Source organism: Xenopus tropicalis, chromosome 1 (genome assembly GCF_000004195.4).
Source record: "Xenopus tropicalis strain Nigerian chromosome 1, UCB_Xtro_10.0, whole genome shotgun sequence".
Taxonomy (NCBI): domain Eukaryota; kingdom Metazoa; phylum Chordata; class Amphibia; order Anura; family Pipidae; genus Xenopus; species Xenopus tropicalis.
This window is the reverse complement of record NC_030677.2, coordinates 144502120-144624015: the sequence shown is the minus strand read 5'-3', so window position 1 is coordinate 144624015 and position 121896 is coordinate 144502120. Positions and strand designations below refer to the sequence as shown.

The following is a 121896-nucleotide window of genomic DNA, read 5'->3' as shown; positions in this document are numbered from 1 at the left end:
TGTGTGGAAGACACCCATTAACCCTCTCATCTTCCACATAGTGTTCTTTGTGGTTTAATAACTCTGGAACATAATTCTTTGGCTCCTCTAAAAGAAGTGTGTGGCTCCAATGTGGTGAGAGGGCTTTCTTCTAGTTACTACTGCACCTAGCATTGGCCTAGTAACACTTCCAGGGCATTCTGCATCGCAAAACATATATACAGCCCAAAGTAAGTGTCACAAAGGGGGAGCACCTCATGGGAAATTTAGTATGATGTAGAAAGTGCTCTTCTGAGAAAATCTGCAATTAGTGTTCATTTTTTATTATTGGTAGTTTTTTCATTGTTGAACTTTTCGTTCCAATCTCCAGTTTGGAATTTCAGCAGTAATCTGGTTGCTAGGGTCCAATTTACTTAGTTATGAAGGAGTGGTTTGCGAGAATGACTCATATATAGTAGAGTACCCGAATATAAATCTAAATATTAAAAAGTAGAAATACCAATAAAATTGTAGCCACACAGAACAATAGTTTTTGGTCTTGGGTCAGTGACCCCCATTTGAAAGCTGGAAAGAGGCAAAAGAAAAAGGCAAAAATTTCAAAAACTAGAAAAAAAAATGAAGACTGACGTTGCTAAGAATTTTCAATTCTATAACTTGTAGCTTGTAAGCAGGGTAGGATGGGGGGTGCAGGGCCCACGTCCTCCCCGAGCACGTATAAATTGAACGCGTCAGGGGAGGAACAGTCAGTAGGGGCAGTGTCGGCAAAGGTCGGACTGGGCCGCCGGGGCCCACCGGGAGTTTTCCCGGTGTCCCGGCGGCCCAGTCCGACCCTGATTGTAAGCTCTTTTTGGCAGGGCTCTCTTCACCTCTTATATCGGTTATTGATTGCTTTATATGTTACTCTGTATGTCCAATGTATAAAGCCCACTTATTGTACAGCGCTTTATAAATAAATAATAATAATAATACTAAAACATATTAAAAGCTAAATTTTTAAAGACGAAGCACTCCTTTAAATGATTTGTTTGGGTTAAACATAATGCCACGACAAAGCTCCGCCCACGTCAGATGACTACACCGTCTGGATTGAATGACAATGCCCGTCAAGGTTTTTTTGTTTTTTTTTTACGTAACCCCGCCCACATAGCTAAGATAAGAGGTGTGTCTGCACGCTCCCGCAATCGATTTGAGGGGGTGTGTCTGTGCGCGTTCCCAGACTGCGTAGGAGTGCCCGCTCAGGTAACGTCGACACCCCCTCCGGCCTTCATCTCGTGCCCGCGCTTCCGCCATGTTGTTGTGGTTGTGAGAAGGAAGGAAGAACCCTGAGCCCGGGGAGATAGCAACTAACACCGGGGATCAGAGACACCTAGTGACACGCCTACTGCACGGTAACCAGAACCAACATGTTACTAATAGATCATGCACTGTGGCTTTTGTGCAGCAATCTATTGTGTACACTGCCATAGTCCAACATTTGGCTGCTATGTTTCGTTCCATGTCGCCTTTAGACTACGCTTAAATGGGCTTTAATGTGTGTGACGTTGGCGTTTGTATACTCTTCGGTCATTGTTGCATCCCTTGTATTGTACGCTCGATGTAATTGGTCTAAACGACTCTGTCTACGCACGTATATGCGTAGCTTTCTGGTTGAATATTATCTCTGAATTAATATTTCTCATATTCTGGGGTGCTAAGCTTGTTCCCCGGCAGCTGCTCTTCAACCACAGCTTCTACTGTCCGCTGACAACAGTGCTGCAACGTGGGGTGCAGGGAATTGTAGTTTAAATGTATCTGTTAGGCCATACATTGCACACCCCTTGGACAACTTACTGGATCTCCTATGAAATTCTTTAGGTATTTATTTTTATATTAGGGCTTCTTTTATATATTTGTTGACATTCTTTACCATGGTATTTACTCCTGTAATTGACAAATATATGTAGTTTTAGGTTTCTGTCTGTCCACTCTTGATACTGTTTGCATTTTTTATGCAACCCTTTGAGCTGTCAAATGGGCATCATTTTGTGATGTGTTGTAGGTATCACTATATGTTTGCATATTTCGTTTTAGATTCTCTTTTCTATGTTTTATACACATATGCAGCATGTATTGAAGTGCTGTCACATTGCTTGCAGTGTTGCTTCCAATTGCTGGAGCAGTTTCTACCAGTGTGATATTGTGTGAATGTCCGTAGCACAAAAATGTTACAGATTCTAATGCTTTTCATAGTAGAATAGATTCTAGTGTTAATAGTTGTAACCTTGCTTTTTCTCTTGTATATCTTTTGAGTTAATGTTGAATTTAAATGCACATTTATGTCAATAGATATCTAGTAAGCAGGAATGCAAAATATTCACATATTCTAAGAGGCTGATAAATCTTTTTAATTCCCAACTATGTTAATTCATTCACTAAGTAGTCATGTGACCGAAGTGAGACGTAAAATCCAAATTCCATCTGAGTGAGCCACGCGATCTGGCACATATCATTACTTTGCTTTGTCTGTATGAGAGAAACTAGTTAGTAGGTTCCCTTGTCGTCTCTTGGTCATTTAGTACTTCTACTGTACAAAGCATTGGGATGCGGGACAGTCCTTTCTAAATTATGCGTAATGTTCTTGCATATTGATAAGCACTGTGATTTTTATAGGAGCAAACATTAATGGATACTAACTATAGTGATGGTTATAAAACTAATAATTGCAGGTATTTGCAGAGATGCTGCATTCTTCATTGGTAGTTCTGCGTAATGGTCTAGTGATATACAGTGCACATAAAGATGCTTTTGTAAAGAGACATAAGTGTATGGGCCACAGCTGGTCAAAGGCACATATTTTAAATACTGTGTTGCTCATTGCATGAAATAAAAGGGGGGGGGGTGTCACATGTGGGGCCATATTTACAATATAATTGCCAGATGGCCTTTGTCTATGGTTTAGGGGGAAAAAATCACTCAGGCCTGCAACTGGATTCTTGTATCTAAATCTAATGGTGGATACCGAGGGGGATGGAAGTACCTGTTTTATTTTGGGCACTAACTGCATTTGATTTAGTGGTTTAAAACAGGTGCCCTAACTGAATTGCAAAAGGCAAACTAGGGGATTTATTGTATTTAAGTACCACCTAAAAAGAGAAAATCGGCAAGGTTCTCTGACTGCAGCCATTTAAAGGGGTTTTCTACCTTTTGCAGAGCGGTAGGACTTTGCAAAGCAAGCACTTTTGCCTATATAATCATGTTGCAAAAGTGTTTGGTTTGCGCTTTATAGAAGATTAAATTATGCACCTACCCTATCCACCTGGTTTAAGGAGGGAATCATCGACCCCTTTCCCACTATTCACATCTAGAGATTGGCAGCAGTTAGAGAGACATCATTGTGAACATTGTTGGGTTAATTCCTTCAGCCCATGCCTGGTCACTTCATCAGTCATTTGCATACATTTTCAGCCAATCCGATTAGTGATAGGCAAATGAATGAGGAAGTTCAGGCATGCTCAGAAACACTTAGCGCTGTTCAATCGTAACTGACTGTCTCTATCCCTGTTGACGATATCTGCAACTACACCGACCTGAGCATTGGGTAAGTGGTTCATTTTTATTTAAATTATTATATGATAGAAGTATATTTTAAATTATTTAAATAGTAAAAGTATTTCTTCTGCAAAGTCCTACCAGTTTGGTAGGACTTTGGGGGGGGGGGGAGGTGGGCATCCCCTTTAACCCTTTAAGTGCCAAGGGACGTAGATTCTACGTCCCAGGTACCAAGGGACCAAAGTGCCATGGGACGTAGAATCTACGTCCAATGGCACTGTCGGGTTTACAAGCGCTGCGCTCGCTTTTAAAGCAGCGCAGCGCTTGTAAACCCCTCAGATCCCCCTAGGCAACGAGCAGAGTAAGACATACTCACCGATCCGGTCCCCCAGCCGCACCGATCGGTCGCTCCAGCCAATGACAGCAGTGGGCACGCGTTGATGACGTGTCCACTGCTGTCCCTTTAAATAGCGCCGCCTACTGTCGGCTCCCTCACTCCTGCTGCGCACGTTGGACAAGATGGAGCTCCCCTGCTGCCTTCCTGCTGGATTGATCGCCCCTGATCGCCTCTGATCGCCTGCCTGCCTTGGGTAAGCTGAACTACAACTCTCTACCACTGTTTATTTTGCTTATTTCTATCTCAACTGTCTAAAAATTTTTTTTTTTTTTTTTTCAATTTTTTCTTCTATCTTTGTCATTATTACACTTTTGTACACATACACACTTATTTACAACTTTCCCAAGCACACACAGACACTTACACACACACTTACACTTACACTTTTTTTTTTTTTTTTTCTTTCTTTTCTTTTCTTTCTTTCTTTGCTTTCTCTGGCAGTCTTTTTTTTTTACTAAAACTTTATTTCTGATCTTGCTCTATAATTATCTGATTTATTTGGTTGCATTTTAGTGTTTTTTTGGCATTTTCATAATTGATTTCTGTTTTTGAATTATTCTATTGCACTGTAACTTTTTTATTGCTATTGGGTGCTGAATTTGCAGTGACGTTGGTGGATCCAGGGCTCTGACCACCAATTTCATTGCAATTATTGTTCTTCTGTTGGTTTAGGTGGTTTTATTGGATTTTACTGATTTTATGGTGTTTTATCTTTGCATTGTTCTTTGTGTGTTTAGTGCCCCCAAAAAGGTTGCTTTTGCAGTGACATTGGTGGATCCAGGGCTCTTACCGATTTCATTGCAACTATTGTTCTTTGATTGCTTTTAGTGGTTTTATTCCATTTTAACTTCATTTGATTTCAGTTGTTCTAGAAAGGTCCAGAGGTGCTAAGATTGTTCTGGTAGTTTCTATTGCCAAGGGTTAGGCTGATGCCACACATGGCGTAGGGCTGATTTTTTCAGCAAGTGGAAAAACGCTTGCCGAAAATTCAGCCCTACGCTTGCTACTTGTGCCTGCACCCGAATGAATGGGATACGCTCGGGTGCAGGCACATGTAGCCGATATACGCATGAAAACGCGAGACTTTGCATTCTCACGCGTTTTCATGCGTATATCGGCTACATGTGCCTGCACCCGAGCGTATCCCATTCATTCGGGTGCAGGCAAAAAAAAAGGGGTGCATAGAGTGCAGCCCCAATATTATGCATTTTCAGGTTTGGTGGCCATGTACTTATGCGCAACCAGACATAGGTATCGTTTTATTCAGGGGAACTTGCAGATTGATGGTTAGTAAGTTTTTGGTAGTTGCCATGGAGATTTTGGGGAGAAATCTAGGTTTTTTTATCTGGTTTTTCCTTGATTTCTGACCAAAATCTAGGGTTGTATCTGGTTTTTCCTTGATTTCTGACCAAAGCGCTGACTTCTGCAAGGGACTGCGGCCACAATTTTCCATGTAGAAAGAGAAGAATGGTGTCTCTGAATAGCTGAAGGTGTGCACTTTTCGTAAATATATAGATTGTGGGGGTTATCTCACAGGTAGGGGGGGTTAACACTGAAAAACTGCAGGTAGTGCACATAGAGCGCAGCCCCCAAAATTTCAACTGAAATTGCCCTTATGCATTGCCCCTGTTTTGGGGCATTTGGTGGCCACGTCTTTACGTGCACCCATACATATGGGGTATCGTTTTATTCAGGGGAACTTGCAAATTGAGGTTTAGTAAGTTTTTGGTAGTTGCCATGGAGATTTTGGGGAGAAATCTAGGTTTTTTATCTGGTTTTTCCTTGATTTCTGACCAAAGCGCTGACTTCTGCAAGGGACTGGGGCCACAATTTTTCATGTAGAAAGAGGAGAGTGGTGTCTCTGAATAGCTGAAGGTGTGCACTTTTCAGAAATATATAGTTTGCGGGGGTTATTTCACAGGTATGGGGGTGTTTAGACTAAATAACTGCAGATAGAGCACAGCCCCCCCTTATGCATTGCCCCGGTTTGGGGGCATTTGGTGGCCACGTCTTTATGTGTACCCATACATATGGGGTATCGTTTTATTCAGGGGAACTTGCAGATTGAGGTTTAGTAAGTTTTTGGTAGTTGCCATGGAGATTTTGGGGAGAAATCTAGGTTTGTATCTGGTTTTTCCTTGATTTCTGACCAAAGCGCTGACTTCTGCAAGGGACTGCGGCCACAATTTTCCATGTAGAAAGAGAAGAATGGTGTCTCTGAATAGCTGAAGGTGTGCACTTTTCGTAAATATATAGATTGTGGGGGTTATTTCACAGGTAGGGGTGGTTAACACTGAAAAACTGCAGGTAGTGCACATAGAGCGCAGCCCCCAAAATTTCAACTGAAATTGCCCTTATGCATTGCCCCTGTTTTGGGGCATTTGGTGGCCACGTCTTTACGTGCACCCATACATATGGGGTATCGTTTTATTCAGGGGAACTTGCAAATTGAGGTTTAGTAAGTTTTTGGTAGTTGCCATGGAGATTTTGGGGAGAAATCTAGGTTTTTTATCTGGTTTTTCCTTGATTTCTGACCAAAGCGCTGACTTCTGCAAGGGACTGCGGCCACAATTTTTCATGTAGAAAGAGAAGAATGGTGTCTCTGAATAGCTGAAGGTGTGCACTTTTCAGAAATATATAGTTTGCGGGGGTTATTTCACAGGTATGGGGGTGTTTAGACTAAATAACTGCAGGTAGAGCACATAGAGCACAGCCCCCCCTTATGCATTGCCCCGGTTTGGGGGCATTTGGTGGCCACGTCTTTATGTGTACCCATACATATGGGGTATCGTTTTATTCAGGGGAACTTGCAGATTGAGGTTTAGTAAGTTTTTGGTAGTTGCCATGGAGATTTTGGGGAGAAATCTAGGTTTGTATCTGGTTTTTCCTTGATTTCTGACCAAAGCGCTGACTTCTGCAAGGCACTGCGGCCACAATTTTCCATGTAGAAAGAGGAGAGTGGCGTCTCTGAATAGCTGAAGGTGTGCACTTTTCAGAAATATATAGTTTGCGGGGGTTATTTCACAGGTATGGGGGTGTTTAGACTAAATAACTGCAGGTAGAGCACAGCCCCCCCTTATGCATTGCCCCTGTTTGGGGGCATTTGGTGGCCACGTCTTTATGTGTACCCATACATATGGGGTATCGTTTTATTCAGGGGAACTTGCAGATTGAGGTTTAGTAAGTTTTTGGTAGTTGCCATGGAGATTTTGGGGAGAAATCTAGGTTTTTATCTGGTTTTTCCTTGATTTCTGACCAAAATCTAGGGTTGTATCTGGTTTTTCCTTGATTTCTGACCAAAGCGCTGACTTCTGCAAGGCACTGCGGCCACAATTTTCCATGTAGAAAGAGGAGAGTGGCGTCTCTGAATAGCTGAAGGTGTGCACTTTTCAGAAATATATAGTTTGCGGGGGTTATTTCACAGGTATGGGGGTGTTTAGACTAAATAACTGCAGATAGAGCACAGCCCCCCCTTATGCATTGCCCCTGTTTCGGGGCATTTGGTGGCCACGTCTTTATGTGTACCCATACATATGGGGTATCGTTTTATTCAGGGGAACTTGCAGATTGAGGTTTAGTAAGTTTTTGGTAGTTGCCATGGAGATTTTGGGGAGAAATCTAGGTTTTTATCTGGTTTTTCCTTGATTTCTGACCAAAGCGCTGACTTCTGCAAGGGACTGCGGCCACAATTTTCCATGTAGAAAGAGAAGAATGGTGTCTCTGAATAGCTGAAGGTGTGCACTTTTCGTAAATATATAGATTGTGGGGGTTATCTCACAGGTAGGGGCGGTTATCACTGAAAAACTGCAGGTAGTGCACATAGAGCGCAGCCTCCAAAATTTCAACTGAAATTGCCCTTATGCATTGCCCCTGTTTTGGGGCATTTGGTGGCCACGTCTTTATGTGCACCCATACATATAGGGTATCGTTTTATTCAGGGGAACTTGCAGATTGATGGTTAGTAAGTTTTTGGTAGTTGCCATGGAGATTTTGGGGAGAAATCTAGGTTTGTATCTAGTTTTTCCTTTATTTCTGACCAAAGCGCTAACTTCTGCAAGGGACTGCGGCCACAATTTTCCATGTAGAAAGAGAAGAGTGGTGTCTCTGAATAGCTGAAGGTGTGCACTTTTCAGAAATATATAGTTTGTGGGGGTTATTTCACAGGTAGGGGGGGTTAACACTGAAAAACTGCAGGAAGTGCACATAGAGCGCAGCCCCCACATTTTTAGCTGTAATTGCCCTTGTGCATTGCCCCTGCTTTGGAGTGTTTGGTGCCCATGTCTTTATGTGCACCCATACATATGGGGCATCATTTTATTCAGGAGGAGTTTGTCTTTCAAATATGCCTTTGTTAGAAAATTTTTATGAGATTTTTTTTTGTCAAATCCACATTTGATCATGCGTCCAAGTTTACGTTTTAGAAAAAAAAAAAAATGTCATAAAAAGTTCCAAATTTCACAATGCACTGACAAAAGGTATTTGGCTTTTGAGTGAAAACTACATTGCACCTAGAAACCTGAAGGTCTGTAGTTTCTAAAGATACCAAACATGAGGGGATATTTTAGATTTACATATAAGTTATGCTGCATTAACTGTTACAAGCGCTTTTCTGCTTTGTTCTGGTGTGATATTGTACTAAGTATTGCTTTAGTTTGGGGGTTACTTCTGGACAGGAACTGTGGGGTACCACCACATATTTGGTATCGTTGGAATTGGGAGTATTAGGGCTTTTACAAACAATAAAAAAAAGTGAGTAAAATTAACTTTTCTATGGAAAAAAACCTCAAAATATACAGAAATTTTTCATAAATTTTTTTTTTTTTTACATATTTCACCCAAAATACACATCATATCTCCAGAAAAGTTATAAAATTTGGTATGTATGTCGAAGCCCAATTAGTGACGAAAAAAACGATATATAATTTCCCTAGTTTCGTGGAGGTTTTCCTACCAAAAAACATTGTTAAAGTGAATGAGTACAAAATGCTTAAAAAACGTCTGGCACTGGGGGGAACCGAAATGACGAATTCGGCTGGCACTTAAAGGGTTAAAACACAAACTCTAGAATGGCAGAGGCGGTTAACTAGAAGCCCTCCGGATGTTATAAAATGTTATTTTACAAAATTAAATTCATAACCAGCAGAAAGTAGTAATAGTATAGCCTGAAATGAGAGTCTTTAAAATTAGTTAATGGTCAAATCCCAAACTATAAGGTGGTACAGGTATGGGACCTGTTATCCAGAATGCTTGGGGCCTGGGGTTTTTCCAAATAAGGGATTTTTACATTAGAACTCCATACCTTAAATCTGCTAAAAAAATAATTTAAACATTAAATAAACCCAATAGGATTGTTTTGTCTCCAATAAGGATTAATTATATCCTAGTTGGGATCAAGTACAAGGTACTGTTTTATAATTACAGAGAAAACGTAAACATTTTTCAGAAATGGAAATTTACTGTGCATGGAAGATGGCCTTTCCATAATTTGGAACCTTCTGGATAACAGGTTCCAGAAAACAGGTCCCATACCTGTACTTGGATAAAAGAGGGCTGTACCCTTTCACCTGCAGCTGGTTCAAGGATGGCTTGGAGAAACCATCACTGGGTAAAGTGGCTCATTGCGAGTTCCACCCATGGAAGCAATAATAGTGAGAGCAGCAAATGTCAACACTTAAACATATGTTCTGAAGTGTAACTGGGGATTAATGTGGTGAGAACACAATTTTGTAATCTTATTATTGGGGATAAATGTCCATTTTATGTTTATGGCACAGCAAGGAGTTAGCTGGACATGTTTCTCACAGTTGATAAATGCCAGTAGGCCTGGCTGGCATACTGCATGTTTTTATTTTGAGTTGTTTGGAGTTTAATAATTCAGCATTTCTCATACCCACTTAGATTAAAGAATAGGTATTTAGAAAGGTGAAACAAATACCTGTGGGACTGACTTTAGTGGGAATGTAAACAAAAAATGTTTGCCTTTTGAAATCAAATATAGCGGCTTTCCAGTATACATATTTTCACTATTTGGAGGATGAATTCTACTGCATCCTGCTGTGAAAAGAAAAAAAAATACTCATTCAGTTGCAATATTTTATTTGTCTAAATCATCAGACGTCTAAATCATCAGACATCTAAATATATATTATTTGTGCAGTGCTTTGAGAAAAATCCAGGCTATTCAAAATGTAAATGTGGAAAATTCACTGCCTGTGACAGTGCAGCAAAATTTGCTTGGATGCGGAAGCCGGCACACTGTTACAATACTAGTTGTGTGTTCTCAGCTGCTTGATTCCAAACTAAGTAGAATGGAACTGCTGATAGCTGCTACCTACACGTTTTGATATTGCAGTTTCTTCCAGGGCCTCAGAGATTTTTTCTGCATGGATTAGCTGATGTAGGTATCCATACAACCGCCTTCTAAAGCTGGACCAACATTAAAATACTGGCTGTATATCAAGGTCGCCTAGGGCCAAACGATTGGATCACAGTGATGGGGATACAGGCCACTGAAGGCACATCAGCGATTTGATACAGTCATCACTCCGACAAGATTTTTAAACGGGCCCGTCGGAGTGCCCCATACATGGGCAGATAAGCATTTTGAGGTTAGGACTGTGCTTTATTTGACCATGCAGTAAAATATTATACCTGTGTTTTTATATCTGCTTCACAAACACTTTAGAACAAAATAAGGAATAAGACTGCTGTGCACACTGAAAGGCAGAAAAGCCCATATGTATCTGAAAATGTCATCTGTATATGTGCTTAGGCCTGCAGTGCACATAGGGTGCTCAGCAACAGCAGGGTTTTGGCATTAACCAGCAGGTATCTCAGCTTACACTGGCTGTAGTCACTGCAGGCAAGCTAAAGGGACATTTTACTGTATTTTAAAATACATTCACTTTCATTTGCAGTAACATATATTCTGCTACAACAGAATTATGATGGGGTCTGAACAAGAGCCTAATGTACAGTGGTTTACAGCACAATATAACTTACTATATTCTGTGGTATGTAATTTTTATCCTAATTATATTACTGGTTGAATGCATAATTAGTGTTCTAGCTACCTAATCTATATAGAAACAATCTATATTGTTGTTTATCTTAAAAGGTTCAGGTGTGGACTTCAGGCTCATGTCCCACGGGGAGATCAGTCGCCCGTGATAAATCTCTGCTACTGCGACTGACTAATCACCCAGAAAAGCCTTTCTGCTGGCAATAAAGGGAATTGCCTGTGGAAAGGCCTACGCATTGCTTCTGTTTTTCAAAGTCGCCTAAAGTTTACTCCTGTACTTTGTGTGACTTCGTAAAAATAAGTGATGTGCAGGCCTTTCCACCGGCGCTTTTCTTTATTGCTGGCAGAAAGGCTTTTCAGGGAGATTAGTCGCCTGTGCCAGCAGAGATTTATTGTGGGAGACTAATCTCCCTGTGGGGCATTAACCTAATAAATAGTGTGTGTCAGTTTTAAAATAAATTGGCATTTGTTGTCAAAATTATATGCACAATCTTCAACTGCCCTTTAAATTTAGTCTGTATGCTAAACAGCACATAATTATATAACAGTAACTATGCAATGAAGCTGTTTACAAAAGCATGTTTAGGCAGGTTTTAAAGCATTCAGAATTCTACCATTTGAAGCATGCTTCCCAAATTGTACTAAATATTCACATAATGCTTGCTGTTCATAGCAGTCCTATTCTGGTTTGTTAAGCACTTCATGTGTATTGTTAAAGGGATTTTGTTGCGATTTTTATGGTATACATTTTTTTTTTTTTTTAAAGACACTGTTTACATAGCAAATAATTCACTCTACCATTTAAATTTTTTTATCTTTAGTTGTAATATTGGTGTGTAGGCGCCATTGTGCATTTTGCCGGAGTCTGAGCTTTCAGAAAGACATTGGGCCCCTTTCAGATAACCTATTGTTTCTCCTACTCCCATGTAACTGGAGGAGTCCCAAGCTGGACTTGGATTGGTTACTATTGAGTGCTATTCTGATACCTACTGTGAGCTGCTACCTTCCCATTGTTCTGCTGATCGGCTGTGGCACCCTGGGAAATGAAGATTATGGCTAGTCCCATGTGAAATTTTTAAATTAAATATAAAATAAATGCAGGATTCTGCTGGAGAATCTTTTAACTGATGTGTTGTGTTACTCTTTATTTGCACAACCTTAAATGGATTCTGTCATGATCTTTATGGTGTACTTTTTATTTAAATTACACTATTTACATAGCAAATAATTCACTCTACCATTTAAAATGTTATTCTTGAACCAATCTTTTATTTTTAGTTGTAATATTGGTGAGTAGGCAGTCATCTCGGTGCATTGTGCCAGATTCTGAGCTTTGCGAAGAAGCCAGTGCTACACATTAGAACTGCTTTCAGGTAACCTATTGTTTCTCCTACTCCCATGTAACTGGAGGAGTCCCAAGCCGGACTTGGATTTCTTACTATTGAGTGCTATTCTAATATCTACTGGGAGCTGCTATTTTGCTCCCTTCCCCTGTTATGTATTTGGCTGACTCCAGATTTGTGTGTCTGGGGTTAGTTCATGCCAGTCATTATTAAGATTAACAAATGTATTTGAAAAAAAGCCCACACCTGATATCTGGGCTTTAAGCTGGACACCGTGAATAGTGGGATATAGATCGCAATGCATAAAACTATGTAATCCTGTACATGGCCACTGTATGTTTTTCATGATTTACCAATTTCTCTGTGTGGAGTGACTTGAAAACTGACCTTGAATATTTATTGGGTAGCTTAAGTTAAAATCTAATGAAGGGCTTTGGCTTTTGAGTGGCGGAAAGAAATAGTCACTGCAAGACTGAAAGGTTTTATAGGCCATGCACACAAATATATTCACATGAAGATATTTTCTGTGCATTTCTTCATATGAAATTGGATCGATCCAAAAGATGTATTGTACCAGTTTTCAAATCCATATTGTGTTATTTCTTGTATCTGCTACTGGCTCAGCGGGTAGCACTATATCATGAGTTTGATCCAGGTCTGGGCACTCTCTGCAAAGAATTTTTGTCACCATGTCTGCGTGGCTATTACTTCGGGTACTCAAGTTTTCTCCCACATCCCAAAAAAACATACAGGCAGAATAACTGGCTTCTGATGAAATTACCCATAGTATGCGAATGGGGTAGGAACTTTTGATGTGTTGGTACTATATAATTAACTGATAATAACAGCCTTTTTATAATCCCGCATTCAGGATTTTGTGGACAGAGGGGAGAGGTATTGATAAATTGGTCAGCATTGGGAACCAGTTATTGGGTAAAGGTTTTTGCATCTGATTTCAAATGGGCGCTCATCTCTCTACATATAATATTGCTCTAGATTTGGTACAATTTATTTGCATGACGTTAAAGGGATTATGTCATGATTTTTATGGTGTTTATCAGAGCACACATGGATTTTACACAAATTTTACTTGCGGCTGGGCGGCCACCCCTAAATTTATTCCGCCCTAAGCCTGGTCTTTTTGTGGCCCCATGTGAAATGTGTGTGTGTGTCTGTGTGTAGAAAAAAAAAACATGTTTTCCCATGACATTATTCCTTTAAGCTGCTTGGCTAATATTGTAACCAATACTCATTGGGCTACCTGGAGACCCTGGCGAGCTTTCCTGGAAATGAAAATATCAAACCCAACAAATCATCAAAACCAATAATTGATGGAGTGTTTGCTCTGCGGGCCGATATAAAGGCAATAGGAGTAATAAATGTAATGGAAGCCGGTATAAGATGTGGACCTACGACTAATATTCCCCTACTTCACACCTAACGCTTCTCCTGTCTGGTACCCTTCTCCCCCCCTTCCATTTCCTGGTTACCTTAATTCAATCCAACTGCTATAAGCAATCACGACAACGGACAGTCTTTTCCTTTATGCATTTTTATGCTACATGCGTTATTTATAATACTGTAGATAGCATTGCCAACCTATCTCCTGTGATGTTCATTATGCCTCTTCTTACTATTACTGAACCAATGCTTGACTATTTCTATTGCATGATTGGATTGTGTAAAAAACCCAATAAAAAATTAAAAAAAAAAAATATTGTAACCAATATCTTTTTAATTTACTCATGTTGAGGACCAAATAAGTGGATTTCCAATTAGATTTGCTTGGAATTGTACAGATGCCAGTTTGCAGACTCTATCACACTGATTGTTTCACCTTGTCTATACGGTCACTGTCCAAATACCTTATCTGTTCCTGTTTTCATGTTTAATTGGAGCAGAAGTACTCTGCGTATCCCTGCTAGTATTAGTGAGTCCATGACCCATGGGTTTTCCCACCACCTTTCTATGGACTAATGAACAAAGGCTTTTTGAAACTCTCTACTCCATTTCAGAAACTTTTTTTGTTTTTAAAGGGACAGTAACACCAAAAAATGAAAGTGTATAAAAGTAATAACTATATAATGTAATACTGCCCTGTTCTGGTACAACTGGTGTGTTTTCCTTAGAAAGACTACTATAGTTTATATAATAAAGCTTCTGTGTAGCAACGGGGGCAGCCATTTACAGGAGAAAAGGCACAGGTTACTTAGCAGATAACAGCTAAAACCCCATTATATTCTACAAAGCTTATCTGTTATCTGCTATGTGCCTGTGCCTTTTCTCCTTTTTCCCAGCTTCAATGGCTGCCCCCGTGTTGGCACAGCAGCTCATTTATATAAATTATAGTAGCGTTTCTGTTGCAAACTTACCAGGTTTACTAGCGCAGGGCAACTGTACATTATATTTTAATTACTTTAAAACACTTTCATTTTTTGGTGTTACTGTTCCTTTAAGTTAGCAGGTAGTGATGCATAATTATTTATATGCAGTACTGCATCTGTGATGAGCAGGAGGACTTTCCATTCTGTGTGAGAAAATAAGACCACCCACATATTATAGGGAACACATTAGAAACATTTGTGTTACTGATGCTGAAACTTTTACAAAGATCTACATTCTTTCTCATGGTGGGAATTTATTCATTGGCAAGTATCCTTTTCTCGTCCTTGACATTATCTGGGTCATGTGAGACGATAAACCCAGCTATTAAGAGCTCTGATCAATATTTACAGTGTTGCAGCCTGTGGCTGTGTTATTTGTACATCACATTGAAAGATGCCTACATTGTGATATTTTCAGTTTATAAATTGCTGCTGCCTGTACTTTATTAAGAGTTTACTATATTGTGCATGTTCTTGCTCCCCTATTTATAAATATCGTGGTTTAGATTGGGGTCCTGTGGGTTTTTATATAATGTAAAACATCCATATAGGCTCCCTGGGATTTCCTTTCAAATTTATTTAAATATAAATCATCAATACGAACTTATTTTATAGTACTTACATAGCTGATCTTTTGAAGATGACAGTTAAAAGAGGACCCACACCACTGATATTTTATTAACACATATTTATAAAGTGCAAGCATATTCCTTGCTGCAGTACAATAGATATGTTGTGTAAAAAATGTTGTGCTTAAAATCAAATTAATGTTGTTAAACGAGAACCAAAATTTTTTTTATTTTAAGGGTTGTAGTCTTTTTTGCAAAGGTTCTGCACTTTAGGCTAATGGCACATGGAGTGTTAGTTTTGCTGCTCTCAGCCCACTGTTTTTTGCAGGCCTAGTAGCGAATCTGTTCTGTTATACACCTCTGTAAAACTGCATCAACAAGTACAGCTTCCCCTTCCGTTTGGCTATATGAAGCGGAGCTGAGCGTGGATTGGCCCAAAAACGAGAAAGCAGACCTTTTCCTACCAATCTAGGGGAGGGTATTATGAGTAATGTATCAGTGTTTGCAGATGACACAAAACTCTGCAGACCAGTCAATTCTATCCAGGATGTGACATCCCTGCAGCAGGATCTTGACCAACTGGCAATCTGGGCAGCTAAGTGGCAGATGAGATTTAATGTTGATAAATGTAAGGTCATGCACCTGGGAAGTAAAAATATGCAAGCCCCGTATACCCTTAATGGGACTGCACTAGGCAAATCCATAATGGAGAAGGACCTTGGAGTCCTTGTAGATAATAAACTTGGCTGTAGCAAGCAGTGCCAGGCAGCAGCTGCAAGGGCAAACAGGGTTTTGAGCTGTATTAAAAGGGGTATAGATTCACGGGAGGAGGGGGTTATTCTTCCCCTTTACAGAGCGCTGGTAAGGCCCCATCTAGAATATGCTGTTCAGTTTTGGTCTCCAGTGCTCAAACGGGACATTATTAAGTTAGAGAGGGTCCAGAGAAGGGCAACTAAGCTGGTAAAGGGTATGGAAAGTCTCAGTTATGAAGAAAGACTGGCCAAGTTGGGTCTGTTTACACTGGAGAAGAGGCGCTTAAGAGGTGACATGATAACTATGTATAAATATATAAGGGGATCATATAATAACCTTTCTAATGCTTTATTTACCAGTAGGTCCTTCCAACGGACACGAGGGCACCCACTCCGTTTAGAAGAAGGGAGGTTCCATTTAAATATTCGGAAAGGATTTTTTACAGTGAGAGCTGTGAAGTTGTGGAATTCCCTCCCCGAATCAGTCGTGCTGGCTGATACATTATATAGCTTTAAGAAGGGGCTGGATGGATTCTTAGCAAGTGAGGGAATACAGGGTTATTATGGGAGATAGCTCTTAGTACTAGTTGATCCAGGGACTGGTCCGATTGCCATCTTGGAGTCAGGAAGGAATTTTTTCCCCTCTGCGGCAAATTAGAGAGGCTTCAGATGGGGTTTTTAGCCTTCCTCTGGATCAACTAGTAGTTAGGCAGGTTATATATAGGCATTATGGTTGAACTTGATGGACGTATGTCTTTTTTCAACCCAACTTACTATGTAATCCTTTCCTTGCTCTGCTTCATGTAGCTCACGTGTCAAACACAAGGCCTGCAGGGTATATCTGGCCCGCCTGACTGTTTTATGTGGCCCGTGGTGACTGTGCCTGACCGTTCTGCTGACCAATTGCCTGACCGCACTACTCCAGTGGCACTATGACTGTGCAGCGCGACCAATTGCCTGACTGCGCCGCTTCAGGCACTCCAATCGGCCACTATTATGTTCTGCCCTGTAGGGTGCGTTGGCCTAGGTTGGCCAGGCTCTCATCCAGTCCTGTCCGATTTGCTTTGTGCTTGTTTTTATTTTCAAAACGTGATTCATGCACGAGAATGGCGTGTGATATGGTGTTTCAAGGTGAGGAAGGATCTAGCCTTAACTAAGACTAAATATCTTAATAAAAAAATTCAGCCCATGTTTTAGATTTCAGCCCCCTTATGTGATTGAGTTTGACACCCTTGATGTAGATGAATGGAAGCTGTGCTTGTTGGTGCAGTTTTACTGAGGTGCATAAGGCTTGTCCCCATGCAATGATCACGTTTAAGTGATCTCTCCACCGAATGATATGAACATAGAATAATCAGAACATCTTAGGGCTGTGACACACAGGGAGATTAGTCACACCGCAACAAATCTCCCTTGTTGGGGGCAACTAATATCCCCGAAATGCCATCCCACCTAGTATGTAAATTGCTATTGGGATGGCATATGTGTTGGCGCGATTTGCCGAGGTTGCTTTGAGAGGAAACCATGGCGACTTTCACAAATTGCGCCGCTGTGTGTCACAGCCCTTAAAGTTAAAGCCAGAAGGACAAGTTTAGCAGGGTATTTCATCTCTGTGGTAGAGGGAATGCTATTCCTATGGTAGGTTTTTGGACAGTTAAATAAGCCAGTATCAACTGAGGCCAAACCTTATCTACTGATGTGACAGCCACAGGCCATCACTTTTAGGCTAGTGTCTATACGTGAAACTGCTTGCAAATGCTGTTTAATGCCGAATTATGCCAAGTGTGGCTGCACCTGGGCTAATGCAGTGGCTCAAGGTGCAGCCACAACTGTCAGATTTTTCAAGAATAGGAGCGGATTCTTGGCTTGCACTTATCTGCAGTCCGAGAATCCGCCCAGTGTGACGCTAGCCTTAAGGTGGCCATACAGAGGGCGATTGTAGCTGCCGATATTGGTCCCAATTCGTCAGCTTATCGGCCCGTGTAGGCGAAACGATGACTGGCCTGCCCGACCGATATCTGCTTCTTGATGCAGTCCCCGAACCGAATGAGCCCTTAACAGTAGTTTTAATTCGAATCAGCCTAAATTCCCCTGATATCGCCCACCCGTAGGTGGGGATATCGGGAGAAGATCTGATAGCTTGGCGGTCTCGCAATGCGAGCGGATCTTTACGTGTATGGCCACCTTAAGGGCACTGGCACACGGGGAGATTAGTCGCCCACGACAAATCTCCCTTGTCACGGGCGACTAATCTCCCCGAACTGGGCCAATTTCTGTGATTTGCCGAAATCGCCTGCGCAGCGTGTGCCATCGCCGGTGGGATGGTAGTTCGGTGAGATTACTGAAAAGTTTATTTTTCAACTAAACTTTTGCTTTCTTTTTACAAATAAAGGATTCTCTCTTTCTATCTTCATTTATCACTTATTCAGCCACTAAGGGCTCTGGCACACGGGGAGATTAGTCGCCTGCGACAGATCACCCTTGTCACGGGTGACTAATCTCCCCGTGTGCCAGAGCCCTTAGTGGCTGAATAAGTGATAAATGAAGATAGAAAGAGAGAATCCTTTATTTGTAAAAAGAAAGCAAACGTTTAGTTGAAAAAGAAACTTCAGTATCATAAGAAGAGCCAGTATCAGGGTTTAAATACGTAATTACACCATATAGTGTATGGTATGGTTTGTATGGTTGGGCTTTGGGCAGTAGGTTATTTACAGTTGCTTGTGTATTGGACTTTCTGGCCCTTACTACTTTGTTTTCCTTATCGGTTATGGGTTTTGTTTGGTGGGATTAATTCACAAAATGTTCTCACTCATGTCCTGTGTACTCTGTGTGAATCCTTCACATCAGCAAAGGCATTCAGCCTCTAAACCACAAATAAGGTCACATGCCCCTCTAAAGAGTGCTTTCACCGTTCCTCTGATCATTGACGTTGGACCTTTCTACATGTACTTTTACTTTTTTTTTTTGTGTTTTTGTGAGGTAGTTTTCTTAATGGCATTTTTTAAACTAAGCATTTTGATATTAAAAACAGTTTTATCATTAGACCTCTGTAGCTCACATAGTAACATAGTAAGTTAGGTTGAAAAAAGACATACGTCCATCACGTTCAACCATAATGCCTATATATAACCTGCCTAACTTCTAGTTGATCCAGAGGAAAGCAAAAAAACCCATCTGAAGCCTCTCTAATTTGCCACAGAGGGGAAAAAATTCCTTCCTGACTCCAAAGGACAAAACTAAATGTTATGTGATCCTACTAAACTTCCCAAAAATAACCATACCTGGATTACATTGCTTGCCTAAAGGTGAGTTATGGTGGCCATACAAGGGCAGATTTAAACTTCTGATTTGAGTCCTTTAGACTAATTTAATTTAGCAGCTTATGTGCCTATGTATGGGGCCCCCAATGGGCCAAAAATCGTCCAGGTGTAGTTCAGGCTGGTTTGATTTTTCCCATTGGATCAGGGAACACATCGGCTTATTGATATGGTGCTCAGCCCAGCGGTGCCTATGCCCACCATTGTAATTCAATCATTTGGCCCTAGGTCCAAAAGACTGAGTTACCTGATATCCACCCACCTTAGATAGGCATGTCTGGAGAAGTGTATGGCCACCATAAGTTGGTGGCTAATATGCTCAGGTGTGACTTTTCTGAAATATGGATCTGTTGAATTACAGCCTGAAGGTGGTCATACATGGTCCTATCTTGGACAGCAAATACATTTTCAGACCTGTCCAATCAATGAACTAGATGCTTAGTTTCATATGATTTTATCTGTTTTTGTATGGCCATATTGTGTCTGATTATGGTAATAGTGGCTATAAATGCAATTTGTACTGCATTGGAACTTCAAATGATGCTATATCTTTACTTTGTTCATTGTCTCAGTTATTAGCACATAAATTACTACTATTTCTTAATATAGTTGTGTAACCAAGTATGCTAGTTGAGCCATAGACTAGTCAGCCTTGTTCTTCCTCTTTTGATTGTTTAAAGCATTCTTGGTCAGTGCATTATCATGTTTTGTGTCACTTAATCACGTTAGTCATATTTCTTTGATCAAAATGCTTTGCTTATTGCAAGTAGCCTTATTGTAGATTTGTCATTCACCTGTATGAAAATTGCATGCTTTAATACATACTTTGCATCTGTCTAAAAGTGTCACAAGAGGTTTGTGCAACATAAAATATAATAATGAGGTGGGGCCTGTAGCAGAGCCAGACAGACCTAGGGCACCATTATAATACTCACAACTTATCTTTCTAACACAAATAAGTCGTAAACCCTATATCTTAGCCCTATATCCCCCACCTGTAGGTGGGGAGATCTGGAGAATTTGGCAAACCCGTCGTCAGTGCCCATACACGGGCCGATAACCTGCAGAAGGGACTGATATCGGCAGCTAGAATTGGCCCGTGTATGGCCACCTTTGGGCAAGGGAATTAGATTTGTTGTCCCCAGTATCAGATTTTCCACTGGCAACAAATCTCCTTGTCTAGCAGTACCCTAAAGTGCTGTTTTATAAATAACACTATATACATAAGCAATAATAACGACCATAAGATGGATACTTTCTGCCTAATCATCACTGCCTTTTGCTCCCTGTAGTTTTTAACCTACTGCACATTTCTGTTTGCATGCAGTTGTAGTACCTGCTAAAAAGAAATATTGGATCTGATGGTATATGACGCAATTCAATTAATTATGCAAAAGTCTGTTTTAGGGTGGATACTCCCTTTAATAAGGGTCATAGAAAAATTATACATACACATTATTTATAGGTGATGTTCGATTTGCATATGTTTTGCATACTTGTCTGCCATCACTAGTGTTACATTCTTGAGCTCTACATACTAATGAATATCTGGAATTCTTTATTAATTATTCATACTCTCTAGGTGTAATACATTACTGTGGGTGTGCTACCTGCCCCAGAAATCCCGTTGCTCTTTTAATTTTAAATCAAGCACATCATAACCTTAATACTGTATATGCCATAGATGACAGTGTAATTATTGCAAGGCCCCTTAAGTTATATAATACATCTAGTATTCAAAACAATCTTAAGTCTAAGTTTAAGCATTACATTGCTCATGTATGAGCTTGCTTTATTTCCCTATGTTTGGATATGTTTGATAAATGTATGGATAAAGATTATTCTGCACAGTAGGTCTGAGAGCTGATATTTTTTTCACTCTGTCAATGGATTCACTCTGTCACTCTGATCAGTGTATCATAAAGAAATATTGCTGTTAAAACAAGCAAAAAGAGCATGCAAAGTAATTAAATTCAGCACATGCTCAGACAGGCTGACAACCTTTTTGTTGCAAAATATGCACTTCAACATTGATTAAAGGTGGCCATCCACTATAAGATCTGCTCGTTTGACGAGGTCCCCAAACGAATGGTTCTTAGATATGCCCATCTAAGGTGTAGCCCAATTGTTTGGGAATAGGAGCTGTCGGTTTACTGACGCAATCCTCAATCTGAGGGGAAATTAAATTTATCCAATCCACATTGAGGTGATTTTTGCCCAAATATCTGTCAGGTAGACAATCTGGGCCAACAGCTCCTATTCCCAAACAATCTAGCTACACCTTAGGTGGGCGTGTTAGGGGTGGGAAAAGATCTGGGGTTCCCATACACAGATACACAAGCTGCCAAATTGGTCAGAAGGACTCGAATTGGCAGCTTAAAGGAACAGTAACACCAAATGAAAGGGTATAAAGGTAAATAAAGTATTATGTGCTGTTGTTGTATATACTCACCATACTACTACCCTTCTCTGACCTGTCTTCTAGCATCAACAAGGCATTTTCGCCCACAGGACTGCCGCATACTGGATGTTTTTCCCTTTTCACACCATTCTTTGTAAACCCTAGAAATGGTTGTCAGTGAAAATCCCAGTAACTGAGCAGATTGTGAAATACTCATACCGGCCCGTCTGGCACCAACAACCATGCCACGCTCAAAATTGCTTAAATCACCTTTCTTTCCCATTCTGACATTCAGTTTGGAGTTCAGGAGATTGTCTTGACCAGGACCACACCCCTAAATGCATTGAAGCAACTGCCATGTGATTGGTTGATTAGATAATTGCATTAATGAGAAATTGAACAGGTGTTCCTAATAAACCTTTAGGTGAGTGTATATAAATAGACATATATATATATATATATATATTATACAGATCTTATTTATCTGCTACATAACTTGTGCCTTTTTTCCACCTTGAATGGCTGCCCCCATGGCTACACAACAACTTCTTCATATTAACTATAGCAGTCTTTCTATAGAAAACACTCAACTTTTACCAATGCAGGGCAACAGTACATTATATTTTGACTACATTAAAACACTTCCATTTGTTGGTGTTACGTTTCCTTTAAACCTGCCCATGGATGTCCACCTTAAGAGCCATGTCAAGTAATGAATTGTTCCTTGGGGGATAAAAGTCAAGGAAGCTATTATGAGGCTAAAAAACAAGAATTAAACCATTAGTTGATTTTGTTAATCCTAAAGTCTGACTGTCATCTCTGTCTGGAATATCATTAAGAAGAAAGAATGCACTAGTGATCTTTGTTTAAGGGAATGGTAGACCAAGAAAGGTCTCCACTGCTGATGACAGAAGAATTCTCACTATGGTAAAGAAAAATCCACAAATGCCTGTCCAACAGATCAGGAACACTCTTCCAGAGGCAGGTGTGTCTTTATTAGAGACTACTATCCGCAGAAGACTTCATAAACAGAAATAGCAGACAGACGCTACACTGCAATATGCAAACCACTAGTTAGCCATAAAAATGGCCAGATTACAGTTTGTGAAAAACAATCACTGGGGGTTCCCAGAATCTTAGGCACCCCAGTGATTGTAATCACTTACCTTATACCCTGGGCTGGTGCTCCTGTTAGGAGAAAACTGCACCAGCCCGGGGTAGCTGCAAGAATGAGATCCGTTTGAGCCAATTGAGCATGAACAGTAGAGTAAAAAGCTGAACTTTAAAGGAGAAGGAAAGGCAAAGTCCCTTGGGGGTGCCAAAATGTTAGGCACCCCCAAGTGACTTTAATCGCTTACCTTGTACCCCAGGCTGGTGGCCCTGTTAGAAGAAAACAGCACCAGCCTAGGGTACATGTCGAACTTGCTTCCTCCTACTCGTGCTGCTGCCGAATGTCCCAGACAATCGCATGCGCAGTAGAGTGAAAAAGCCGACTTCCCTGTTAAAGTTCGGCTTTTCATTCTACTGCGCATGCACGCGCGGTGAGACCGGAACGAGGAAGCGCTGCAGGTACCCCGGGCTGGTGCTGTTCTCTCCTAACAGGGGCACCAGCCCGGGGTAAAAGGTAGGCAATTGAAGTCACTTGGGGGTGCCTAATATTTTGGCATCCCCAAGTGACTTTGCCTTTCCTTCTCCTTTAACAAAAAATCTGGTCTTTTAACCCTGTTGCACATGCATCGGCCCCTGGATCATGAAGAAAGAAGACAGGAGGAAGAGGATTGCTCGTTCACAGCTACCCCGGGCTGATACGTTTTTCTCCTAACCGGAGCACCAACCCAGGGTATAAGGTAAGCGATTACAGTCACTGGGGGTCCATAACATTTTGACACCCCCCCCCCCCCCCAGTGATTTTACCTTTCCTTCTGCTTTAAAAGAGCAGAATTCAGGAAAAAGGCGTTATGGACAGACGAGACCAAGGTTAACCTGTATCAGTGTGATGGCAAGAGGAAAGATTGCAGACAAAATAACTGCCCAAGATCCAAAGCATACCAGCTCATCTGTTAAACATGGTGGTGGGGGTGTTATGGCTTGGGAATATATGTCTGCCATAGGAACTGGCACACTTATCACTGATGAAACTGGTGATGGCAGTTGCACAATGAATAGAAACATCTTATCTGCTTATCCGGTAAACGCCTCCAAACTCATTGGACAGCGCTTCCTGCAACAAGATAATGATCCCAAACACACTGGTAAGGCAACACGGGAGTATCTCAAAGCTAAAAAAATGGGAAATTGTTGAATGGCCAAGCCAGTCGTCATATTTAAATCCAATTGAGCATGCCTTCTATATGCCGAATAGGAAACTTAAAGGGAGAAGCCCCCAGGACAAGCAGTAGTTGAAGGTGGATGCAGTAGAGGCTTGGCAGAGCTTCACCAGAGTACTTACTATTTGTCTCAAACATTATGGTGCACTGAAATAAGGGGGACTATGTATAAGGGCAAAGACACAGGGTGATTAGTGGCCACGATTTTTATAATCCAGTCCAGCAACAAATCACCACTTCTAACTTGTGCCACGCAGTCAGGGCAACTTGTCTATTTTACACAGAGTTTATTCACCACAACTGTTTTTTTGGCGACCAATTGCCCCAGTCTGTCATCGTCCTCAAAAATGCAAATAACTTCAAATTAAAGTCTGGAATGTGCACTTTAATCACATCTGAATTGTTTGATTTTTATATTGAGGCGCAGAGGGGTAAATGAAAGAAAAATGTATCTTTGTCCCAAACATTATGGAGGGCACTGTACTTACGGTTACTTTTTATTTAAATTATTTACATCTCACTGTACACTCCTAGACAAGGACCATGCATATTTCAAATATTTGCTATTGTCTGTAGTGCTCAAAAGATCTTTAAGGAAAGTCACTGAAGGGGGGTGGCCTTTCTTTTGGTGTGAATTTGCTTCTGTGTTCTGGAATGTACAGTAACCCCTGCGTTAGGGTATGCCTCACTGGCCAACTTGATTCAATTATTCCTTTTGTACTCAGGCAGTGAGTTGTCCCAATTCCTGGGCTTGACAAGAAGAGAGATTATCCATAGGTCTTTCTCACTGAACCAAAAATATTCATACACATTTATTTTGCCAGTATAGGGGCCACTAGCTACAAAAAAGCCAGTCTGTTGTCAGATGAACTGTTGGTCATTTTGTTGAACCCCGGTTTCTTTGGTACAGCATGCTTATTAATGTATTTCCTCTAACACAGATATTATTAACCTATGGGTCGGCTCCAACAGAGAGTAGTTAAATTAATTCGAAAACAGTTCTTAGGTCCCCTAGAGAGGTTAAGAAACCTTTCTGTAACACATGCTGGTGTGAATGGATCACAGTTTCGACTAGTTTCCTGTGAAAATAATTATGGTTTGTGTCTATCTGCTCTTAGCTACATTGCTTGTCTCAAAGAGTAGATGTCTGTTAATAGCTTAAATAGGATCGATACCAAAAGGTTTTTTTCATAATGGTAGAAAGTGTAGTTCCAAGAATTGTCTATACAGAAACAGAATAGGAGAACTGACTTCTGCGACACTGTTCCTGAAGTCCAGGCCAAATGTGCAGAGAATATAAATAACCAGATACTGCTTTTAACAGCAATTCAGTAATTGCATTTACAAATCACTTCAAAACCCTTGAAAATGTTTAATGTATATTGAAAAATTGCTATGAGCTTTCTATCATTATGCAACTAGACCATTTTTGATGCAGGACCCTTTATCGGTCCTGTTAGCTAAAAAACAGCCCCTAGGTGTTGTGCATTTGTCACTCATTTGGCATACACCAAAGATCTGTGCTGTCAGAGTGAAAGTGAAACGCACGTAGGGGCTGCTAAGTGAAAGTTCACAAATAATTGCTGTGGTGTCAATAGTAGGTTCTCTGTGAGGAGCAGCTATGACATCTGTACCTTTCTTATTAATAGACTCCGTGATGTAGGATCAGCCTTCCCAGCACCATGCAGTCAAAATTCAGGATTTTTTCTATTAACATTAAAGGGGAACTGTTTTTGTTTTTGGTTTTTTTTACTAAAATCCATAAAAATGGTCAGTGTTTAATAAATCTATTTCACATAGTATTCATTATTTTTTTTTCAATTTAATGAAATTAAATTAAAATTGAGTTCCTCAGTTCAGCATACCTTTGTGGCTGCAACCAAACTTACTGCTGTGAGTCACTAAGGAAGCATGCCAATAAATTCCTTATCTTGAACTGTATGTGTGTGCCATACTCTGCCTGCCCTATATATGTGTGCTATACTAGCCCTGCCTTATGCTGCCTGTGTGTGCCGTGCCATACTCTGTCTGGCCTATGCTGCCTGTGTGTACCATGCTCTGCCTGGCCTTTGTTGTCTGTGTGCCATACTATCCCTGCCCTATGCTGCCTGTGTGTTCATACTCTGCCTGCCCTATGCTGCCTGTGTGTGCATACTCTGCCTGCCCTATGCTTCCTGTGTGTGCCATACACAAAGGCAGCATAGGACAGGCAGTACATAAAGTGACAAAATGCTGGCACTGCTTGTACAGTCTCTGAGGTGTGAACAATGTGGGCGCTTACAGTCCGAGCTTGAGTTGTGAACAATGTAGGGACTAAAAGGTGTGAACAGTACATGGGATTACATGTTTAAGCAATGGTATAAATCTTTATTGTAGTGGGAAAAAGCAGTCTTGTTATATATGCAGCTCTCACACTTTAAATTTAAACTGTTAATTCGGCTGCTGTGTGTCAATTCCACTAGCAACCAGGGAGCAAAAATAAAAAATTTTTAAGGCAGTGCTGTCCAACTGGCAGCCCCCGGGCTGCATGCGGCCCATGGCCCCCCACCTGTCTGGCTGCTTTGATGGCTTAATTTTGTGTTGGCTTTAAATGGTATCAGTACTGGGATAAACTGCCCCCCTGCATGGTTATCACCTCAGATTCAGGATGTAATCCCACTGTATTCTTTAAAAATGTAATCCCCTGTGTTGTTCACACCTTTTAATCCCTGCATTGTTCACCCCCTGCAGTGTTCACACCTCAGGCTCAGGCTGTAATCACCCACATTGTTCACCTCTTCACAGTATGTACTGCCTGGGCTATGCTGCCTTTGTATAGGCAGCATAGGGTAGGCAGAGTATGGCACATGGGCAGCATAGGGCAGGGAGGGTATGGCACCCACAGGCAGCATCGGACAGGCAGAGTATGAGACACACAGGCAGCATAGGGTAGGCAGAGTATGGCTTCTGATGAAGTGGCATAAGCCATGAAACGCGTCAAGCTGGGGGGTTGATTTTCTACATGATTTTCTACATGTTTTTAATGGACTGATCAAATAAAGGATATATTTTTAATGAATAAGCAGCCCTGCGTGCTCCATCTAACATCTACAACCTTTCTAGGCAGAGTATGGCACATGGGCAGCATAGGGCAGGGAGGGTATGGCACCCACAGGCAGCACCGGACAGGCAGACTATGGCACACACAGGCAGCATAGGACAGGCAGAGTGCTGCCTGTGTGTGCCATACTCTGCCTAACCTATGCTGCTTGTGGGAGGTGAAACTGGCAGGGGTTTGTTGTGGGAGTTTGTTAGCAGTTGGAAATAGCCATTAAATGGTCCCTAAGGTGTGTAATTATATACTGGGGGTTGCTGTGCTATCCACAGGGGAGGAGGAGGCATATGGATTTAAGGGTGTGTCTTAATATGACATAATATAATTCTTTAACATATGAATGATGGTTGATATCCCTGCAGCGACCATTGTGATAAAATGGGTGTAGTTTGAAGTGGTTGTGGTTTAAAATGGGGGAGTGGCCAAAACTGGCTTCCATTAGCGGCCCTCCACCATGTATGCAAGAGAAATTCTGGCCCTCGGCACCGCAGAAGTTGGACAGCACTGTTTTAAGGTGACTGCATAAAACACTTGGAGCTGAAACATACAAGCCAAAACACTTATGGTTGTTTGGGTAACACTTGTCAGTGTTCTAGCAGTAGTCTTTTGATTTTTTTTTTTCCTCCAATTTTCCTTCCTTCATTTCAGGGTCTTATAGTTTATTGCCTGTAATCTTTGGTTTCTTTATGATTATTTGATCAGAATTTACTTCTGTTATGTTAGATACAATGATGTGAAATGAGTTAGGAGCTCAGAAACCATGAAGCACTGGGGTACCCTGTCCTTTTTTTTTTTTTTAATTTATTTTTAGATTTTTGGATAAATGTATTTTTTTTGTGCACCAAATAAACAATTCATGTGTGACGCTCTGTATTACTTGTAATAGGATGGGACAAGGAAATATCTGTGTTTACAGTAAGCTGACCCAAAACATGAAACATTAATTAAAAAAAAACCCACACAGGATTTATCTAGTCTTGTCAGCTGTGTTGAAGAATTTATCTCTAGTGCTCTTAGTCCCAGGTACTGATAAACAACTGTGTGGGTGTAAGCATTATTAAAGGCACACTCATGCACATTGTCTACAGAATGTCTGTTAAAATCTAATAGTGCTTGTTGCAGTCAATACTTTATAAAACCGCTTATAAAATAATTTTGAATACAATTCACTCCATATGTGGGCCCCCTGCCAGGTAATTTACTGATCACTCTTTAGAGAATAGACAAAAGTTAATCTTGCAGGACTAAAAAATATAAGACAGGCAGACAACCCAGTGTGTACATTAGCTTTTTGGCTGACCTGGAGATTGTTGTGTCTCACTGAGCGATGTCCTATTTTGCTGGAGTAGAGATGTTTGGCCTTCCTAATATGTACAGTCATGTGAAAAAATTAGGACACCCCATTAAATATTCAGTTCTTTATGAAGAAATGTTGACATATTGATGTCTAATCTTGTTTTTATTTATCTCTGGATTTAATTGCAGATAAACAACAAAAATTAACCTTGAATTACTCAAAAAATCAACAAAAATGTGTATTCTAACTGAGGAAAAAGTTAGGACACCCTACCCCCTAATAGCTAGTGTCTCCCCCTTTGGTTAAAATAACTGTAGCGAGACGCTTCTTGTAGCCACCTACCAGTTTTTGACATCGGTCTGAGGAAAGTTTGCCTCGCTCCTCAATGCAGAATTCTTTCAACTGCGAGATGTTTGAGGGGTTTATTACATGTACAGTCCATTTCAAGTCACGCCACAACATCTCAGTGGGATTAAGATCTGGGCTTTGACTCAGCCACTCCATTTCTTTTTTTTCTTTTCTGCCAGTCCTTGGTGGATTTACTGGTATACTTTGGGTCATTGTTGTGTTGCAGGGTCCAGTTCCGCTTCAACTTTAATTCTATTACAGATGGTCTCACATGTTCCTCAAGCAACCTCTGGTACACAGTAGAATTCATGGTGGATTCTATGATGAGCTGGCCAGGTCCTGCTGCAGCAAAGCATTCCCAAGTCATGACACTTCCACCTCCATGCTTCACAGTTGGTATGAGGTTCTTTTCCTGGAATTCTGTACTTGGTTAACGCCAAACATGTCCTTTATTCTGGTGTCCAGATAATTCATTTTTAGACTCATCTGTCCAAGGAACATTATTTCAGAAGTCCTGGTGTTTGTCTACGTTCACTTTGGCAAACTTCAATCTGGCCTTGATGCTTCTCTAAGAGAGCAAAGGTTTCTTCCTTGCACAAATCCCGTGATTGTAGAGGCATGCACTTTGACATCAACAGTAGCAAGAGCCTTTTGTAGGTCCCATGATGACATTTTATGGTTTTTGGAGACTTCTTTTAACATCTTGCGGTCTGCTCTTGGGCTGAACTTGCTTGTGTGCCCAGACCTGGGCATGCTGGCATTTGTTTTGAAATTCTTTTGAGATCTTCTTAAATTCCTTACCAGTCTTATTAGCTGCTACAATGTTCTTTTTGAAGGCCTCTGACCGCTCTTTCGATCTCACCATGGTGTTCACTCTCGCCTCAACAGTCAGGAGCACATCAAACTAAATGTTGAGGTTTCAATAGGGCAAATCTCCTTCAAAATGCTGAGGAACGATGTTCTAATCATGTGCATCTCATGTGATACACCTGTGTGTGATTTCAGCCATTTTAAAGGGGACCTGTCACCCTAAGAAATAATTACAAATTGTTATCTATTGTGTTTGTCAAGCAAAATAACCTTCACTTACACTATATAAATAATATAAATCTGGTTTCCTTCAGTCATCAGGAATTCACAATCACAGCAAGCAGGCAGCTGCCATTTTGTGGTCATTGTTATTAAGGCAAGCTTTGTATAACCCTAAAACATTGTTTCTGTGCCAGAATGGGGGACCTGATACCTATGTCCATACACAGGATTCACAATTAGATGATGAGGAGAGAGGGGGAAAGTGAGTGCTGAATTAAACATCTAAGTAATGGTCTGCCCCGCCTCTATGCCTAAGGCATAGAGGCGGGGCAGGCAATATATGATTGACAGCTGGGATATTTAAATGCCTTTTATAATGGGTATAGATGTGTTAATAACAATTATATTATATATAACCTATAGTAGAGTTACTGTAGCAAACACACAACTTTTACCAGTGCAGGGCAACAGTACATTATAGTTCATTTACTTTAAAACTCTTTAATGTTTTGGTGTTACTGTTCCTTTAAAGGAACAGTAACATCAAAAAATTAAAGTGTTTTAAAGTAATTAAAATATAATGTGCTGTTGCTCTTCAAAAAACTGGTGTTTTTGCTACAGAAAAGCTACTATATAAATAAGCTGCTGTGTAGCCATGGGGGCAGCCATTCAAGCTGGAAAGCGAAGGCAAACACACCAGTTGTAGCAATGCAGGGCAACAGTACATTATATTGTAATTACTTTTATACACTTTCATTTTTTGGTGTTACTGTTCCTTTAAGAGTCTGAACAAGAAGCACGTAAGACTATCGAGGTACTCCAATAAAACAATTTTTAATGAAGAATTCTGCCTAAAGATTCACTCCGTGCCTGCTCTTCAAAAAACTGTGATATCTGCTTTCCTAGCTGAAAGCTTTAAAGGAAAAGTAACACACTAACACAAAGTAAAAATTTTTCAAGTAAAAAATCTATTCTACCCTACCCCAATAATTGCCCTATCCTGCACACCATTTATTATTTTGAATACTTTATTAGAAAATACTTGCTAAAACTTGGCTTCCGGTCATTTTAAATAGGGCGATACAGCGATGCAGGGCAGAATCCACTATGCTAGGATCGATCATCGCCCTATCGCCCTATTTCAAATGACAGGAAACCAAGTTTTAGCAGGAATTTTCTAATAAAGCATTCAGAATACTAAATGGTGTGCAGGATAGGGCAATTATTGGGGCAGGGTAGAATAGAGTTTTTACTTGAAAATTTTTAGCGTTACAAAACATGTTTACATGTCCCCCCACCCACAATGCTAAGGTCTAGGAATCCTTATTGTAGGGGAAGTCTTGGAATCCTTATCATAGAATGTTTATTTAGATTTGCTGACCAACCCATGTGCAGTATTATAGATCCAAATAGCCTTTCTGCACAATAGATATATATGTTGGTATTTTTAGGCTTTTGCTTGTGGTGGGGCTTTTATTGTTTCATCACAGGATGTGAAAAGCATTATTCGTTAACATTGCTGCACATAGATGGCAAATACTCCTCAAATCAGTGCAGTCTTTATTTACAAGTGCCACATATTTAGTTCATTAACTTTTTCAAAGTTGCTAATTTCTACAGCAGATTCATATGGAGTATAATAAAAACAATGACCATACATATTGTGATGCAGAGAAAAGGTGTGTCAGTTTCTACCTATTATAAATTCTATATCTGCTAGTTCGTGGCAGTAACATTTATATTCTGGATCAGTCACCTTGCCTATGCTATTTAGAGCTCCACATACCTTTTTGTGTAAGGAGTTATTGCTCATAATTAAGATTACACCAACCGGGCTGCTACATTTCCAGTAGTACCCAAAACTGCAAAAGAACAATCTTTTTTAATCTCACCTCAGCCTCAATTCTTATGGGAATTTCTCCTACAAAGCAATATGTTTATGTTGATAAATTACTGGGGCTAGTTCAGCTATCTGATCCATCTTAAAATGTATTTCTCTGTTACAAATGCACCAATGCACATATAAGTGATATGTTTGAGGGAAATTAACATGCAACCCGTGGGCATATATTTGTTAGCATTAAAGGGCGTAAAGTGACACCTGAATTGTATGTGACACGTCTAAGGAATAATACACTGTTCATAAGAGTTGAAGGTAACAACATTTCTGAGCTGTTAGACTGGTGAGCTGGATATGAGTTTGAAGAGATTCATCATCACTTCCATCAGTCCATGGCATGTGGCTAACAGTCCTTACCTAGTGATTTTCATCTTAAAAAGACTTCTCTTCTTTGTTACACATGTATGATCCCAGTGTTGTAACTATAGAGAAAGCAGACCCCACGGTTGCTGAGGGGTTCCAGACCAGGGTATGCTTCCTCCATAGTTGTAACGACTTCCCTCCCTCTCGCAAGTAGTAGATTGGCTGGGGAGGGAGGACTTTGGCAGGCGGAAGATGCCGAAGGTGAGACGCCCTGCAAAAAAATATATATATCTTTGGAGGGGCCTGGTGCATGGCGATCCATAGATCCTACCAGGTCCTTTCAAAGATTGATTGATTTTTTTTTTTTTTTTCAAGGTGGGGCACACTGGTTAAGCCACTGTATGATCCTCTTTTTTTTTTTTTTTTTTTTTTTTTTTTTTGGAAGGCTGTACCTTAGTAGGGATAGAACTGCTGAGAATATAAGGGGGTTTGGCCCTAAATCGTTAAGTTTGAGCTGCAGTTTTAGTTTAAGAGCTCCGTTTCTCAGTAGTTTTAAAAATCATCTGTATTTTGGGGTCCCTCTGTGTGCCAATAACTTTCAAAATCAATGTTTTCTGGTTTATATCCTGCAATAATTTATCTAGGGACCCAATAATAAATTTAAAACATATGTATTGTGATGTAGAAACAAACTAGGCTCAGAGGGAGGGAACAGTTGGAAGCTGAAGATGACTACTAAGGTCGTCTGGGGCCTAGAACACCGTGTACAGTTCTGGAGATCTTCAGGACTGAAATAGAAAGTGTCCAAATGTTGTGCGTCTGGATCAGTATAGCATATAGGTATATAGAATCTCATGAGAGTAAACAAGTACACATCAGATTTTTAAAGGGCTAGCCTAGGAAGGCATGCATCTCATCTGGTCAAATGAGGACATACTGTAATATAGACGAGCTGTTTTTTGTGAAGCTCAGTTCTGATTATACTAAGTGGTCTGAGTATGTATTATATCATCAGCTAGTGCAACCTTTGTGCCTGCTGGGAGTGTTCACATGGATTGAATTAAGAAGAGAATACATTTTTCTGCTTGTATAAAGGAATTTAAAAATTGAACCATTTTAGAAATATCTGTAGCAGATATTTTAGCTCATGAAAGGACTATTAACATTTATTTAATAAAAGTTATGAACCACTTCTGACCTTTAGCATCTCAATGATCAGAATCTGCCCAGATCAGGGTCTCAGTACTGGTGTTGGCTGTGCATGGCTTTTCCTAGCTGAGCCACAGAAGGCTCCACTTCATATAATGTTAACAAACCTAACGACATCCTCATGTATTAATCTGAATTAATTGTAAGATTAGCTGCAGTTAATCAGGGGCCAGTAAAATTTGATGACTTGTGCTTAGTTATTTAGCTGTGACACAGCCTGTCCCAGAATTCATCTCTTTTGGCTCTAGCCCAGTATTTGTATTGTCTTGAGTTTCCAACTCTTTGCTCTCTGTTTTACCTTGGCCTGGTTTTAGTTGGCTTTGGCTAAGTAGCCAAGACTATGTATGTTACCTTCTGTTTTGGTAACTCCTCGCATCCTCATGGCACATAGGATGTACTCTATGGTGGCGCTTTTTTAGCCTTTAGAGATGTGTCCAAACCTGGTGGAGAAGTCTGTCTTTAGTATTTCTGGAAACAATGTGTGGCTTTTGGCTAGCAAATGTGCATTTCTGTGTTGAAACCAATGATGGAATCTATGCCCGTTAATGGGTTCAGCACTGTATTTAGTAGCACAGTAGCATAGCAGTAATTCTGTCTTGTAGCACTGGTGTTCCAAGGTTGAGTCCAGCCAGGAAACTATCTGCAACAACTTTGTATGTTGTCACTGTGTTTTTGGGTTCCTGTGGGTGACTCTGGTTTCCTCCCACAATCCTAAAATATTCAGACGGTTAATTGACTTCTGATTTAATTGGCCATCATCTGTGTGAATGTAATAGGGACCTTTAAATGTAAGCTCCACTGGGGCAAGGTCTGATATATAATCACTATACAGCTCTGGGTTATATAAATAAATAATAATCACTGCTGCTTTGTAGTTTTTTTGGGAGGTGGGGGGTTGGGCTTAACAGGAGGCCAAGATGTACTGAAAACTACGAATGCACCGAATCCACTAATTTCCGATTCGGCAAACCCCAAATCCTAAAAAGATTTGGCCGAATACCGAACCGAATCTGAATCCTGAAATGTTCAACTTCTGTGTTCATGTGACAAAAAGTCACGTGATTTTAAGGATTAATTTTGGCTAAGAGCATGGATTCATCCAAAACCTGCTGAAAAAGGCAGAATCCTGTATTAGGTGCAGCCCTACTGAAAACATTTCCAAAATGCAGTTTGAGAAGATTACATCTGCTGCCAGTCCAGGGCCACATGTTATGAGTGAGCTGACACACTCTCCTGTGCTATAACACTTCCTAAGGCACATGTTAGTTGTCAGGTAGCGTGTGCGTGTCTAGCAGTGATCTCATACTGTACTGTAAACTTTTTTTTATTGCTTAAATATCTTTACATAATTGAAGAAGCACCCAGCATCAACAAGTAGAAGTATTCTTTTATGTGCCTCAGAGCTTGCCTTCTGCAGGCTGCTTTTCATAGTATCTGACAGCACTTGCTCCTGCTGTGTATGCTGGCCTTAGAGCTTACTGCTCCAGTGCTCACTGCTACTGGCCATCTTCTCTTGCACTTGTACTATGTGACTCCAGCTCCTCACTTTAATGGTTTGTCCTACCATATGCTTTCCTTGGGAGCTTTGTTTTATTCTTTTTTATTCATTCTGATGATCTAGTATATTTGTATTGTATCTTTTTTTCCTTTATGACTATCTTTTATGTTAGAGTAAACTGAAATCCTACCTGGGGGCAGATTTATTAAAACGTGAGATTAGTGCTCACCACAGAAAAAAATCACCCACTTTCTATTCATTCTTATGGGATTTATAGAATTGTTTTTATAAAATGGTGAACTCTAACTTCTAAAAATCCCGTAGGAATGAATAGAACGTGGGTGAATTTTTCTGTAGTAAACTCTAATATCACATTTTGATTAATCTGCCCCTAATCTCTGCATCTATATCACAATTATGGATTGCAACTGTAGGGCATTCAGCTACAGATCAAATAATGAGGTGTTCATTCGTGTTACAGTGCTTCTCACCACTTTGTTGCACCATTAAACATGCATAAAGGGGAAGGAATTTTAAAGTGGCGGTTTACCTTTCAGTTCAGCTTTTATTATGTCATAGAATGCCCATTTCTAAGCAACTCTTCAATTGGTCTTCATTATTTTTTAGTTTTTTTTGTTTTTTTAATGCCATCCCACCGGCTAGAATGTAAATCGCCGGTGGGATGGCATATGCAGCGCAGCGATTTGCTGACGTTGCCTTGAGAGGAATGTTTGGTGATTTTTGCGCTGCGTATGCCATCCCACTGGCGATTTACATTCTAGCGGTTGGGATGGCATTTCGGGGAGATTAGTTGCCTGCAACAAGGGAGACAACACCCCCCCCCCCTCCCCGTCGCAGCCCTTAAGGGTGAAGATATACAGAGCTACTAGTAGCGGCTACTAAAATAGACAATGCCAATAATTTACCGTTAATTTCTCTGCGTGTGTTTTAGCAGAGGCAATTCTCAGTATTGTCTATGCCAGGGTATTTTCTGGAGTTTAGTAGCTGTGAAAAAGTAGCTGCTACTAGTAACTGTCTCTTCACCCTAAATGTTGCTTGGCTGCAAAATATAGCACATATAAAATACATATTCATATCTCTCTGATCTTAGCCTATTAAGTAAAGTAAAATGTCCTGCAACAGCAGAAAATGGTAATTCAAATAGGTACATAATTCTAAAGAGGTTCTTGGGCCTTGTGGCTAAACCCCAGGATAGAAGGTTAAAGGCTGCACTATAAAGTATAAGGTTTAAAGAGTTGTGCAAGAAACACAGTAGAAGAAAATTGTGTTTTAAAAAATTGTTTCCTCTTTCTTATTCTCTCTGTAGGAAAATGTGTTAATGCTGCAGCCATCAAGGAAGGGATATTCCAAAGTGTGAGTAAAGGAAGGAATTTTTTCATTTTGTATGCGACACTCATTAAGATTATTTTTGGGACTGTCCTGAAATTTCCAGACCTGTCTAACCATTCTCTTTATCACCATAAAATGAGCACAGGCCAATGGGAATTTTATTTGTTACATAGTTACATAGGGTTGAAAAAAGACCAGGGTCAGTCAAGTTCAACCCTTCCATGTAAACCCAGCACCCACAAACCTATACTGACCTATCTGTACTGTCTAGCTCATTAATATCCTTCTTAAGGACTGGAGCCCAAAACTGCACTGCATACACAAGGTGAGGCCTTACCAGGGACCTATAAAGGGGCAAAATTATGTTTTCATCCCTTGAGTCAATGCCCTTTTTTATACAAGACAGCACTTTATTTGCTTTAGTAGCCACAGAATGACACTGCCTGAAATCAGAAAACCTGTTCTCTACAACCCCCCCCCCCAGATCTTTCTCAATTAAGGATCCCCCCCCCCAACACCCTGCCATTTAGTGTACAACTTGCGGTTATATTTATACCAAAGTGCGTAACTTTGCACTTGTCCCCATTGAACCTCATTTTCCATTTTGCTGCCCAGTTTTTCAATTTTATCAAATTGCTCATGGCAGCATCCTGCATGGAACTTGGTTTTGCACAATTTAGTGTAAAAAATAGCAAAAATAGAAACAATACTCTCTATGTCCACCTCCAGGTCATTAATAAACAAGTTAACCATTCCTTATCCATTGTGTAGTGTGAGTACAGTGGTATGTAGCTTGTGTGATTCTTGTCGATAGTCTGAAATGTTGTTAATAACGTCCTTTGACTGATGGGTTCTAGGCAGGCATTAGGGCGAAGGCACACGGATTATTAACATTTCAAACTATAATGGCATTAGGGCAAAAGCACACTGGGCGATTAGTCGGCATGACTTTTTAAAAAGTTGTGGCGACTAATCTGCGCAGAGAAAATGCATGAGCAATTAGTTGCAGCGACGGCCATTATACTCTACATGAGAAAAGTCGCCGCGACTCGCTTCATTAAAAGTCGCAGCGACTGATCGCCACGTGTGTCTTTGCCCTTATAGGGGAGTGAACAGCTGCAAGCTTTTTTTGCAATGTAAATGTTATTGATTTTTCCAGGTCCGTTGGATTCCGTGTAATTCAAAGACCCTAGTAAAGACGTTGTATAGCCATACAAATTTCATTTGCAATGGTAAGCCATGATTTCCTTGTGTATCTTCTCTGTCCGCGTGGCACTTGTACCCAGCTAATAGCATGCTGTGTTTTTTAGGATGAAGAAAGTCAGAGCAGCCTAGAGTGTATCCAAGCCAACCAGATTTTTCCACGCAAGCAGCTGATCAGGGAAGATGAAACCCTTCAGGTCAGTGGCTCCTTTTTAAAGGTTAGTTGAGTTATGAAAATGAAACAAGGTCCTGTTAGAGGCTTTAGGAGAGGCGACTGGAATCCTCATTCAGCTGACTACAGTTTCATTATAAATAAGGAACTTATTTCTAGTTTTTAGAGAGTCAATCAGTAAATCTGAGTAACACAACTATGCAAATATTTTGCAACCTATTTTGATTAATGAGGCACATGTAAAACTTTGCTATGCTGTGAGTTACAGGCCTACTTGGCAGTACATTAGTAATGACTGAGAGATTTTGCTTGCCTCTAGTGTTTATTACAAATTCTTTTATTCGTTCAGGTTCCTTTCCAGGAGCTACATGGGGAGAGCACAGAGTTTGTGGGCCGGGCAGAGGATGCAGTCATCTCTCTATCCAACTATCGTTTGAACATCAAATATAAAGAATCTTCAATCAATGTGAGTTCCACTTCTCATGCTGCTGCATGTTGCACACAGTGTTTAACGTATATTCTCACACATTCTTCTTTGACTTATTTTGGTACTATTCTGAACTAAACTCCTTAGCAAGAGGTAATGAGACATGGGCTGTGTTGTGTCAAATAGATTGTGTATCTCTGTAAATTCCTACTGCAGTGCAGAGGCTTATATTATTCCTTCATTGCTTTGCTAAAAGAAATTGTTTCAGTGTAGGACAAGAGATCATGCGTCTGTGTGTGTTTAGTATGTGCTCTGCTTCTCATTAATGATAAGGCCTTAAAAGTAGAACACAATACAGCATCAATTTGATCAATACAGCTTAACACTGTTTCCTACCTACTAGTTGTTCTTTGTCCCTTAAAGGAGAACTAAAGCTTAACATGGGATTAGTCTAGCAATAATGCACATAATGTTTTAGGCTTCTGTGTCAGCCCAAGGCGACCACTCTTTTCTCCTGGTTCTCCACAAATACTCTGTGCTGCTGATGATTGGTGTCAGCCACTAAGCTTCTCAACAGCTGCCTAAAGCACACTGAGCATGTGCGGTGTCACTAGCACTCCTAATCCAAGATGTGACAACTTTGAAGGCCCGAATGATTACTGTTAAAGAGATTATGAAACTTTAGGCTGGAGCAGTAAGTTCAGTATATAAAATACAGCATTTTTACCCATATTAGATTTAAGGATTTAGTTTTCCTTTAAACGTTAAAGTAAAATGTCACTTAAATACTGTATTTATGGAATGGTTTAATAAGGGGAGCCAACCAGTTCTTGCTGGGATATATACATTTTTTTTTTAATTTAATGTATTTGTGGTCTTGTAGGTTCCTCTGCAGCTGATTGAATCTGTGGAATGTCGTGATCCTTTCCAGCTCCATCTGACCTGCAAAGACTGCAAAGTGATCAGGTAGAATATGGAGCAGAACTCCACATGGGTAAACTACACTGTAATGAGGGGCTGTATAATAATGTTTTTAAATAAAGCCTGTCCGTATAACAGATTTGGTTTGTTGTATAATGTGTCTAGACCTCTTAAATACATACATAGTATAAGAGGTTAGGTTATATTAAATAACTAATGGACTTATTATGTATTAAAAGTTGATGGGTTTTCTTGAAATGAGAACTACACCTCATAACTATTCAGGACTCAATCTTTAGATCACCCGGAAAAATTGTTGTTTACATCTGAGCAGAACCAGAACACACTGATGCCATATTACTGGCAATAGGGAGCATGAATAGTTATTGGAGAAACGTTTTAGTTGCTGATGCAAGAAAAAGTAGGAACCCCCAATGCAGTATTCTACATTAAACAGAAAAGCCTTTTTTAAGGTCTTTGTTTTGAATTTAGGTTATAGATGCATTTGTTGGTAACATAAATACTTCTGATTTATCCTTCTGTATGGTCCTAGGAGCCAGTTCTCAAGCTTTGAGCAAGTGCAAGAATGGCAGAAGCGCATGAATGCTGCTCTGCGCCCACCCAGTCGCATAGAGGACCTCTTCTCCTTTGCGTACCATGCATGGTGCATGGAGGTGTATGCAAGTGAAAAAGAACAGCATGGAGACTTGTGTCGCCCAGGTGTGTTGCATATTCTATTCCGATACTCCCTGGCCTACCTAGAAAATTCTCTGTTTTAGTGTCTGAAATATAACCTTCTTGGTGCAGGTGACCATGTAATATCACGATTTAAGAATGAGGTGGAACGGATGGGTTTTGATATGGACAATGCTTGGAGAATTTCAAATATCAATGAAAAATTCAGGTAATTAATGCAATGGTTTGTCCTGATTTTTATCAAAGATACAAATCTTATTGAAATAAAATAAATGATGAACAGTATATTATAGCACCTAACAATTATGTGAATGTGTGTTTGCGTAGGCTGTGTCCTAGTTACCCACAGGAACTCATCATCCCAGCTTGGATAACAGACAAAGAGTTGGAAAGCGTTGCAAGCTTTCGTTCATGGAAGCGTATTCCGGCTGTGGTGTACAGGTGAGAGTGAAACGGTAGCATCCCCTGAAAGCCATGATTTTTCCCAAACACTATACCTTTCTTTTCTCTTAACTTATGTGGCAGTTTAGTACATTTCTGATGTAAACATAAGACTCGTTGTCGGCTACAGTGGCCTCGCAGCTAAAAGCCGTGGGTAAGATTTATAGACTTGAAAGAACCAAGCCTTAGTGCTTGTGCAGTTCCAGTTAGATATCTGTCCTGTGTATGCGCCTAGTGTGAGCTTGTGTGGGGGACAAATAAGGCAAGATGGTGGTGGCTGACTGCAGGAAAGTAAGAAAAGGAGCAACAGCCCAGGGGTGGAGGTAACAATAGGGGCAGATTTATCAAAATGTGAGTTTGTAGCTCCCCCAGAAAAACTCACCCACTTTCTATTCATTTCTATTTGAATACGCTCCTAAAAATTCCAAAGGAATAAATAGAGGGGTGGGTGAGTTTTATTGTGGTGAGATCTATACTCACATTTTAATAAACTGGCCCCTGTGATTTAAAGCTTACCTTTTCTTTAAAACTAAAAGCAGAAGATTCAACCCGTTTGCTTCAAAACTGCAAATGCTTTTATTGTGAAAGAGAATCACTGACACCTAGTGGTGAAACTTCATATTCACCCGTCACCTAAACCAGGGGATTGAGATAGTAATCATGTTTTTCAGAAGGTACCTCACTTTTACATTAACTTTTAGTATGATGCGTGAAATTTTGAAATAATTAGTATAATTTAAATAATTTAGCTTTGTTCAGCAGCTATCTGGTTGCTATGGTCCATTTTACCATAGCAACCAGGGATTGGTTTAAACTGAAGGCTGGAAGAAGTATAGGAAGAGGGCCTGAATAGAAAGATAAGTAATAAAAAGTAACAGTATCAATACAATTGTAGCCTCATGGAGCAGTGATATTTTTGGCTACGGTGACCCCATTTGCAGATTGGAGAGAGGTGGGAAAGGAAGGTAAATGTAAATGTTGCAAAGAACAGAACATTCTATAATATACTGAACATTAACTTTCAGGTGATCTGCCCTTTTAATAACTTAAACATGACAAAATTAGTAGTTTGAATGTTTTTTTTTATTTAAAATGACACTGATTATAAACTTTTTTTCTTGTCTGATTTTTTTTTTTTTTACAGACACCAGAGTAACGGGGCTGTGATTGCACGATGTGGGCAGCCTGAAGTCAGCTGGTGGGGTTGGAGAAATGCAGATGATGAGCATCTTGTTCAGTCTGTTGCTAAGGCCTGTGCCACAGACAGTAGCCGAGCCAGCCCGGGCAAAATGACCAATGGCAGCTGTCCCCGCAACCAAATAAATGGTGGAGTTCTGACAGATGTAGATTTTGGTAGGAAGCAAAACACTGTGAGAATATAAAAAAAACATTGATTCTTGGCTTGGTCAGTGTCCATAATTTGAAATATTTTTTTATGTTTCTTCCAATAGAATCATCCATGTCAAACATCCCACCTCCTGAAAGCCCCTCTGTTCAGCCACAAAAATTGCTGATCCTTGATGCTCGATCGTATGCTGCTGCAGTGGCCAACCGTGCCAAGGGTGGAGGCTGTGAGTGCCCTGGTAAGGATGTATTGGGTTGTGAACAAGGTTGGGTATGGAGGTTTTGAACCCTCTCAGAATCTTATGCTCTGGTACAAAAACCTTTGCTTTTGTCACAGGTACAGAATGTTCAATTTCTTTTTGAACATTTATCTTTTGCTTAAGATTGTTACTCTAATTTACATTGTCTGTCTTTTAATACTGTACATTTTGTTTTGCAGAGTATTATCCTAACTGTGAGGTTGTGTTCATGGGAATGGCCAATATTCACTCCATTCGTAAAAGCTTCCAGTCTCTACGCCTACTCTGCACACAGATGCCTGACCCAGCCAAGTGAGTATCACTGTTTATAATCTATAAATTTCCTGGTGAAAAGGACCATATTGCTTGTGGTATGCACAGATTTTGGAACACTATCAATTACACTTATAGACAAGGAAAGGCTTATTCATTGGTGGGTGCCAATATTTTAGAAAACCCCAAGGAAAAAAAAATTTAGGAAGAGATAAATGAGCTTTAGAATACCTGTTACATTGTTATCATCTAACAGGATCTTCTGAACCACCACTGGATCCCTCCTGCTGTACTAGTGACAAATAGTTTGTTTCTATATGGCCTTAACCTCTCTGTTTAGCACACAAAAATGACGAGTTTAAAAAGTACAGAGGGATACCTTACAAATTACGTATTAAACAGAAAATCACTGAATGGGTATTGGAAGATTTCATTAATATTTAGTCATGTTTGTTCTCTGTTCTTTCCTATCTCGCACATTTTTTTTCAGCTGGCTTTCTGCATTAGAGGGTACCAAATGGTTGCAGCACCTCTCTATGCTGCTGAAGTCATCCCTTTTGGTGGTGCATACACTGGACAAAGATCAAAGACCTGTTCTTGTTCACTGCTCTGATGGCTGGGATCGTACCCCACAAATTGTGGCACTCTCCAAACTGCTGCTGGACCCTTATTATAGAACTATAGAGGTACACTAGTTCTAAAGTTGCACCAAGTAGATTAAATGTTTACATTGCACTAATAAAGTAAATTACATTGTATATTCTGATTTTATGTTTGGTATTCATTTTACCCTTCTTTGAATGCAAGTCTATTTAAAGGGGTTGTTTACCTTCAAATTAAATTTTAGTATGACAGACAGTGATACATAGACAGCGTAGTAGTCTAAAACAGCAATTAGACAGCCATTTATTATTCTTATTAAGATTTCAGGCGTGAATATAGCACCCGATTCTACTAACACCATTCAGTTGTTGTTGTTCTTTCTCCTTTGAGTAAGCAATCTAAACTTTTAAAGCTATAAGGGGACGAAGACGCATGGAGCCACTAGTAGTAGAGAAATAGACAATGCTGATCATTTACTGATAATTGTCTCTACGTGTGTTTTAGCAGATGCAACTCTCAGTATTGTCTATGGCAGGGAATTTTCTGGCGTTTCATAGCTGCTACTAAGTAGCTCCATGTGTATTCCCCTTACACTCAGTTGTTTCTCTCCCTGCTTTACAGGGTTTCCAAGTCCTGGTGGAGACAGAGTGGTTGGACTTTGGGCACAAATTTGCAGACCGCTGTGGACATGGAGAGAACTCAGAAGACCTGAATGAGCGTTGTCCTGTCTTTTTGCAGTGGTTGGACTGTGTGCACCAACTGCAGAGGCAGTTTCCGTGTTCCTTTGAATTTAATGAAGGCTTTCTGGTAAGTTGAATTAGGAATTTACAACTGATGTACAGAACAGCAACATTTTTGTATTAGCAGAGAATCAATAGAGATGACTCCAACTGTAAGAAACTACTAATAGAGTATGCAGATTACCTGCTTTGCCCCATGGACTTTGATATTGACACCATCACAATTCATTTATGTATACTATTTATGCACTTGCCTAATGCTTTTCTAATAGTTCTCAGTGATAATTAAAATGCCTATTTATGGGAATGTATAAGTGACCAAGAAAGGAATTGATTTTATTTATTGGCCATGCAGGTTAAGCTGGTGCAGCACACATATTCCTGTTTGTTTGGGACTTTTCTGTGTAACAATGCCAAGGAGAGAAGTGAGAAGCATATCCAGGAGCGTACCTGTTCAGTCTGGTCCTTACTGCGTGCAGGGAACCGTGCTTTCAAAAACTTGCTATACTCTTCTCAGTCTGAAACTGTGAGTGTTTTTTCCCACTCCATAGGGTTTACTTTAATCACTCTTTGCTTATACTTTTTGCAGTGCGTTCCAAAAAAAATGTGTGGTCTCTGCTATCAATACATCCATAATGTACAGTTCTGTTATCTGCTACTTTCCACTAATTTTCACAAGTTTTCAGCCTCTAAAGAATTCTATATTCTTAGTGTATTCTTTGAATCTCAGGTGCTGTATCCTGTATGCCACGTGCGGAATTTGATGCTATGGAGTGCTGTTTATCTACCAGGATCCTCCCCATCCACTCCTAGTGAAGAATCCTGCACTCCATACCCTGCTTCTGGGTCTGCAACTGAAGAGCCAGCAGTCTGCAGGTTAGCGCATAGTAGTGGCAAAAACCAGAATCTAAGTTCAGGAAGACTGTTGCCTATTGTGCTCTTCTCTAATGTAGTGTGTTGTGGTGTAGAGAAAGCTAATTTAAGTGCAATAAATTCAGAGATTTATGACCCAAATCAAGTAAGATACAGGTATGGGATCTCTTATTTCCATTTTAAGCAAATAATTCTATTGGGTTTAAAGGACAAGGAAAGGCTCATTGGAAAGGTTTACCTTTATACTGTCTAACAGTGATTCTGTTTCTGATCACTTCTAAAACATTCATTAGATCCCAATCTGTAGTTCTCTCAAAATCGCTCAGTACAGAAAATAGTATGGTGAGCTAGTTAAAGAAAAACTCCACATCCCATGCATTTCAGATAATAAAAGGAATTCTGGGAATGAATTCCAAAGGGCTCCAAGAAAATCCCATTTACATGTGTTTATCCTATAGGCTAAAGCTCACCCACTGGGTTTTTAAAGCAGAAGCCAGGATAATAGCTGATCAGATTCCTAGCTACAGACCGGTTTCTACATACCCATATTTTTTAGTCAAGGAACATTTGGGTGGCATATAAGTAATGGGGAATAGTTTTAAAGAAGTCGTTAACCTTTAACCCTAAGCTAGTGTCTGAGGGCATGGCAGCACCATGCTGTGTTTCCCGATGTCCCTTGTGGTGGCTTGGTACTTCACCCACAAATGGTGGAGACACCAATCTCTGCCACACAGTACAAGCCATCAGCTCAACAATTTGGTACAGCAATATTCTACTTGTAACAACAACCTGTGCAGCTTGTACGGTGTGCATTTCCGTTATGAGTGTATGTGATAAATACAGAGTTTTGGTAGAAAATATCAGCCATTCCAATGCATATATCAGAATAATGTAAGCTGTATGATACTAGTATACTGTTTGTTTGTCTCTAAAGGCTGTCAAAGACCCGGTCATATGACGATCTCCCTTCTGCGTGTGACATCATGGTGCCCTGCATGAACAGGAGGAGCAGTGATCCCAGTCTTAATGATAAGTGGCAGGACCATCGGCGTTCACTAGAGCTGAGTGGCTTGGGGAACCCAGGGGAGGATGGGTATGAAGGCGATAGACAACCACTGGGGGCTCAGCTGTCTATGGCAGCTGGTGTGGGTGAGGGGCAAATGGAGAATATACTGCAAGAAGCTAGTAAGGAAGAGGGAGTTATTGATGAGTTGGGTGGGAAACCAGGAAAGGGCCAGGAAGTATGTCTGGAAATAGGAGAATTAGAACAAGCAAATAATTTAGAAGATTCTGTGAAAGGGGAGAAAGGTGTAGACTTGACCAGTAACACGCCTCGCACTCAGAGTAATGAAGGGCTGCCAGACCGAGATGGGGAGAATGCAAACCCCAAGCCGGGAGGAGACTGTGATAATTTCGCAAATGGGAAAATCAGCAGTGCTGAGGATGCAGAACTGGATGAGAGTTCACCTCAGGAATGTTGTGATAAGGGTGGTGAAAGCCAAGTGCCTGAAAAGCTTGTCTTTAAATCAGATGGGGTTACACAACAAAATGGAGTGGAATTTGAAGAAGCTGCAAGCCAAGTGCCAGAAAAGCTTGCCTTTAAATTAGAAGGGGAAACAAAACAAAATGGAGTAGAATTAGAGGAAGGTGCGAGCAAAGTGCCCGAAAATCTTAATTCTAAATCAGAAGGGGATGCAAATCACAATGGTGTAGAAATTGAGGAGGATCTCCAGAATAGTCCTGGTCCTCTTTTATCAGTCCTTCCCTCTTCACATGTAGTTTTGGAGGGCTCAACAGAAACATTAACTGAAGACCCTGTAGTCTCCTGGCCCTGCAGATTAGACCATGTGACTGCAGCAAATGAACTGTCTCAAAGACCAGAGCATTCCTCCAGTGAGGGCCTCATTATGATGGGTCTACGGGGGATGCAGCTGCAGAGTGAAAGGACGTGTATGCCTCCCATGCTTTCTCATGGTGCCTTCCACAACTCTGAATGCAAAGTACAGAATCATTGTAACAGGGACCAAATTTCTTTTCCCCCTATTGATGGGTCTTGCCTTAATGGGGACAACCGAAGGGGCAAGCCTGGACTCTCACGACAGAACTCAAACACAAATGCCCCTCAGCCTCACCTGCGGAACACCCCACACAAGTGCCCACTGCATAGTGGAGGAAGAAATAGGATTGGAAGTCCTCCTGAACAGCAAGCTCGTAACCATCTAGATGATGATGGAATGCCTCTCTATGTGGACACCATACAGCAAAGGCTGAGACAGATGGAGTGTGGCCATCAGCAGGAGGTGGAAACCTTAAAGAAACAGGTGCAAGAGCTACGCTGCCGGCTAGAAAACTACTTTCCCAACAGCCCTTTGCGTGTCAATGGTGAATTTGCTGATGAAGTGGTGAGTCTAACTATAGCTAATTGTAATTGTAGTGTTTGTATCTTGTTGTTTTTTTGTTTTGTGTAATTGTTCATTAATATGAATAAAATGGTGTCTATCTTTTGAGAAAAAGAGGGAGATAATATAAATATTTTGCTGTCTGGGCATTGTAAATCACTGATTCATTCTGGAATCAGTTTGAACTTTAAACTAGAGAACTCTTTAATTGACTCTTGACGCTTAACCTAATGGTTGTATTATGGCACAATGAGTTGTTCCTGCTTTCCACTAAAAGCTTTCTCAGGCCTTGCTGGATATTCTTCATCACTGTGGCAGCAGCCCTTTAATGTGATAAGTACCCTTTTAATATGAGATGCTGATGCCACTAGAATCTTTAGAAAGCAAAGCAGAAATTGATGTATATTTTTGTCATGTAAATAATTATTCTTTGTATAGTACAGACATACTGCCCCAGTAAAATTCACCATACATGGATTGATACACTTTGTACAATTTTGTATGTGTATTCAGCCACACCACCAAATTTATTTTTTTAAACTATTCACTGTGTATTTTAACAAGGGTCAAAATCGGTTTCATCTTATTTTTTTTTATGTATTTTTGTAATCAGGCCCTCTATTCACATTCTAGTCTGCTGTTCAAATGAATGCCCTGTTGCTAGCGTAAGTGGGATGCTGGCAACCATATAGCTGGTTGGAGACCTTACAATGAAAAAAGTTATTTGTTTGAAAAAAAGAGACACAAGTGTAGTGAGTGCTTAATAAATCTTAGATTTAGATATAAATGGTTGGCTGAGCCACACATAATATTTTTTATAGAAACTACCCAACTGGTTGTCAGTAGGGCCATGCAGATTGTTCACTCTTTTGGAATCGGCCAGTTAGAACTGAAATTTAGGTTGAAGAGCTCACAAATAAATTATTGCATAATATAAACAACTGTAATCCAGGCTAAATGTGAAGTAGTTGTAATAAAGATCTGCTGAGTGGATTCTTTTTATTAATACAATAAACTCATCTTTAATATATTCCTGGCTACAATATAGAAATAGTTACTGGCAAAGTGAACTTCCCCCTTTAATATGTCTTTATCTTTCATAGTGCCCCTCCTTTGCATCCTTCGAAAAGAGGCCTTAGGGCAAACTAATTAAAAATGATTTTAATTCTTAACTCTTTATTTGAAACCCCCTAGAACTCAATCCCTGATACTGAAAGCTACAGAGATCCCAGCTGTCTGTCAGGCTGCAGCACAGAACCCTTCTCTGAGGCTAGCTGGGAGCAAGTGGACAAACGAGACACAGAGGTAAGGCTGCGGAACTGCTCTAACTCACGCAGGCAGTAAGGTTTGTATGGTGGGGGTTATTAATCTGTCCGTGTGCCACAAATTGAACATTAAACTGTGCCAAGAAGTGGGGTAGAAATCAAAGCTAATAGCTGAAATAGAATTTAAAAAACGTCTTTGAAAACGCGTAGAAAACATTGTGAAAAAGTAGTTATTGTTTAGAGTTATACCTGTCCAAGAAATGTATATGGCCGTTATGGAAACCATGGAAATGGTCCCAAGAATTAGGTGGTAAGCTCCACAAGGCAGGGCATTTCTTTTATTTGCTAAAAGCATAAAATGTAGGACAGTAGGGCTCATTTATACAGCGCAAGCCGTGTTAGTGTGTCACAGCTCTTGCATTCAGGTGCAAATTGTAACTTTCTTGGTGAAAGTAAACTGCTAAATGCAACATGATTTTCTAGCATTATTCAGTGAATGAGTTGCATAGTATCTGGCAAAGTGGTAAGGTAAAAGTTAGCATGCAGCGGTCTAGATTCATGTCCGTTCATTTCATACGATAGATTAGATAGTAGAGCCGGAACTAGGGGTAGGCAGAAGAGGCACCTGCCTAGGGCTCAGCAATTGGGGGGCGCCAGACAGGAACATCTCCTGCCTACCCATAGCCCGCGCTCCCTTTTCATTGCCTCTGCCGCTTGTCATTATGCTGTGGGGGCAATGACCTCCCTTGATGGAAAAGTGCTTGCGCGCACACGCAAGGGAGGTTGAAATGCAGGGGCGAGGTGGCTGACCAGGTTGCCTAGGGCGCCTGGTCGGCTTGGCCCGCCCCTGATACATAGATAGAACAAATGTCCATGTAGAAGAGAATGCAATGAGCAAATAGTTTTGTTAAAGGCTCCATGTGTGGTCCTTGTGACATTACCAGTATACAACCACTTTGTTTAGTTTTTGTTGTGTTTTTTTCCCCCCCTTCATTATGCAAGGGCATTATCAGTGAAATTGTGATCTAATTAACTCTCTTTAATAATTCTTTCTTCCCTTGTAACAAAGAGCTATAATAATTCCTTACATATTCTCTACCCTGCCAATATTGTTTTGTTAACTTGCGACTCTGTTACAGGTGACGAGGTGGGTGCCAGATCATGTAGCACACAACTGTTATAACTGTGACAGCAAATTTTGGCTGGCAAGCAGGAAGCATCATTGTAGGTAAGGCCTATTCTGCACTGATGGTTCTTATTATCCTTGCTTCCTGTTTTCCTGCACCCTAGTATGCTGCAGGCTTATCGGCATTCCCCCCCCTCTTAGCCATGTTTCGCTTGTTGCAGGAATACAGAAGCTGTATCTGAAACCTGGTGAGCTTTTGTTCAGGTCGGTCGGTCGGTCAGTTTGTCCGTTTGCAATCACCAAAACTAACAGTGCCTACCCAACCACCACCACATATTACACCCCAGCAGTGCACACAAGATAATACTATATGCAGCCACAATTGTGTAAACTACTCCTTTCGGAGTACTTTCCTACACAGTGCAGGGCATATTCACCCTGCAGCACCCATTGCTGGGAAAAAGGAGGAAAGGCACAGGTTACATAGCAGATAAACTCTGTAGAATAGAGTAAGTGGATAATAGCGAGATAATAACCAGAACACTACTTCCTCCCTTCAGCTCTCTAACCTCTTAGTCTGCGACACGAGGGGGGGGGGGCCATGGGACATAACTGTTCAGTTAGTCTGCTTTTGATCCTAAACATGCAGATCACATTCAGTAGCAAACTGTTATGTCCCATATGCCCCCCTCAGTTCAATGATTGGTTGCTGACTTTTAACAGGTTAGAGAGCTGCAAAGGAGAAATTTGATTTCTGGCTATGATGTTCAACATCTGTTCACTCCAGCCTTTATAGATACATTTTTGCCTAACTGACTTTTGAAAACATTTTTTATTTTGCACAGCCCATCTATTTACCTATTTTCATTTTTACACTAAACCGTTCCTTTAAATAATAATCTGAGTTTTGAAGGTTTAATTCCAGTTAATAATTACTTGAAGTTTCATAGCTACAAAACCCAATATTCCCCAAACCCAGGCTGCCCAGCGATGGGAAAACTGTTGTTCAATACTTGTTGGGCATAGACTCTCAGAAACATTTAGAAAATGTCCTGCAGGCCAGTTGGTCTGATAAAATGAGAAAAGATGAACCAATCAAAGATCACTCTACCTTCCTTTTCTGTTGTTAAAGGAGTAGGAAAGGCTAATAAAGAGTTAATCGCAAGCTACAGACATACCTTCAGTTCTCTCAATAGTGCCCTTTAGTCTCCCCATATTTCTCCCATTCAGATGATCAGAAACCTCATAGGAAAAAAAATGTTGAGCTCTGTAAAGAAAAGTCCCATAATGCCTCACCAAGACTGCTGTACATGTGCAGTTTGTAAGACTATGAGGAGGCTTCCTGCTGATTGGTTCAGATCCACATTCCTATGGGTTGGGAGGGAGTTCATAGCATTCTTGAGGGAGGTGGAGCAGGAGAGAGGAGAGAGCTGCATGTTTCCGTCACAGGAAAACAAATCCTGTTTCTTTTGACAGAGAACTCAGTGCAGTGTTTCTGTGAGTGCTTATGGCTGTATTTACATAGATAAAGCTTACTTAGTTTTTACCTTTCCTTCTCCTTCAAAAGAAATGTCAACACTGAAATATATAGACTGTAACACCAGCTTAGTTATTTATTGGACACAGCTTAATAATGTGAGGGCTACGATTCCGATCAGGCAGGTTTACATGGCTGAGGGGAAATGATTATCTGCATGGGTGCTACACAGAATTCTTTTGTATGCATGCATTTAAAGCCTGTATTTTATAGTGTTTCTGTAACACAATTGTTGAAAACTGCCCATATCTTCCCAGAAGTTCAGTAAGGAAGAGGGCAGAAATTTTAGGCTGGTACAAGTGGCAGACCTCCCAGTTCCCCATGTCCGATATATACTAAAGACATTGAATGGAAGCAGATAAAATTGATCTCTGCCCTCATGGAATGTGCATAAATGTTGCTGTAAAGGTGACTGATTGCTGTAGGATTAGGGATGCCCATTGCATTTATAAGATGGCAGTATAATACTGCATGCTTTCTGCCAGCAGGAAGTCTTTGTGCCTCGTTACCCAACAGAAATGACATATCATGTGTAGCATTGCTGCTCCCTGAGTTTGAGAGAATGTGCAATTGCTGAATGCTACACTAAAGTCTTGTTTTAGCATTAGTGCCCCCTCAGGAATGCAGATTACTGGTGTAGAACTGTGGAAAGGCACTAACATTTTGCCACATACTGACCATTTTCACACCCTTTGGAGCATGTGCACTTGCCTCCCTTCTGCATGTACACTGCCTGCAGCAGTTACAGCCTATCATACCCCTTCCAGCATGCCTAGAATTGTAGTTATCTATTCCCTTTTAGCCTACTTACAATGAAGCCTGTGTATGCTGCAAAACAAGTACTGCATCAGTGTCACTTGGTTTCAAGAATGGAATGGTTTACCCCATAAAAACAAACATACTATCACAGTACAGCTTAATTGTGCTAAAGAACACACCAAAACTACTCGACAATTATAATGGTGATGGAGTCCCTGTTTCTTGAAAAGGAAATCCTGTTGTACAGTGTGTGCGGCCACACTGTTCTCCTGGTCCAGTAGAATTTCTTGCAGACTCTGTGTCGTTTGCATCCAACTATTGCACTTCATAATGTTTGTTTTCATGGGTTGTTCCTTAACAAGGGCTTCAGCTTCCATGTTGTGTAGCTGGTGACAAAATCATTAGTATAACTACATGAGCTAATATTCATTTTTTTTTTCTTGCTTTTTCTCTTTGTCCAAAGGAACTGTGGCAATGTCTTCTGCTCTACCTGTTGTAACCAGAAGGCGCCGGTTCCAAGCCAGCAGCTGTTCGAGCCAAGCCGAGTTTGCAAGTTATGCTTCACCAACCTGCACCCCACCCGGGAACTGGAAAACCCTATTGCAGCAACATCAAACTAGGCAATCTTCCATATAGACAGGGACCTAGCCTGGATACCCAGTGGATGATCGGGAGGAATCTGGTTTTGGAGACTTAAATCTTACTGCTTTGACTGCTATGTACCTTACTTCACTCTCCACACACTTCATTTCCAAGATCCGGGTGTTTATTTGGACTGTGTTTGGCAGGGAACCCTGTAAATTTTTGTTTCCAGGCTGGCAATTTAGCAGCAGTAATTCAGGTTTTAGAAATCCATGAAGGACTAAATAGTGGCTAAGAGGTGACCACAGTATTTTATTTTTTTTTCTCCTCCTGTCACTAGTGGGCATCAGAGTGTGCCTTGGATTTGTGGGTTGTTAGGGTTTAAGCTCTATTTTCTGCACACAGTTGTGGGTCTGCCTTTTCATAGACTTCAATATTATGCAGTATTTAAGCATAATCTGAATATGTTGTCACAGACTTCCACATTCCCTTCACATTCAAATTTGCTGGTTTCTTCAAGTAAATCAGAGTGGGAGTTAGCCCTAGGAATATTTAAAAGGATGTTTCTGTGCACAGAATATTATGTGAACTGAATACACCCCAACACCCCAAGTTTAGTTAATTGGTATGAATAAAGCAACAAGCAATAAAGTAAACAGGGATAATATAAACAGATCGTACCTGGTAGACTATTAAGGCTCGGGTGTGTAAACCCCAAACCTCTCCCAAGTGAATCTCAAATCCCGAAGCATTTAAGGGAATCAAACTTAAATAAGGTCACTCACCAAAGTCCAAGAGTGGTCTGGGTGCTCGAGGCCCCGAACCCGTAGCTGAAGGGGAAAGCCATAAACAAACGAAGGAACTCCAAGGGCACCGGACAAAGAAGTTTGCTAAAAACCAGTCTTTATTATTCCATTTAAAATCAAAGCGCCTAACGCATTTTGTGCGATGCCTATGATTAAGTGCGCACAAAACGCGTTAGGCACTTTGATTTTATATGGAATAATAAAGACCGGCTTTTTTGTTTGTTTTTTTTCACAGAATATTATGAACCTCTCTGTATGCCCATTGTATCTTTTGTAAATGTGTGATCCATTAGAAATGATTGGAGGTGTGGGATATTCGATGCCAGTAAAGTCACATGAGGATTAATAGTAGGCTACTGAGTAAGCTGAAGCTCCTGCTGAGAGGCTGAGTAGCTTTTAGAAAAGCTGATAGGATAGCGTGCATTATTTTAGTGCAGCTGTTGCTGGGTGATGCTGCATCTGCTTTAAAAGTATTTTTAAGAAGAATAATCCTCTGCCATTTTTGTGCATTATATTCTGTCAGACTTCCACCTCAGTGGCTTTGCTTCCCTTTTGTAGGAGCTGTTGCAGTTTTATGGATAGCCTCAATGTGAAAAGTGACCAGGTATCAACTTATCTGCACTATTTTCCCACTGGCATATATAGAGATAAGGGCTTATTTCACAGCTCCTGGGACATATAAGGGTGAAGACACACAGAGCTGCTAGTAGCAGCTACTTTTTCATGGCTCCAGAAAATACCCTGCCATAGACAATACTAGTAGCTCTGTGTGTGTTCACCCTAAAGCAAAAGCCTTTCAGAACAAAAAAAAGTAGCATATTCAAAATGTATCTCAGTGCTTGCAAATTAACCCCTCCCCCACACCAGCTACATAAGAATGGCCAAAGGACTGCACCAGCATGGCTATTTCCAGTAAAATCACTCTGAAAATCTCTGCTAAGGAGGTTGCATTTGAAGCAGTGAGAAGAAAGTGTTAAAAACAAGAAATGTATTACACTATAATTGTTAAACCTTTCTGCACCTTATATTTCGCTTTATCTACATCACGTCTCCCTTTAAATGGGTCCTGGATAGGGTAAGGCGATTTGTTCTTGTTTTGAATAATCCAATGTTTCGACCTGTTTCACTTGCTGTCTCATTAGTAGAGTAAAACGCTTCTGTGCTCCCCTAGGCCAGTTCATTTCTAATCACCTCTGATAGCCAGTTTAAAAGAATTAATTTTAAAACTCATTTATAATGGTTTATATGAGCATTTCTGCAGATGAAAGAATACTGGGATTGTTAACATATGGTCAAGCCAATAACTGTAAGAACCTGTTGCATCAGGTTTGCTTTTGCTGGGATATAAAGGGGTCGTCATTTGAAGAATCTTAAGAATTGGCTTGGGTATGTCCTTCAGGGTAGGAAGAATTTGAAAGTAATGATCCATCAAATCTGGGTACACTGTGGCTGCATTTCAACAAGGAAAAAAAATGTTGACAATGAAGTCATTGCCAAGGCTGAACCATAAAACAATCTAGGGTATTGCCGGGGATAATCTTTTCTTTGGTTTTTTTTTTGCACTTTATTTTCAATTATTTTTGTACAAAAATATTTATTTTCCCCCCCTGCTTTAGTGCAATTAACCCACATTTGGCTGCATCAAAAGAGACTGCTGGGTGGGAAATAGGGGTGCAGGGATAGTGAGTGGGGCAGCACAATCCCAGTATAAAGCTTCTCTAAGTGTGGGATTTGAGTCAGAAGACATGATGGAATAGATGATTTAAGCTAATGCCAGTCAGGGGTAATGACAGTTAAACTAGGCACATTTAGGAAACTTTAAAAAGCAATGCCTGTGTCAGAAATGAATGATTTAGTACCAAGTATGACTCGAAACTCCTGACATTGTAATATGTGTCTTTAACATTGCTAAAATACTCCGCAAAAAAGAAACGATACAGTGAAGTGTTTGCTTTGCATGTTTGGAATCTGGATTTCAGGCTATTGTCTGCTTATTGGTTTATTTTGAATTGAAATGGAACAAGGCTGTTAATGTATGTGCTGTATCACTAGAGAGTGCACCGTTTCTGATTTGAGAAGAGCGGGGGAACAAATGATTATTGCCCCTGCACTAAGATTGGGAAAAGCATGTACGTTTATGGATAATTTGCCAGAACACAATTCCCTGACAAAAAAGTTTGTAAATAAACTGTAGCTGACTCTGGTCAGTAATGCACTTTTATCCCTCTGCATTGATATATATATTTTTTTTTCTGTAAGGGAGCTGATTTCTTACTTCATAGATTGTGTATATATATATAAATATATATATATAATAAAATGCTTTCTCTCCCTTCTAATGAGGCAGGTAAAGAACTTCTCTATATATTTTTTTTTCTTTTGTGTCAAAGCAAGAGGTAAAGAATTTAGTATTGTTAACTATAAAAAAATAAATAAAGGTGAAATAAAATTTACTGTTGGCACGGTACTTGTTTGCAGTGACATATAGAATATTAGATCTGTAAGAGAAAGAGTAGTTTTATATGGATCTGTCTGGGCGACCCCCAGCTTTAAGCTGGCATATAAACTGTATATGTTTGAGCAGGATGATCTCTTCACCTGGCACAATGATTGGATAACAGGGGCCTAGTGAGACCTCTGTATAGAAATGCATCGAGGTGCAGATGCAGTACAGGTATAGGACCCATTATCCAGAATGCTTGGGACCAAGGGTATTCCAGATAAGGGGTCATTCCGTACTTTGCATCTCCATACATTAAGTCAACTAAAAAATCAATAAACCATTAATTAAACCCAGTAGGATTGTTTTGCACCCAATATAAGGATTATTTATATTAGTTGGGATCAATTACAAGTTACTGTTTTATTACCACAGAGAAAAAGGAAATCAGTTTTGAAATTCAGAATTATTTGATTAAAATTAAGTCTATGGGAGTAAGGCTTTCCGTAATTTGGAGCTTCCTGGATAACGGGTCCCATAGCTATACTCATCCAAAGGGATTTTTGTAATCTTATTGATCTGGCAAGATTTTCAGCCAGACAGAACGTCTGTATGACCCCATACCTTGACTAATACCCTGCTTACTCTGATGGGGCAATGTCAGCGTTTTAGCAGCCCATGTATGGTAAACCTTATGACCAGGCAGGTTCAGATCATACTGTAACTGTAAACTGGTATTTTCCCCATATATTGCAGTATAAGCTAACTTGCTTAGGGTCCTGTTTACTTTAGCAACCAGGCAGTGGTTTGAATGAGAAACTGGAATATAATTAGGAGAAGGATGGAATAGAAAGATAAAAAGTGACAATGATAAAAATGTAGCCTCACAAAGCATTAGCTGAAAAAAAGGCTGTAGGCCTTTCAGTTTATTGCTGATATTTATATTTACAAACAAATTCTGACAGAAGTAAAAACACTGGGGGAAATATTGAGACAAAATAAAAGTGGAGATTTATCAGATTTTCCACTTTATCCACAAAAAAACCAAAGGATAAACTCTTAACAATCTCTGCTTACTCCTCCATATGAGACTCACTTAAAACCATATAGGAGGATTTCATCATTTAATCTCTAGATCCTAGACCAGTGGCTCCAAAACTGTGGGGCTGGGCCCCCCCCTCAAGTGCCCAAACCAGTGGAAGTCAGTTAAGGGTAAATGCTTGCTTACTTTCTTGGAAAGCTAGTGATAATGTGCAAATAATAAGTACAAGAAATAATAAATCCTTTTTTTATCATGTTGGTTGAGCAAAATAATGCTTACTTACACTATATACATTATTTAAATCCTGTTCCCCTCAGTCATGGAATTCTAAATCACAGCAAGCAGGCAGATGGCATTTTGTTATCACTATTGTTATAAGACCAGCTTTGCGTCATCCCAAAATCTTGTGTATGGTGCAGAACGGGGAGAGCCCATGCACAGGATACACAGTTACAGGCTGTGAGGAAGGCAGAGGAATGGGAGGAGAGCAGTAACATTTATGAAGCACTGAATGGAAAGTTAAAGTAATTTTTGTATGGGTGTTTAAAAAAAAAAGATTTTGGGTTTCATGTTTTATTTGCAAAGCACTTTTATCATACATCCTTTTTATCTTAGGGTGGCAGGTCCCCTTTAATAGACCTGGCCTAATTCTGCTCCCAAGACATTGGGATCTGTAACCTCATTCTATATGGAAAGCCTCACATGACCTTTGGGCAATTGTAAATGGGAAAAAAACAGCTCCAAGTGTGTTAGTGCACATATCAAATTGCCACTTGTGCTATTACCCTATGTTTGTCACCCAGGCATTTTGTGTCTCTGTAGGTGGCAATTGCTCCTAAAATTAACGGGGCACACATTGAGTGGGTTCTGGCTCAGTTTTGTTAGGATATTGGCCTGTACTTTCATGAGATGTAATAGAGCAAAGTGCATCACCTCACTGCTTGACACAATCAATCCCAGAGTTTGTATAGCTCTGGAACAGATAGAGAACTTCCTAGCTGACAAACCTCACAAATCAAGCCTCCTGTGGTTAAAATAAAAATCAGGTGATTTTTTTTTTTTTTTTTTTTTTTATCAGCATTCCCAGAAATGCCATCTGTTGGCTAGGTATTTGACTTCTCAACTTTCAAGATACCACTCAGCCAAAGGGTGGACATTGTGGTCTGAAGATTGTCAGCAGGTTGTCCAACACTTAAAAGCCATGGGTAAGACACTATCACTACCATGATCTTGAGCACCTGCAGACTTGCAGTAAAAGGCAAAACAGAGCACCACAAATTAAAAATGTTGTAATACAAAAGCAGATTATGACCTGGCCCAGATTAAGATGCCCCCCCCTGAGGAAGTGGCACAGGGCATCTGGAGGTAGCAGAACTGCCTGATTTGTAGGCAGCTCAGTTGGGCAGGCAACCCAAAGCACCCCATACAGAGACAAATACATTGCTAACTTGGTCTGAATGATCACTTTTACTCTGTATCTGGTGAATCAAACTAATTGACTTGTATCAAAGTCTTCAGTGTGAAGCAGTCAATGATATACTACTAACAGTATCGCAATCAGTTTGTTAATGGTTAGGTATCTATTATTAGGGAATCATAATAAAGCATGGGATACATCATGCTTGAGAAACAACTAAAGGCCATTATCTTTGCTGGTAAGTCAATGGTGTCTGTAAGAACCTAGCAAACACCATGCAAACTTCCCACCATGTTCCAGCCCTGTTTCTTTGGCTTATGCAGCTAAGCATTTCTTAAGAACAATGGAGTAAAACCTTTAAGAGCTCTTTGGAAGTCAGCCATTGACAAAACCAAAATTTACCTTACTAAGATCAATACACAAAATTTGGCACACTTTCTTTATCATTATGCATACAAAATTCCTTTCAGTACTATGTGGTAATTATAAAAATGCTCAGAACTGAAAGAAATTCAATCTCGGGCTTTCGCAGCTATGTCACGACATGACAGTAACACATATGTAAAATGCACTACCTTGTATACTGAGTATCTGTCGGTTTGACACACTGGACTCTGACTCATTCAGCAAGCATGTTAAAGTCTCTTGCCACAAAGCCGCCTGTTTCTCTTGCCTAATGTCTCATAAAAATAACTGAAATGTTGGCAATAGGATTCTTTGGCCACCAATATGGATTCAAGAAGCTTTGTTAGGGAGAAAGAAAACAGCAAACCATTTTTTAAAAATTAGAATTATTTGCTTAAATGGATTCTATGGGAGGTGGCGTTCCCTTATTTCAAAGCTTGCTAACTAGGATAATAATAAGGAAATAATTTGGTTTTATTAGAATCAGCATCACAGTACAGTTCAATGCAATTCCATTACAAGAAGATCCAAAGAATATTACATGAAACATGCGGCTCAGACCATTGCAAAAATTAACATTTATGCATATTTATATTTTGTAAAACAATAACACTAAGGAAATAAACGTAATGAATAAAGTTTCCCATTATAAGCCATATCCTCTGGATTGGCTGGAACTGTGGGATTGGGCAGTTATTTACCAAGATCCATCCAGGGGACTTTTAAATGATTTCTCTGAGCAGCCTCTTGTAGTGTATACACTTTTATATGTGTTTTTGTTTTTTTTAACTTATTTTTTCTATTCAGGCCCTCTCATTTTCACATCAGTCTCTCATTCAAACCATTCCCTGGTTGCTAAGGTAATTTGGCCCTTAGCAACCATAGCTGCCAAAAGAGAGCTGCTAAACAAAAAGTGAAATAATTAAAAAAAAACTGCAAATGAAAAAAAAAAAATAAAAGAACAGTTGCAAGTTGTCTCAAAATAGCACTCAGTGCATAGTGACACAGGAACATACAAGCACCAAACACAGGTGGATGACAACTTAAAGAATAAGTAAACCTTTTTTTTTCTATGAGTAAAATTACTCTAAACAGCCTCCAGAATTACCTACCTTTGTCCCAACATTCTCTCTAATCTGGTTCCTCAGTCAGAAGGTATTCTTTATTGTTGCTTCCTTGTGCAGAGTGAAGCCCCGCCCCCACTTCCTATTCAGTTCTCTCTTCAATTCGACAAGGGCATGTCTGGAGGCAGCAGGAGCTTTTGATGAGACACCTGAACAGGAAGTGGGGGCGGGGCTGGGGACAATATGAGGAGGCACAATAGGCAGATGGCACGTAATTTTGAAATCAAGGTCTGCACATGTTTCCACAAAAAAACCCATAGATGGGAGTGGATATGCCTGTCTCTCCAGAGTGGTAAAGTCAGGCTTTACAATACAGGGTGCTCCTACCAACATGCAAAGGGCGTAAACAGCTTAGCATTATGTGCTCTGCCCCATTTACTAGTTCTCTCCCTCATTTCTCTTGCCCACTTGCAATTCTGTGTCTTGTCTTCTCTTCCCTAAGGTGCAATACATTAGTTCATACACACCATTTACTACATCAAACACACTGATTCTTTTCATTACTGTTTAACACCCACAAGCCAGAAACTAAGCTCTTTGCTACTTGTCCTGTCTGCTAGCCCAGCTCGACTGTACTGTGGGGAAGAAGGCATACCCCTTTACTGAGGACAGACAGTAGTGCCAGATCGCTCGGAGCATGAGAGTTGAGGAGTATCACTGTTCTATTGAGGGGTAAAGTTAGGCTTGCTGCAATGATGAGGGGTAAAGTTGGCCTTGCCACACAGGGTACTTCTCCCACCATGGGTTATCGGGAGAAGCTTTGGCTGATCCCAGGGGAAAGACACCCTCCATATGTTTGCGGCGGAGGAAAGGGGTCTGAAAATGCTTGCACCCGCCAAGCCATATGGGATAAAGAGCTATTTATCTTGAGAGGGGGATTTGAATAATCTATGCCCGTTTGCAGTTTGTCACTGGAGTTTTTTTGCATAGGATCAGGCCAGAGATGTGGGAAGGCCACAAAGGTCTGGGCCTAGGGCTGTAAGTTTTTTGGGGCAGCATACCGCCCAGCTACATATTTCCTCCTGCCTGTCCAGGCATCTGTAGGCCTAGTGGCACATCATTTAGTACATTAGTTCAATACATTACTTCATACACACCATTTACTACATCAAAATTACTGTTTAACACCCACAAGCCAGAAGCTAAGCTCTTCGCTATTTGTCCCGTCTGCTAGCCCAGCTCGACTGTACTGTGGGGAAGAAGGCATACCCCTTTATAGAGGACAGATAGTAGTGCCAGATCACTCGGAGCATGAGGGTTGAGGAGTATCACTGCTCTATTGAGGGGTAAAGTCAGGCTTGCTGCAATGATGAGGGGTAAAGCTGGCCTTGCCACACAGGGTACTTCTCCCACCATATGTTTGTGGTGGAGGAGAGGAGTCTGAAAACGCTTGCACCCGCCAAGCCATATGGGATTAAGGGGCTATTTATCTTTAGAAGGAGATCTGATTTATCTATGACTGTTTGCAGTTTGTCACTGGAATTTATTGCACAGGATCAGGCCAAAGATGTGGGAAGGCCACAAAGGCCTGGGCCTAGGACAGTAAGTTTTTTGGGGCAGCATGCCACCCAGCTGCATATTTCCTCCTTCCTACAGACACCCGGAGTAGTGGGAACAGGACGTACTTAAGATTCTCAAAGATAATTGCATCTCCAGCTCCCTATCCAGGCATCTGTAGGCACAACCAAGAGCAGGATATATACCCTAAGAGATATAGGAGTGAGCACATGATGAGTGTTGTGGGGGGACAATATGAGGGGGCACAATAGGTGGATGGACTAGTAGAATGTCATTTTGAAATCCAGGGCTGCACAGGGTTCCGCAACAAAACCCATGGATGGGAGTGGATATCCCTGTCTCTCCAGAGTGGTAAAGTCAGGCTTTACAATACAGGGTGCTCCTAGCAACATGCAAAGGGTGTAAACAGCTTAGCATTATGTGCACTGCCCCATTTACTAGTTGTCTCCCTCATTTCTAATTCTGTAACATCTTCTCTTCCCCACTCTGTAATTCTGTGCCTCTTCTTCTCTTCCCTAATATACAATACATTAGTTCATACACACCATTTACTACATCAAACACACTGATTCCTTTCATTACTGTTTAACACCCACAAGCTAAGCTCTTCGCTACTTGTCCAGTCTGCTAGGCCAGCTCGACTGTACTGTGGGGAAGAAGGCATACCCCTTTACAGAGGACAGACAGTAGTGCCAGATCACTCGGAGCATGAGGGTTGAGGAGTATCACTGCTCTATTGAGGGGTAAAGTCAGGCTTGCTGCAATGATGAGTGGTAAAGTTGTCCTTGCCACACAGGGTTCTTCTCCCACCATGGGTTCCCGGGAGAAGCTTTGGCTGATCCCAGGGGAAAGACACCCTCCATATGTTTGCGGTGGAGGAGAGGGGTCTGAAAACACTTGCACCCGCCAAGCCATCTGGGATAAAGGGGCTATTTATCTTAAGAGGGAGATCTGAATAATCTATTCCCGTTTGCAGTTTGTCACTGGAGTTTTTAGCAGAGGATCAGGCTAGAGATGTGGGAAGGCCACAAAGACCTGGGCCTAGGGCTGTAAGTTTTTTGGGGCAGCATGCCAACCAGCTGTATATTTCCTCCTTCCTACAGACACCCGGAGCAGTGGGGACTGGACACACTTAACATTCTGAAAGATATTTGAATAGTTAACTCCCTGTACATGATCTAGCAGCAAAAGAAGATGGCCATACCCAGGCAGATTAAAGTCTCCGATTCAGCCCCTTCAGATGAAGTTGCCAGCTTACCTGGCAATTTATGGCCTCCCCCAAGAGCTTATGTAAAAGATATCTGGCCGGAAAATCTGCAGATAAATTGACCCATTGATGCAGTCTCCCAACAGACCTGAATATCTACCAGGTATGAACTGATCATTTGGCTTCCACCAGGTATGATTAGCCTGGAACTCTGGGTAGGCAGATAGAAGATGTATGTGTCTAGTGCCCTCACCTTTGCACCCTAGGCATGCCTTTTCTGCCTACCCATAGTTCCTGCGCTGGACATATTTACCCACTTTGAAATGTCAGGATGTGCAGTTTATAAAAATATACAGGCAACCTGATATTACAACATAAGCTGAAATGTCAGCCATAAATGTATATGCAGAATTTACATTCATGGTATTCACATAATTGGGTAATCCTAAACATATTAGAAATACAACTTGAGAAGATTTCTGGCATTCAATTCAGTTTTTTTTTAAACAGGTACAGGTTTGGGATCCCTTATTCGGAAACCCATTATATAGAAAGTTCCGAATTACGGGAAGGCCATCTCCCATAGACTCCATTATAAGCAAATAATTCTAATTTAAAACAGTACCTTGTACTTAATCCCAACTAAGATATAATTAATCCTTATTACAGGCAAAACAATCCTATTGGGTTTATATTTAAATGATTTTTAGCAGACTTAAGTTATGGAGATCTAAATTACGGTCCCGAGCATTCTGGATAACAGGTCCCATACCTATACCCTGTAATATGGGGAAATAAGATGCTGTAAACTACTAAGTGTAACAAAGCTTTGCAGTGTGGATTTAAAAAACAAAAAACACATCCATCAAATTCAAGATTTTGATCTTAATGAAACTTGCTTGACTTGCTAGTTGATTCAGAGGAAGGTGAATAACCCCAGCCAGAGTCTTGTCCAATTTGTCTCGGACAGAATAATTTAGGACTCCAAGAGGCAAATCAGACCAGTCCCTGAATCTACTTTGTGCTAAAAGGTAAACTGGTATTTTCTCATTTGCTAAAAAAGCTTTAAGAAAGTATTGCATGGCAATCTAATCAAATGTATCTGCCATTACTTCTGGAAGCAAATCTCACAATATCACAGCTCACTGTAAAAATAAATAAATTATAATCTCTATTAATGTCCTCGTGTCTGCTGGAAGTACCTACTGGTAAATAAAGCATTAGGGAGATTATTATATGATTCCATGATCAGCTTTTTCCACTTACTCCCAAATCCATTCCAACAACAAAGGAATGCACTTTAGGTTGAAAAGTAACTGAAGAAGGCACTAAGAAAAAAAGGATGGGAAGGATACTGGTACTTTACTGCATATAGCTACATGAAAACATGTAGAGCAGTGCTATGCAATTTAAAATACAAATATGCTAAAATCATGCACTGCCACACAGGGTGTTTTCTCACCTGAGAAACCGCCCCTCTGCTCTGCTTTATGGTATGTCTGCACCCAGAGACACTCTGTCAGCCTGTGGGTGTGGCTTTCCACAGGATTTTGTGTCCCAATCAGCTCCACAGACATCTGAATAAAGTCATCACAAATTATAATAGTGTCCAAACAGACCCATTGCACTGACTAGAAATAATTTTGGTCATTACACGCACCGATTTTGTACAATTTTTAGACAGTGTGTGAAATTGTGTATATGACGATATCCTTGGGAGGCTTACAATGCATTTCTGGGAGGTCGCTTTCGTACGATTGTTGTCTGACAATTTTATGTTTGGAACATCCTCCGATTTATTATTTTTAGTACTTTATCCTATAATTTATATCTAAAAGTTAGTTTTAGACTGTTGCATTTAAACTTACTATCAACTACTTTTATTAAATCACAAGGCCCTTTCCTTCAGGTTGTGAAGAACCATGTCTATCACCAGGCACCTTGGTTCCCTGCTAAGCAGTGATTATTTTTCATCTATTTTCTAATTTCTTTAATTTTTTTTTTTTTGCATGGATACAGTGACCAAATGGCTAAACAATGGCTGACCCCCAAGGTCAGTGATCCCCAACCAGTGGCTCACAAGCAACATGTTGCTCACCAACCCCTTGGATGTTGCTCCCAGTGGCCTCAAAACAGGTGCTTATGTTTAAATTCCTGGATTACATGCAATCTTTATTTGCATCAAAACCATGAGTAGCACCAAACAAAGCCTTCTATATGTTATTGCAGTATGCTTGTGCTCTCCAACTCTTATTACATTTGAATGTGGCTCACAAGTAAAAAAAGGTTGGAGGCCCCTGCCCTAGGTAAACCAGCTATACCTCAAAACATCTACATTTCTTTACTAAACTATATGAAAGGCTGTTTATTAAAGTTAGTGTTGAGAAGAGTAATAGATTCTATAGAGACTGACGTGAAACAATGCAAGTGAAAGGGAAACTCCACCCCCAATAATGAAGTTACTTTAATTCTCTTATTGCTAACATCCTACATATATTATTGAATGGGAAAAAATGTTAGTGGAAAAAATAATGGTCTAATTAAGAGAACAGTTGAATTTCTACACAAACTCAGACTGAATAATTTCAACACTGTGCAAAATATTAATATAAATTGACTGCTTTTATTAACTGTATTATACAATCAAACATTGTACATCTTGTAAATTAAATCTTTATAAATGGCATGTTCTGATGTCAGAATAAGCTGTTTTAAACTTAGAGATGTACAAATTGCTGCCCTACTGACATTTTTCCAACAGTACATACTATAATCAGCACTAACTGTGCTGCTGTCAAAACAATGCCCATAGTAAGCTGAAAAGCACTCATTTATGTGCAGAAAGAAGAGTGTTCAGAGGCATGTGTTGGTACTACCCACGTGATGTACTTGTGTTCCTGCATGATACATTTGCTATCTTTGTTGCTGTGGGCACTGTGGGGGTAGTGCTGTGACTGGTGCTTTGCAGTCCCTTCATGTTTCAGTGTTCCTCACTGTAGAATGTAGATTCCAACACGGCTGTTCCAACTTGGTGCAGGTGGGAGTGATGCACATTACATTAGAACTGGAACCATTTAAGATTGCATCTATTTCCTTATCAATGGGACAAAGTGGCTTTTTGAGTTAAAGTAATTTCTATATATCCTTAGTTATTTGAAGTTTAAGATTTGATCCAATTTTGGATATTTATCCGGCATTCAGAAATTAATGGGGTAATTCAAGAATTGGGATATTATGGCCCCTTGCCCAGCAGCCTTGTATTATTCTATGGTCACCAAACTTCTTACTTGTAATAGCCTTTTATATATTCCAGAAGGCGATACATTATCCTCTTGAATTATACTACTATCATTTTCTATTGCACATTTTGAGCAAAATTAAAAATGATGGGTCAATCTTACTGTTGCCGAGGTCAATTTTTATAATTTTCCTTTTAAAAGAGGGCTATTGTCATACACTAGCTGTCTGTCTAGGGACACTGACTCAGGGTCATAACAGCCTGATTCCATGGCAGTATCCACAGGGCAGAGATCCTGGTCACTCCACCTAGAAAGAGAGGAACAAGTTAGGAGGCTACGAAGAATAGCTTTTAACTGTTTCTGTAAACACTGCAGTCTCAGCAATTGTTACCTCTGAGCACAGTAGATGTCTGTAGCTGATGCCCCTTTCCAGGCTGCATGGTCCAGTAAAAGAGTACCTTAAGAAAGAAAGAGCAGAATCTTTATTAGTGCATTAGACCAGTTATAAAATAGCTTTTTAAAGGGCATGTTCACTTTTGAACAAGACTGTTCCAATCAATATCAGTAAAATATTTACAAAACCATTCTTTAAAAAAAAATCTTTTAACATAGTGCTTGTCAGATCTTCAGGTCATGACGCAGCATCACATCAAATCACACTATAAAGGCAGTGCTACTACACATGCCCCTTGACTTCTATTGCCTACCATGCTGATCGTCTGAATAAAACTACTTAGTTTGGCATAAATATTATGCAAAGTTAACCTGGACTAAAGCCCTGCTCATAGTTGGAATAATGGAGGTGCCATGCTTTCAAGGAATGTAAGGTACCAACTCATTTCTGCTTACATAACTGATAACATTAAATATTAAGTCCTAACACCATTTCTCTTATACAGAACATACTATTCCTGTTTTCTTTCATCCCCCTGAATATTGTTTAGAAAGCCCAGTAAAATAATATACTTTGTTACTCTGGCAGGGGCATCCCCACATTTGTATCAGCTTTCAAGCAACCACCCCTCAGTATTACCGATATAGATCTTAGCCAGGCTATAAGCGAAGTCTCGTGCAGCAAGCTCCATATAGTTGCCCCCGCGCTGTCCTGCTTGCTGGGTGAAGGCCATAAGTTTGTTTAAAGCTCTCAGTGTGTGCTTTGCTGCCTGGGACAAGCTAGGGACACAAGATGCAGCATCTAGTTTTTCCTGCAGGTCAGAAAATAAAAGTAAAATATGAATTTGATTTAAAACAAGTGTCTGAAATCATGTAGTAGAGAATGTAGTAAATATCCTTATCACTGGTTCCTCCAAATATTATCAATTATATGTATAGGATCTCTTATCCAGAAACCCATTATCCAGAAAGCTCCAAATTACAGGACTGCAATCTCCTATTAACTCAATTTTAAGTACCTTGTACTTGATCCCAACTACGATATAATTAATCTTTACAGGAGGCAAAACAATCATGTTGGGTTATTAAGGGCTGCTGGCTGATTGATGCCTCAAGATGCAAGGCGCTGTTGGTTCCTCAAAAGTTAATGAGCTTGTGCTTTGGCTTTGGTCCCAAAATAGGGACTCCATGTCCTTTATGGTGGGTCTCTATTATCCCCTTTAAACTAAAAACACTAAAACACTAAAAACCAAATCAAACCTGCCTAAATCAATACTGTATTCCAAGACCTCAGTGTGATATACCTGGGTAACTGAAAACAATGCACTTAGCACTTCCCCTTTGCTCTTGATGACGGAACGCAGCACGTCTAAAGACAAGATGTTTGTCGTCCCTTCCCAGATAGTCAGAACCTGCCAGAGGAACATAATATAAAAAATGTTAACCAAATAGCTAACTCCCCTCAATGTGTATTCTTATTATCCTTTATTCATATAGCACCCACATACACAACACTTTATGGAGAACGTTTATTCACTGACTTTAAGACCTGACCTAGTGGAGCTTACATAGTTATGTTGTAACTGCAAGGTTTGGACAAGGTCTAGAAACCAAAGCATCCAGCAGGTATCATTTATTGGCTATTAGAAAGCAAACATCTTACTGTGAAAATCAGGATCCTCAAAGGAGACATATAGGATAAATGACAAAGCTTCTAATCTTGCAGGTAATTATGAATAATATATGGTGCTGGTTTCACTTTGCTCTAAAGTGCTATGGCCCCTGTCTGAGTTTCAAATGAGGGATGGGCGTGTCCTCGCAATCCCTGCCAGAAGCACAGTAGGAGGGGGAAAGCCCTGCAGTTACATAAGCAAAGACAAGCTTCAGTTCCCTATCAGGTCAGCCTAGCTCCAGATTGTGTTGAGTGCCGTGGGCTCCCCTGCACAGCCTGGGAAAAAAGGCAGCAGGAAGTGAAACAGTTGGGCGAAACCAGTGGAGTTTTTGTACAAAATTTTCAATAAATCAGCCCAAAACACTACCTTTTAAAAGAACATTTCTTCTCTATTTAAATGAGTACAATTCAGTAGCACACAATTATTTTTCATTCAATATGGATATAATTTAAGGGAATACTGTCATGGGAAAACATGTTTTTCTTAAAATGCATTAGTTAACAGAGCTTCTCCAGCAGAATCCTGCACTGAAACTGGTTTTCAAAAACCCAGATTTTTTTTATATTTAATTTTGAAATTTCACATGGGGTTACTCATATTGTTCATTTCCCAGGGTGCCACAGCCATGTGACCTGTGCTCTGATAAACTTCAGTAACACTTTACTGCTGAGCTGCAAGTTGGAGTGATATCATCCCCCTCTCAGCAGAACAATGGGAAGGGAGCAAGATAGCAGCTCCCAGTAAATATCAAATAGCACTCAATAGTAAGAGAGCCAAGTTCGGCTTGAGACTCCTTCAGTTACATGGGAGTAGCAGAAACAAGGTTATCTGAAAGCAGTTCTAATTTGTAGCGCTGGCTCCTTCTGAAAGCTCAGACTCAGGCACAATGCACAGAGATGGCGCCTACACACAAGTATTACAACTAAATAAATACATTTGTTAGTTCAAGAATAACATTTTATATTGCAGAGTGAATTATTTCCTCTGTAAACAGTGTAATTTAGAAATAAAAAGCACACCATAAAAACCATGACAGAATCCCTTTAAAGGAACCCCAGACAGACATAGAGAAAAGTCTATGTAGATTCTCATTCACCCAGGTCATGATATACAATATCTAGGAGAATTAAGTCTAAAACAACTGGACTTTTCCAAGTTGTTTCCTTGAAAATGTTTTACCACTCATCCAAATGGCTTCTTCAGTTCAAATGACTGGTAGGAAATTCCCCGGCATTTAAACCCTTGAGGTTAGTTCCATTGAACTTATTCAGTTAGCTGTTGGCTGAAACTGGCAGGTGTTAAACTCAGAAAAGTCCAGTTGTTTTAGACTTAATTCTATTAGATACTGTATGACATAGAGAAAACCTCTTACCTGAGTATCTCTCAGCATAACAGGCAGTCCTGTGTCCTCCATGTATCCCTGTCCACCAAAGCATTCCAGACCCTCCGATATAACTGAAAGGGCCTATGAAGTAAAACTGGATTATATCTTAACAATGCTGGTCAGGTTTAAAAATATGTATGGATACAGATACACGCAAACATACACATATATACACAGAAGAACCAAAAATGTAAATAAATAAACTCCTTTGAGAGACCCTCTGTTTCAGAGTACCTGCTTGCCAGTATACAATTTAGTGACAGGAATTAACAGGCGAAGGAGAAGCTGATCCTGCTCTGTTGCCATGTTTGTTTCCTCCAGTCCCAGAAGCCTAGAAATCTCCATCATGATAAGAAAAGCTCCACGAGCCTCAACCTAAGCAGGATTAAAAGCTTCATAAGCACATTTTCTCTTTTTTAACTTAAAATCATTTGAGCACAAATGGTGTCTTAAAGGAGAAGGAAAGGTAAAAACTAAGTAAGCTTTATCAGAAAGGTATACAGCCATAAGCACTCACAGAAACACTGCACTGACTTTTCTGTCAAAAGATTTCTTGTGTCTGTAATTCATGTGCCAGAGACACACAGCTCTCCGCTCTCACCTCTCCTGCTCCCCCCTCCCTCAAGAATGCTAAGAACTCACTCCCCCCCCCACTAAGGAATGTGGATCTGAGCCAATCAGCAGGAAACTGACTCTTACAAAGTCTTACAAACTGAGCATGTACACTTTGTCTCGGTGCAGGAGTGAGGCATTATGGGAACTTTCTTTACACAGCTCAGCTTTTTTTCTTCCTGTTTGGCTTCTGATCATCTGAACAGGTGAAATGTGGGAGATTTAAGGGCACTATTGAGACAACTGAAGATATGTCTGCAGCTTGAGATGAACTCTTTATTAGCCTTTACTTCACCTTTAAAATACTGTCAGAACTGAGAAAATATTTTCCCTAAATTCATGTGGTATCCTCTGCCGTGATTCATATTTAGCATTAAATATGTTTCTTCTGGAAACAGAGGCTGCTGTATAAAAGGTAGTGCAGGAAGAAGTTACAGAAGCTTTACAGGCTACACTTCTTAAAGTTGGCATTTAGGCATTTTACGTATACATGGAACACACAAAGGGCATACATAAGTACTTTATAGTACTAGAAGTGATATAATAGAACTGAATGCCAAAGGCTAAATTTCGTGGCTGCCATATGTGAGTACATTTTGAATGAAGACACGGCCACTCCTGACCAACTGTCATCCTACTGGGCCATCCGTGTACCTAAAACTATGCCCTTCTAAGAGCCAAACACCATAATCATTCCAATTTGGACTGCTACTTTGAGGCAAAGTTTGGCAAAGATTTACTACTTGGCAATATTTAGTTTTTATTGAGAAAGTTTGTTCTTCTATTCCACAAATACAAACATGTGATAACTGAGCAAATTCTGGTACAAAACAAAGACAAGCTACAGACAAGATTATAGCATCTTAAATGCAATAAATATCAAATCAGCAAGAGGGACAAAATGATATGTCCTGGAGACTAGAGCAAAATGGCTATGCAGCAGATAAAATTGGAACCAGTGCTGAATCTGTTGCATTGACTGGTGTTGGGAAAATTCACTGAGTTATAACTTGAACTTTAGCGGAATAGGGGATGTTAACCAATTTATAACTAGTAAAAAAAGGAATCATATTTCAAAATGGAAATACCTGTATAACTGGAATATATAGAACAGAAAACATGTGCTTACAGTTTTGTATTATATAGCTAACTTTTTTTTTAGACATTTTAGTTTGACAAGTAAAGAGGGGATATTGCCAGTGCATTTATTAACATATGAGAAATACTATTACTGCTGTTACTGTAAAGGTACTTTCAAATGTTTGTAGCTAGAGTTCACTGTTAATCTACCGTAGGTGTACAATATATCAGTATAGAACTCACCTCCATTCGTGCCATGGTCTGGATATGAAGGGGATGATCCTTTATCAGTTTCCCAAAGACAAATCGTTTAGCTGCATAATCCCTTGCCAAATTGATTATTCTGTGAGACAAAAGGGAATGATTAGGTACACATTCTGTTAATATTATTTATTTGGGGATCCATCTATCTCAATAGAACCAATCATCTCAGTGGTAATTACCTCCTCATTCCTGCTACAGCAAAGATGGTATTATAGATGCGGGTTATAGTCAGCATGCTGGAGATAGAAGCCACACCGCGGCCTTCAGGGGAAATCTGAGGTAAAACAGTTTATTTCCGACACTGCCACTTTAAGAATATTTTGTCATCGTTTATAAGTGAATCTGTTTCAATCCGTTCTGTTACACTGTGTATGTAAACTAAATCTTTTTCCCACCTGCACATGTTGTATTATTTGATGCCCAGCTGTCAATTAAACCTACCTTCAGGGCTTTAACTCCATCCAGCAGCAGCTCAGCAGTTGGTACTTGCCGAGTACCAAGCTTTTCCTTAAGCCTTTGAACTTCAATTCCATTTAGATTTCCTTCAGCATCTCGTACTTCCAGATAAAACAGAGAGAGTCCTTTAGTTCCCTAAATACAGAACAGAAACCCATCACCATTTTCATTATGTTCCTAAAGTTAAAGGTTCAAGTATATGGATTAAAGGGGCAGTTTAACCTCTCATTCAAAATGAGCTCAATGAGTACAGCTTGTTTTGATCCTTCTTTTGCTTATTGTTTAAATTACGAAAAAATCCATATTTTTTTAATCTCTTGAGCTAAACAGGCAAGGTAGATAATTAGATCACCAGTGCACAGATAATTCCTCTGTATTAAAGACTCTTGCTTTCAAAATAAAGGATAAATGGAGAGGTTGTATAACGAAAATGTATAACATAAAAAAAAGTTTTCCTGTTTAGTTAAAAAAAAAAAGCAAAAATATAGATTTTTGTGATTCAAACAACTGGCAACAAGTATATTCAGCACAAGCCCTATTCATTGAACTCACCTTGGACAAGGGTATATACTGCCTGTTGAAGTTTGTGTACATATCCACAAACACACACATATATAAATTTTCATACAGGTATATAATAACCATTGAAATATCATAAGGAATATTAACAGGTTAATACAGCTTTGCCTTTGAACTTACAAGCACTGTGTTACCATGGTTGTCCACTACTCTGCCCAAGGTCAAGCTCATGTTCGAGTCTGTGGCAGATGTAAACCACTTGTAGCCACGTAACCTATATGTGCCATCGTCCTGTCTGTGTGCAATAGTTTCTGTACCACCCGCTAGAAAGAAAAGGCCATCAAGTTAACCATTGTTCAACCCTTTAATGACTGCCAAAAACACGTTATAGTACATACCTACATCTGAACCTCCCCTGCGTTCTGTCATCCACTGTCCAGAGGTCCAGAAATTGCTGGGATTTCTTGAAGTCAAATGTTTATAGGCATCCTGCAATGGTTCTGGGACACCCAGAGACTGTGAGTTGCAAGGGAACAGTGATAGCAAGAAAAGGATAAAGTTTAGTGTCTTGTTTCCGGTTATTCATTAAATAGTGATACACAAGTATTATGGCTTTAACATATCCAGGCTTATTATTCAGAACTACTTGTCTTCCTTGAAAAGCATTGCTATTAGCACCTAAAACCATTTAACTGTTAGGGGCAGCTTTATCAAAGTACGATTTTTGTACTTTAAAAAGCATGATACAAAAAAATCGTATCAAATACAATTTTTTTTGTATTGTGCTTTTTAAAGTACGAAAAATTCATATTTGAAAATACGAAAAAATCATATCTTATCATATAATGTCTGAAAAGTACGATTTTTTTCGGATCTGAACGATCGTAAAATGCAGGAAAACCTTTCTGACTTTGATCCTTCTGTGCATGATTTTGGAAGCCTCCCATAGGACTCAATGGCACTCTGCAGCTCCAACCTGGCCCAAGGAAAGTCTCCCATAGGGCTCAATGGCACTCTGCAGCTCCAACCTGGCCCAAGGGAAGTCTCCCATAGGGCTCAATGGCACTCTGCAGCTCCAACTTGGCCCAAGGAAAGTCTCCCATAGGGCTCAATGGCACTCTGCAGCTCCAACCTGGCCCAAGGAAAGTCTCCCATAGGGCTCAATGGCACTCTGCAGCTCCAACTTGGCCCAAGGAAAGTCACAATACCGAAGCTTGAATGAATCCGAAACTTTCGTACTTGTCGCAACAAATATGATTTTGTCTCGCTTTTTGTCGCAAAGTACGAAAAAGTTGCACAAATTGCAGAAAATACGCAAAAGTTGTAACCTTTAAAAAAAATACAAAGTTTTTGTATTCGGACCTGTCGTACTTTGATAAATGTGCCCCAAAGTGTACCATATACTTATCATTTATCTCAACAGGGATCAGATAATCTAAATATTTATATCCAAAATGCAACCCTCCAAAAATGTAAATGGTATTACATAATAAAATACAACATTACAAATTTCAAGGTGTATTTTTCCAAACACAAACCAATTTGAAAATTACCTGAAGATAGACAAAATATAATATATCCCCATTAGGGGATGTGTGGGTCAACAAAATGTCCCTCCAAACCCAACCTGGCGAGTCATCTGTATTTATAGACAAAAGACCCGCCATCCTCTAACGTCACAAAGAGGCTGTAGTGGAGCAACAGGCACGTGCTTGTTCAGCATAAAATTAGAAAATGGGTAAAGTGCTGAAAATACATTTTGCCTATTGTGAAATATATATATATATATATATATATATATATATATATATTTATTTATTTCTTGGACTAAAGAGGGTCATGAGTGAATTTAAGAGTGCTTTCTTGGTCACTTAACTCTGGTAGGAGGAGCCTGAATGCCTTCTTAGTTGGGGGAAAAGGAGGGGCTTATTTAAACAGAGGTCAATCTCTATATAAACAAACTCCTGATTATAATTGGAGGGGATGCAGAAATGGTAACAAACATACAATGATCCATCAGCTATTCATAACACAAAAAAAAAAAATATTTTTTAATAAAAGAATAGGCAGAATACATTTTATAAAAGTTACCTCCCTCTGTAGTTAAATATGAAAATACAGGTATGGGACCAGTTATCCAGAATGCTCGGGACCTGGGGTATTCCAGATAAGGGGTCTTTCCGTAATTTGGATCTCCATACCTTAAGTCTACTAAAAAATCAATAAAACATTAATTAAACCCAATAGGCTTGTTCTGTCCCCAATAAGGATTAATTATATCTTAGTTGGGATCAAGTACAAGGTACTGTTTTATTTCTACAGAGAAATCATTTGGCAATCATTTTTAAAAATTATAATTATTTGCTTATAATGGAGTCTATGGGAGACAGCCTTTCTGTAATTCGGAGCTTTCTGGATAACGAGTTTCCGGATAAGGGATCCTATACCTAAAAGCCCTCTATAATAGATATGACAATAATGCAAGACAAAAAAGAGTACACTGTAGAAACCAAAGTTTCAGGACTTGCATGTGCTTTTAATTAGTCATTCTGACTGCACAAGTTTAATATCTAGCCACACACATCTGGTCAGCAACACATCCTTAATCCAGTCGGCTGCTACCCGCCACAAACAGACACACACAAGAGAATATAGACTGAGACCGCTCTGCAAAAAGGCTAATTAGAATGACTGGGAAGCGTAAGATTAACTGCAGATCTGTAACTTTACTATAATGTAAGGGTAGCCTGACCAAATGCTGTACTCACAGAAAAACATGAATTCTAAATCTAAAGAACCACTACCATACCCAATAATTCTTCGCATCTATTTACCTCAATAACCTTGGCAGCGCCATCAGTCATAGCTAGGGGGCAGGTGAAGAGTCCAGCAGATGGAGAATACAGATAGAGCTTGACAACCTGGATAAGACGGCTGTGGAGAGAAGAACGGGCTGAAAATTGTATACTGAAAATGACAGCCATCAAGATGAAAACAGTAAAATGGTATGAGATTGAAGAAAACTTAAAAGAGAATACATTCACTACTGAACCAGCTACTTTAAAGGGGTGGTTCACCCTTAAGCTTACTTTTAGTATGTTATAGAATGACTTATTCTGTGTACCAAATTTTTGTTAACTTCCGAAAATTTTTGAGCAGTTGACAGTTCTAATAATACAGAAATACATGTAATAGAAGTTATTGGTGATAAATATGTATATAGTTCTGGATTTGTTCGTTCCACTGTAATAAGGCTATTGTGTACACCCTGCATAAGTTATTTTCATTGTTTCGAAAAGCAGTGCATCTTTAAAATAATATCTCTGTGATGTTCCCCACAGGGCTTGTTCTGCCCTATGTGTACACTCTATCCTTAAAGGGGTAGTTTACCATTTAATAAACGTTTCAAATGTTATAAAAAGGTCATTCTAAACAACTTTTCAATTAGTCTATATTATTTGTTTTTTATAGTTTTTTGTGTACACAGTAAAACAGTAAGTTAGGTTGAAAAAGGACAAACGTCCATCAAGTTCAACCTTAGTGCCTATATATAACCTGCCTAACTGCTAGTTGATCCAGAGGAAGGCAAAACAACCCCTCTGAAGCCTCTCTAATTTGCCGCAGAGGGGAAAAAATTCCTTCCTGACTCCAGGATGGCAATCGGACCAGTCCCTGGATCAACTTGTGCTAAGAGCTATCTCCCTTAACCCTGTATTCCCTCACTTGCTTTTCACTAGAGTGAAAGGCCGAACTTAAACAAAAAAGTTGGCTTTTCATTCTACTGCGCATGCGCTGGCCCAGGGATTTTGCTGGCAGAAGGAACAAGGAAGAAGGAAGCGCTTGCTGCAGCTACCCCGGGCTGGTGCGGTTTTCTTGTAACAGGGGCACCAGCCTGGGGTAAAAGGTAAGCGATTAAAGTCACTTGGGGGTGCCTAACATTTTGGCACCCCCAAGTGACTTAGCCTTTCCTTCTCCTTTAAGCACCTCTTCTACAGTGGAAACAACCCTAACTTGGCCAGTCTTTCTTCATAACTAAGACTTTCCATACCCTTTACCAGCTTAGATGCCCTTCTCTGTACCCTCTCTAATTATGTTCATTTTATGTCTTTTGGCCATTCCAGGTATACGCCTCTTTATCAGGATGCACTTTGTGGGTGTCTTCAGAGCTTCTAGCAGCTAAATTTTAGCTTTTGGGTCCACCATGTCCTGGAGTACAATCCTTAATCAATGCATATTCTGCCTGCTTTGATATGATCTATTTTTCATAAAAATATTTATTTGCAGATTTTTTCTTTCCCCCATTTTTCTATTCAATAAATATCAGTCTATACCAGAGTTGTTACATAACACAACAGAAAGAAAAGTAGAGAGGCTTATAAATATGACTAACTTTTACAAATAAAGGGGTCTGTAACTTTTCAAATTTTTAAAACAGATTTTTATTTTGGAAAACAATGAAAATTGTTTTTGGGCAAAAACACTTTTTCTACTTTGATGAAAGCATCTTGGTACATTCCTTAGATTCTATGGGATTGTCAGCTGGGGGAAATCTGCACATTCCCCAGCTACATGCCCCTGTCAATATAATAGAGTGGCACAAAGGTATGAACAACTTGTTAGATATATATTACAGAATGTATAAGACTAAGGTAATCCACTGCAATATTGCTACAAATTTCGACTTAAATTTTTTTTTATTAAAATGAAAAGATATATATATTTTAAGTAGGGAGTCCATTTAAGCCCCCAAAGACATTTAACAAAAGGTGTAGGATGGGACCTTTCCTTTGCCAACATATTTTTGGGGAACTTTGGCTTTTGTTGCATGCAGTAGTTTTAAAGGTAATACACTGATCAGATACATTATTCAGTGGGCAATAAACTTACACGGATGTTTTGTGTATCACAATCTGGGTATTTTTGTTTTACATTTGTAATTATATTTCGCAATGAGTTTCCACTGTTTGAGTGTGTTTTGAACATCATTTCACTTTCCACTGGGTGTAAATGAATACATTCCTTCATGAACTTATCTCCTCTATGGGGCTGTCTCTGTGTTGATTTATTTTGGCTGCTGGGAAGTAGTTTCTTTAACCTTGGGAGATCGGTCAGTTATTTAGAAACTGTAGTTAAATGACTGAGAATTAGAGAAAAAGACTAAGGGAGCAATGATGTTAAATTTCTGCATTTGTGCTGTGTGTTAATCTGCATTAATGTATTTCTGGAATGCTAGGCAAACAAAGTGTATTTCAGATGTTTTGTACAATTACTGATATAAAACACATATCTAAGAGCAGTAATGCACTCTAGGGTTATTATTTATCCCAGTCTCAGCTGATAACGTAACCTAACCCTTTGTGTATTTATCTTATCATATATATACATATATATATGCGCATGAAAAAATGGAGCACTCATGGGACTTTCGAATAAGTGAAATTTATTTTATTCGTTTGTCAATGTTTCGGTCCTGCTAAAAGGATTTTTCTCAAGACATCCCACAAACGCATGCCACAACCTAAAATAGCAAATTGATTATGTATATTGACACCCAATCCACTCCCTGTGCTGTCAACAGTGTGCAGGATAACAAATAGTGACTTGTGCAAATCTTAAATACCCGTAACATCTGTGAAAATGGTGTCAAATTAGATCAAACAACCAATTAATTTATGCCTGAACAGGGTTAATTTAAATGTGCAAAACATCTTAAGGTGCATTTCACTAATGTATCCACTTGGTGTCGCTCACATAGCTATTTTGATGACTGCTTTTTGAAGAGTATCATGTGCTACTTCATTTTTGATATATTGTTAAATTTTACATTGGAACATAAGGTAATGTGTTTTTAATAGCATTTAACATTAAAAGTTTTTTATATTATATAAATGTAAACATATACAGTGGTGTGAAAAACTATTTGCCCCCTTCCTGATTTCTTATTCTTTTGCATGTTTGTCACACAAAATGTTTCTGATCATCAAACACATTTAACTATTAGTCAAAGATAACACAAGTAAACACAAAATGCAGTTTTTAAATGAGGGTTTTTATTATTTAGGGAGAAAAAAAATCCAAACCTACATGGCCCTGTGTGAAATAGTAATTGCCCCCTGAACCTAATAACTGGTTGGGCCACCCTTAGCAGCAATAACTGCAATCAAGCGTTTGCGATAACTTGCAACGAGTCTTTTACAGCGCTCTGGAGGAATTTTGGCCCACTCATCTTTGCAGAATTGTTGTAATTCAGCTTTATTTGAGAGTTTTCTAGCATGAACCGCCTTTTTAAGGTCATGCCACAACATCTCAATAGGATTCAGGTCAGGACTTTGACTAGGCCACTCCAAAGTCTTCATTTTGTTTTTCTTCAGCCATTCAGAGGTGGATTTGCTGGTGTGTTTTGGGTCATTGTCCTGCTGCAGCACCCAAGATCACTTCAGCTGGGGGTGACTACAGAAATTGAACTCAGGTGTGATAAACCACAGTTAAGTTATTTTTTAACAAGGGGGGCAATCACTTTTTCACACAGGGCCATGTAGATTTGGAGTTTTTTTTCTCCCTTAATAACGTAAACCTTCATTTAAAAACTGCATTTTGTGTTCAATTATGTTATCTTTGACTAATAGTTAATGGTTTTTGATGAGCAGAAACATTTAAGTGTGACAAACATGCAAAAGAATAAGAAATCAGGAAGGTGGCAAATAGTTTTTCACACCACTGTATATATATATGTTTGATATAGCATCATGATAGAACGTATCATGGATGAGTATGTGGGCGATACCAAATGGACAGACTGGTGAAATGCACGGTAACTACAACATGTTTGATGTAGCAACATGATAGATTTCATGGTCACATTCTTAATTAGCTATGTGAGCGACACCAAGTGCATAGATTAGTGAAATGCACATTAAGAAGTTTTGCTACATCAAACATGTTGTATTTACCGTGCATTTCACCAGTCTGTCCATTTGGTATCGCCCACATAATCATCCAAAAAAAGTGACAATGCATTCTATCATGTTGCTATATCAAACATGTATATATTTATATAATATGAAAACTTTCACATTTATATTAACCTTATTGAGGCATGAATTAATTGGTTATTTAATCTCATTTTAGTTCAATTTTTACAGGGGTTATGGGTATTTAAGATTTGCACAAGTCACTTTTTGTTATTCTTGATAATGGTCATTGATTAATGTCGACCGAAACTTTGGACACAAGTGGTATGTGAAATAAAGACATTTTGTTGTTTTTATATTTGAGAGTGTTAGTCCTAACCAAACACACACACACACACATATAACCAATTTCTATGCTATGCAGATTTGCATCCAAATTATGCATTAAATAAACATTACATTGAAAGAGAAGGAAAGGTTGAATAAAAGTGATTGTACCTACCTGATACCCTGGGCTGGTGCTCCTGTTAGCAAAAGAACGCACCGCCACAGGGTACATGCCGGCGAGCAATCCTCTTCTGTGTTCACGCTGGCTGCACATGTGCAGTAGAGTGAAAAGTCAAACTTTAACAAAAAAAAGTCAGATTTTTGACTTTACTGCACATGCATGGGCCCTGGGATCACAAATAAATGTGAAGAAATGAAGAGGAACACATGCATGTACCCTGGCCTGGTATGATTTTCTGCTAATAGGAGCACCAGTCTAGGGTATCAGGTAAGTAGTTACAATCACTCCCTGTGATTTTAACTTTCCTTCTCCTTTAAATAAAATGAATAGAATTGTTTGTTTTTCCATTAATATGGATTCATGCATTGTACTTTAGTTATTATCAATAACAAGGTACTGTTTAACTGTAACAGAAAAAATGAAGTAATTAAAAAAAATGAGTTATTTGCTTAAAATGAACTCTAAGGGAGATGGCCTTTACGTAATTCAGAGCTTTCTGGATAATGGGTACTAGATCCCACCAAACAAAACTTGTATACTGATAATAATTCTCATAATTCTCCATTTTATATTGAACTAAAAGCTTTCTAAGAACCAATAACTTATTTTATGTACCTCCAGCTGGAATATCTCCTCTCATACGCTTCTGCAACCAGACCTTCCTCTGCTGAAAGTTCTTTCATTTTCTTCCAAGCTGAGCAGGTAATAATCTGATCCACCCTGCGTCCCCAGGCATCGTACTGCTGTAAGCGTGGTGGATTCAGCTCACAGTCCCTTCCTAGAGAATCTATTTCCTCCACTAAGCGTTGAGCGAATCGTTTACAGTCCTGACTCATCTCACTGAGAACCTGCAATTGAAAGGACAGCTGAATTATCTACTCATTTTATTCAATGTTGGGTAGAGGCAACTTTATTGTAAAATATCCCTCTAAAGTTTAAGCTGGTTTATTTCTATTTTTATAAATAAATAAGAGAATCATATACTGAATAGTCTGACACTAATTTTAAGGTAGTAGGCTTGGCAGTCACGTGATGTTTTTGCCTCTCATACAAATGAATGCTATACTGAATAAAATGTTAACACATAAATTAGGCTTGCAACAAGTAGCTAATGTATTAATTCTCTATAACTTAGTAATTTTATCTCAGTAACAAATATATAGGAAATAAATGTGTTCAAAGCAGTCAAACACATTCTTGTGTTCTTGTGTCTGTCACAAACATTTTCCTCAAACATAGTATAGGAAAGTGATTTAAAACACTTCTTTAAAAATACACAGCCTTTTGAATATATTAGATAAAAACCATACATTCATGTAAGTTAAATAGATACTGATTGTTTAATAGATGAATATTGAAAGCTAACATTATGTTTTGATATAACTTGTCTAGTGTGGGCTTCATTGTGTCCACATTTATTTCTAGTTTTTAAAGTCATAATGTGTATATTAATAAATATGTATTTATGTTCTTAATTTGTGGAATGGTTATGAACCATGAAACATATTAAAGGGCACCTATCACCCCATACAGTTTCCCCCGCCACAGGTGCGGGCACTCCAGATAGGAGAAACAATCACTTTTAAAAAAAAAAAAAAAAAAAAAAAAAAAAACTACCCCTACCAGTGCTGGGCTACCCACACTGTGAGGGAGCCCCCTCTGGTGGGGAAAACAATATATGGGTGATAGGTCCCTTAAGGGCTCTGGCACACGGAGATTAGTCACCCGCGTCAAATCTCCCTTGTCTCGGGCAACTAATCTCCCCGACACTAATCTCCCTGACACACATATAAACATGAGAAGTATTTTATGGCCTTATTTATACTCCCTTTTTAAAGTATAATGTATAAGTATTTTATTAGTAAATAAACTATTATATACAGTGGGATATTAATATAAAATCTACAGCATACCTGAGGAGGAAGGTGCCTCTTTAGGTAACTTTGGAGCAGAGCATCCTCTAAGAACTGGTTTCCTAAAGAAGGCATTTGTTGGAAAAAATTCCCTATCGCCGCACGGGAGAAAGGCATCTTTAACTCATCCAAAATCCCCTGTAGCTGAATATCGCCTGGATGGCCGAGGGCTGGTGACAGAGCACTTTTGCTCCCCATGTAACATGAAGGTTGGCACAGTAGCCAGGGATTTACGTTTCTTCCATGTTGTCTTGCCAATAGAAGGCTACCTAATTTCACCCTACAAATCAAGGAAACAAATCATTAAAAGGGCATGTTATAGTTTATGCTATGTTATTATTAAACTGTTTCATTGTGTATTTTTGGTAATTTACCTGTTACACACATTTATCCTGCGCACTCAGGCACTGCCATAATAGCCATCTAAGGTGATAGCAAACAGAGAGATTTGCCAACTGCAAGAAAACTTTGTTTGACTTACTAAAAGGAATCGCTGCTTATGTTTTGCCACCAGCAATTCACTTTATTGCCAGTGGGAAAGCAATCGGTGAGATTTGCCGCCCAGATTTAACTTCAGACCACAAGTCCCAATGTGCTATTGCCTTTACAGGTTTTGGGATCATATAAAAATAATTTGAAAATATTTGCTCAAATCAGACTACATGATAGAAGGTTTTCCCATGATTAAGAGATTTCTGGATATTGTTTTTGGATAAGAGATCCCATACCTGTATCTGGGACTCATTATGTTAATTAGATCACCATACCATAAGATTACTAAAAAACATTTAACAATAAAAAACCCAATAGGATTTCTTTGTGGCCAATGTGGATTTATGCAGATTAGTTACCATCAACTACAACTATTTTATTTTTACAGAGAAAAAGTCATAAAAAAAATTACAATTGTTTGCTTAAACTTTATATAAATTGGCAATTGTGAACTGTCTCAGAATATTACTCTCTGCATCATACTAAAAGTTAACTCAAAGGTAAGCACCCTTTAAATAGACATTACACTGCTACATTTAGAATTGAATAAATAATGCATACAAATGTTCTAGTTATACAAGTTTCAAATTGATAAGATTTACTTAGGAAAGCTAAGCAACAATTAGTTCACTCGTCATTACAATTTGGCCACTATTTCATAGATTAAGGTTGACTGGATGTAGAACCGCATCCTCTGATTAAAATAAACAAAATATGAAGACCAATAAGGCTTTCTGCAGATAATAACCAATACCAAACTTTGAATGAACAATAAATGATTGACTATACAGAACTGTAACACACTATAAACAAAAATCAAAGGGTTTGAATATATCAACAAGATAATGATCCAAAACATCTTCAAATTAGGGCAGTGGCACATGTGGAGATTAGTCGCCAGCAATAAATCTTAATTACCACAGGCGACGAATCTCGACATGCCATCCCACTGGCAATAATGTAAACTTTGGTTTCCCAAAGTCACCCGAAGTTGTTTCTCAAGAAAACGTCTGGTGACTTCGGGAAACCGAAGCGACGCGTTTGCCATCCCACTGGCAATTTACATTCTTGCCGGTGGGTTGGCATTGCGGGGAGATTTGTCGCCAGTGGTAACGAAGATTTGTCGCAGGGCGACTAATCTCCCTGTGTGCCATTTCCCTTAGTGTTTTTATCTTAGTTCGATTAAACTTGAAATTTTAACTCAAATGTGTGCTGATTAAAAAACTTGAATCGATAAAAACTTGAAAAAACTAGAAGGCAGCAAATCTGCATTCTACTCATCATTTTTACTTGTATTGAAAAAAATCACATTTTGCTGGGGCAACTCCCACTGACTTCTACAAGCTTTTAGATGCACTGTTTTACACGTAATAAATATCAAACATTTGAGTTTTTGAAATTCTAATTAGAATTTGTGAGTTTTAGCACTAAAATATTAACAGTTAAAAATGTGAACACTGACAAATCAGCACCTAAGTTGAATATCACCAAGAACAACCAAAACTTTTAGTATGCTTGGCATGTGGGAGAAAAGCCCAACTGAGATTCTGATTAAGATATAGCAATATTATCTATTAACCGGTGCCCTATTTTATATATTTTTTAAAAATTATGTAAAATTAAGACGTTAAATGTACAGGCTCAAAAGAGATAAGACCTGAATCAGTTTATCTTTAAAATATACAATACTTGCCATATCTTAATGTAAAGGTTACGGTAGCAAAGCATTATCAAAAATATTTTAAAGAAAACTAGAACATATTTTGGTGTAAAATGCAAGAAAACAAGAAATGCACTGAAATTGAAAATTGAAATTGAAAACAAAACAAAAAAATCGTAAAATGTAAAAATCTAACAGTGGGAGTTACTGTAATTTGTGTGAATGAGAGAGACTTTCCCCTACAGCTGACTAGTACACTGTAAATGTCAATCATATAATGAATTCTCTGCATGGTTGTGTATTAGATTTCCATCCTGTAAAATATGTTTATATTTTCTTCAAGTTGTGCCTTAAGGCATTTGTTGAATAAGACATTTACCACCATAAATAAGTTAATTTACTAAGGAGGCCACATATGGATCAAATTCTAATATATATGACACATCAACATGAGTTAAGATCATTTAAACTGTAGAACAAATTGGTCACACATGGGTATAATAATTGCCCTTGAAAGGATAGAATTGTCAGATATGTACTTAAAACCACAGGTTGTTACAGTTCTGGGTTAAATAATGTCCCTACACAAATCATATGCAAACAATTAAGTCTTAAATTGAAAAAGTTTTTTATTTTGCTCAATTAACTTATTAAAATGTTGCATAATAATCATGTCTGTATTCCACACATGCATAGGTGAATACAGAGATCGATAAATATTTGGTTGAGTCTGAGGAAAAATAAGAATGTATCTGTCCCTAAACTAATCAGTATAGGAAGTATAGGCAGTGGAACAGGGCTGCACACAATACTGAGCCCAGTGCCAGAGCCCACATGCATTTAGACAAAAAGTATGGCCTATGGCCCTATGTGCTTCACTGTACAGTATTGGCTCTAATTTCTAAAACAATGCAAGGTTGCAGAGTGACAGACCTGTCTTGCTTGAGGAATCAGACATTTGCAACATTGTTTAAAGAGTCATAACCAGGAGTTAAAGGAATACTGTCATGGGAAAACATGTTTTATTCAAAATGCATCAGTTTATAGAGCAAAAACGCAAACAGATTTTTGATGTTTAATTTCACATGGGGCTAGCCATAGTCTTCATTTCCCAGGGTGCCACAACCATGTGACCTGTGCTCTGGTAAACTTCAGTCACACTTTACTGCTGAGCTGCATGTTGGGGTGATATCACCCCCTCCCTTTCCCCCCCCCCAGCAGCCGATCAGCAGAACAATGGGAAGGGAGCAAGATAGCAGCTCCCAGTAGATATCAGAATACCACTCAATAGTAAGAAATCCAAGTCCGGCTTGGAACTCCTCTAGTTACATGGGAGTGGGAGAACAATAGGTTACCTGAAAGTAGTTCTAATGTGTAGTGCTGGCTCCTTCTGAAAGCTCAGACTCAGGCACAATGCACTGAGATGGCTGCCTACTCACCAAAATTACAACCAAATAAAATACATTTGTTCGTTCAAGAATAAAATTTCAAATGGTAGAGTGAATTATTTGCTATGTGTAATTTAAAACTAAAATGTGCACCATAAAAATCATGATGGAATGCCTTTAAGCTAATGCTGATTTCAACTGTAATTATTTCTTGGGTTGACATGTCTTTTAAACCAATCAGGTACCCCACATTGATGCCTAGCTACTTACAGCTGCTTATCTGGGTGATCGTTGCTGGGCCAAAGTATAAAAGTATAAGCGGAAAGCATATGCATACACAAATAGTGTGTTGGCTGGCTCAAAAGTCTGTGCGAAACATGGACGATTATAATATTTAGAACAGGGGTACAAGCCTTTACATTACATTAACATTTATTTATAAAGCACCAACATATTCCGCAGTGCTGTACAATAAGTGGGTTTTATACATTGGACATACAGAGTAACATATAAAGCAATCAATAACCGATACAAGAGGTGAAGAGAGCCCTGCCCAAAAGAGCTTACAATCTACAAGATTGTAATGAGGGGCAGTCAAAAAATGGTAATAATTTGATTAATATAATCAGTAATTGGAATTAATGTGACTAACAAGAAAATGTTCAAGACCCCTTATTTTGTTTGGCCATATAATACTGAGAGTTAGTGAGAGGGTGCAGGCAGCCCAAAGCTTATTACAAACATGGCGCACAGACTGTCACACTGGGCATTGAACACATAAAACACAGCATACTTGCATGCAATCAATGTTTTTGAAAACGTTTTACATTAGTGACTGATAATAATCACCGGGTACAAATCGTCACGATAAGGCATTCAATTGGGTAGATGTTAGCGAACACTTTACGGTAATAGTCAGAAACCAGCTTTGTAAACAAAAACTGTTATTTCAAAAAATAAGCTCAGGTTTCTGCAAAAATATGTGCAAAGCTACTAAAGGAATTAAACCAGAAATCCCTTATACACTGCCCTTGCGTTTCCCTTTATAATGTATAGCCTCTTTACCCTCTTGCTTGCGACATTGGAAATTTCACCCTTCGGAACAAGGAAGTTTGTAGCCTAATTACTTATTCAAAAGAGGGCGGGACTTACAATGATGAAGTCCAAGAGAGCAGTCAGCCTGCCTTTTATTGGCTGTAAGGAGCATGTGATTGGAGAGGGAAGTTTAGTGTTCGTCTCTCCGGGTGGTGGGAGTGAGGGGTGTTAGGGGGCAGAGCGCTCAAACCTAAACAGGAATCTCATTCCAAATAAATATGTCTGGCAGGCCCTGCTGGGATCACAGCTCTACCGCACTGCTACTTTAAAAACCTTTTGTGTTATAAGAGAGGTAGCGCAGGGACCGCAAAAGATAATTGTTTGCAGTTTTCTGGTGCGGCGACGGGACACGGAGTAGCGCTTCATACGGGAATGAGAGAAGGTTAATAGGGGGGCTGGATACATGACGGAGCTAAAGTGCTTAGAGATAGAGAGGAATTGAAGAGGATGTAAGAAGATGTGAAAGGTGGGGAAGGAGTAGGTGCAGGGCCGCTATCTGGGGGCGGAGGGGCACAAGTGTGCAGGGAACTTAAAGGAACAGTAACACCAAAAAATGAAAGTGTATAAAAGTAACTAAAATATAATGTGCTGCTGCCCTGCCCCGGTAAAAGTTGTGTGTTTACTTCAGAAAGTCTACTATAATTTATATAAATAAGCTGCTATGTAGCCATGGAGGCAGCCATTCAAAGGAGAAAAGGCACAGGCACATAGCAGATAACAGATAAAACACCATTGTATTCTACAGAGCTTATCTGTTATCTGCTATGTAACCTGTGCCTTTTCTCCTTTTTTCCAGCTTGAATGGCTGCCCCCGGGGCTACACAGAAGCTTATTATATAAATTATAGTAGTGTTACTGTAGCAAACACACCAGTTTTACCAGGGCAGGGCAACAGTGCATTATATTTTTATTACTTTAAAGCTCTTTCATTTTCTAGTGTTACTGTTCCTTTAAGCAAAATCTGCTTGATAAGCTATGTAACTTGTCTAGAAATTTAAGCAACTTGTGTATTGGGCAAAGGTAAATTCCATGAACTGACTGACTTATTATTGGGCCCCACAGCAACATTATTGGGCCCCTACCCATATGCAATTTGTATATCTTGTGCAAAAAAAGTACAGTATTTTCAAAGAAACTTGCATATAAATTCTACTGACCCCCCAATTAAAATACTGACTTGTTAGGGCATTAATTATTTTTATTGACTACTACTGACTAGTTATTGGGCTTCACAGCAAGATCATGGGACCCCTAAACTTATGCAGTTTACGTAACTTATGCAAAAGCTTACATAACTTCCATATCAAGCAATGACAGCACAGAGCAGGGGCAGAGGGAAGGGGTTAAACAGGGCAAACTCTACTGACCCCCTATAAACTGAATTACTTATTAGCAGATTAATCAACGGAATTCTTCATATGAACTGCTTATTATAGTGTAACATCAGCTGTATATAACACAAGGAGTGTGGCCAAAAGTGCAATAAATAGCATTTGTGCTAAACATACTTTTTGTGTATATTGTATTAGTAATGAGAAATCTGTGGAGATTATTTCTAGAGCTAAATTGGGAACACAGGTAAACCGAAACCCAAAACTGGTATCTCTAGCACACAGAAACAACCCCCTCCAGCCCAATTAATATTGACTATCTAAGGCATGTTACAGATTCCCTTTTGGCTGGCTTGAGTCCTAAGGCTAATATTGCACCAGGCATAGGGCGTATATTTTCGGCAAGTGGAAAAGCGCTTGCCGAAAATACCGCCATATGCATCCTCCCCGTGAATGCACCCGAATGAATGTGTTACACTCAGGTGCAGGCACATGTAGCCGATATCCGCATAAAAGCATGAGGGCACGGGGCGTTTTTTTGCTTGCTGAAAATATACGCCCTATGCCTGGTGTGATATTAGCCTTATAGGGACTCTGGAAGGGTCACTGGAAAACTTTTTTTTTAATGCATCAGTAAATAGTGTTTCTCCAGCAGAATTCTGCAATTAAATCAGTTTTTCAAAAGAGCGAGCTTTTTATATTTAATAAAAATTACTAAATTTGACCATGAGCTTGATATGTTTGCTTTACATGTTATTTGTTATTTATTTTGTGCTCTTATAAACTTCAGTCTCTCTTTACTGCTGCACTGCAAGTTGGAATGACGTTACCCCACCTCAATTTCTACCCCCAGGAGCTGATCAGCAGAATATTGGGCAGGTAACAAGACATCAGCTCCCTGATACCCAGGTATTGCTAAAAATGCTCCCATGCCCCACCTAGTGGTAAAAATAAGAATAGCCAAGTCCTGCCATGACTCCTGAGTAGGAAAAAGCAAGGATTTGTCAGAAAGAAGTTGCATTGTGAAGTGCTGGCTTTTCCTGAAAGCTCAGGATCAGGCACAATGACCTGAGATGTCTGCCTACACAATAACATTACAACTAAAACAAGGAGCACCTGGTAACTTAAAGAGCCAGAATTTCATCGTTGAGCTCTCTGCACTAGAGATGTGGCCCCTCCTTGGCCCCCTCCAACACAAAACTATGAGAGGGGATAAGTGTGTGGGCAGCATCCAATAGGGCACAATGGGTTGGCACTATGCCTGGAATGCCCCTGATAGAGTCTGTCATAAAATTTTGGCGGGGCCATGCAATGTCTATTATAAAAAAGTTGGAGTGGAGTTGGAGTGTAATGAAATATGAGGGGGGGGGCACACAATGAATATCATGAAATGTTGAGGGGCCATATGCACTGTCAATAAATGCAGGGGGTGGGGCACAGAGAAAATGCTGGAGGGCACACAATGTTATGAAATGTGGGGGAGGGCACGCACTGTGACTATTATAAAATGCTGGGGGTCTCACTGTGTTTGTCATGAAATGTTGGGGGCCACATTGTGTCAATTCCCTCCTCTCATGGGGAAGACAGGTTGGCCACTAAGCTCCAGTATGGATCTACTGATTGTACATAAAATAAGTGCAGCATTATATGGCGCTAATTTAAAGCACCATCTACTTTTCTAACTAAAAATATTACCCTTTCTACTTTTCATTTTTACTTTCAGTAACATTTTTATAACATAATTTGCAACAGTAGTGCCCATTGTGCAATCATATTTGAATAAGGGGCTTGGAATGCTTGTAGACATATCAATTTATGTGACATAGTTGGGGTGCCAGTACCGATCGCTTTTCACCTTAATCCACTTGCGGTGCCACATCTTCTCACTGTATAATGTAGCTGGAGCTGCTTGTCATTGTGTATTGATTTTGGAGTGCAAGTTCCAATTTTTACATAGTATTATATGATGGTGATGGTATTACCCATTTATCTCACAGTGAAATGTGCTAGAGATGACACTGACAGCCTTCACTAACTGTCTGCCCCTTCTGTTTGCTGTTACTAACAATTCCATTATACAAGGCCAAAACTAAGGGTAGGCATCAGAGGCACCTGCCCAGGGCGCAATGCTGGGGAACACTAGGCACATATCTCATCTGCCTTCTCCTCTCCTGGGCTCCTGTCCCCCCACCAGCATTCATCACCATGTGCACGCTTTTGTTTGCTTAGCCCAGTCACCACAGACCGCAAAAAAATGCCAGCATTTTGACCAAAATCTAAAGTCACAAAACTCTATTCAAAAGAAAACAACTAAAACGAATTTGGGCTAATTTACCTATGACTATGAGATGCTGTTTATGCTTTGCTGTTGGGAATGTAGCAAAGCACAGAAAATGCTTGATGTCTAGTAACCTATACACAGCAATCAATCAATTTTTAATGTACTTCCCTTAGCATAAGCTAAACATCTGGTTGATGTATGTTGTTAGACTTTTGCTGCTGCTGCTGAAATATTTTCCCATAAAATCTTAAGAAGGGTGTGCCCTTTAAAGTGGGTGTGGCTTATTTTCATCATCCCACCCCTCCCAAAGCAAAAACATCTGCTGCTGCCCATGCTATTTTCAAAATTGTTTGGAAAACAATTAAAGGCTGTGGTGCGTGTTTGAGGGAATTAAGGATTTGCTTAAATCAGCTGCAAGACTGGCAAAGGGCCAGATAATAGATAAAACTATTAGGTGGAAGACAGAATGAGAGGAAGATGCTTAGCACTTGTTGCAAATAAAAAAGTCCATAAGTTTGGGTCAAGTCTTAATAACAGTAGATTTTAATAACCTAGATATTGTTTAGAACAAAAATACTGTGAACACAGTTAATGGACAGGTTTATAAATGTGCTTTATGACATTTTTATGTTACACGCTGTGTTCCAAACAGAAATAATACTTGACTGCACATAGCTTTTAAATGTTCTGTTAAAAGTTCTTCAGCAGCATGTGTGTGTGGCAATGGCAATCAGGTGTACAGACTACCGATAAAATATGCAGAGACATATAATTACTGACACCTGCTTGGAAACAGCCTATAAAAAGCTGTAACTGTTTCACAACCTGCAGGCTCTCTATTGCATTACTTCCCAAATGTAAAAAAGGGGTCAATTTCAAATGTTGATTTTATTAGATAAACTATCCCTTTAAAAATTAATAAGAGGTCAGGATGCTGTTACTAGCATTCATTAGTCTGTTGTCCTTAATAACCTGATCAGGCACTTGTCAGGTCACTAGCATTTTCGCCTTCGAAAATCTATTGGTCTATAGAAAATAATTTAAAATATTCTTGTAACTAATTTGTTTAGTTTCTTACAATTCATACTGAATGTATTCTGTGCAGATTTCATTGTATTGCATCATTTCAAATGAACATGACAACAGTCCCACCACACCCTTTGGGTAGAGAGGTGTTATTGAACTAGAAACAGAACAGATGTTTCTGAATATGCCTGAAGCCCTTATTTCCTTTTATTACTACAATGTTGTGCGTGCCGTCTCTAGGAAGCATGACAATAAAGCTGCTGGAGTATTTTAGACTATCTACCAAAGATGTTTCAATAAAATACACTCTGTTAGTGCCCCAACTAGAAAAAAAGGCATGAAAACAGACATTTTACAAATAAAATGAAGCCTAAGAGTCAGTCGCAATATCTGGACCACCAAAAGGTTTGTGTGTGCCTGGGATGGATACACTGTCCAATATAGTACAAGTTTAAAGGGGTAGTTCACCTTTAAGTTAACTTTTAGTATGTTATAGAATTGCCTATTCCTATTAACTTTTCAATTGGTCTTCATTATTTATTTCTTATAGTTTTTTTTATCTATTTGCCTTTTTCTTGTAACTCTGCAGCTTTCAAATTGGGGTCACTGACCCCAGCAGCCAAAAACTATTGCTCGGTGAGGCTACAGTTTTATTGTTATTGTTACTTTTTTATAACCTGTTTTTCTATTCAGGTCCTAGCAACTAGATAGCTTCTGAAACTCCAAACTGCTGCTGAACAAGTTAAATAACTAAAAAACTACAAATACAAAATGAAGACCAATTCCAAATTGTCTCAGAATATTACTTTCTACATCATACTAAAAGTTAGCTCAAAGGTGAACAACCCCTTTAATGACTGATGTACAACTTTTGACAAATCAAATATTCACAGTTACTATATATCCCATTATAATGAGAGACCACCGCGACCGAAAAATCTCCCAAGAATGCTTTCCACTGGCAGTAATGTGTGCAATGACCCTTAATTTAATTAGCAGCTATTGCCCTGTTGCAGGGCCACTATCAGAAATCATGGCACTTCATGGCAACTAAATTGCACCCTTGGTTATACCCTCAGTCCACCCATTATAACCCCATTGTGTCTGAAACGTGCCCATGACCTAATCATAACCATTCAAGGCTTGCCTCCTTTACAGGCTACAAGTCCAACCTTTGCATCACTTAGGGGCCCCCGACTGACCTCCCCATGTACCTCACCCTTCCTGATATGTGCCCTGATCCTGTGTAAGGAACAAAAGCAATGTCATAAGGTCCAAGCAGGTTGAAAACAATACTGTCAACCGATAACTGTCAATCAGTACTTTCATGGATCACTGTTACTATTATTCCCCCATGGTTGTAAGCTCTGATCAGCCCAGTTTTTCCCACCTTTTGTTGCCTAATATGGGTAAAGAGCTACATCCACTGGTCAGGGAACACCATTCACCTGCAAACTATCATGCAACAGATTTAGTAAAACACCAAGAACAAGTAAAAGGAAAATAGTGAAACTTGGTGTAGGAGAAAGATTGGATAGGCATTTAAGACATCATTTACAAGGATGGTACAAATAAGAGGTTAGGTCTGGTTTCTTTTAACAGATCCCAAGCATTCTGTAAAATAGATCCTATATCTGTATAGCTGAAGTATTGCTTCAGTGTATTTTAATATACTTTATATTAGACCATGTATAGGTATGTGGTGAGCACAATCTTCTTTCCATGCTTAAAAAATTCTGTTGCTAAAACAGGGTATTGTAATTTACTCTCTGGCCAGAGGATGGTGTAGTACCTCCATGAGGTGAGTTACTTTTTTCTCAGGCAACAGAACATTTTGGGTGTCAGATGTTTTTAAGCGAAAGTAAATAATGTAATAAATGAATTATACAAATATAACATTGCACTTGAATACGTATATGGTGCCCTCAAAGGTTCTGGTGCTTTTGGCACTACTTTTAGAGGGAGACCTCATCAAAGTTAATTGTGATTTCATTGATAGTGGCACTACCCCTTGTGTTTAAAACTATTATTTCTTGATGAAAAGTAGGGCTACCCAAGTGCATAGCCCTTTCAGTCTGTTACATCTACAGTATTCAGATCTGGTTTTGTAAAAAATGTATCCACCAAATTGTAAGAGAAAAAAATGTAGAGGGATATCTCCCCTGCCTTATATTTATACTACTAGGGCCTACAATGAACACAAGCACTTTTTTGCCCCTGCCTTTTGTGTGCGCTAGGTAACCTCAGATATACTTTCCATCCTTTCCTATGTATCTGAATCTCATTCTTCTCTTTTATTAGTTAGTAATTAAGGGCTGGGTATTACAAATTGCAGTCAAGGTGGCGGTGATTGCAAACTAGAATTAATGGAGTCGGGGCAATTGTTAATAATAATTGTTAATTAATAAAGTTAAAGATGTAATTTATGGAGTGATAGCAGTGAGTTCTTTAAGTGAAATGCAAAGTAAAGTGATTTTGAGAGTTTCTAAATTTAGCCTGCATTGACTTTTAAGAGTAAGAGTACACTTCTAATAAATAAAGCCACTAAGGGTCATTCTCAGTGTCCCATGTAGTGAGCGCACTTCAAAGCACTTAATGCAGAGTGCATTGTAGAGGGCGAATCAGGTAGATGTGTGCTTGCATTTGCGCCCCCTGGGGTCTTAGATGACCCTTACTGTCTTACTACTCTAGACCTCTAGAGATTACTAGTGTAAATCTTTTTAAGGTGTTAACTTAAAGACATTCTGTCATGATTTTTTTGGTGTAGTTTTTATCACTAAATTGCACTGTGTACATTGCAAATAAATCATTCTACTATTTAAAATGTTGTTTCTGAACTAATAAATATATATATTTTTAGTTTTTTTGTTGTGTAGGCAGGTGTCACAGGTCATTTGCCTGCCCCTGAGCTTTCAGAAAGAGCCAGCATTGCTTCCAGATAAGATATTGTTTTTCGTACTCAATGTTATTTCCTAAGTCAGTTCACTGAATTGGCTTGAGTCCTTTTATTCCTGCTTGTGTGCTATTCTCATAGTGTATCTACCACTACATGGGAGCATATTTAGCAATACAAACTATTTCAACAATGTTGAAACCTTCTCCAGGATTCAGGTAACAAAAGTTCCCACTGCCTCTCTCACTGTATGGTGTCACTACTCTCGGCCTTTCACTGTATAATGTATTTAGCATCTAAGTTACTATACCATTATTTACAAGCGCATACTGTGAAACTTCATAGCTAAATTTAGGCTACTCGCTCATGGGGCAGTTTTTCACAAAGTTTTTTATTTTAGCTGGAAATACCTGAAACCACCGATGCCACTTCCTATTGTAAATAAATTCACACTGACACCAGTCCAAAGGAATGTTTTGGATATCTGTCACCTGCAGGTAGCACAGCTTTCTTGTGGACAACAAATTTCCCAATGTGTCATCATTCTAAAGTGAATGGGAGGCAATACTCGCAGTTTTGCCAGTTTCTCCACAGGATGGTTTCTCTACCAGCAGTGCTCTTAGCCCATTGCAGAGCAGTGGCAGCAGCATAGAAACATGAAGGTGCTATCTTTTCAGGTATAGGTGTCAATGAACTGCTATCTTGTTACTTTCCAATTGTCTGCTGATCAGCTGCTGGTTAGGAAAGTGCAGCAGTAAAAAGTAATGGAAGAGTATCAAAGAACAAGTCACATGGGAAAGTAAGAAAATGGCTAGCCTCACATCAGATTTGAAAATTAAATATTAAAAAATACTTTTTCAAAATGGATTCAGTTCTGGATTCCGCAGGTGGAACGCTATTAACTGATGCATTTAAAAAAAAAAAAAAAAAACAACATTTTCCTTAGCCAGAATCCCTTTAAATGTGTATTGCATACACACTGTTCAGATTTGATGTAATGATAACACAATTATATCAGTATAAAACTACCGTATACACTATATTTTATACTACGTGTTTTACAACTTTCAAATGCTGTGTTAAAGGAAGTCAGAATCTAATCTGCCATAAAAATCTAGAAAGTCTTTTAAGTATTGCATTCTGCTTATTAATGCCATATTTGAATACTGGAAAGTCTTAAGTTGCTTGAGGGAAAAAGCTGCCCTCATTTAAATGACATTTTGTATAAAAAAAATGGCTATTTGTCAGCCTACAAGATCACGCAATTAGGATACTGCTCTTGGTTTGTCAGCCGAAGTGGTGTGATGAAAGGAGAAACAGGGAATCCCCCCAGCAGGAGTTTCTTCCAGCTCACTCAGGTTCCTCCCAAGCATTCTGTACTCATTTACAAAAGAATGAGGGCAGAATAAACAAAGGACTTGTTTCAGCCTGGAGAGCAGAATTTGCTGGCTTCGCTCCCAATATATCCAGTTGTGACACAAGACTGAGGCAATACACAATAACTGCAAATGATATTCATCTGTAAGCAAATGGTGTTTTTTATAGCAGTTCTAAAAATGTGGTTGTATTGGTTACATTGATTTTACCCAGGTTGATGTTCAGGGTGTTTGTCTTAAATTAGAGTTTACAACTCATCCAAGTTGAAATTCATTCTGTAACCCACTCTTGAAAGATTTACATTTGGTGGGGATTCTGTGTTCCCCCCATACTCCTAAAACATAAATGCAGGTTAATGGTCTTCTGATAAACTTGCCCAAATTTGCATGCATAGTGTATGAGTATGTTGGATCGTAAGCTCCACTGGGGCAGACAGTGAATGATAAGGAGTTTTGGTAAAAGTGAGTATTGACACCATTCATAAAATGAACTCATGACCAAATATACACCTTGCACTTCTGCGTTGAACTCTAGAATTACCTTCTTAAAACAGTCCATTTTTGCCCATTGCTCTGCATTCATAAGTGACCCTTCAAATTTTTTGGTTTTACTAGCTCTCTACTTACTTTTTAGACAAAATCATTGCCATTCCCCATAGCAGAACTGGACATTTCTCTACTGATATACATAGGCACTGATTATGCTTGAGTAATTTTAAAGGAAATCCTGCGTGAGTTATGAAAGTAAAGGCTTGCGCAATCAAAAATCTGTCCCTAAGTCAATCTGTTGTCTCTATTAATGGGTTGTGTCTACTAATGGCTAATTTTTTTTTGGGGGGGGTGGCATTTCTTTCAAACGTGAGTGCTATGCTGGTCCAGTTGAGTATGCATTCTTGATATGCTTGGTGCAATAATCTCTTTATTGACTCACACACAAAAAGACTAAAATAACCTAAGGGTTTTAACTTTTTGACGTGGTCTCCTTGGAAATGTAAAATGTGGGGTTCTACTGTAGCATCTTGTGAGGACTGGGGGGTAACAAAGAGGGAAATGATATAGAAACAGTGACTGCTAAGTCTAAGCAGGTTATAACATCCCACACACTCTCCTCTTTGCAAGTTTAAACACAGGTGTGAAAAGTAATTCTCTAGGTTCAATTAGGATCAATTATAATGCAGTTTTATTTGTACTATTCCAATAGCTATTAAAATGAACTGATATCTTTTTTTATAAGAATATAGATACTATATACCCTCTGTACAGTGTAAGTAGATTTCACCTTACTTATTCTGATTTGCTGAATCCAAGTACCTGGCCCAACTGAATCTGACCTTTTAATTCATGTGACTTTAGGCACACTTCTTTATTCTAATTTGCATATGCAAATTATGGTTTGGATTTAGTCGGGATTCAATACAATCCTTCATGAAAAATTCAAGATTTGCCGAATAATGGATTTGTTGCATGCCTACTGTAAATATTCCTTTATACTGTTAACGGAGATCTATATGTTCTGAAAGAGACCTTAACCTGTAGATAGTGATATCCCAATAAATTAATCTTATTAAATTGGCATGTGCATATTAATACATATTTCTCTTTTACATATTGTACCTTGAGGCAAAAGAGTGTGTGTGTGTATGTGTGTGTGTAAATAAAAGTCATAGCTCTGTCCATTCAGTGACTAATGAAACCAATCGTGGGGCCAGAGGGATGGACTTGGCAGTGTTACTTCATGGGATAATCCAATGACACATATTACAAACAGGAAAGGCATTTATTAATATCGAACGTAGTATCAAACATGGATTGTTTCCCACTATATATTTATATAGAAATGTGAATTGTTTTGTGGTATAGTTTTTCTTTAAGGACTAAACAATCTGCAGTACAGAGTGGGCTTTGGATAGTATATGAGGACAATGTGGTCTGAATGCTCTATTATAAAGAGCGAATAACAGCCAAAAACCATAACAGAGCTGTTTCTTTGTTAGAGAAAAGGGAAACATATTAACCACTTCCCAATTAAGCACAAAAGTACGTTTTTAAAACAACTGCTAAACAGTACAAATTGTTTTGTAGCACACAAGATTGTATAGTTTGGTGTAGTGTCCCTTTAAGAGCTCAAAGTGACAAAACACGCAAAATGTATTTTCAAATATAATTTAAAGTTCTGTTTTAATTATAATAAGCTTAAATTAATCCTTCATAGTATACATAGTACTGGCAGATAAAAAATAACAAGACTTAAGATGTTGTGAAACAGGATATATAGGTGAGATTTCAGGGCAATATTCTTGCTATATAGGGGGTTCCCACTACTTTCTATTTACATGTACAATGGGTGTTGTGCACATCTATTTCTTATGAAATGTATTCACATACATTACTGAGAAGAATTAGACAGTTGTCTGGAAAAATCAGTGGACATATTTTAACCAGGTTAAACCACATCCTGGTGTTACAGTAAAACATACACACTAGCGTGCTTGGTTCTTTGTTGTGCCCTCTGCATGACGAATGGTGGTCAGACAATGCTACACCTAGGCTTCAGCTCTACTGCATATTAACCCAGTTATCCTATGCTTATAATTTAACCTAAGTAAACAATATGAGAGCAAATTTATGGAACCCCTCAATATATTACGTTTTCACAAATAATCAAAAAACATATAATATACCCCCCTTTTTGATGTGAGTTTATTTAATTGGGCTTATGTAAAAAAGGTACATAAACACTCTGAGATAAATAGAAATGTATTATTTTTTTATTACACAGGCATACCTGATTCAATAGATTTAAAGGAAACCATGTTACTCTAATGAACCATTTTCCAACCCACAGGGTAATAATACACAGATCCCCAACCTTTTTTACTCGCAAGCTACATTCAAATGGAAAAAGTGTTAGGAGCAACACAGGTATATAAATGTACCTGGGATGCCAAATAAGAGCTTTAATTGGCCTCTATGTAGACTGGTAGCCTACATTATCAACCTTTACTGATGAAGTAAAGGATGATAGTATGTAAGTGAATATAAAAATGAATGCTTTTTTAACACTTTTTTAAAAAAAATTAAAAAAAGTTTTTTTTTTTTAAAAAAAAACATGAGTGCTATCACTTCTACTATTTATATAGGGAATAAATACCCCCTATTGTAATATAGTAGTATTGTAGTATAAGTCACCAAGGAGTTTTGTCACCAAATAAAAGCATGAGCTAAATGCTTTAGTACTGGTTATGTACAACAGGGGGCACGCTATTTGTTATAATACACAAACTAAAAGAATCCTGCGTGATAAATTACATCACTAAGAACTGATTATAACCGATGAGATCACTAAGGACATAATTATAAGGATATTCAAGGCTTGGGAATTTTTATGACTAGGTAATACACATGCAATTTATAGTCATTAAAACTTTTACTAGTTAGGAAAATGAGTATAAAAGAAGTATAAATTATACGATTTTCAACATGCTTGTAATGCTATAAATGGCTTGATCGCCTGGTGGTAAGAAACTTGAAGTCAGTTGGGTGATACATTGGTAGCCCTGTAACATGTTTCGCATAAGGCACCCTGAACACCATTTTATACTACTTTATTAAATCAATTTGCTGATGTATTGAAAATACAGATATAGGATCCATAATCTGGAAACCCGTTATACTGAAAGCTCCAAATTAAGGGAAGGCCATCTCCCATAGACTTTATTAAAATAATTTTTCCCTGTAATAATAAAACAGTACCTTGTACTTGATCCCAATTATTTCTTTAACTATTAATGTTTTAATGATCTTTAGTAGACTGAAGGTATGGCGATCCAAATTATGGAAAGACCCCTTATCTGGAAAACCCAGGTCCAGAGCATTATGGATAACAGGTCCCATACCTGTAGTAGAGATACAAACGCACATGAGCAAAGCAGGTTTTTCCTCCCAAGAAGCAAAAACAACAACATATGCATTGGCAGAGAATACAAAGAAGAAATCTTACATTTTCATGCAAGTAAAAATGCCTAAATATATTTAACTGTACACGAAGAAGTAGGAAACATTTTTCCCAATATACTTAATTGTACTGTTATTTCAAGCCCTGGGCTATGCAGATGCAGTGCTCGAACCATAGAAACAACCTGCTTCGTTCAGCTCATTAATATAACTGAATCCATGGTAAAACAAAAATCACTGTGGAATATTTTACTGTTGCTGCAGATATTGTGCTGTCAAAGTTATGTTATCCATAAACGTAGAGGATAAAAATGATTAACATTCATATATTACCATTAGTTTTCTAAATGTTCATGTGAAGCTTCTGAACCTTTTCCCAAGCATTTTTGTAGATATATATATTTATGTAAACATATGTAAACTTCATAGCTTATCTTTGCTGCAGATTCCTCTTTTTTGGCAGTAAGATGAATATAATCATTTCAGAGTAATGTTAAATAGCTGTCCTGGAGATCCACAGAACACATTTTAAAATTTTTCAGCTATGCTAACCAAGAATAGCTACAAAAAATGTAAAGTCATTTTTAACAGAAACATATGTTGTAGAAACTCAGTCCTGCTTAGCGAAATCCCTAGAGTTTGCTTCCAGTTACATAAATTATTCTTTGATGCAACTAAAATGATCTTTTATCTGAAATACGCATGAAACTAAAAATTATTTGTAAAAATCATAGATTACATGTTTTTTTAATTAGATATGTAGGGATAACTTCCATTCAATTTCCTTTAAAGAGGTTAGCATAGGGACATGCACTCAAGCATAGTAGTTCATTCCCTCTTACCTCATATATTTCTTGTAGACCTAGTAGCCTACCTCTTCTAGATGTATTGGTTGTCCACATTCTGCTGAGGTTGGAGATTTATTAATGCTAATGTGAGCTGATCGGCTTTCCCCATGATTAGTGGTTGATTTTCTGGCCAATGTCACCATGATGTGTGAGCTTTATAATGTAATGTGTGAGCTTTATTATGTAACCTGAATCAATCAGTTTAACTTTCCACCTCAGATCTACCAAGATACAATTGAAATCAATGGAAATTGGATGCTCTAAGTATTTGAGTTTTCAGGATGTTACCTGAACTGTCAGATGGCCAGAGACTACAAAGAATGCTGGAATTCAATGAGTATAATCCTCTTTCTTTCAATCAAATTTAACCCAACTGAGATTTCTTACATTTGAGATTTGAGGAAATTCATTGATTAGTTTATCAGTTGGCACAAGGGAGATTACTCAAAATTATTCAAGATAATTAAACATGACAACAACATTTTTTATAAATGTTCCACTGAAACTCTTCTTTCTTCCTTTTTATAATGGATATCTTCAAGTGGCCTTTATAGCAGTGAGGAACAAAAAAATTTAACTTTTATTTAGACCATAGTGAATGCATCATCTCTGTCACATAAAGTACCCCTTTGTTAGAGACATTAGACTAAAAGGTCTCCATCTTTTCACTCAGGCTTCACAAACTTCATATTTAACCCTCTAGCTTCACCCATTAGAGACATCATTACTACTAGAGTTACTGTATATCTGGCTGCAAATGTCACTGTTAAACAATCATTATCACAAAAGGTGAAAAAAATACTAACTCTGTTCTTTTGGCTAGAGATATCAGGTATATATCCAGATTTCCTGTAAGGCTTGGATAACATATCAATTTTCATCAGTTCAATTGAACTGGCCTTTAAATAGTTTGGAATCAATAGGTCAGTTGGACAAAATTGTGACACATTCCTATAAAGAATAAATGACCAGGCTTACCAGTTCACTATTTGATAAATGCACCATTATAGAGTCACTGTTCTTGAGTGATGCACCATTGTGTGTTTTTAATAATCATTAATGCTAAGTCTGAGCCTCACAAAATCAAAGCACATCTTAAAAGTGAGGTCAATAGTTTCTCACAGTTTGAGAATTACTGAAATGATTCATTAGATAGAAAACCAGAACATGTAAAAATGGATGGGCGAAGCTATCTTCCTCCTTCCTTCCATGCAAATTACTTATTACAGAAACAGAATTGTTAAGTCTCTTTATTGTGGCCAAAGATACATAAACCCATTTTTAATAAAGAAGTATATTTTCCCATTGCTCCTTACAAAATTATTAATGTAAGTTTGTCCTAGTTGACAGCAAAGGTTTGCCACAGATTTTCCATGGGATTATGTTCAATGCTCGGCCATTTAGGGCCATCTTATTTCTTTAGTTTAAAACATGTCATTATAGGCTGTATGCCATTTTTATCTTTGGGATGAGACAATACTTCAGCGGGGATGGTGCTACCTGGCTAGGTACCTGAGAAGTGCTTGATTTGAAAACATGCATATCACACTGTGGTATGGGGTGTTCTTGCAGCACATGTGCAACTGTCTTATAAGTACCTCTTATCCAGTACCCAGTAGGGGGCTGGCAATGAGGGATTATAGGAAAATGCCAGCTTGATGCCTTTATACTCCTGAAACCTTAGCTTGAAGGTTAGTGAGGGTAAATTTTGTGGTTTGTTAAATTAGTGGGATAATAGATACGTTAAGGAGGTACTTGAACCTTAGCTTTAGAACCAAAGATGTTAGACAGTGTAATTTTTTAAATGTTGTTTTACTTTTGTTTTTTGTTGGGAATAAGTTTTTACTATGCTGGGGAACAATTATTTTTCCTTCTTTGTAAATGTGCAATGGTACATAGGTGTGGGACGAACCAACTTACTCAGGACCTGGGGTTTTCCGGATAAGGGGTCTTTCCATAATTCAGATCTCCTACCTAAAGTCTGCTAAAACATTATTTAAACAGTAATTAAACCCAATAGGATTGTTTTGCCTCCAATAAGGATTAATTGTATCTTAATTATTACAGAGAAAAAGGAAATCATTTTTAAAAATGTGAATTATTTGATTAAAATGGAGTCTATGGGAGATGGTTGTTCCGTAATACAGAACTTTCTGGATAATGGGTTTCCGGATAAGGGGTCCGATACCTGTATTTGCTAGCATATTCTATTGGTTGCACTTAAAACAACCATGCATGAGAACTTGCTAACTGGGCTCAGCCTGACATCTAGCGTATTCTAAAGATTTTAAATTCAGTTGAGTGTATGTCACTCTTATCATGTTACAATACATTGCCTATGAAGTCAAATAGGGTATCTACATTGTTACTTTATGAGATCATTTCAGAGTAAAAAAAGCTTAGAGACTAAACTAGTTCAGATTTTATTTATTATATCTGGTTTGCTTTTACTTAGTGGCCTGGCTTGAATTGACTTGAAACAGAAGCCTCAATTGCTTGACTTGAATTCAATGAATTCTATTGATTTATCCATCCATTTATATATTCATGTGTTTACTATTTATTCATGTATTTATGTACTTTTTATCTACTGATTTTGTAATATATTTGTATATTTATACGTATAAGTAACCATTAACCCTATATGTGGTGGATGAATTCTGCTAAAAGAAACTTTGCTTGTGATCTATTTCTCATGTCTGTCTTTTTAAATACCAGGAGGGGGCGTGGTTCACCTAGCCTTACCTCCTTTTTTACGTCATATTATTTACTCTATTTAAAGCCTTTTGTATCTATCAATGTTTGCCTATGATTAAGTGCCCTAAAGGGCACGAAACGCGTCAGGCGTCTATTGTTTTAAACATGAAGGAATAAACTTTGGATTTTAGCAGTTTTCACGAGTCCGGAGTGCTTGATGCTCTACGTTCAACTTTGGTGACTTGAGTCAGAAGCCTCAAGTATCCTTCCACAAACTTCTCACATCAAGTTGCTGGAATTTTTGCCCATACGTCCTGACAGAACTAGTGTAAGTGAGTCAGGTTTGTGGGCTTCCGTGTTCTTACATGCTTTTTCAGTTTAGTCCACAAATTTTCAAAAGGATTCAGGTCTGGGCTCTGTCATGGCCACTCCAGTTATTTCATTTTGTTGTCTTTCATCCACTTTGTTACAACTTTGGTGGTATGCTTTGGATCATTGTCATTCTGGAAGAAAACATTGCAACCAGGTTTTAAGTTTCTGGGCTGATGTCTTCAGGTATTGCTTCATAATTTCTACATCTATTTTACAGCAAAAAAAGCCCCACAGCATGATGCTACCACCCCTATGTTTCACAGTTGGGATGGTGCCCTTTAGCTTAAAAGGCTCACCCTTCTTCCTCCATAAATATCAATGATTATTATAGCCTAACAGTTACTGTATATTTTTGTTTAATCTCACAAGAGAACCCTCATCTAGAAGGCTAGGTCTTTGCTTTGGTGTTCATCTGCAGTCTTCAGTCTGACTTTTTTATGTTGGGCTAGGACAGCCTTTCAGACCATGGCGATGAAGGACTCTCCTACTGGTAGATGACCATACTTTGGTGCCTAATTTCTTCACCTATTCCTTTGTTCTTGTCCTTGGTTTCAGTCAAACCTTTCAGAGCAAAGTTCATTCATTCCCTCCTGAATGATGCAGTGTCTTTGTGGTCCTAGACTAGACTAGACTACTGGGTAATCAGACATTTCTACATGTCATAACATTCTGGAATCTCACTTTTAAAAAGACAGTCAACTTGGTTTATGTAAACTTTTGACGCACAGGAAATCAGACACATGTGGTAAATAAAAGGTGATATAAATTGGTCTCTAAGCAATTAAATAAACTCATAGAGAAATAAAGCAGATACCCTATTTGACTTAACACAGGAAATGTATGGTAACATGATAAGAGTGAAGAACAAAAATTAGATTCTGAACATCGTTAGCATAGGTGTATGTAAAATGTAGGACTCAGCTGTATATATATGTACAAGTTCATTTTAATTATAAGACTTTAATGGCACATAAAGATCTTTCAGTCCATAACAGCAAACATATGGGAATACAGAACTAAATGTTACAATCTCTAGGAGGCATCTGGCTGTTGTTTACTACCAGAGTTTGTTAGAAGCATTTAAGTGCCTGCAACGTGTTTCAAATGTAATGAGTTTAGAATGTTGTTTCGGGAGTCATTTGTCAGGCACCTGACCCCTGTGGAGCCAATCATATTTGTGGGTGAGTCTGACGTCTCTATACAAACAGACACTCAATAGGGTGTGACAGAAACCTCGTGGATATCATAAATACCTGCCATTCACAGCCCAGGCACATAGAAACAAGCATATTGCACGTTATCCTGTTACATTTTAGGACAAATTAGCATATCTTTCTGCATCCTTTCTTTTGTCGCTTTAGCCAGCAATGCCGAATGCTCACATTCCATGCTTTCACATTACCTAATACCCACGCCATCATCTTAATCTTAAAGCCCCTATTCTATATTTGATTGTGGGAAATTTCTTCCCTCTGCAATTCTGGAATACCAGTGATTTCAAAATCACTCTTACCTGCCTCCACACATACAAATCCCGTAACTGCAAAAGAATGTTTCCCTAAAACTACATGGTACTATTTTTAGATATCATTAAGAGTGTGAAACTAAGTGAGGATTAGGTGTTTAATTATACAAACTTGTTACGTTAGAAAGATTTATATGAATGGGAAATTGTTTCATTTATGGTGATTAATAAAAAAAATTCCAGTACTATTCCATAGATGGAAAGTTTCAGAAACAGATTTTTTAACAAAGCAAAAACGAAGAATCCTAATTGTTGATACGATAGTTTTCATTACAGTCTGGCATATATAACAGGTGCTTAATACAAATGTATATTCATCTGTTACTAGTCATTTTTAATGCTAACATTGGCATGTTTAAAGGAAAGGAAAGGTAAAAACTAAGTAAGCTTTATCAGAAAGGTCTATGTAAATACAGCCATAAGTACTCACAGTAACACTGCACTGAGTCCTCTATCAAAAGAAACACAGGGTTTCTTGTCTTCTTTTGTGTAAACATCTTCTTGGGTATCTGACTTCCTCTTCCTGGGGCCAAAGTCTCTCCCCTCTTCTGCTTCCCCCCCATAAGAATTCATAAAACTCACCCCCACCCTTAGGAATGTGTGATCTGAACAAGCTAAAATGGCAGCTGTTGTCTTAAACAAACTGAGGGAGCTTCTAGGGCTCTTTACTCAGGTATGGTAATGCTTTCTGCAGAATATAGTGTTAGGTAAATCTATTGGCAGTAAAATGGCAAAATGACTTTCCTTCTCTTTTAATACAAGTGAAGCAACAAAATAGCATAAGCAAGCTTGTGGCAATGGTATGATCATAAACCTGTAACTAAAATAAAACCTTGGGGCCAAGGAATGTGCATTTAATTTTAATTTACATTGACTAAGCCTTGGAGTTCTCCCACAACCCTTTTTTGTACATTTGAAAATATATATATGTGTGTGTGTGTTTTGTCACTTGTACATTTAAAGCTTTAAAATACCCACACTGTCCATACTAGGTGCTGTTTCATGCAGTGCTGCCATCGGGGTTGAGGGGGTACAGATGTGACGGACCCCATGAAATCTTCTTATGTAAGGTGCCTAGTTGCATTGTGAAAGTTATGCAAATTGTGAAAGGTACGTATAAAGTTACGCCAATTTACGTCACTTCCACAAATCTGCCTAGAAACTTAAGCATCTTGCATATCAAGCAAAAGGCAATGGAGGGAAGCTTTGCAGGGACAAACTCCACTGAGCACCAATAATTTAAAAATCTTAAGCTAAATTCCACTGCCTCCCATAGACTGACTTATTATCATATAAATTATTTATTTTAACTATTTATACAAACTGCTTATTAAAGTGTAACATCAGTTTATATTTTCTGAATTATATCAGTGTTTTCTACATGAACTTTCCAGCAGGAGAATGGTTAATGGGCCCCACAGCAACATCATTGGGCCTCTACACTTACGCAATTTACATAACTAATGCAAAAACTTACATTACTTTTAAAGAAACTTTTGTATAAACTCAACTGACCCCCCAATCAAAATACTGACTGACTTATTAGCACATTAATTACTTTTACTATTTTTACAAACAACTACTGACTGGTTATTGGGCCACTAAACATACACAGTTTACATAACTTATGCAAAAACTTATGTTTCTTACTTAACTTCTGTATGAACTCCACTGACCCCCCCAATTAAAATACTGACTTATTATCACATTAATTATTTTTACTATTTTTGCAAACTACTACTGACTAGTTATTGGGCCCCACAGTAATATCATTGGGCCCCTAAACTGACGCAGTTTACGTAACTTGTGCAAAAACGTATGTAACTTCCATATCAAGCAATGACAGCACAGAGCAGGGGCAGGTAGGTAGGAAGGGGTTAACCTTAGGGAAAACTCTACTGACCCCCAATAAACTGAATGACTTATTAACATATTAATCAATGGAACTCATTATATGAACTGCTTAGTATAGAGTAAAATCATCTGTTTATATTGCACACACAAGACGGTTGGCCAATATTTTGGTACTGCCTGCTTGTGTTCATGGGGTAGGTATTAGGCCACAAAGTTTCTGATGGTGGCCCTGGTTTCATGTGCGGGACACAATTATCTGTAAATGCATTGATGTGTCTTAATTATTATTGACATCACAGTCACCCTTTTGTCCGTAAACTGTTTTTTTAGGCAACTGACTATTTGCAAGCAGACTAAAATATGTCATCTTCTATTCCATGCTATGAATCCCTCCAGCAGGAATATTAAACCTGCCCAACAGATATCTGGATGATCCCAAATCATATGTTGTCTAGGCAGGCCATTGTTTTGACCTCATACATGGGCCAGTTATTTAATGATTCAGCCTGGGGTGGCTCAGTTGGCATCATGTATCAGCCCATGAATGTCAGCTTTAGTGAAGAGAAGGGAATAGCGATCTTCCTTTGGAGCAGGACAGATGGCCAGTCTAGCTTCTAGGGACACTCATTAATATTTAGTGGTAGTTTGGATGCACTAAGTAAATAAAGGCAGGGTCGGACTGGGCTGCCGGGACACCGGGAAAAATCCCGGTGGGCCCCAGCGGCCCAGTCTGACCTTTGCCGGCGCTCCCCCTACTGACTGTTCCTCCCCGACGCGTTCAATTTATACACGCTCGGGGAGGATGTCAGGTGGGGGCCCTGCGGGGGGGGGGTTAGGGGACGCAGCTGGGGCACCTGCAGGGCCCCTGGGGTGGGAGCCCCGGTGGGCCCTGCACCCCCCAGTCCGACCCTGAATAAAGGCCTAGTGGGAAAGGGACATAACTGTTATATAAGAGCAAAGGGCATTTCTGGGCAGTTCAGGGTGAAGTATACTGATGTTTTTGTCTCTCAACGTAAAGTAGGTCCTATTAATTATTAAGATCAGGCTCTTCAGGTTAATTTAAATAATATTGTCAGTGGTTGTAACGCTACTGGTAAATCGCAGAGGAGGTAGCCGTAAAAACTGATGTTGAGAAAAAAAACCCATAAAAAAGAAAAGAATCCAGAGCGAATATAAACAAAATACAGTACAGTAGGTCAAAGTTAACCTTTTATATGTTGTAATGTGGCAGTTTGCTAAGGCAATTTGCAATTGGTCATTTTTTATTCTGTGTTTTTTTAATTATTCATGTTTTACTGGGCAGCTTTTAGGCTTGGAATGTTGGAATGTTAACCACTATGTGGATGCAAGGACTTCAATCTAACAACCAGTCAGAATGGAAGATAAATAGCAGAAATACTGAATAGACAGATAAGCAATAATAAATAACAATGGAGCATTACAGCCAATTTGATTTTTGACTGACAGGGTCAAATACCCTGACAGACAGCATTTTCAGGCAAATAATTTGAAAAACATGAACAATAAAAATGAAGACCAACTGAAATGTTGCTTAAAAAACTATAATATACTATAGTATATATGAACTTACATATAGGGTGCACTGTTTTAGCGAGACAAAAATTACCAAAGTGACAAGCAAAATTTGTTCAACTAAATATCACAATTTTGGGCAATGTGCGAGTTATTAATATACTGTATGGCTCTGCCTTTCAAGTATACATTTTTCTATTTAATATAATACTTTAGAAAGTGTGGTTTTTTATTATTATTATTGTTTGCAGGATTATGTGCAGGAATACATGCTAAGCAATCAGAGGGTCTTCAATATATATATATATATATATATATATATATATATTGTAGATATTCTTAAAAAATTTGGTGTTTGCTCTGAAAACTTATGTTGTTTAGGAGATTTTGTGTTTTTTCTCAAGCAATAGCTGTAGGGCCACCTGAAGGAACTCCATTTTAAAATGAAAAGTGCATAGACTGTATATATACATTGTATATATGTCTGTTTATTTTTTGCAAATATTTGCACATCATGTTGCTTCTGTAAAGCAAGCTGTTTATTAAGAAGGCATACCAAGTCACTGAGAAATCACAGGACACAAAAGAATACCAACCAAAACAAGTTCAGCAGGGCTACTATGTAAGAATCTGTGTACATGTCATAACTTCATGGCAAACGTCTGTTGAATTAAAAGGTATGTCAGGCCTCAAAGTGAAAGAATTTCTAGCAGTGTCATCACTTTTAGGTGCTATGTGTACTTGTTTCTGATTGGCTGCCACTGCATGTTACTTGCAAAGTTTTTGTAAGGGACTATATTAGATTCCATACACTTGGTAGATGACTTTACACCAGGGATCCCCAAACTTTTATACCCGTGAGCACCATTTAAATAGAAAAAGTGTTGGGGAGCAACACAAGCATGAAAAAGGTTCCTGATGGTGCCAATAAGAGCTATAATTGGCTACTTAATAGCCCCTATGTGGAATTGCAGCCTACGGGAGGCTCTGTTTGGCATTATACTTGGTTTTTATACAACCAGAACTTGCCTCCTTACCAGAAATTAAAAAATGGGCACCTGCTTTGAGGTCGCTGGGAGCAACATTCAAGGGGTCAGTGAGCAACATGTTGCTCATGAGCCACTCGTTGGGGAACAATGCTTTACACCCTTTAACAATTCACATTAATGCTTAGGGTAGTAATGCAGGTGTTTTTGTGTATTTTAGGAAATGTCAACTTGTAACCTACAGCCCACTTCCTTTCAAACCCACCAGAAGCTCACCAAGACAGGGCACAACAACCCCCCGTTTCGGTTATCCAAGATTTATTATAATTTTAATAATTATTATTAAACTTGAATTGCATGGGGATTTGAAGGTCTGAAATCTGTGTGTGAGTAATGAAATAGAAGATTGTAAGTTTGCTAATGGGCTAGTAACTCCTAGCAACTTATCAGCAGGAAGCATTTAGGGCGGAGACAGATCTTGTGGATAGGAAGCGCAACACATAAAGTCATCAATATATCTCAAATAAATCTCTTATAACCCTGTTTTTTAGTTGTTTTGTTTTTCTGGCAGCTGATATCTGAACTTAAGATAAAGATCTTTTTATATATTTTTAAAATCTTTTTTTTTATAAGCAGTTACACTTTCCAAATGTGGGGTGCGGACACCTGTGCAACATTCGTGCAAAAATACTGTGAAATTATTTATTGCATAGCATTAAAATATTTGTTGCATTTATGTTAGTAAATAATCCTTAATCCTGGTGAGAAATGTCTTCTCTGCAGATCATTAAACTTTTCTAGCAGTGCCAGGCCATGTTCTATTGGTGCCCAAGGCCAGGCACCCTGCCATACAGCTCCGGCAGTGATGCTGGTAACTCCATTAACGTTGCGGGTTGCTTCCTTACCATCTCTGTAGTTGCTCCTTCATGTTCTCCCAGTTGCTAGTTCACTGCCCCCAGAGGTTGCGTCCTAGGCAGATGATTCTGTTGCCTACTCCTAGTTCTGGCCCTGTTTTGTAGCATGGGACACCAAGATTTCTGGGCATTCCAGGTGATTTAATAGTCATGGTACAACCTGTGTATCATCATTCACTTGTTATACATGGAGGTGTTTCATGCAAGCTGCAGGGAGCTGCCTGACCAGGTGCTTGGCAATTTAATTTAAACTGTAAGCAGCAGTTGCTAACATCCATAGTTTATTTCATAGTTTATACACTGTATACATGTATATACACTTTATACATTATTATTTAGGAGTGGGTGCTATGCCCAGTTTTAGTGTATCTGCAAATTTCAAAGATTTCCTTTGAATGTTGCTGTCATTAGTGAACTAAAGTTTTTCTTCATCAAAGACATTTCTGAAAGTGACTCAATAAATAGATATTTCCTTGTTTGGAGTCAAACTGATTTTCTTCTAAAAGGGGATTACTGCTAACTGGCAATTACCATAATGTATTAAGGGTCTTATTTTTACATGAGTAACATGGAGGTTATGCAGAGACATGTCTGGTTAGCATTCAAACTTACCACTAATCAGTACAAACTTAACCACATAGCCCATTGTGGCAGTAATTAAAAAGTAGTTCACGGTAGACTTACCCAGTGTCCCAGTCAGTTCATTATTGCCCTTAGTGCCCAACTATTGCATTACGTTATCAAAAATGCATCCAGAAGTGCATGATTATCTGATTATTTTATCTCTACCTGAAATTACTCCAAAAGGGCATCATATTTGCAAATTGTAAAATATTAAGGTACATTTTTTTGTTTGTGGATTATTTTTGTGGGTCACCCTTAAGAAAATGAATATTTTTAAGCAATATAGAATATTACACAAAAAAAGATTTGGTCTTAAGATCATGTATTATGTTAGATACTTTGCTGAGTCTTGCAAGAGTTTTAGGCTTATCCTGCCAGCGAACAGTCATATCAAAGGTTTAACTTGCAAAACAAGGATTTTGTCAGTTCAGTTGTGAAAGAGTCGTTTTTCATAATTCATCAACACAAAGTGTTCTATCGAATTGACAAACGTCTCTGTGAACTTAAACACTAGCAGTTTGTAAAACTCTAGTCTTACCTTATTTATTTGGGGACTTTTCAATATGTCTCTTATTATCTGCACTGTATTAGTTTATTGTGTAGAGATAATGTATGGTGTAACTTGGGAACCACGTTAACATAGCCACAGTTTTTTGCACCCAGGCTTCCCCCCAGTCTTTCCTTCCTATTGAGACACACAACATATGCACCATCTTACCTTTGGACCTATGGGGTGGGGGCTCCCTTTATAGTTACACCCCTGAATGTATTGCAGTGTCTAGCAGGCAACACAATTTAAAGGATTAGATTAGATAACAGCATGTGTTGTGGGTGGATAGGCAAAAAAAGGTACAAAAAAAAACATTTTCTAATTAAGAGCATGGTTATTTGGGCTGAAGGTAGGCCTCAGCACAAGTTTAGCACCAGGGACCCAAAATTAAGAGGTTATCCTTTGCCAACTGGCGCCGGGACTGGTATTACAAATTTACCAGCCTCTTTTCCGAAGTTTTTTGTCGAACCCATTTTTAAGCTGTTTGTTCCAATTTTCATTGCTGGTAGTTCTCCATCTGGACCCTGGTCTGCCTACTTCTTGATCTGACCACTCCCTGCACCTCTGATGTCAATGCACATAAGTTATGACACCAGGGAACACACCAGTTAGTGACAATGGAGCAATGCTTTGTATGGTGTCCCACTGAAGCTCAGATTAAACTAACTGGCTGCAGCATAGTCCATAAGGCATGCTGGGACTGGTAACACATAACTTCCACAGACTTTAAGATTTTTAGACTGCTAATAGCAGTCAGCCTGAGGGTAATAGAATACAAGAAGTGCATATAAAGTGCATAGAGATTTAGGGTCACTGACACTCTATGGATCCCCAATCCACACTCAGATGTAAAAAGTGTTGGGTAGCCACGTGAGCATGAAAAAAGTTCCTTTAGGCTGTGATTGGCTATTTGGTAGCCCCATGTGGACTGCTAGCTTGCAGGAGGCTCTGCTTGGAGTAAAACTGTGTCTTTATGATTCCGAAAGTTTCTTCCAAGCTAGAGATTTAATAATGGGCACCTACCTTGAAGACACTGAGAGCAATATCAAAAGGAGTGGTGAGCAACATGTTGCTTCCGAGTCACTGGTTGGGGATCACTTCTCTAGGCCTTCAAAAAAAAGTTGTTGAGGCAAGCCTGTCATTAGCATTCTTAATGGTCTAAATTTAAGTGCTCAGAGGAGCACTCCAGCAGCCCTTTCACAGCAAAGATTCATACCTAGAGAGCAGCCTTGTCTTACCTTTTTTGGCACATACTTTGTGACATGGAGCTACAGTGTAAATTGGCTTAAACAGGAGAAACCTCATCTTGCTTATTTCTCCACATGTATCTGTTTATAATATCTTTAACCCTGTAAAATCAAGCCCTTGGACCTATATTAAAGGTGAAAGAAGGAATCAAACTGTAGTATGGATCATTAGTTACCCATAATCTCGGCAGACTGAGAGAAGCTGATGTGCTCCCATATGCTCCATAGTTTCTCTGTATTGACAGCATGTGTGCAGACAAACAGTGCCAAAATTGTATGTGTGTATCTGTACACAGGCCGACACAGTGCCTTTCAGTGCAGTGAAACAGCAAAGCTTCTCTCCGTCTGCAAAGAAAACCCAGGCAGACAGAAGCTGAAGCACAGCTCAGTGTGTCCTCACCCTGAGATATAAATACCATAAATGCAAGATTTAATACATTATTAGTTTCAGTAAAATAAAAAAAAAATGAAAATCAATAATCAAATAATCAAAAATAAATATTTTATTTTTATTGAAAAAATACAAAAATACAAAAATAAATATTTATAAATATTCAGTTTCATAACACATTGGAAATAATGTAACATTCTGTTTGGTTTTACTTTAAAGGCATATGCATATGTGCATATATGTACAGTCCATGTTTATAATGACAAGTGGTTAATACTAGCTTTACCGATACAGCCGCTGAATGAGCTCACAAGTAGGGAAAGAGCAATATAGGTAGAATAAAGTAGTTTTTTTTTATATGAAACCAATTAACTGCTAGTGAAAAAAAGATTCAGGTAATTTAATCAGGCAGCACATACTAGATTTTTAGATTTGGACATTCTGAGACATAGGCTGTAGTAATTCTAGTAGCTATAACAAGTGTTGGTCAATGCACCTACGCCTAAAGAATCAGGCACAGACACTACTTTTATGGTGAGGCCTATAAATGGCAACATCCCAACAAGGAACATTTTCGCCACAATTGTAACCGATTTGTTACAAAATGCACACAGAAAGCATATTAACCATATTGCCACCTCAATAGAGATGTAGTTACAGTATTAGGTTCCTGTATTAATTATTTTCATTTCAGCCTCTATATAGTAAATATACAAATTTTACTGACCACAACATAAATTATATAAATAATAAATAACTTAAATAAATCCATTTTCGGTTAATAAATAAAAAACAAAAATAAACTGAGCGCTGTAAACAATCCCAGAGACCAAAAGATACAAAAGGATAATATAACTTAAATACAACTATAATAAATACATAAATAAACATGGAATGTACAATTTTCATACAAAAACTTTTGCTGGTTCCTCTGCACCCATTTGGTTACCATATCTGCAAACCATCTGACACCATCACTAGTGTCTCTATTTTTGGTGCAACTGAGGCTGATGATGTTTTTAAGTGCTTCGGTCTCTGAATAAGAGCAAGATTTGGAATCAAACGAACCTGTCTAATTACCCTTTGGGTCTCATTTATGAACATGGATGACAGCACTACTACAAGGGTAGAGTGAAATTTTTAGGACATGTATTTTTATCTCTTCATTTTTCCTCTTCTTTGGAAGACTTCAATATTTTTCTAATTTGAAACAGGAAGTGTTGAACATAATTTAAATAATCCATATTTCTTAGTAATCCATTATTAAGTGCAATCTCTTTCAGGTCATTGGTGCTTAGTTACATCCTTTCCCATGATGCCTTTACTCTTCTGCCTTTACCAGCTGGCTCTTTGCTTTATGAGATACGCCCTGAAGTCATTCAGTGTCTAATTGGCACTCTTATCACTATATTATCCTTTGGCCTAGTTAGTCCTCCAGGGCTTGTGCCACCTCAGCTTCTAAACCCCGGCAGTATGTCCCAAGTAAGCTACTTTCATAGTGGCTGAAATCTAAGGCACTGAAGGATTTTGTGTTCCACTCTCATACAGTTGATTGATTATAGTTGCATTGACTGCTTGGTGGATGAAATGTTTGTATTTTTTAAGAACTTTGCAACCATGTGCTTTTTGAGGTAACTTACCACTTGGTAAAGGAGGGCCATAGTGCACACTCACATGAGTCACATGGTACTTTTTGCAAAGAAAACAGGAGAGATTGGATAGAATTCCCTTGACTCCGCTAAAAGTTTTTTCCAGTTCATTAAGTAGTGGGGTTTTTTTGGAACTGATTTTGTTCTGGAGATTAGTGATGTTGCTGAGGGCAGTAGAGACATAACTGAAGATGCTGAAAAGCTCAATAGCCTTTTCTTTCTCTGAAGAGTTGGTTGCATTAAACTTTGGAAAGTGTACAATCACCGGATCACAGATCTGGTCAACTTTATCACTTAAGCCTTGAACTTCAGTCTGTTGAAGAACACAAACTATTAATCCAAACAGAAATAATTAAATTCACTAAGTATATGATTCCTGCATATTAATTAAGAATGCATCAAATATAAAATGACCAATATTCAGGTTATCTAAATGATTAGCCCCATGGCTTGTAGATTGTAAGCTCTTTTGGGCAGGGCTCCCTTCACCACTTGTATCGGTTATTGATTGCTCTGTATGTCCAATGTATGAAACCCACTTATTGTACAGCGCTGCCGAATATGTTGGTGCTTTTTAAATAAATGTTAATAATAATAATAATGGCTCTTGGTATGGCCACACAAACCTATGCAGGGTTTAGACCGGGCTGCTGGGACACTGGGAAAAAACCCGACAGGCCCAGGCCCTGGTGGCCCAGCCTTGATCCCTGCAGGGCACTATACCGAGCCACAGGTCTCCTGCCTCCACCGACACCCTGACCATAAGTTTAATTTAGGCACGCTAGGGGGTTGGAGGGGTGGTGGGGGACCTGCGGGGGGGGGTTTGAAAGGCTGCAGGGGGGGCCATTAGCGGGTCAGGGAACCTATGGTCCAACTATACAGGGCTAAATCTTTAACCTCTGGATTAGCTGAATAGATCACTATTATGAGAAAGGAAAATTATTATGTTCTTGGATGGCAACACAAACATATAAAGGGATCGCAATATATGCACACAAAGGAGATGATCTAAGAGTCTATATAAATATAAATATTACACAAAATCCATTACTATCCTGTAAATGATATCCTTATAAACGGTGCTTAGTGATGTCATTTTTGTCACCTGACTCATTGAAATTTGTGTATTATAATAAATAAAGTATCCCTGTTGAAAAATATGAGGATATTAGAAGTCATCTCGGAGTATATGGTCATGGAATTGGTGACTTATATAATATAAGATAGAAAGTCACTATTTATTCTGTACTTAGTGATGTAATTTGTGTCACGTGAGGTTCTGAAACTTTAACTTAAGACGCAAGTTTGAGTGAATCATGTGACAAAGTTACATCACAAGCACTGATTATAAATGATGACATCACTAAGTGCTGATTATAATTGATTCAATCTTGCGTATTATATATATATATATACAGACAGACACAAACATATATATATTAGCTGTATCTGTTTTAAAGGGGTAGTACAACTTTAAGTTAACTTTTAGTTAGGCCCGTTTATAGCAATTTTTCAGCTGGTCTTCATTTTTTTATTTTTTTAGCATTTTTAAATTATTTGCTTTACTCGTCTGACTCTTTCCAGCTTTTAAATGGGAATTTCCGGCCCTGGCAGCCAAAAAACCATTGCTCTGTGAGGCTACAGTTTTATTGTTATTGTTACTTTTATTGCTTATCTTTCTTTTTAGACCTCCCCTATTCATATTCCAGCCACTCATTCAAACCACCGCCTGGTTGCTAGAGTAATTTGAACCTTAGCAACCCTATAGCTGCTGAAATTCCAAACTGGAGAGCTGCTGAACACAAAGTTAAATAAACCAAAAACAGCAAATAATAAAAAATGTACACCAACTGCAAATTTTCTCAGGATAGCATTCTACATCATACTGAAAGTTAATTCAAATCCCTTTAAAGCTTTTGTAGCAAAAACAGATTAAAAAATTCTATAACGATTACTGTACTGCAAGGTTCTTACATATTTTTCAAAAAGATGTCTTGCTCCTGACGCCAGCTCTGTTATCTTGTTATGGATCTGGTGCCAAATGTAGGTGGTGTTATCATTGCAGTCATTGGAGTTTGAGCAGATATTCCCTTTAAAGTCTAATGGCATTGCTGTTATAATCAACAGACACCAGCACTGGAGAATCAGCAGTTGCACAATTCCTGTTCCAGAGAAAAACATATGTTACAGATTATTCAGCTCATGTTTTCTTCCTGATGACAAAAGAGATGTCTATTCTCCCTGCTGCATGGTAACATTGCTTGAAGTATTAAATGAAAACTTGTACATGTTGTAAGCAACACCAGATGGTTTCTGCACTAGTACTAAGTCACTGTGGGTACATTGTATAAAATGCACAATCAGCAGCCTCCCAAGGAAGTCAGCAGATAGTGTTTGATCAGCCAGTACCCCAGATAACTTCTTATTTACTGTACATAAGTTGGAGAAAGACGTTACATTTACAGTATATTCTCTTAAATTGCTATACATTAACAATGAGCAGTGCAGATTGGTCCAGGATCCGGCGGCCCTACCTGCTGCAAGTCTCACTTTCCTCCTGTGACGTGTAAAGGCAGGAGAGTGACGCGCTCAGCGCATTTAACATCACTTGGAGTTGGCTGCGCTATATCCTATACATTAGGTGCCTGCGCTATAAACTAGCAATGAACTGAGCTGGCTGTATTTATGTTTAACGCTGTCTTTTATGTACCGAGTCCTAATCTGTCCCGGGACACCCCTGTGACTAAACGCTGAGACTCGCAATCGCTTGAAACCAAAAGTGAATGGAGCTGCTTGGACACATGGCAGCGCTTCCCAGCATAGGGAACAACGTGCTTGAGCAATCCATGCTAAAGGCTGCATACTCATGCCAGCAAATCCCAGGCTGCAGCCTTTTAACTGCACTGAGAAAAAATCTTCAAAATGCCTGGTATGTCAGCTTGATCCATCAGCCGGAGCCAGGGTACAAATCACACCTAGAAAAGGCAGAAATCGCTTGGTGAGAGGAGGGAGTTACCTGGCAAGTACCCCATCCTCCAAGTAGTCACAATTCCTTTGGGGCAGAGACGTCTGTATGGCTGATGGTTGAGGAGATTACTTTAAATTTGTCCCAAAACTAGGCATGACTTAAATAGCAGCGCCTATGCCTCTCCGCTCTCAGCCAATCAGAGCGGCCTGAGGAAAGTGCGTGGAGTTTCACTGAATGAGCAAGCACGGAGGTTGCCGCTGAAGTCTATGGGCAGTGCAAGTAGGGGGCTAAGGATCAGGGGCTTATCTCTGGGTTTTCCCCTGATCCTATGGAAAGTCTCTAAAGTAGGAAATGTGAGTGACATACTGAGTCACAACTTTTTTTTTTCTTTTCGATTGAGTCACCGCATTTGGAGGTTCACAAGTATTAGCTACGCTGCTGATCTGCCTGCAAGGATGGATACGTGGGATGTCTCACTTGCGACTACAACTCCCGACATGACCCGAGAGCCAAAGCAGCCGCATTTGAGCATTAGCTGAACGATTACAGAGCTGTCCTTATACACGTGGGTTTGTGCGGAGACCAGGAGCCCAAAATGTTCCTATTCTCAACTTTGTTCGCTGACAGTTACACATGCTACAAGTACTGGCACAGAGCTGATCTGCTCCCACTTGTTGGCAGCGGGGGAGCTGGGAGTTGTAGTCTAACAGGCTAATTACCTACCACATGTCCGCATGCTGCTACAGGGAAGGGGAAGGGGCCAGAGCAGCATTTCCGAAAGTGACAGGGATGGATTATATAGCAGAGCAGGGGCATGTCTGGGCATAGCTTCCTCTCTACATTACTTGGAGTTTTTTTTTAGGGAAACGATACTGACAATTTGCCACAGGGATTGCGCCATCCTTCCGCATCATTGTCTTCTGTCAATCGATTTAACGTGGAAGAAGGATGTTCCCCACGCGTGAAACCACATTTCTATGGCTTTTTTTTAAAAAAAAAAAAACATGACTAGGAGCTGCCATACCACTGCCCAGCTAAGATGCTCTCATAATAAGCAGTTTAATGGAAGAAGCTCACCTTTTACTAACCTATGGCCTAAGCTTCTCTCATATTAAAACATCCCAGTGGCTCAGTATAATGCCCCTTGTCTCTCACCATTATTCAGTGTTCTACATGTTGCTGGGGGGCATGGAAAAAGCTGGCCTCCAAAACTAACAGGCATGTGCCCAGGCAGACTGGCAGGACCAGAGCAGTTATATGACTGGCCTCTATTCCAAATAAATGCTACTCAGACAAGTTGCTAGACTTGATTCATGTAAAGGTGTCTCATCTGACAGTGTGTGTCTGCCTGGCAGGCTTTGATTCTATTGTCACATTATGACCAACCTACCCTCTGCAATGAATCAGCATGGGAAAGTTACTGTGAGCGATGTCATGTAAGGTGACTCTGGAATTATATTTCAGAATTCTTTTTGTAGTAAGGTAATGCATATTAATCGGGCAGCAGGGGTGTAACTATAGGGGAGACAGATCTTGTGATTACTGGGGTACCAAGGGCTAGAGATATAGGGGGACCAGTGGCGCACTGACCGAGAGGCAGTCTTAATATATGTTAATGTGTTAATGAAAAATGTCTTATTCCCAGGGTTTTTAATGGACCCTACAATTATTGATGTAAGGCCTAGTATCTTCTATGTATGCCAGTGGTTGGCTGGTATGTGATTGCCCTGATGTCACTAATAATACGTTGGTTAGGCTCACTGTGAAGAGCTGCTTGTGACTAAATTGCAAACTTAACAGTGGTGCAGTGGTTTGTTTTGCGGCTTGGGGTCCTAGGTTTGATTCCAGCCAGGTCACAATTGGCAGGGAGTCTCTGTTCTTCCTGTGTCTTTGTTGGTTTCCTCCCACAAAAAATATATAGGCAGGTTAATAGGTTCTTCATAACAGCCAATAATGTGTGCGAATATGATGGAAACTTTAGATTGTAAGCTCCATTTGGGGAAGGGAAAGATGCATAATCTCTGAAAAGGGCTGCAGTAAATGTCAACACTACATAAATAAAGGATTATAACTTTTAATTGCATTGTGTGTCTGATTTGAGGATATAACCACCACAATCCTAAATGCTAATGAAATGTGATAAACTGCACTTCCCCTATAAATACATCCCTTGACCAGGGCCGGAACTAGGGGTAGGCAAAAAAGGCACCTGCCTAGGCGCAACGACAGGGGGGAGTGGTACCTCTCCTGCCTATCCCTAGTCGTCCTGCTGCAGTCCTGGTCAGTGGGCTGGCACTTGGGGGGAAACAGGAAGCGGAGAGCAAGCAGCAGACGCGATGCTGATGCAGACGCGATGCTGCTTGGAGGTCAGTCCTGCGACGTCAGTCAGTCACTTGGCTCGTGTCATCACTAAAAACTCTCTGCAGAAGTGGCACATGCCGCTTCTGCAGAGAGAATCTTTATCTGCCAAACAGCGTACGGCGCACGACGTTGGCAGATAAAACCTTTTCCTGTAACGACGTGCGCCATACGTCGTTGGCAGTTAAAGGGTTAAGCACTCCAGGTTACATTTGTTGGCACTGGTCAAGTGTTACGTGAGTGCTCCAAGGAGTAGTCTTTGGCTGATGCTACATGGGGCTGATTCAGCTCCTATGCCGGCATCAGCCTTCTTCTTTGCCTGCACCGGAACCAATGAAATGGCCTGGGTGCAGACACAAATGGGGGATTGGATATCAGAGAAAAAATTCAAGAGTTTGCATTTCAGAGCCAATATCCACTGTGTGTGCCAGCACGCAGGCAAAAAAGGTGAAGGCAAAGAAAAAGGCTGATGCCAGCTTAGGGCATGCTCGGTGGGTAACAATAGGATTAGTGGGGGGTGTGACCAAGCATTTGCTCTGAGAGGAGCAGAGGAGTGGGCCAGGAACGTATGGAGACGCAAAAGCAAAGATGTAGTGAGGTGCAGACAAATAAAGTTTGAAGTTTATTATAAGGAGTTTGCCAATTATTCTTTGTTTTATGGGAAGTCATAATAAGGACTTTAACAGAATTGGTGCATGTACTCCATTTGATGAGAGAAGGAGGGTTCTGGCAGCAGTATTTTATACAGATTGTAGTGAGGAGAGCTAGGAGTTTAGGAGGCCAGTTATTAGCAGGCTACAGTAGTCTAAATGGGATAGGTTGAGAGAATACGTGATGCACAAGTTAGGCAACCCTGGCTGCAAATGTTTTTTGAATGAGAACTAAGGCACGAATTTGCTATCCTTAGTACTCCAGCACTTGCATGGATCTTTTGATTCAAGCCAATGCCAGAAAGGCTACTATAAGTTGCCAGTCACTGGCAGTCACAATTTATTGGGTATGTTGGAGGGCTATTTGGGCCTTGGAATGCCAGGGTCTATTTTGAATCTCAGCCATTCTGATGACCCCTGTGGTGTTATGCATGAGTTTATGCAGCTTGTGCTAAGCACTTCTAATAAAATGCCCTAGCATGCCATTGCCTAATACAACAATCAGTAAAAAAGTATTTCAAAATTGAAAGGCTGTGCCATTACTGTAAATAAGTGTTTTCAGTTGCATCCTAGTACATCATTTATTCTTAGATTACTTCCTCCAAATTCTAGCTTGCATAATGCCACAATAAATAGGAATATCAGTGCAATTATAGAGGAAGAATTAAAATACATTTTTATTGCAGAGCTGTAGGGGCTTGTTCAGTAGTGTAACTACTAAACGCTGGGCCACCCCACAAAAAAATCTTCAGAGTGCCCTGGCACTAACAACCCCTACCCTTCCAACCTTCCCCACACACATACTCACTAGTTTTCCTCTCTCCCGCCCACTGATTCTCAGATAGGAGGGCAGCCAGGAAGGGGGGCTTCTGCTATAGTTATGCCACTGGGCTTATTTACATTAAGAACACATAGCTACCTAGAGAGTAGATGAGTTTTGACCCATGGATCAAATTAGTCTCCCACAATAGGTTTCTGCTACTGCAGACAACTAACTTCTCTGAAATGCGTAAGGCTAAGTGCCCACAGAGAAGCGAGTTAGCTACCACGGGCGACTAACCACTATGAAATGCTTTTTCATCGGCAACAATAGGAGTCGCCGGTGCAAAGGTCCCAAATGGCATTTTTTAAGCTTCCGAGGAAGTGCCCAATGCCCGCAGAGGCGCTTGCTTTAAGTTTCAGTGGCGCCTGCCATAAGTTTAAGTTCTTGCTGAAATCTGCCTGTCATCTCCAGTGAAAAGTGGCTTTCATCAAAAGAATTAAATGTTCTCAGCCAGGCTGGAGCACTTTTATTCTAGTGAAGAATATGAGCTTTAGTGCATATTATTAACAGAAATGTCCAGAGCTACAAGGATTCATCAAAAGCAACAAATCAGCATTTAACTTGGTTGTCCAGTGTTCTATGAGATTTTTTGGTGTTCAACATAACGTGGCCTTGGGTGAAATCAAAACATTAGAGTACTGGCATTGTGGAAATGGAAGGCCTGGGACCTACACGTTGGTTCCTCTGGTATAGACACCTGGTACTAACTTAGCTACATTAAGAAAACGCTTAAAGAACTTAACCCTAAAAACAAATAGGGCTAGATATGCCATATTTTATATCTCCAATGTACTGTACCAGCCTAAAGGTTCAGCATACTTCTTTGTAAGCTTTAGTTCTCCTTTAAAAATGCAAATGGCATGAACCTTTATTTCCGAGCCCTCCAGCAACTCTCTGCTGTTACTGTTGTTACGCCCTTGTCGGTAAGACCAGCCCCAGACAAGCCTGTGAGGAGATTGCATTAGAATGTTTACAGATTCCTAAGGTATGTTAGACACACATTGGCTTAGTTCCAGGGTGCTGACCAATTCTTCTTCTGGCTTCTTAACCATGTGGGCATACACGCACATAAGATCATACAGCCTAGTCAGGAAATAGTTAAATTGCATGAAATTTTTGTTGCTGCATAGCCCACATATCCTATTCTCTGTTCCAGACAGCCCATACATTGTCATATTGTCATACTCAGGGCCCCATCTAGGACTTCTACAGTTCAGTGTCCCAAAGCAGCCACTGGGGCTACTGTATCTAACGTTACACAATTGTGTCACTCCCCACTAATTCTGTATGAACTGTGTTCTTTCTGGTTCTTAGTTTAAAAAACAGAATAAAGTCGCCTTGCAAGACTTGTTCTTTATTTTGTAACTCAGCCCAGGGAACAAAACCTGACAGTGCTTATATCTCAATTAGGTGCCTCTGCCACATGCTATTGGCTGCCTTCAGTCTCCTGATTTTAGTTATTCCATAGAGGGGTTGAAAAGTTCTTGTACTGACTAATGAAAAACTTTCTGTATAGCTTCCTGTGACCAGGGTCACCCTTCTGGAAGCTCTTTAATGTACGTCTGAATAATGTGGTGTCTGGAATCTTTTTTTTCCCCGACAGAGGCGTAGTTACGTTTACCTTTCTTTTAGTTCAAATCAGATTCTCATAGTTATTCTTTCCATGTAACCATGGAACTAACTGCTGTATTTTTTAGTTAAGGCTGTCCTTATGGATGGTGAATAGCCCCTTACTTGTGGTCCAATCTGCAGTTCTTCAGCTGTTGTTGTACTACAACACCCAGCATCCACTGCTGTCAGAGGTGCTGGGAGCTTAAAGGAACAGTAACACCAAAAAATAAAAGTGTATAA

General features: G+C 39.2%; 3 protein-coding genes across 6 annotated transcripts; 1 reads left to right on the top strand and 2 right to left on the bottom strand.

The window, feature by feature from the left end:
* Positions 1 to 1164: 1164 nt before the first annotated feature.
* On the top strand, positions 1165 to 54908 carry mtmr3 (myotubularin related protein 3). Of its 3 annotated transcripts, none has more exons than XM_031891659.1 (21): positions 1165 to 1367; positions 36027 to 36073; positions 37209 to 37281; positions 37360 to 37449; positions 37774 to 37890; positions 38735 to 38817; positions 39326 to 39492; positions 39580 to 39676; positions 39796 to 39909; positions 41054 to 41262; positions 41361 to 41492; positions 41693 to 41804; positions 42256 to 42451; positions 42990 to 43175; positions 43464 to 43634; positions 43839 to 43984; positions 44916 to 46383; positions 47575 to 47685; positions 48785 to 48873; positions 48993 to 49019; positions 51531 to 54908. In XM_031891659.1, exons 3-21 carry the CDS (start codon positions 37279 to 37281, stop codon positions 51685 to 51687), a joined length of 3675 nt encoding a protein of 1224 aa, XP_031747519.1. In that variant the 5' UTR covers positions 1165 to 1367; positions 36027 to 36073; positions 37209 to 37278; the 3' UTR covers positions 51688 to 54908. The 3 variants fall into 3 exon arrangements, with proteins under 3 accessions (XP_031747519.1, XP_031747528.1, XP_002934315.1); XM_031891668.1 differs by having other exon boundaries at positions 48993 to 49035; positions 51531 to 51593; XM_002934269.5 differs by lacking the exon at positions 48993 to 49019.
* A 9303-nt stretch (positions 54909 to 64211) lies between these two features.
* Positions 64212 to 85271, bottom strand: MGC107841 (novel acyl-CoA-dehydrogenase protein). Of its 2 annotated transcripts, none has more exons than XM_012963716.3 (15): positions 85166 to 85271; positions 80561 to 80840; positions 79263 to 79495; positions 74063 to 74162; positions 71627 to 71744; positions 71409 to 71551; positions 70695 to 70844; positions 70433 to 70527; positions 70233 to 70332; positions 68532 to 68672; positions 68286 to 68378; positions 66545 to 66652; positions 65881 to 66052; positions 65239 to 65305; positions 64212 to 65154 (listed from the first exon to the last, which is right to left on the bottom strand). In XM_012963716.3, the coding sequence occupies exons 1-15, from the start codon at positions 85180 to 85182 to the stop codon at positions 65028 to 65030; spliced, it is 1944 nt and encodes a 647-aa protein (XP_012819170.1). In that variant the 5' UTR covers positions 85183 to 85271; the 3' UTR covers positions 64212 to 65027. The 2 variants fall into 2 exon arrangements, with proteins under 2 accessions (XP_012819170.1, NP_001025577.1); NM_001030406.1 differs by having other exon boundaries at positions 85166 to 85187.
* A 26420-nt stretch (positions 85272 to 111691) lies between these two features.
* Positions 111692 to 117023, bottom strand: lif (LIF, interleukin 6 family cytokine). Its single transcript, XM_012969965.3, has 3 exons — positions 116263 to 117023; positions 115221 to 115408; positions 111692 to 113559 (listed from the first exon to the last, which is right to left on the bottom strand). The coding sequence occupies exons 1-3, from the start codon at positions 116276 to 116278 to the stop codon at positions 113107 to 113109; spliced, it is 657 nt and encodes a 218-aa protein (XP_012825419.1). The 5' UTR covers positions 116279 to 117023; the 3' UTR covers positions 111692 to 113106.
* Between the last annotated feature and the right edge of the window lie 4873 nt (positions 117024 to 121896).

What these genes read in the sequence shown, in the direction of transcription:
- mtmr3 (XM_031891659.1), top strand. An exon ending in AATTTAATGAAGGCTTTCTG is followed by an intron (nt 43,176 to 43,463) that starts GTAAGTTGAATT and finishes TTGGCCATGCAG; the next exon opens with GTTAAGCTGGTGCAGCACAC. An exon ending in ACTCTTCTCAGTCTGAAACT is followed by an intron (nt 43,635 to 43,838) that starts GTGAGTGTTTTT and finishes TTTGAATCTCAG; the next exon opens with GTGCTGTATCCTGTATGCCA.
- MGC107841 (XM_012963716.3), bottom strand. An exon ending in AGGAGATATTCCAGCTGGAG is followed by an intron (nt 74,163 to 79,262) that starts GTACATAAAATA and finishes TTCTCTCCACAG; the next exon opens with CCGTCTTATCCAGGTTGTCA. An exon ending in ACCATGGTAACACAGTGCTT is followed by an intron (nt 70,845 to 71,408) that starts GTAAGTTCAAAG and finishes TTCTGTATTTAG; the next exon opens with GGAACTAAAGGACTCTCTCT.
- lif (XM_012969965.3), bottom strand. An exon ending in GACATCTTTTTGAAAAATAT is followed by an intron (nt 113,560 to 115,220) that starts GTAAGAACCTTG and finishes GTTCTTCAACAG; the next exon opens with ACTGAAGTTCAAGGCTTAAG.